The 121,896-nt window shown below is 39.2% G+C and overlaps 2 protein-coding genes across 3 annotated transcripts in view; one reads left to right on the top strand and one right to left on the bottom strand.

Moving 5' to 3' along the window:
- Nucleotides 1-331: 331 nt before the first annotated feature.
- Nucleotides 332-74,595, top strand: ATAD2B (ATPase family AAA domain containing 2B). Of its 2 annotated transcripts, none has more exons than XM_032212848.1 (28): nt 332-1,031; nt 8,447-8,601; nt 14,634-14,680; nt 15,199-15,352; nt 16,278-16,380; nt 17,508-17,616; nt 18,182-18,298; nt 19,658-19,733; nt 20,585-20,683; nt 21,751-21,862; nt 22,067-22,182; nt 23,597-23,771; nt 25,255-25,343; nt 30,091-30,250; nt 31,368-31,458; nt 37,927-38,238; nt 41,428-41,560; nt 44,924-45,110; nt 46,771-46,956; nt 48,519-48,654; nt 50,265-50,446; nt 55,935-56,094; nt 57,816-57,938; nt 64,436-64,573; nt 67,794-68,477; nt 69,207-69,310; nt 70,372-70,500; nt 71,344-74,595. In XM_032212848.1, the coding sequence occupies exons 1-28, from the start codon at nt 837-839 to the stop codon at nt 71,383-71,385; spliced, it is 4,314 nt and encodes a 1,437-aa protein (XP_032068739.1). In that variant the 5' UTR covers nt 332-836; the 3' UTR covers nt 71,386-74,595. The 2 variants fall into 2 exon arrangements, with proteins under 2 accessions (XP_032068739.1, XP_032068738.1); XM_032212847.1 differs by having other exon boundaries at nt 50,265-50,461.
- Nucleotides 74,596-88,386: 13,791 nt separating this feature from the next.
- KLHL29 (kelch like family member 29) overlaps nt 88,387-121,896 on the bottom strand; it is a 358,553-nt gene continuing 325,043 nt past the window's right edge. The window contains exons 12-13 of the mRNA XM_032212530.1: nt 107,888-108,032; nt 88,387-89,926 (exon numbers count right to left, since the gene is read on the bottom strand). Coding sequence (XP_032068421.1) covers nt 89,743-89,926; nt 107,888-108,032 — 329 coding nt within the window. The 3' untranslated portion in view covers nt 88,387-89,742. The remainder of the gene's footprint in view (nt 89,927-107,887; nt 108,033-121,896) is intronic.

The following is a 121,896-nucleotide window of genomic DNA, read 5'->3' as shown; positions in this document are numbered from 1 at the left end:
TCCTATGGAATGAATGGAATGGAATGATACGTGTTGAGTTACTTACGGAGTAAAACATGCTTTTCTAAGAAGAAATCTTTTTTAATCGGATTCTGCACTTTCTCCATTCCGAGAAAAGTAATTACTGAATCACAGTTAGTTACCATTTCTGAAACCCAGTTTCGTTCGGTTCCCAAGAGACTCCCGCGTAAACACGCAAAATCCTCCCACCTCCCTCACCTTCATTAACCCCTCCCCGTTTAAAACAACCATAGAGCACGCCCTTGCACAGCGCCGCATGTATTGCATCACGCATAGAAAACATCAGAGCGTTCCGTACAGGCACTTCCGGCCTAAAACTCGACTTGGTTTCCCCCCTTTTAGCCGCCGATGTAACAAATACAGTACAGTATAGTATAGAGAACCACCATAGAGATGAAAGAATCTAGAGAGGCACAATCGGGGCTCATAGACACTCCCGTCCTATGACGGCTTCTAACCTCCACCGGAAATTCAGGCTGCATGTCACGCTCTCATCATTTTCCAGCTCTATGTTGCCAGGTGTAGGGAGGAGGTGGAAGAAGAGGCGGCCCTATGAGAGGCGGCGGCGGAGCAGCGCCTCGCAGTGGAAGCGGGAGGCTTCGCCGTGACCGAGGAGAGAAAGGGACGAGAGAACGAGTAATGGCGGCCAGTTAGTGGTGGGTGACTGAGCTGAGAACGAGGAGGGGGAGCAGCAGCAGCAGCGCTCCGCGCCTTCGGGCCCTTGTCCTTCGGCTCAGCGGCAGCGTCGCTCCTCGCAGCAGAGGCGGTGGAGTCAGCGGCAGCGCCGCCCTTCCCGGGGTGGCTGCAGTGAGGCCATGGTGAACACCCGAAAGAGCTCCCAATCTCAGCGTCTCTCCGGGAAGGCGGCAACGGCGGCGGTGGTCCCGGGGTCCAGCAGCCATTTCATCTCATCCAGGACCCGCTTGTCTAGGACTAGTGCCAAAGCGGCAACGGCAGCCGCGGCGGCGGCGGCGGCAGCGGCGGCCGGTCAGGATGAGGACTCGGTCCGGGTAAGCCGAGGAGGGCGTCGAGGGCGAGAAAGAGGGGTGGGCTTGACGGGACAAGCGGGGCCTTTTGGAAGAGAGTCCGAAGAGCTCGGCGGCTCCAGTCATTTGACGGGCGGCTTGTGGCGGTGGTTGGGGGCGAAGGGGTCGCCGCCGCCGCCGCCGCAAGAGGAGCGGAGCGGCGTCTCATTGTCTCGGGGCGGCCGTCAAGGTTGGAGTGTCAGCGGCGGGCTCGGGAAAGAAAGGGGGGCTCCTGCTTGGACGGTGGTATGAAGGGAGAAGAGGCTCTCCCGCTGTGGATGAGGGGCTTCCGAAGCCCCGCGGGGGGTAGGAGGGGGGAAACGGAGGGGGGTGTCTTGATTTGGAAAAGGACGCCCTCGGGTTGGAGAGCGCTGGTGGTTGTGGCGGACAAGCGCTGGGGAATGTTTGCCAGAGGGAGACGTGAGCGGCGAGGGAGCGCTGCGCTCAGGGAGAGAAGGGGGGGGGGAGCAGGAGAGGGAGGCGGGCTGCGATTGCGAGGGAGGTCATTTGAGGTAGGGCGGCTTAAGAGAGCCTGAGTGTAGCCGGGAAAAAAGAAGAGGCTGGCGGTCGTTGCAAGTGCGGGAGGAGGAGGAGAAGGAGAGGCAAAAAAGGGACGGCCTGGCGCGGGCATCGGTGGCGGAGGGGAGAGGTTTGCGCAAAAAGAGGGGATTTGTCTGGCTTTGAACAATTGACAAGACAGCGCTACAAGAATATGTGTGGGTTTCTCTCTCTCTCTCTCTTTCACCCACATTTCTGTGTCTGTTGTGCCAGGCAGCCAGCTGGGTTTGGGGCAGAGCTCCCTCTCTGGTTGAAAGTGGAAGTGCCATTTGAAAGAAAAACACAAGTGACTTAAAACTGCACCAACTTTAAGTAATTTGGAAGACTTGCTGTTTCCCCCCAGACGCTGTTATGTTTGGAATCTTTTTTCAGACATCACTATGACCACAATGAGCCAACATTGAGATGGTTATTAAGTGAGTTTTGGCTCGTTTTTACGGCTTTTCTTGCCTCGGTGGTTAAGGGAATCACTGCGGTTAAGCATGGTAAATGAATCTTGCTTCCCCACAGTCTTTGCTTGTCAGAAGGTCACAAAAAAGTGATCACATGACCCTGGGACACGGCAGCTGTCATAAGTATCAGTCGATTGACAAGCGTCTGAATTTTGATCATGCGACCATGGGGATGCTGCAGTCATATAAGTACTTGTACTTGACGCCTCTTCACCCATCGTGGGTATAGGCGACTTCCATGGAAATTTGACGCCACTGTTACGGCGATCCATGGAAGCTGTTTCGGCTGGATATACCCAAGGGGACGCCAGTCCCAAGGGTCGACAGAGCCCGATTGGTGGGAATGGGGGGCACCACGTGAAGGCCGGGTTGTCGTTTGATAGTTGAGAGGCTTTGCAATAAGCGTTGCAATGTATATTTTGCGCATCAACTATCCTTGCCCCCCATGACTGCATACTTATATGCAGTAATATAAGTATGAAAAATGGTCAGTGCTGTTGTAACTTCGAATGGTCACTAAATGAATTGTTAAGTCAAGGACTACTTGTATGCTTTTCAGTCTGTTTGAAATAAATAAATAGACTTACAAGTGAATGTGATAATCTCATGTTTCAGATTATTTTATACATTTTAATTGAATGTTTTACAGTTTTGGATGCAGGTCTCGTTTCTTTACCTTGTTGAAAAACAGGATAAGTGATTTCTTGGTGGACTTTTAAAAATAATTGCTTTTAATATTTTTTTCATGTGTATGTTAACAGTGTGAATCATATAGTTCAGCGTCATTCGCATACTGAATTCATATGCTATTTCAATCTTGCAGAACATTGGGAGAATTTAAAAGCTCTCCTGTGTGTTATAACGAGGGGCCAGTGTGTCTGCAACCTCCACTCAAACATGGGCAACAGTGAGGATCTGTTTTTGTTGTCGATTTCCTGGAAAACCTTAAGGTTACTTTGGCAATGGTTTTGAAAAAGTAGTAACTCACTTGTCAGTTACATTTGGCTAAAACCTGTTATGCACTGAAAGTACTTCAATTATTTCTAAACTAAGTACATATCACATTACATGTGATATTTCATAGTGCAGTCATGAATATTCTGATATTGCACAATAGAAATAAGCGTTTGGAGCTTAAAAAGTAATGGGATGGATGCATTGCATACTAATTGATCAATTAATTTTTATTTGTGAAAATTTTAGACCACCATTGCTTAAATAGTCCAGGAGTTGACTTGTATAATCAGTATCATCAATGTAGTGATAATACCTGACCTCAGATCTTTCTTGATGCCCTTGTATAGTTAAACTAGGAGGAGAGCCTTCTCGGTGGCTGCTCCGACCTTCTGGAACGAACTCCCCGTGGAGATTCGGACCCTCACCACCCTCCAGTCCTTCCGCACTGCTTTAAAGATCTGGCTGTCCCGGCTGGCCTGGGGTTAAGATTCTATCCCCACCCGAATTGTGTGACTGTTGTGCTCTCTTTTTAATATGTTGTATTGTCTCCATGTTGGAATATTGTTTGTCTTCCCCCCCCTTTTTTTGAACTGTGAGCCGCCCTGAGTCCCCCCAGGGAAAAGGGCGGCATACAAATAAAGGGAAAACTAAAACTAAACTAAAACTAAACAGTAGGGGTGAGAGCATTGATCTCCGAGGTACCTCACAAATTGGGGGTTCTAGTCTCCCTATTTACTAACACTAACTGCAACTGGCCACAGAGGTGGTATTATTGTGTTCCAAATCTCACTCTTTTCATGGTCTGAGGATGATAGCCACTGAGAGATCTAAGAAGCCCATTATTGTTGCACCACTCCTACCTCACTTCTACTGCAGATCATCAACAGTCAACGGGCACAGACTTGGAAAGGATCCAGATAATTTATTAAAACTAAGATCCTCTGTAGCTGCAGTTTTACCACTAATTCAGTGGTCTTCCCCTAAAGATGAAGATTGAAAACTGAATCAATATTATCCAGGATGATTGAGTTCAGTGATCAGTTTTTGAAGGAAGAGTGCATGACTACTTAAAAGGCTGATGGAACCACTTAATCTTTCAGAGAAGCCAATACCACAGCATGGACCCAAATGCATTTAATTTCCTGAGCCAATTTCATAAAACCAGGGTAGGCAAGAAGTAACAAACAAGTGACCAGCTTAACAGTTCCAAGTGTGCTGTCCATTTTCTCTGGAGTTAGGAGCTCCGGCCATGTAACCAAGAAAAACTATGCTTTTTCTCTCACCTTAACTGGATCTGCTCATTCAGTCTAAATCTGAGCATGTTTGTACCTTAGATGCCTAGAGCAGTGTTTCTCAACCTTGGCAACTTGAAGGTGTCCGGACTTCAACTCCCAGAATTCCCCAGCCAGCATTCGCTGGCTGGGGAATTCTGGGAGTTGAAGTCCGGACACCTTCAAGTTGCCAAGGTTGAGAAACACTGGCCTAGAGTACTCTTTACTGTGGCCTTATAGAGGGTTCTTAGTTAAATTCCTTTTTTGGTCCTTCTGTTTAGTCCTGTCTGATTCTCAGAAACTGCCTAGACAAGTCTGTGCTGTTTTCTTGGCAAGGTGTTTTTTTGAAGTGGTTTGCCATTGTCTCCTGAAGGCTGAGAGAAAGTGACTGGCCCAAAATGCAGTCATGTGATTTTTTTGTGTAAGGGGGGGGGGAACTGTACAATAGTGTGAAGTTTTATGATGGCTAAAAGTGCTTTATGGTTCATAAAGCGTTCTTTCTGAGGCTTAGAATTACTTTATTGTCACTTTGAATATACACTAATCAGCATACATTAAAATGAAATTTCGGTGCATACAGTTCTCAAAGGGTCATCACCTCCAATATACACTACATAAACAGGTACAAACAAACAAACAAACAAGCACAAAATTATTCATATAACCACATGTACAGACACAGAGAAACAACACAGTCTAGTTTGGATTTATACATGTACATGGTGAGAAAAACAAATTTTGCGAATTTACCAGATGGATGACATAGGGAACAAAGCAGTTACAGAATCTGGTAGTCCTGCTAGAAATATTCCAAAACCACCTCCCAGAGGGGAGCAACAGTAACAGAACGCAAAGGGGTGTGTGGGATCTCTAACAATGCTTTGAGCTCTAAGCGCATAACGCTTATAAGCAATATCTTGAATTACAGGAAGTGAGCTTCCTATAATCTTCTTGGGTGTCCTTACCACTCTCTGTATGGAGTCTCTGAGGCACTGCTGCCATCAAACCAAACAGTGATGTAATTTGTTAAAACGCTCCTAATTGTGCCTCTGTGAAAAGTGGCCGGGACAGAAGGAGAAAGATATGCTCTCCTCATCCAATGCAGGAAATGCAGACACTAGTTTACACGCTTCACTAAGGATGATGTGTGGAGAGACCAGTTCAGATAGTTATCTGCACCCCCCAGATACTTATTACTAATAATGTTGTAGACTACCTCTACATCTGCATCCTTTATACTGATGGAATATGACTATGCCAGCCCTTTCTAAAATCTACAATCATCTCCTTTGGTTTAGGTTCTAAATGTTCTAAATTTAGAACCAGGTTACTTTTATTGCGCCAGTCCACCAGAGCCTACACCACTTCTCTATAACCATCTTCACTGTCGTCCTGGATAAGACCCACCACTGCCGTATCATTTGCATACTTCCACAATATGATTCATAGCAGATTTGGCACAGAAGTTGTGGGTTATCAAAGTGAATATTAGTGGACTCAACACAGCCCTGTAAGGATCCTGTGGGAGGTGGTTGTAATTTTGAATGGTAAAAAGCAGTGGTTTACTAGTAAACCTTGATAGAGAATGTATGTTATTCCTCTTCAATGATTTCTCAGGTGCTCTCAAAATGTGTTACAGAAAGACTGGAAATCGTTATAGAGGTATGAAGAAATACCCTTTTTTCAAGTAGATTTTTGTGAAAATGTCCCCTTCCCTTTTCTTTTCCCATCATAGCTCTATAACATTCACTAGTGCTGTATAGTTCTCTTTCTAATGTTTTTAGGGGGTGGGTTGCAATGAGGATAGAAAGTCTGCATCTTCAATTTTTTCTTATTCAGAAAAAAAAATTAAACCTATATTTGCCTGACTTGGGTAAAATTATTGTACACGTCCTAAATTTTTGTCATTGCCTTTATACTCTGAGTTTTGTGAGATAACTTCACCCAAAAAAGTCCAAGCCTTTCAGTTCTTACTTAAATTGAATTTGACAATTTTATATCTAGTATCCCCCTATTTATTTTGGTAGAGCCTTTAGAAGATGAATAAGTGCCTACTAAGCAGTCTTGAAATAGTCATTGAAATAAAGAAGAAATATCTCTTGAAGCTATTGGAAGGTTACGTCCTTTTAATCTCACTCTTATTGGTGTTAATTACATTACATTGAAAATTGCTTGCTTAATGACTTCAGGCAATTATGCTGTATTGTTTTTGCCTTGTCTGCTTTATCTAGTTAAGCTCTCCCACACCACTGAAACAGGTTTCAAACCAGTTGTGTAGCTTCAGTTTCTACATAGAATAGAAATTACTCAGAACTCTCACAGGATTGAATCCCAGCATTTTGTATGTTATTAACAGTATAGACACACCTTTGTGTATAAAGTAGGGTGTGACTTGGCCATTATTTAATATTTAATATATAGTTATTTTTCTTCCAGAACTCTTGTTTCTTATTTTATGGAATATATCTGAACTTTCTGAAAGTAGTAACTTGTATGGAATGATACAAACAGCCTGCATAATTGCTGAAAAAAAATGCAGGGATTTATTTTATATATGTTTTGTACTGTCACACACAATTTTACTTCCTGTGTTACATTCAGAGGTGCCTCTGTGCACTTCAGAGGCCCTGTCACAGCGTGTCTGTAAATGGAGTGGAGAAATGCTATTGATCAGCTCCTCTACTTGTTTTGTGGGCTGGTGATATCAAGGGTTTGGAGCATAATTGAGAGAAGCCTTGGTCCATGATATACAGATAGTCCTTGATTTACAACCACAATTGGGACCAAAATTCTCAATTTGCTGAGCAGGATGGTTATTAAGTGAATCACAGCCAATTTTACACCCTTTTTTGCCACGCTTTTAAGCAAATCACTGCATTTGTTAAGTGACATTAAACAAATCCAGCTCACCACCCCCATTGATTTTGTTAGAAGCCAGCTGAGAAGGGTGCAAATTTTGATTATGGGATCATAGTGACGTTGTGATGGTCATAAATGCAAGGACAGTTTTTGCAGTGCTGTTGTGACGTGAAACAGTTGCTCAATAGATGGTTGTAAGTTGCGGACTACCTGTAATTATTTGTGGGGAGACATAGTTTCTTGTTACTGAATATGGGGGGAAAGTTCTGACCAAGACAGGGCAAGGACTCCTGACTTTCTGCTTGTATTTGCCTGGAACAATTTCTTTAGTGTGATACTTTCCCACAAGGGCAAGACTTCCACCAGCCAAACTGTTCAAAGTTGCCCTGTGCATTCTTATTGAGGGAAATAAGAAAGCAATCCTCCTGGAAAATTTGTTTATCACCTGCATTCAAACTCTAAATTGGATATCAGATATTTTTGAAGAGAGCTCCTTCTCTATACATAAGTATGAAACTTAGAAAAAGTGTAAAGTGAAAGTCAAATATATAGTGAGTTAACACCATAAAACCCAATATAGGAAACGTCCTAAAATCAATTGCAGTAATTTAAATTTTATTGGCTTAGTGTGATCATTCTCAATTTTGATATTCTTTATATCATTCTTTAATTCATGTTTCAAGTAATTTTAATTGTTCATTTAAGCTACTTGTTTAAATTGGTTTTTATTTTCATTTTTAGGCTGTATGAGTGGCTTTGATTGCCCTAGGGCTGAAGTGTTAAAGTATAAATTGAAGTAATAATAATAAAATATTTGTTAATATAAATGTTGGCATTTGGACCACTTACAGTGGAAATCAGATTGGCTCCCTTCCTGATTGCATTAAGAAAATTCTGTAGTGCATTTATAATGCAAAATTAGTCATTAATGCCTATATTGATTCAACATAAGAGTCCATTATGTTTTATTGATAGTAGACATTTTAAAATTAGGCTACTGTTGATGTTTCAGTAATTTTCCACATATCTTGTAAATCACTAAGAGATGCATTTGATCGTTGTGAGATATAAATACAAAATAAATAAGCTCAAATCTGATTTAATCCCCAGAAAAAGGTATAGTAATATTCCTCAATTTCTCTCATACTTCCTTTCTAGAATTAGATTTATACTTTTCAGGTGAAGATGATTGCTATTATCTGAATAAGAACCAATTCTTCCCCCTTCTCCTGAATTGGAGAATATTTATCTTGAACAGTGTCATGAATGAGACTACTAACTGTTTGCTTTTTTTTTTCTCTAGAGAGATGATGGTAGTGATGGTAGTTTGAGTGATAGTCACATATCTCCTCCAGCCAAACGTACCTTGAAACATGCTGATTCTGTATGCAAAGACAAATCAAAATCTCGCAATACTGGACAGCGGGAGGAATGGAGTGTCTCAACTGGTCAGTCCCGGTAAGCATACTAAAGATTTTAAAAACCAGTCTGTGTGTGTTTGTGTGTGTGTGTGCACGCGCACATCCGCATGTACTCATACATACACAGTTTTGATCATTTTCTTAAACATCTTAAATTATTGATTAATGCAAAATCTTTACTCCCTTAAAATAAATGTTTCTGCTGTTTAAAATAGCCTCTTTATATTGGGTTCTATTCTAGCCTATGTACTAAAATCTATTGTATGCTTCAGAGAAAGGGAAAACTAAATTTGGGGTGTTACACTCCCATCCCATCTTTCTCATCATGTGTAATTCATCATTACTAACTGATTTTAGCCAGATATTCTGACTTCATGCATAAGTGCATGAGGTACAGCTTGTTCCCGCTTCTTCCCTTCTCTCCCCCCACTCCAAACTTTATTTCAGATGACAAATTTTGTTTGTGGGAAAGAAAAAGAGCAATCCCATCTGTTGCTTACATTAAGACATCTGGAATTCCTTGTGATTATAGTACAGTTTTGTCTGTTCCATGCATATAGCATTATGTTAATAAGTTTAACTAGTTCCATGTTTTCTTCAGCAATAGAAAGCATTAGCCATGTTTATTTCTGCTACAAATTAATAGCTTTTTTTTGCTGTTAACTCCAACAATTACATAGTTTAACCAATGTAACACACACAAATTAGGCTTTGGAGTTGAATTGACCACATATTATTTATGATTCTTTTCAGCATGTGTTACTTGTTCTGTAGGGAAGAGAACAAATATTACTTTTAACAAAAACAAAACAAAGTATAGAGTTTATAGAGGTAATAATATATAAATTGTTAAAATTATTGTATTAGGTATCTGGAACTGCACAAATGAACACTAATATTTCTGATTCCCCACTTTAAAAGCTGAAATGAGACAATGTCCATTTCAAGAGGACCATCATGCCTAATGGAATTTCCATTATTTCTGAACATTTAAACATGAATGGTGTAAAATTAGAAGTGAAAGGCTCATAGATGTTTTTAAAAATAGCACTGTTAAATATTATTTATTTTGATAAATAATTTTCATATTATTTATGCTAATTAGATATATCTAAATATCCTTCTATTTTGTTGTTTTATTGCTGAGAGAAGTAGTTTGGAATAATGATGGTGGTGGTGATGTATACACTTTCCCCCAAGAGAGAAACACGAGAAAATCTACCCCCCCTCCTTTTTTAAAAGTCAGCGTTCATATGTTTTAGGCAAGAATTCTACAATTATACATTTAAAAATACCATTAGTACTTGGTCTCTGGAAAGGAAAAATTAAAGGCTCTTATTTCTATGATGAGCTCTAAATCCTGAATTTTTCAAAATTTGTTTATATTCTGTATATTTCTGAAGAGGCACATTTTGTTTGTGTGTGTGTGTTTCCTTATTTCTGTGGCGAGAATACCCAAAGATGACACATTCACTTCTCTTTCTCTTTCTCTTTTGTTTTGATTGCAGTAATACTTACAATGGCAACATCAGTTTAAAACTAGCGTATTCATCTGTAGTATTGGCATGGAGGTTAAACTGGGAAGAGGGTACAGGAAGTCCTCAAATTATGTTGAGTTGCTTAATTACCAAAGTTATGGCAGACCCATGAAAAGCTGCTTATTGTCTGCTTTTTAAATTCTGACATCATGTGTATGCGCTCGCACCCCCCCACCCCGCAGTTACATGGCCACAGTTTGGACGCTTGGAAACTGGCCCTCATTTAGTGCTGTTTGCAGCACTCCACAGTCACGTATCTGTGATTAAAACTTTTTTTCTTGGAGCCAACGTTTACTTCTGTAAATGTTGAACCCCATAACAAATAGTGGGTTCACTTAACGACCAGAGTATTTGCTTAACAACCTTTATATTAACCTTACAACTGCTTCTTTCACTTCACAACTGTTGCATTTGCTTAATGACCATTGCAAAAATAGTTAAATCGGGGTCATCCCATGATGAACTGCTTTATGATTGACACAAGCCATGGCCATAATTGCCAGGCTCAGTTACAGTCATAAATTGAAGGCTACTTGTACAGAAAAGCATGAAAGCTTTGGTGCTGATATCCCAGTTGATGCTGGGTTTAATGTAAAAAATATGCCTGTGGGAATTTGTGAAGGGGAATTTCCTAATTATGGCTGGGCCATAAGAACGTTCACCTGAATGTTTTTACAGACATGTTTCCTAGCTTTGCATCAAAAACAAAAGATTTCTTAGGTCTGATTAGATTTATTATAGCATTGGTGATGGGATATACACATACATCCAATGATGCACTGGAACAGGCTTGTATTGCTCATGAGAGCCTATTATTAAATTTTCTAGAATTTTGCAAACCAGTAGATAGCAGACCTGAGTTGCTATACCTACCGTAGTATTGTGTCAATCAGCTGTTAGGCAGCTGGTAGTGCAACCAAGTGAATGAAGCCAGCAGAGCCAATCGTTATACATTTACCAGCATAGATATATAACTATATCCTCTTTTCATTTTAACTCCTTAGCTATTTTGGAAAGTAAAGTATTTAAAGTTTTTACGTTACAAGTTCTTTCTGTGATAATATTGCATTTTGTAGTAGTGGCTAAAGCATGTTAAAATGAAAAAAAATATCAAGGTTTGGATTATTGCCATTTTTCATCTCATAATTAGGAATGCTAAACTTCATTAAATAAATACCAAATTTAAAGAGTGACACCAGGATTTCTGATTGATGACTGTAGACCAGAGGTAGAGAACTTCCAGAGCAAAGCTTCTGGAAGCAGATGTTGTTCTAGAGATATTCTAAAAAGTATCACTAAACTGACTGCATAACTCAAAAATAAAATAAGTTACATTTTTTGTCTTGGCTTTGTCTATCATTTGAAAGTAGTCTCCTGTGTGGATCTTCTAATGAAAAAAATCACTTTCCTGCTTTCAATGAGTTATTAACTTTGCTCCTTGTTTGTAGAAGCAACAAAAAAATTCCTTAAGTATTTTAAAATACACACGTTGGGATATAAATAGTTTTCGTATCACTTGCAGAGTTGAAATTATAACAGTTTATGTCCAATATATACCATATTTTTTGGAGTATAAGACACACTGGCATATAAGACGCACCCAGGTTTTGAAGAGGCAATTTTTTTTTAAAAAAGTAGATAGGTAGATAGATAGAGGGATAGAGAGGGAGAGAAAGAGAGAGAAATACAATAGGTAGGTAGGGAGAGAGACAGTAGTTAGCAGTGACGTGCGGTGAGGTTTATGGCTGATGAGGCAAGCGGGCAAAAGCCGACCTATGTCGGACACAGCAGCAGGGTGTTCGGACACCCCGCTGCTCTGTCTGCCATAGAGGTGTCCCGCATCTATGGCGGACATGGCACTGGGGCTTTCCTACCTTCACTTTCTGACTGCTTCTTGCCGCCGCCGCGCTCCGCTGCCTCGCCCTCCGCCTCCTCCAACGAACAATCCCGCTGCTGTTTGTCGGAGGAGGCGGGGGGCGAGGAGGCGGAGTGTGGCGGTGGTGAGAAGCAGTCGGAAAGTGAAGGTCCGAAAGCCCTGGCGCTGTGTCCGCCATAGAGGCGTCCCGTGTCTATGGTGGACACAGTGCCAGGATGCCCCGCCACTGTGTCCAACATAGAGGCGTCCCGCGTCTATGGCAGACACAGCACCGGGACGCCCCACCACTGTGTCCGACATAGAGGTGTTCTGCGTCTATGGCGGACACAGCGCCGGGGCTTTCAGACCTTCACTTTCTGACTGCTTCTCGCTGCCGCCACGCTCCACAGCCTCACCCCCGCCTCCTCCGACGAACAATCCCACTGCTGCACCTCTGCTTTCTTCAGCTCGAACGGAGCCGGGACACCCAAGCTGCTGGCGGCGGCAGTGGGGGCCACCTGAGCGGCCATGATCCCCCTCCCCAGCCAGCCAGCCAGCCAGCCCACCCACCCCCCGCCCGACCTACTCCTCGCCTGGCCGGCACAAGGCCTCACCGCTCTTCTCCTCGTCCTCCCTGCTCAAGCGGCGGCGGGCTCCGTGGGACAATAGGGTCTCATTCCTCCTCTGGCGTGGCGAGCTCCAGCGGGCTGGATGCAGGTGCGAGGGGCCTGGCCCCGCGGTGCCTCCTCGCTCAGTTGCAGCCGGCGAAGAAAGGGGAGAGGAGGAGGAGAAGAAGGAGGAGGAAAGGGGGGAGCAGGACGGAGCTCCCGGTGGGGGGAGAGGAGAAAGGGAAGGGGGGCACAGCGGGCGAGGAGACGCTGGACAGAGCCCCTTGTGCAGAGCCGGGCGGCAAAAGAAAGCGCCAGCCTGCCAGCGGAGGCGGGTAAATGGCCCGCCTCCGCTGGCGGGCTGCCCTTCTCTTCTCAAACAAGGCTGCCCCTCTCTTCTCGAACAAGCTTCCCCCCCTGCCTCTCTGACTCCTACCCCCTTCCCTTTCTTCTCAAACAAACTCTCTCAAATTGAGAGTTTGAGTGAAGTGAAGAAACAAACACACGCGTGCACACACACACACATACACACACAAATAAATTACTTACAATAATGTAATTACTTACAAATTACATTAATTTTGAATTCCTCCCCCTCCCTCCGACCCACATACCTTTTCCAGCTGTTTCACAGAGGATTTCAAGTCTGCTCTTGCCTGCCATGATGAAAATGTAAAAATGTAAAAGGAAAAAGGGAAGGCCTGCTGAGATCAGGCTGGATTAGCTGCTGCCAGTGTCTCCAATGGATGACTCTGTTTAACTGCTTAAAAAAGCCTCTTTAAAAAGTGCCCTCTACAGGAGGAGGTGAGGGAACCATGTGCCTCATCTACATAAGGAATTTTTCGGCTTTTAACCCTTGCTTAACTCAGCTCATAAAGTGATCATAAAGATAGACTAAATGAGGCAGGTAGTTCTCCCACTTTTTTAAACAGTTAAGCACTAAGTAGAGTCATCCACTGTGACTCTGGCAGCAACTACCTCAGCCTTTTTCCTTTTACATTTTTTTTTCTTTCCATGATGACAGTGATGAGGCCCTGCCTCCCCTGACTGCACGTCCCTGGTAGTTGGGTAGGTAGGTTGATTATATATAGAGAGAGAAATAGAGAGAGAAAGAGAAATACAGTAGGTAGGTAGGTAGGGAGAGAGAATGTAGATAGGTAGGTAGGTAGAGGGATAGAGAGAAAAATAGAGAGACATACAGTAGATAGATAGGGGGAGAGATAGAGTAGATAGGTAAGTATATAGGTAGATAGAGGGGGAGAGAGAGAGAGAGAGACATACAGTAGATAGATAGGGGGAGAGATAGAGTAGATAGGTAAGTATATAGGTAGATAGAGGGGGGGGGAGAGAGAGAGAGAAATACAGTAGGTAGGTAGGGAGAGAGTGAGAGTAGGTAGGTAGGTATTTCCAGGTGTATTTATCCATGTGCTTGAGAAGGAAATAGCTGACAACCTGTAGCACCTAAAACTTTGTTTCTGGTGGCACAGAACTTGATCAATGTAATTCTCATCAACCACTCTAACTAAACACCTTTCTGAAAGGGAAAAAAAAAGTTTTTGCACTCTGCAGACCTCCTCAAAATGGCCCATTTTTCGTGAAAAAAGCCCGTTTTTTAAAATAAATAAATAAATAAAAAAGGCATGAATAGCCTTGGGGGAGTTTGCAAAGGGGGGGGAAGCAAAAAAACAGCCAATTTTTCGCAAAAATGACCCTTTGTGGTCAAAATAAATTGCATGCATAACCTTATGGAGGCTTATAGAGTGCTGCTGGGGGCTGGGGGGGGGCTTTTTTGCTCATTTCTGCCCTCCCCAGTCCCCAGGAACTGTCTGAAAGCCTCCATAAGGCTATGCATGGCGATTTTGGTGAAGGGGCGGGGCTTCAGGAGGCGAAAAAATGCTGTATTCGGTGTATAAGATGCACCCAGATTTTCAGCCTCTTTTTAGAGGAAAAAGGGTGCGTCTTATACTCTGAAAAATATGGTAACACTTGAGAATAGAAGTAATAGCAATATTATGTGAATTGTAATTTTAATGCAACAAACTAATTTTCCAAATTAAATTGTTCTTAGGTTAACTTCTCAATCTGGTGCTACTCTACCAAATGGTCGTAGTTTATGTAAGTACTTCAAAATTAAATTGCTTATTCTGATGCTTAACATTTTTATATTTTTAATGTTCTTTCTGTCTCCCTAATACTTCAATATGCTATGTTACTCTTTTCAGTGCAAAAGTCTTTAAAAAAAAGCTATGTTCATTGTTTCATGACCAAATACCCAGTTGTTAAACTGGCCTCATTTATTTCCATTTTCTTACTCTATTTAGACTGCACCCCAAATCCCTCAAAGCAAATTTGACATGAAGGCTGCAGAGTAATATACATTTATCATTAAAATTGAAATATTTATTATGGATAAAATAGTATTACTATGTATGTCTGTCCGTGTAAATATTTGACACAATTTTTGTACCTTTGTAATCATTAGATTCTGGGGTAGCTCACTCATGTAAATGCCATTAAAACAACAGCTATATAAACCCAACTGATATACATTTTCAACAATCCATGCATCTTGTTATAGACATCCTAAATGCTTACTATTTCTCAATATTAATATTATAACTTGAAATTTGCAGCTCTCAAAAGCTGTTCTCTTCGAGGAGAAAAAAAGGGAGACGGTGACCATGCCTGTATAAATGGAGGCAGAGAAATTAGAAAAAGCTGTCGATCTAGAAAAAACAGATTTGAAAGTCTCAATCAGAGTTTACTGTTTGACCAATTGGTAAACAGGTATGTTGGAATAGTGCAATAATAATAGCGTATAATTTTATGGTATTGTTAAAATTATATTTGTATTATATTTCAGTCCATGAGAAGCATTTTATTTATATATTTAAAAAGATGCTTCCTAACTTGAATATTCAGCTTCCAAACAATGTCGTGTAAACATTAAATCTACTCAGCTAGCCAATTTCAATATCCGAGAACTTTATTGTATTTATTTTATGTAATCTGAATAGAAAACAAATGGATCAGACATTTTTCAGCTTATCCACTTTATGGTCACACCATCTCAGAGGCAAAACTTTACATTTAAAAAAAATAAGGTTCCCAGCAAGAAAGGGAAACTTTCATCCCTGCAATAAATGATGTGAACCAGAATTTTAAGAGTTGAGTTTGTTCAGGAATTATGGAAAATATAGGAATAAACTTTGGACTCGTATTTTTTCTAATTTGATTTTTGCCTCTGAACTATATCTGTAAATCATGGATAAAATATGAATTTGCTCACGCTGGGAAGAGGGTGGTAGTGTTCATTTCTTTAAAGGCAGCTCCTTATATTCAGTAAAAACTTGCTTTGCACTGAGGATTCCTTCTAAAAAGGGTGTAGGAATGTTGTAACGCAAAAATTACTTTTTTGTGTTTTCTACTAGGCGATTTATTTACTGGACCAAAATCTTCCAAGAAACTTATTTAATTTTAACCATATTTAATTATGATCCAGCTTATTGTATTTACTTAACAATATCACAAGACAGTTGTTACATAATTGACTTTGGGCCAATCACTCTCTCTTAGCCCAAGTCAACTCATAGAGTTATTGTCGTGGGGAAAATAGGGGGAGGTGGGAGTATTGTGTGTATTGAGTTATTTATAAAAATAATAAAGGCAGAATATAAATGAGTAAATAAATTACTACCATTTTCTATGTTAGTACTGCTGAAGCTGTTCTTCAGGAAATGGACAATATTAACATCAGACGGAACAGGCGATCAGGTGAAGTGGAACGGTTGCGTATGTGGACAGATACTGAATTTGTAAGTTTAAATTCTCTTCTCATCTTTTTTTTTCCTTAACATTTTGTTTAAGCCTTGAGTATGTTATAGCCTAGCATCGAAAGCACTTGTTAGTGGATCAAATGAATTTTGAATATTCTGTATACAGTTTTCAATCCTTATAACAGGAACATAAGGTAAAGAGAAAGCAATGCAGCTGGCTAGGGAGAAAACCAGTTTCAACCCTGTACTATCTCATAAACAATACAATAATAACTCACAAGAAGTGACATGTGTTGTGGTGGATTATATGGTAGTTAGCCATCTGTAAGACAGTATGATTAATGTGAAATAGTCCATCTACGTATACATGTTTTACTGGTTGGCATTCGGGGCTTATGACTCCCTAGGTTCCTTTAAATAGTAGCAGCTGATATCCAAAATCAAGTCGCAGGAACAGGAAAAACAGTTCCTCTGTCTTGTCTGTTGCAACTTTGGAGACTTGCACAACTCCTAACAGGCTGTGGTGGATGAGTGGATAAATGGAAGCTAGCTGATGAGGCAACAAGGCTTTCCCTTCTATGAGCTGGCCAGCCTGCAACAGCCCCGCCCTTCCCAGCTACCTTATTGGCTGCTGGGAAGCTGTGGCTCTGAGTGGTAGAATTCTTGAGTCTCTGGCTCATTTCTGTAGATTCCAGCTCTTGGGGCAGCAACAACCTGTGCCTCACATTGCCACATGGTGGCAAGGCCAGAAAATTGTAACCAGCTAGTCAGAGAGTGCCTTGCTGCTGTGAGTTCTACAGTGCTGATTGTGCCTCCCTTGTCTCCAGATGTGGGGGCTTATCTAAGAACAGATGCTCCATTCTTATAAAATCAAATATTTCTATGTGCCGAATAGATACAATAACTGAATTATTTTCTGAACTCTCCCATGAATTCTTTTATAGTTCCTAAGATAGAACACTCAGTACTCTGACCGGAATTTCCAATAAAGATACTTACATTTGTTTAGCCTGTGATTTTAGCATCTCTCTGTCTTGCATACATGCAGATTCTCTCTTATTAAAATACTTGTTATGACTATGAGAGCTTGGTTAACTATATAGTTGGAAGCTACATGTATATTTAGCTGTTAGAAATGCAGATTATTCTTGAGGTTTTTATTTTAGGAAAACATGGATATGTACTCAAGAGTGAAAAGGAGGAGGAAATCATTAAGGAGAAATAGCTATGGAATCCAGAACCACCACGAGGTTTCCACAGAAGGTGAAGAAGAAGGTAATGGTGATAGTAATTTGACAGCTACTTTGATAAATACAAGTGAAATATTATTATGCTGAAAAACAACACAAGTTATTTCAGTTCTTAATAGTCCAGAAAAACTTATTAATCAAACTACAATTAAATGTTGGATACTAACAGACGAGTCTTCAGTTATGGATTCAGGCCCTGGTAATTCCTTCCTGGTTTGATAAATTCTAATCAGTGCTGTTTTTCCCCTCAGACATTCATGGTGCTTTTGAATGAATTGTTCAGGACTGATTTGAAAATATTTTTGCTTGTGGGTCTTTCTTGTCATTTTATAGTTTTGATCTTGAAATTATAACAGCTTTGTCATGTGTTCAAAGTCTCATAGATACCTTATAATATTTCAAGAAGTGTTTTTAAACATATTAAAATTATCTATCTATTATAAAATTCATACTGGAATATTGCAAACTATCCAAATCAGTGTTACATTTTGTAAAATAAATTTCTTCCGTAAAGTAACAAGTGCTCTTTAATAGATATTATCAAATTACCTGAATGCACTTTTATAAATATTTAATGGGGATTTTTCTAGAATCTCAAGAAGAAGATGGGGATATTGAAGCAGAGGAGGCAGAAGGAGAAGAAAATGACCGTCCATATAATCTCAGACAAAGAAAAACAGTAGATAGATATCAAGCGCCTCCTATAGGTAAGATTAAAAAAAAAGATTTATGTAACTGAAATAACTTGGTTCAGCAATATTTTACCCTTGTTATATAGCATTAGATTAGAAGTAAATGGATCATGGATCAACCTCAAAATAATAAAATTCAGCAAATGATCGGTCCTCTAAATTTAATTTATTTAATGTTAAAATTAAATAGGATAAAATGGCTGAAGAAAGAATCATTATCTGCTCCTCTCTGTAAGAAAACGTATAGGGAAAAAAGAAACAAAACTTATTACTTCTCCAAGTGTTATTTCCTCCCCCCCCCTTTTTTTTTTGTGTGCAGTTGAACATATAGTATAAAGGGAGATTTCTATAACAGTTGATAGTTTGGGCTGTTACTGTTTTGAACAGATACTTATGGTAGCATCTGTTTTGTCCTATATTTTCCTTTCTTTGATTTACTTACTGAAAAAGTAGGTACAGTCCTGTTTGTGGTTGTGTGTATGTGACCACCAAGAGTTGTTTGATTGTGGCAAGATACAAATGAAATAATAAATGAATAATTCTGCCACAGCCTCTACTTGTTAAACTTGATAAAATTAGAAATGCCTCTAAGATCTCTGTCCACTCATTAGGCAACTCACTCAGAACATGTTTTGGGGAATTGCATGCAAAGTGTTTAGTATAAATTCATGCGAGACATAATGCTCATTCTCCCATTTTCTTACGTTTTTCATAAATAATAAATAGTTTTGATTTAATAGATTTCTACTTTGCTGTTTTGTGTTTACCTGGGATTATTTCTGATAAATTAAGATCTGTGATTATTTTGGTACTTTGTTTAACAGTACAGAATTTGTTTAATATAACTGATTATTACATGCAAACTCTTAAACTAACCAACTTTTTGGTTGGTATTACTTTTCTTGGTTGTGTTGGAGAGGAGAGTTGGGAAGTATTTGAACCTGGCTTTTTTTTTACCTTTCTGTTTATGTGAGTAATGCTAAATCAAGACATTGTACTAGGCCATAGTGAAAGACACAGAATTGCACATGACTGTATTTCAATGAAAAATATTTTGTAAGTCAGCAATACAAAGTTTTTTATCTTAAAGCTTTTATCTTTATTATGCTTCAATGTTTAGTGAAAGGTGTTCCTAAAACTAGAATTTAATGTTTCATTAAAATACAAGTGTGAGTAGGAGTATTTAATGTAAGGCGTATCTTACATAAAAACAAAATTAAAAAAACAAAATTGGAGAAGAGAGGATGAAAAAATATATCTTATTTGCAAACATTTCTGATTTATGAAAAATATTAGATGCCTTACAGCAAGGAACTAGATTTTTATACAATACTGTAAAAACATTTACATGTCAAAATTGATTATCTTATCTAGTTCCAGCTCACCAAAAGAAAAGGGAAAACACATTATTTGACATTCATAGATCTCCTGCAAGAAGAAGTCATATCAGGTAAATAATATATTAGGATATTTTATACTGCCATTATGCTACCATGTTGGAATTTCAGGAATAATTTCTGGAAGAATCGGCTGGGTAAAAAATACAAAAGCTAAGCCAATGCATCCTTCCTCTGTTACAACTATAACATAAAAGAGAAAGATAGCATAACACAATGCAGAGGAATACTTTGCAAATCACCCCTCTAAACCATTGTCATAGTTTGGTATTCTAAAAGCCATTCCTCCAGAAATTTTGCTGAAGTAATGTTTTATGAAATATCTTTGAATAGTTCTGTCATTTTTTTGTCGGTTTCTCACACACGCATACACACACACACATACACACACACACAATTGTTTTCAGCTTTTTTGAAAACAGATTTATATCAGAGATAATGATGGGCTGGTAAATTAAATTTTGCAGTAAAGTTTGATGAGGAATGAATGGGATGATTCTTGTTCTATGCCTAATAGAGAATGACCTACTGTATTTCCTGTGTTAATTTCAGGCTTCCTTTTTCCATTATATTTCAACTTAGAAATTGTGGCTTAATCTCTGTTTAAAAAAAAAACTTGACATGTTGATCCTCTTTTGTAGTCAAAATTAAACCACAATTTCTCCTCTTACATTGGAACAACAGTGTTTGTGAGTATATGGGAAGACCAGGGATTGCTGTGTCTTGTTGCTTCTCTGACATATCAGTGTATTGTGGCATCTGAACTAGCTCACGTGATGAAAACAAGAGAAGCATTAAACAAAAGACATTGCAACTTTAAATTATCTGTTTTAATTTGTTAGCATTCACTAAGCACAATTCAGTGCACGCTCGTCTTCAGTGAAATGTTCTATTGCTTCCGCAGGAGAAAGAAACATGCCATTCATAGTAGTGATACAACCTCTTCAGATGAAGAACGTTTTGAAAGAAGAAAATCTAAAAGCATGGCAAGAGCGAGAAACCGGTAACAATTTCTTTCTCATCATTCAACTAAGGGGGAAAATGGCTTGGTTTCATGTGCTTGGCCTGATGAAATTTGCCAACCATGTGGAAATTATTTTATTCTAATTAAGGGTGCTGTTATGAGGCATGGTCATACATGTTATGTATGGACCTTGGTGTCCTCTGAGCTTGGTTGTTTTCTTGCAGATGTTTCATTACCAAACTAGGAAACATCATCAGTGCTCATTGATAATGTTATCTAGCTTGTTAATTAAATGTCTGCAATAAATCAACCACACTCAGAGAACACCAAGGACGCCACAGTTCAACTCTAAACTACAAATATTCTCTTGTAGTAATAGAAAATATACATTTTGAACATGTTTTTATATCATGGGATTTCTTCAGGCTTGCCCATCTGTGAACATAAATTTGTATTTCTATTGGAGGTAAGGAGCGAGGCATTGTTTTTCTTGATTATTGTTTATCTTTAGTCTTAATTGATACCTTCTATGCCAGAACAGAGTAGAACATCTTTCTTATCATCATGGATCCATTCTAATTCTACAGAATCGTGCACCCATTTGACAACTTTTCAGGGCAAATGGAACTGTAAAGAAAAGAATGGCAACATTTTTAGGTTGGGGGCTGAATATTGTCCTTGTACTCTTTTGAAAGTTATTTGGGGCAAAGCCACTGATGTACTGATGTTATCAGAATACGTGGACTAAAATTGTCAGCCAGGGACTTTACATGAACTATAGACTGGGCCCATCCCTACTGTTTCTAAAACGTAGTGCCTCCTTCCTTCCTCCATTGTTAGCAAAATGCCACTGAATTTAATTTCAGATGCAGCTCAATTTATTTTGATGTATTATTTGATTATTATTTTTTTACTTTTGGGGGTGGCAGTGGGGTTATTTATCCATTATGTCTTCATGAAAGTTATAATTTTTTTCTCTAATAACATTCTCATTCTATTTTGGGGACAAGATGAAATACCGTACCTGAAAAGTTACAGTTCCATTCTATGCATGCATGCATCTTTATTCAGCATGAAATTTATGGATTTTAAAAAATATGTCATAGGTGTCTGCCAATGAATTTCAGAGCAGAAGATTTGGCTAGTGGAATCTTACGTGAACGAGTGAAAGTTGGAGCAAGCTTGGCTGACGTGGATCCAATGACTCTTGACAAATCGGTGTGCTTTTTTTCCTTTGTTTAGAATTGACTGTGCTAAAATCTTTTAAGTTTTGTAACATTCAATCTTGAAGAATGAAATATTTATAGCTATTTTGCTTATACCAGATTAAAAGTAGACTCTTTGGGATAATAATTTTGCTACTAAAATTTTGAAATATGTTGATGCCTTAATTTTTTGTATTGCTTTTTATCTTCCTTTTAGGTCCGTTTTGATAGTATAGGTGGGTTGAGCAATCATATCCATGCACTTAAGGAAATGGTTATATTTCCTCTTCTGTATCCTGAAATATTTGAAAAATTCAAAATTCAGCCCCCAAGGTAGGCTTTGCTCATATTTACACTTGAATTAATCTACCAGAATACACAAACTTTGTTGGATTTAGGGTTATTTTAAAGAATAGCTTAATAAAGAAATGGACAAAAGCTAGATCTGAATTAATTTAATTTAATTAAAATAAACCATGTTAGACCAACATGATTATTTCCCTTATTTCATTATTTTAAAATCCTATTATTTGTCAGATTAAAAGGTACAATACGTTGCAAATTATTTGAAGGGGAGACACTCCATGTTTTACTAGCTGCAGTTGGGTTCAGCCATTTGATTTAAGCAGGAAAAAAGCCATTCCTAGATCAGATTCTCTTCCCCCATGACTCAGTATGCCTCCAAATCTCTGGAAAAATGGAATAGTTGTGAGAAAGTTGCTGGAATTAAAGTTTGCTGAGAGAAGAAGACAATAGCCAAGTCAAATACATTTGTAAGACAGTTGATGAAATATCTTGCTTTAAAAAGTTTTCTTGCAGAAAAGGTATTTTACATCTTTGTGTTGTGTAATTTCCCTTAAAGTTGCCAATCTAGAAGTATGAGAAAGCTAGGGAAAATAGAGCTGCCAGACAAAGACCATTTGCTACTTCTATGAAAAATTTAACAAAGCGAAATAGTTCAGTAATATTGTAAAATATGGAATAAATCAATATTGATCCATCCTGTACAAAGAAAAATGCAACTAAACATAACACAGAAGCAGAATAGCATTGTGGGTTCTTCGACTTATGAAAGGAGCTATTGAATGGATACTAATAAAGATGGAAATAGTCATGGAAATCCTCCAGAAAAACTAAGAGTTGGCAAAATTCCTTACTGTAAAAATTTAACGCTGTATATGTGCTATATGAGACAGCTAAGCATAGGAGTTTCCTAATAAAACTAATTTTTGTTCCAAGGCACATCACTGTTTTCCTTCCTCCTGACCTTATTTACCAAAACTAATGTTTGCATGAGACACAGAAAGCTTGGGAGGTTGTTATTTAGTTATAACAAAGCTAGCGAGCGTTATAACTTTATTCATTTGCGTTTTTTTAGAATATTTTTTTGATATATATAGCTGCCCGCTTGACATTCAACATCAGAGATGTCACATGTATGCCCTATCTCTGACATTCATGTTAATTTATGATGCTTATAAATAAATTGGCCCAGCATATTAGAAAAAAGAGAATGACGTTTTTGTTAAAATAGAAAAAAATGGCATAGATGAAAAATAATAACCATTCCTTGTAAATATTTTCTACTTTTCTACCCTTCAGTGTTTTTAATTAGCAATAACTTTCATTTCACTGGGTATCCAGAACAGATCACTGAGGTCTTGCATCCCTTATCTGGGTAGCAAATACTGGGCTGCTTATGAAGAAAAAGAAATAGTGATTTCTGTATCTGTCCATTTGTCTTCAGGGGCTGTTTGTTTTATGGTCCTCCTGGAACAGGTAAAACCTTGGTGGCTAGAGCTCTGGCCAATGAATGCGCTCATGGGGACAGAAAAGTTGCCTTTTTTATGAGGAAGGGAGCAGACTGTCTCAGTAAATGGGTTGGTGAATCTGAACGGCAGCTTCGACTCCTCTTTGATCAAGTTAGTACACAATTTTATGTATTCAATCCTTCAGCTGAAGTGGGAGATCCGCTTGAACATTTTTGCTAATTGCTAATATATCCCTCTATGTTTGCAAAAGTAATACCATAATGAGCAAAAGTATTTCCCATTCAGAATAGCTGGATGAAAACTGATTTTGTTTCCAGTCTCTGTTGTCGTATTGCCAGACTGAGTTCATTACCTTGGATCATTCATGGTAATTCCTGTATTAATATTTGCTGGAGTCATTATAGGGAGAAGAAAAAGATCATTAAATGTGAAATAACAGCAAAGAATAGAAACAATTGCTGGGAGTAACCATGAACTGTAAGAAGACATGAAGGAAATATTTTATTTCCTTCGATTATGATTTTCATTCTGAAAATTAAGCAAATACAATTTGCCGCATCTCTAGTCCAGAGGACAAATTGTATCCGTCACCCTTTTTAAAAAAAGCTAATTGTATTAATGAATGGGACAATATCCTATCCACAGAATGTAGTTCTTTGACACTGAAGCTCTTGGGTGGAGGGAGACCCATTGCTGTGCTTCCTCTTCCATCATTAGATGATTGACATGGAGGAGTGAGGTTCCAGAAAGGGGAAAAAAATCTCCACTTGGAATGCTATAGACTTAATAGGTCTTGCAGGCCAATTTTGGCAAATGTATTTTTTCATTGTTAGGAAATGCCCATAAAAACATGTTTCAGAAAGATGAATAAGTGAAGTTGCTAGTTGTCAAATCAGTAGAAAATGCAGTGGCTCCTTTTGCTTAAAGAGATAAAAAAGTGATATTGATTACTCAACACCTCTGAAGTCTAGTATTTTTGCTTGTACTCCTTCAATGAGATGGTGTTTACATAGATTACACCCTAGCCACTAATAGATAATCTTGTGGAGCTGACTAGGGATGGACCTGCTTAGTACATGTATGAAAGACCACTATGAAAGATTACAGCTGTAGGATAGTCTATTGAAATACATCCTGGGAGAGGCAAGTCACTTCAGTAAGGTTGCCAAGAAAACTCTGTGAGTTTTAGATCATTAGTAAAAGTCATTGGGAGTTGAGCTTAGCTCAAAGGAAATTTTCAGAAAACTCAAAAAATCAACATCTTTAAAATGCAGAAATATTTTTCAATAAGCTTCTACAAAGATGGCCCAATTTCTTTTTTTCAGAGCTTTTAAAGTTTATTTTCACATTTGACAAGGGGCTACTCCCAATCCTAATCCACCCTATCACTACTCTTGTGGAGGCTACCAGGTTTTTGCATCATGAGGTCTGCCTATTAGCTGTCAAAGGTAATCTGTAGTATGTAGACAGGGCAGAGTTAATGCATTTTCTTGGCTTTATAATTATGAGTGAACTCAAGGACCTTAGTGTTTCTGAGTCAATACAGCAATTAAAGATATTTTTTCTCATAGCTTTTAAAAGTATAAAAAATATTTTCATATCTACAATTAATTTTGTTTGTTGCTTACCCCAGGCATACCTGATGAGGCCATCCATAATTTTTTTTGATGAAATAGATGGCTTGGCCCCAGTCCGCTCCAGTAGACAAGACCAAATTCACAGGTGAGGCTAGCATATTACTTCTAGTATATGTAGTATTGGATGCATAAATAATGGAGGTTTTCTTCCAAAGTTGGTGGAGACAGCAGCCATACATGGGTTATCTCAACCAGTAACCAATAGGACTGAGTACTGATTTGACGTCATAGCCTCTGAGGAGTGTCCTCCCGCTTTTTTAGACTCAGTCGATTTTGGAGTGGCTGTGCATATTGCTGTCTCCTCAACTTTGTGACTTAAATTCATCTATTTGGCTATCTAAAATAATTAATTGGTTTTTCTTTTTCAATTAAATAAATTGACAAAAAGGTACCTGCCCTCAGATTGGCATTGGAAGGCAGGATCCATCACGTTTTGGTGTTAGTTCCTCTCTGGGGCTCAGGCTTCCAGATCAGACCTTGGAATCTGCACAGAGGTGGTCACAAGAGCTTCCTCTGGGGTTTCTAGTCTCCTAGCTCTCATCTGCGGTGGCAGACAATCCCACAGGCTCAGCTCGCCCTCTAGCTGCCTGGCACCGGCCGTTGGAAGCCCCCGCCCTTGCGCAGATTTACCGGCAGCTTCAGTCGCTGCCTCAGAGACCGCCGTTGCCTCCGCTGATGCCAACCGCCTCTTTTGCCGCCATGAAAACCACCACCGATAAAGCTGCTGCTGCCATGAAAGCTGTTGCCAGCGTTGCCGTTGCTGCTAGTGCCACAGCAGCCACCGTCACCTCCGCTGCGTTTCTACAGAACTCCCATCGCCTTCACTGGAACTGTGGTCTCCACAGCCTCATGGAGCTCGGCTCATAGGCTTCTGAACCTCAGCGGCCATTTTGTTTTGGCACAAAGCCTTCCGGTGGCCATTTTGAATTGGGATTTCTCTTCCACGAAGGTTGTGAGTATTGGTTATGGCTTCCACTCCCACCCAAGACCCACAGACTCCTCAAACTTCTCAAGCCCCGAGTCCTTCAGCGGGATCTCCCAGGGCCAGGGTGAATAAGCACAGGCCAGTTCCTGAGGCTTTACCTACGGAGCCCTCCTCAAAAGCCCCCAGGAAGGCCCAGTTGTAGGCCCGCAGATGAACACCCCCTTGGAAGAGGTTGGCAGAGGCCTGCAAGTGCCCCCCAGGAAGGCCAAGGACAAAACCAAACATGCAGAACCCCATCCATTCCAGGCCCAAAGGCCTGTGGAAGCTAGCCCTCCTCCCGAGTTATCATCGGACTCAGAGGATGACCTATCGCCTACAGCCTCCATTATTCAACCTGAGGAGGCCAGGTGCACAGATGAACAAATCTGCAGTGGAGAGGAGTCTGAGGGTGACAGGAGTCTCACTCCAGAGGGGGAAATTTAGTCCCAGGGGATGTATCTCCTTCATTTAGGCCACAGCCTTACACCCCTGATATGGCTACTATCATCTCCCATGCCATTGAACGGGGCATAGCAGCGGGTCTTAAATATAGGTCTTCTACCCATTCTACTCCACGCAAGTCGTCGTCTTCTTTGAATTCCAGGCGTAGAAATGGCGACCTCTCGGCCTCTTCATCACATGACTGCCTGGAACCTCCACCCAACCATCGGTTTTTAGAGAGGAAGAACGCGCTGCGTGTGATTCGGATCTCTTGGAGGACGAGGGTCTCCCTCCAGATCCACCTACATTTGTTGGCCTCTTTAAACCAGCTATCTTTCGGTTTCTTCTCTTTAAGGCGAAAAAGATAGCGGGAATTCCTGCCCCCAAGACTTCTCAGGCAACGGAAGTGGACAAGATGGACACCACTGATCCCATGTTCATCCAACCCAAGGTGGAGAAAGAGGTGATTCCATCGCCCAGACTGTTCATCGACGTCGTCCAAAACCAGTGGGTCTCCCCAGGTACAGGTTCTCTCCCCAACACCTTGGACAAGCGTCTATACAACATGGGGCCGGAGCTCTCCAAGGCAAAAGAGGTACCATCTCTCTCTGGATTGGCCTGAACCTCTCTCCTTGCACCCACATGTTCGTCGATTCCCCAGCGATGCTTCCAACCTCAGCCCTCCTGTAATCCATAGATTCCCCACGTGGAATCTCGCCAAGGTCCTTGACTTCTTCACTGAACTGCCATTCGAACCCTTGAGGTCAGCCTCATTGCAACACCTCACACTGAAGACAGACTTTCTAGTTTCTGTCACATCGGCAAGGAGGGTCTCGGAATTGCGGTGCTGTCCATCAGATCGGATCTGTGTGTCTTCCACCCGAACCGAGAGGTCCTTCAGCTTTACCTTTGTCCCTAAAGGGCCTTTCATTGAGCTCAAGATCTGACTATTCCCAACTTTTGCCCCAATCCAACACACAGGCTTGAACATAAGTGGCACATCCTGGATGTGCGTCGTGCCCTCAAGATCCATATCACTAAGACGGCCGAATTCAGACGTACTGAGGCCCTTTTCATCTCTCTCCATTCCACCAACAAGGGACTTAATGCGTCCTCTTGATGATAGGGCGCTGGATCAGGTCAGCCATCTCACGGGCCTATCAAGCTCGTCATCTCACGCCACCATCCAACATCACAGCACATTCTATGTGCAGTGCGACAACTTCTACACAAGCCTGGGTAGAGGAAATCTGCAGGCGGTCACATGGACTACTCCGACCCCTTTTATTCGCCACTACAGGGTGGATAGATATGCTTCAGCTGATGCGGTTTTCGGAAGGCGGGTGCTTCAACAAGTACTTCCCTCCTCAAACTCCTAGGCCATCGCAATCCCTCCTGTGGACAAACCAAGCTGTGGTATGCCCCATGCCTGGCTGCTGTCTCCACCAACTTTGGAGAATGGGGCGTTGGTTGCTTACCTGATATGCACCTTCTCTGGGCAGATGGAGACAGCAGCCATCCCCACCCTTTTTTCTCTCTGCGGGCCTAGTTCGCAGAGGGGCAGTAGTGAGGAAATCTGGAGGAATGAGTTTTTGAGAGCAATCTTTGGGGCACAAGGAAGCGGGAGGACACTCTTCAGAGGCTGTGACGTCAAATCAGTAGACTCAGTCCTATTGGTTACTGGCTGAGTTAATCCAAGCATGGCTGCTGTCTGCACCTACCCAGAGAAGAGGGGTATCAGGTAAGCAACCAACGCCCCATTCTCACCATTCAGTCAGAACTGAAAAAGCTTCTTGGGTGAGAAGTGAAATGTTTTCAAGGAAAACAAACCAAGAAAGCCCAGTTGCCATTTTGAAAAGCATCTTTGGGACAATTAGAGATCTAGTTTATCAAATGCTTGTGCCACTCAGCCTAACTCTGTTCCTTTTGCCTTCCTTATTCCATTAATCCAGTGACTGTAACATTTGACCTTTCTTAGATGCTGAATATGACTTAGTTGGTTCTTGCCATATAAAAATGAGTCATTTTAATTTGTGCAATGAAAATAGGGCTACTTTACTGAGTCTGAGACAAAAAGGACATGGATGAGAATAAACATTAATTACCTACTTGGAGATAGATTGAGAGACTGGATATTTCAAGAAAAGGATAGGCCTTTTTCAAACTTCCTCTTCTCCTTTCAGATTATTATTTAACAAAGAAAATCTTCATGATAATTAGATGGTATTCTAGCTTTTTAATAGCATCACAATCAAAACATTTATGTTATCCAGGTTAATTCTAAATGAAAATATTGAAGAAGCAATTGAAGGGAAGGGAAGCTTTTCTTTTTTACCTCTGTCCCAGACTTATTGTTCTGTAAGTCTAACATTAACATTCAGACTAAAGTTATTGAATGGATCAGGACATTAACTATGGCTCTCAGCCAGAATCTTAAACTCTACACCATGCACTAGAGCTTATTCTAGATTTTACATTTTCTTAGAATTGAGTTGGCTCTGAGAGTGAAGTTGGCATCAGATGGCATCTGATGATGAAAGACTTCCTTAGTGCAACATTTGGTAGCTACTGTATGACACTAAGTGAATGAAATTTGCAGACTGTCAGTTTTAACTTAAAATACAGATTTTAACCTTTAAATTTTAAATAAGACCATCTATCTTAGTGTGCCCAAATACTAATATTGAAAATAGGAGATCTCCTAAAAATGTAGCTTGATTTCAAAATTCCATTTATCTAGCCCATAGAAGTGATCTATCACTTGCATCACACCCAGACTAAAAATACTTCCTTAAGAGTTTGTCAAGAGTTTTCAAGTTGATTAATGATTTTAGATATTTAAGATTTTTTTAAAGGTTTTAATTCATGCACTCACATTAATTTAAGTGCCTTGGAAATAGAAAGGTGGGCCACAAACTGGAACCAATTCATGAATTAATGAACGTCTAAATAAGTAGGATTAATTATTTTTTCGGCAAAAGGAGCTGTGGTGGCTCATTGGTTAAAGATGCTGAGCTTGTCAACTGGAGTCGAGGTTTGAGACCCGAGTGTTACACAATGGGGTGAGCTATCATTACTTTTCCCCAGCTCCTTCCCACCTAGCAGTTCGAAAGCATGCAAATGAGAGTAGATTAATAGGTGCCACTTCAATGAGAAGGTAACATCATTCTGTGCTTCTCGGCATACAGTTATGCTGACCACATGACCACGGAGGTGTCTTTGGACAATGCAGGCTCCCTCGGTTAAGAAACAGAGATGAGCACTGCCCCCTTGGGTCGGACATGACTGGACAGGGGAAACCTTTACCTTATGTTTTGGCAATATATACTTGTCACTTCAGTATTGTTTGTTTAAAGTTAAGTTTGAAATGCTGCACGTATCTATTAATGCTTTGCCCTAAACAAAATTATGTTGAAATATGTTTTAGCTCTATTGTGTCTACATTACTTGCACTCATGGATGGATTGGACAACAGAGGTGAAATAGTTGTCATTGGTGCTACAAACAGACTTGATTCTATAGATCCAGCACTCAGGAGACCAGGTCGCTTTGACAGGGAATTTCTTTTTAGCTTGCCTGATCAAAAGGTAGGCATATAAAATGCTATCTTTATATGTCTTATATTTTTTGTGCTTTTATATTCCAAGCCAATTTTTGAAATGATAACTTCAAAGTCTCGGATAATGCTATTACATGTAGAAAATTTTGACAGTTAAATCATATCAGTCCCAATGTAAGATATTAGACATGTGATGGCGAACATAGGTGGCACACGGAGCCATATCTGAGGGCACGTGAGGCGTTGCTTTATGTCAGCTCCAGTGCGCATGAACGCTCTGGCCATTGGATTTTTGGCCTTCTGGAGGGCGGGGGGAGGCTGTTTTCACGCTCCCCAGGCTTCAGGAAAGCCTCCGGAGCCTGTAGATGGTGAAAAACGGGCCCTCCCCAGGCTCCGGAGGCTTTCCTAAAGCCTGGGGAGGGCAAAAAATGGCCCAACAGGCCTATCGGACTTCTGGAGGCTTTAGTGAGGCCTGTGCACATGTGCGGGGTGGAGCGCAGGGGTGTGTGTGCATGTATGTGCGGAAAGGGAGGGCATTTTATTATGGGTGTGGGCACGCGTGCGCGCCCTTTTGGAACCCAAGCAGAAAAACGTTCACCATCACTGTTATTATACCCTTCCGCATTCTCAGTGGAATTGTCAGCTTTTGCTGAAACCTGGTATAATGCACTTCATTCCAATATGAGCTTATTATTGAACTTATTCAAAACAATCATTTCCAACAAGCTCATTGATTATGAGCATACTGTTTACCAACAGAAATATTGCTGCATAGCTCACAACATCAATTTTTATATTAGCATATGTTTATTGAAATGTTCCGTTGAATCATTACAGTTATATTTATTAGACTGGCAATGCTATATTTATAATATTTATATAGAGAAGTAAATAATTAAAAAAGAATAATGCATACTACTTTAGTTGCTTTTAGAATAAAATATATTGGGGTCAGTTTTTATATTTCTAATCTAAACATTCCAATAGTAATCTTTATTAGGATACTTATTTGGTTCAATAAATTTTCTATATTAAATGATTTGGGGGAAATATATTAAAGAGAAGATGATGAACTATTTGTATGACTGATGTATTTGATATAGTTTTGTGATGAAATTCTTAAAATCTCTTTATTTCTCTGTTAGGCAAGAAAGCACATTCTACAAATTCATACCAGGGACTGGAATCCAAAATTGTCCAATCATTTTTTAGGAGAACTAGCTGAAAAATGTGTTGGTGAGTGGTATCTTATTACTTCTGCTTTCTATATTTTCATTCTTGAAAGAACATTCAAGAATGTTTGAAGCTTTCTGATTAAATTTCTAATTGTGATTAATTTTTCCATTTTATATTTGAAGTTTCATGTTAATTCATGTCAGAAAATGCAAATATTTATTTTCATGCCGCTTGCCAAAGTTTCCTGTCATTACTTCAAATCTTAACATATTTTGAAAAATCTTGGCATGATCCATGTATTTTTATGCAAAACAACTCCAAAATTAATATAATAAAGTTTTATAAGGAAAAATTAATATCAGCCATGATTATTTCACAAATAAAATTGGGATAACTGCTTGCCTTCCTACAACATTTTTAATGATATGGTTTGCACTAAGAAAACATCTACGTTAATAATCCTCCAAATTCTAAAGTATAATTCGCATAAGTGAATAACTGGCACAGGATACGATTTTCTGTCTCTTGAGTTGGGCACTTATACATACCTAAAACATATTATGGAACACCAGACAAGATGTACTGCATAGTAGATTTGCTGAACAAAATAAAAAAAAGCTTACTACACTAGCAACTGTTGTAGTTGTTTCTTACTAAAGACAGAGCATCAGTGTAAGAGTGCTAAGAGACATACTTTAGTATTGCAAATACATCACTAAAAAAACACAGTCTCTTCAAAACAATGCTCATCTTCTGTCACTCTTGTGTTAGTCTTCAATTTTTGAAAAACGACGGCCTCAAATCATTCAACTCTCCAACAGAACAGTAACATTTTAAACTGAGCATCGTCCATTCAGACAGCTACTGTACACATCCGAATTATCCTCTTCATCCACAGGAACATCTATCTCCGAAGCAGCATTCTTCCACTTTTGATCTGCCAAGACCCCAACATCTCCTGGTGAGAAGAAAGCAATTATCCAACAAATGACAAATTAAGCCTTTTGTCTGGTGTAAGAAAGCATGTGCCAAATCCATTTCATGTAGATTCTTTTAGTGACTCTACAACAACCATTTAGCAGATAGAAAATACAAGTTGGGTCCTTCATTGGCCAATATTCCAGTTTGAAAAGTGATATTTTATGAATGTGAAAACTCTCTTACAGATCTTATAAAAATATGCCATATAATGAGGTATGATTGCTTAGATTTACAGGAAAATCTACTAAATCTAAAATAGAGAAAATCCCAGAGTTTTTGTTCTGAATTTCCCACTGAAGATAGATTTATATTTTTAAATCTCACAAACATTGTGCAAGTCTAATAACATAACATTTTTTTTATCATTTACAAAGATGAGTCATTTTTTGTTTTACAAGCTTGTAATACATAGTCTGTTTGGCATTTTAAAAAATTATGTGCAACTTTTAGACTCACAGGACGACAGTTTGGCGGTTCAATTCCCTACCGCCACATAACAGAGTGAGCTCCCATTACTTGTCCTAACTTCTGCCAACCTAGCAGTTCGAAAGCATGCAAAAATGCAAGTAGAAAAATAGGAACCACCTTTGGTTGGAAAGTAGCAGTGTTCTGTGTGCCTTCGGCATTTAGTCATGCTGGCCACATGACCATGGAGACATCTTTGGACAGCGTTGGCTCTTTGGCTTTGAAATGGAGATGAGCACCGCCCCTAGAGTCAGGGACTAGCATATATGTGCGAGGGAAACATGACTCACATGTTTACTTAGTATTTTATTTGATGCCATTGATAAACACTTTTTATTATTCACCCCTTGTGGAGAATTCTAGGGAGAAAAGTTTGCTTGCTTTTGATATTGCCACTAAGAAAGATTTGGATCAGAAAGAAGAAAAGGCTGCATTTTGCAGAAGTAATATGCTTAATATTCATAGATTTCACTCAATGATTTGTGCTTAATTTAAACATTTTAATGTTTTATTTTTATCTTAGAACCTGCATACAAATCCTACTGCATGGCTTCTTAAGGCTGAAATTATTTTGTAAGGAAAATTAAAATTTTAATAGACTTTATACTTGTATGGGGCCTTAAGAAATCCTGGATACAAACCTGCGTGAAATAGCTATATAATGCCACGTGGCTAGGAAAGGCATAAAAACAATGCAAGCATACTTCATTGGGTCATCTTTTGAAAAAGGGACCCAGAATGCATTATTAAAGTAGGTGGTGAGCTACCTGTGTCTTACACCATTCGGGTCTTAGGAAACCACAATTTGAAACACTGCAGAAATTTTTTCCTGCAGTTTGAATGGCTTAAATGGAAATGTAACATTTTCTAAGTTTCTAGACAATTTGAAAAAAAAAAATAGATATAGAAGTAGTTGATAAGATCAGGATGATAATGATAGAAAGTTATAAAATAAAAGTCACATGTTTCCAGCTCTTGAAAAATTGAGAATTTTTAATCCATACTTTACATGCTAACAGAACCCCCTGATTGCATCAAATTGTACTTAATAGGTAATTTATAAACATTTACTTGCATACGCATGAGGACTCTTCAGTCAAAATTCTCTTCCAATCTGCGGTTATTTTATGGTATCTATCAAATATATTTGATATGTGCTGATATCCCATATACTTTTTTGTGATAAACAGGTTAAGGCAATGTTAAAACCTGCTCTTAAAAATGGGGGTGTCCATTCTTCAGGCAATTTAGTTGTTCCAGTTTGCAATTGCTTCTGTAATGTATAGTTTGTGGCATGAACTAAAATTCAAGACTTTTCCTTCACTTCCATTTCCATCTGGTAACAAATCTCATTGTTTTTGTCACTTAAATTTACTTTATTTATTCCACTTTACAAGAACACTTGTTTTTTCTATAACTTCATTATATTTATTTATATTAATTCCACATCTTAACATGATATATCTTAGTTTATGTGAGCTAAGCCTTCAATCTTTCGACAACCTGATTTTCTTTGTCCACTCTTGCAATCTAAATATATATTATGAATGAAAATAATGTATTAAATAGGGTACAAGGCTGAATTATAGAAGGTTTTTGGCAACTGAATTTTATTTACTTGGGGATTTAAAACTTTCCATGTGGATTATTTCCCTCAATCTTTAACTACATCACCTTCTGTTTAACTCATTGCTTGCTGTTACACATTCTGTAGTCTGTGATTAAAAAAATAATTTTTGAGAAACTGCCTCATTAGAGAGATTATTAAAATTCAAAAACCTCTCTGGAATTTCAGCTCCCTGGCAAGTTCTTTACCAAGCAGAGGTCATCAGATGAACGTGAAGTTAGATTATGTTACTTCATATTAGTATCCCTTCTCTATATCTTATATATATATATACTCTAAGGCATCTTGTGACTGTGACAACAGTCCAACATCCAATGTTATTTAGGATGCTTGTCCTCCCATAAAGCTTGGATAATTCTCATTTTACTCCCACTTTAAGATTAACTTTTCTGAATTGTGGTTTCATTTTTTGAACTGAGTGCATCAAGCTATATTAGTTTCAACTTCAATTTCTGCACTGTTTTACTTCATGCAAATTTTTTAAGCTGCATTCTTTTTAAATACTGAATCAAAATAACTGTAAAGATCATCTTCCAAAATACAATTTGGTAAATGCAAAACATGCTATGGCTCTCATGTCAATCTCTTGCATGCCAGTTCTTTCCTGAAATCATACTTCATTTAATACTCTTTAACATTACATATCTTTTTACATGTGGAATTCTTTTCTATTTATTTCTCCCATCTTTTTTCAAAATACGAGTTTCCACATTGCATAAATGCATTATTATTTGCTTTATATGCCACTTTTAATACAGACAAAACATACAAGATATTTTACTGTTGAACAGTGTACACAGATGGAAAAATAAAACTAAACACAGTATAAAAATATAAAAAATAATTAAAACTTAAAATTTAAAATTGTGTGTGTGTGTGTGTATTAGGCGGATTGTAAGAAAGAAATTCTCCTATAATCTATAATCGTACTATTGAGAACATTATCCTGAAGTTTCTTCTTTCTGATTGTTACAAGACGGAAAGAGTAAATCAAAGAATATCACACTATACTGGGCTTTATTTGTTCTTTAAAATCAACTATGCTATGAGCAGGCTTGAGTTTTATTTTTAACCATGTATATATTGGTTCATTAAAAAGCTCACAGCTCCTACCTGAGGAACAGATGGCAGCATGAAAGAAAGAGCAAGAATTATGGTCTCAAAAATATATCACATATTCTACACTTTTACATGATTGAGTTGCAACTTTAATTATATAGGTGTTTTGTAGTTTTGTAGTTTTGTAATGATTACTTCACTTTAATATTCTTTTTTCAAACAATTGTAGCAATATTTTCCAATATTAATTAACTATCCTCGTGTACTATTTCTGACACTTTGGCAGTTTATTGATCTGTATTATAACGAGGGTAGCAACTATGTTGCATCAAACTTCAATTGGTAATGTTTCTAGGATGATATTGCTCTGGAATTTTGGCATTCCAGAAGTTCTTCAAAACCTAGTTATGTCATCATTGCTGAGCTGGCTATTCTTATTCTCTCTTTATCTAGGTTTGTCTATTGGTTTTTATAATATTTATCTTTTAATATTGATGCTTATATTTTTGTATTGATTGTTTCTTTACATGCATTGTTTTATCATATTGTTGTATGTCTCCCAGAGTCATTTTTGTGAGATGGACAGCTATATATATTTGATTAATGAATAAATAACTAAATAATCAGGAGCCTCTCACAGGAGTTTTGAATTAAATTATTTTCAAACTCCACTAGATAACCAATGACAAAGAATAATTAGAATGAGGTCAACATTCTGGAAGGGGAAGGGTGCCTATTTCTGCTTTCCACTATAGAGTCAGGTAAATAACTTTATTGCTTTTCATGATAAACTAGTGTATTATGCCTAGTAATCTGTAGTTCCAGCCCAGAGTTTGAACATTGTGTCATTTGAGTTTTAATTAGAGAGTTTATTCATCCAGAAACATCCTATTTTAGCAGCCTCCAGGGGCACTACACAGACACAGAATATTGCCAATGGATGGTCAGATAAGCAAGTGATATGAGAGTGGCTGACAATAGCTACCTTTTATTTGTCTAAAATGTTTCAAAGGGGAGTTTTATTATTTAGATAGTTTAATTAACACCTAGTACTAAAAAGTACTTATAGCCACTAAGATACCAATTGTCAGTAAAGAGGAATGGTAAAATATGCACTGAGACATAAAATGATTGCAGCCAAATTATATAAATTTTAAGTGATGCATATTTCACTGTACAAATATCTGATTTTTGTTTGAAAGCTTGCACTTACTTTGTTGAGCAGTGTAATTATTTGAGAGTTGCCTAAAAGAATGCAATTTGTTCCAAAATGAAAGTGAATAGGACTTAATTTTAGATTGGATCTCCTGATAATTAAATTGAGAAAATGAGCCATAAGCTAATTAAAAAAATCTACGGAGAGCTAGAATTGAGGCTAATAAGGCAAAGAAATTAGATTTTTTTGTGGCATTTATTGATAGCAAATACTATGAAAGAACATGGATTATGAAATGGGGATTTTTCTCCGTTTACACTGGAATATTGCTCAGAAAAATCCCAGTTTTTGCCGCTCAGCCAGTGGAAATAAAATTGAGTTAGGTTTAAAAACCACTTAATTTTGTTCAAACCTCCTTAGAAAAATGGAAAATAATCTTGCAAGGTCCGCCAGCCCAAATTATATAGCAATCTAAACATTTTTGTGAAGGCTTGCAGGACCACATTAACTGTAGCTGTTCTAAGAATGATCTGTGAAACTTGCACTTTAGCAGTGAGGTTGCTCCTTGATCTTCGGAGAGGATGATCATTAAATAGTTACCATGGAAGCAGAGGGAAAAGAACTCATCACCTTGTTTAGTTACTGAACTTTCAGTGTAGAAAATAGAAATTCTTCCCTATGAGCCCAAAGCAAAGATTCTTCTTTTTAATTAAATCAGGGTAGATGTCATTGTCACTTTCTTGAAATCTCCCTCTCCCTCCCCCCCTCTCTCTATTACACACACACACAGAGAGACACACACACACACACGACAAAATTTATAAATTCTACTTTCTTGCCTGATCTGGTTCTCATTTCCCAAAAGACATTTTTGTGTAGGAAGGGAATCCATTTTGTCATGGTTACTGCTTTATTACCTAGCTAGTTTGGGTGCAATTCCACTCATGTATGTATAGACCACCATTAATATTAATTTGTATGTGTATATTTTCACCTTTTTTCAATAGGTTCCTAGATTTTCTCTTACAGGTTTCTTCACATGAATTCTTGAGTATTCTTTGTTTAATAAGATAATGTCAATATTTATTTTCTTAGATCATCTAAGTTACACTCACTGCTCAGTGCAGTATGAATCCAGTAGAATATTGCTGCTCACATTCAGCTTTGTGGACATGCTTGACATGCACAAAATATCGATACTGCTTAATAGAACCACTGTATGTTTTATTTTATGCCTTAGGATACTGTGGTGCTGACATAAAAGCACTTTGTACTGAAGCTGCCTTGATTGCCCTGCGACGGCGCTATCCTCAGATCTATGTGAGCAGTCAAAAATTGCAGCTTGATGTTTCTTCAATAGTTCTCAGTGCACAAGACTTCTATCATGCAATGCAGAATATTGTGCCTGCTTCTCAACGTGCTGTAACATCATCAGGGCATGCTTTATCTCCCATCATAAGGCCATTGTTGGAAAGAACCTTCAACGAAATGCTGGCTGTTTTACATAAAGTATTTCCTCATGCTGAATTCAGCCAGGGTGACAAAAGAGAAGGTATTTCTATGTTTTTAATCCATTTTATGGCAACCCCTGAGTTTCTGTAGAAACCTAAGATTGATTTTTTAAAATGATAGAGCGGTGAATGGCAATAAATGATAGAGAAGTGAATGGCAATAAAGTATAAAATAAAAACAAGTTGATGGCAGAAAAAAAATGGGAATATATGAAATAATTTGAGAGTTCTTTGCTCTCTGAATTTAGGGAGGATGACTTTGGGGAAGACATTCAGAAAGCATTATGAAAACAAAAAGTTCAGAAACTTGCCTTGAGTTCTGAGAAAAAAGAAAGTACAGGTAATCCCCAGTTAATGACCACTCATTCAGAAACCATTTGAAATTACAATGACATTGAACAAATGGTGGTTATGATTGGTCCTTGAAATTCCCGCTAGGTGGCGCTGCTTCTCTGTTGTAGCACTGTTGCCTTAGAATACTCACTGAAAATTACTTTGGCTGACATTTGTAAGACTTTTTTTTAAAAAAAATCACTAATAACCAAATTGACCCAGACTCAATAGACACAAAACACTGGAAATTGATTGGGTTTTTGTATTTTCCTTCCATGGATGGAAAGAGATTTTTATTTTACAAAAGGAACGCTTACAAATGAAACAGGAACATTGTAAATTATCAATTCCTTTGACTAGTGCAGAAATGAATCTTAGTAATAAAATGATTTTCTATTTTAACTGTTCTTTGTAAGCTGTTTATCTACATTATTTTCTTCCAAGTCCAAGCTCACTATATTTTCATAGCTTTCTATTCTATATTCCCTATATATTTGTTTGTGACCGACTTCCATGTTTCTGTTGTCTTATTCCCAGTGTATCTTTGCAGAATTGCTCAAGACCATTCTGAGATATTTTCTTCTATAGAGTTCAATCTGTCTTTTTAGTTTCTTTTTGCTGTTTCTGTTCTGTCAAAGTTTTTACTTTTTTTTAATCTTTGCTTACTATTTTTAAAAACCTTTGTTTTCTTGTTTCTGACCCGCCTTCTTGATTCCCCCCTTCTAAGTCTTTATTCCATCTGAACGCTTGAAGACCTTTTGCCTCATAACAGTTCTGAGGGAAGGAATCATCTGCCCCCCCCCTAGTTTTCTTCAGCCTCCTTTTTGTAGCCTCTTCTCATCTTTTAGTTTGCCTCTTTATGTTGATTCGCAACCTCTTCCTAATGAAGCTTGTGTTAGCAAAACTTACTTGCAGCCATCTTGCCTGCCCTCCTGCCCAGTGCTGCAATTTGATTGGCAGTTGTAGTTCTATTGGCAGATAAATCCTCCTGACAATGAGGAAGGGCCAAGAAGAGAAGAACACAACCTCAAGCAGTCTGTCATTCCATATTCCCTCCCTTCCAGCCTTTTGGAAACGATTAAAGACTGACTTATTCTAGAAAACATTTTCATGAGTTTGCTGACTTAATGTATTATACAATATTTATTTCTCTTATTCTTATATATGTCAGAATTTAGATGTTTAAATTTTCATTTTATTATCAGCCACCAAAAGGTGATTGACTGCAATAGCAATAGCAGTTAGACTTATATACCGCTTCATGGGGCTTTCAGCCCTCTCTAAGCGGTTTACAGAGTCAGCATATCGCCCCCCACAGTCTGGGTCCTCATTTTACCCACCTCCGAAGGATGGAAGGCTGAGTCAACCTTGAGCCGGTGAGATTAGAACCGCTGAACTGCAGATAACAGTCAGCTGAAGTGGCCTGCAGTACTGCACCCTAACCACTGTGCAGCAGGACATAAACCCAATAAATAAATAATCAAATACAGACAGTCCTCCGTTTATGACCATAATTGCGCCTGGAAGTCATGCTGGACATTAAATGGGTCCTCGTGATTGCACCCAATTTTATGATTTTTTAAGTTGATTACCCTAGCAATTGTGGTCGTTTTCCACAATTGGTCATTGAGCAAATCCATTGTCCACAATGGGCCTTTTTTGCCAGAAGTAAATGTAGGTATCCAGCAAAAAAAAACAACAACCTTAAATTGCAATCACATGACTGTAGGACACTGCAAATGGCCATAACTCTGGGCTGATTCCCAAGCACCAGTTGTGTGACTATTGGGAGAGAGCGGCCATTGTAACTTCAAATCCTGTTGATATGTAGCCCTATGGAGGCTCATTATGATTTTTAACAGTTGCTAAGCGATCAGTCATAAGTCAAAGACTACCTGTACAGTAATTTAATCAGTTATATATTTCTTGGTTTTAGATGACTCTTATTGATTTTCAGATATTGCTGTCATAGGTCCTCAACAGTTAATGAATAAAGTGAGATAATGGGCAATGAGTATCACTTCTATATAAGAGTGACTCTTAACTTTTATTGGAATATTTTGCTGGAAGAATATCATTCAGAGCTTCTACATTAATGTGATGCAGTGAAAAGTCTTGCAAATGCAAAGTTATAAATCTTTCCTGGCTCAATAAATCACTGGATTTTGTTTAGCCAGACAAATTTTGGTGGGAAAAATATTGTGTAATCTGTTATTACTTATTCTAAACAATGACAGATAAGGCATTGAAATAAAACAACTTCGTGTATACACTTGAATGAAGTTCTAAATATTAGAAAAAATATTTATTTTGGTTTTTTAGATATGAATATTCCGAAATAACTTGTTCTATATTTGTTATTGCTCTCTTCACAGTACAGATTTACTCCAAGCTTATTATGTTTAGCAATGTTTAGACTGGACTTGGCAATTTGACATTCTCAGAAACCCAATAGGTTCCTTAGTTTTCCCCTGGTCTAAGAATGCAGAAATTGCATGACTGACCTTTAAATCTCATTGGGTTGGATTTTCTTTATTATTTTGTCCTTAAGGTCAGAAAATGTTGAGACTACGTAGAACTTATGTTCTGATAATTTTTTGATGAAGACTGTTAGGAGGTTTTTAAGTAGTTGATACAAAATACTTCTTTTTCCTTTACTTTTTATCACTGTCTCTAACCAGAATGATAGCTCCTAAAGGAACTGTGTTGATAGCTGAGAACATCAATTCTATAAAGATCTTCAGATTAAATATTTTAATATGTTGGGGTTGATGTTTTAAATTTTTCTATGTGAAAGGATTGCATATATTAATCTGTATTAGAAGACGATTGTACTTTTAATACTTTTAAGAGGATCAATATTATATTTTGATACAAATTTTATTTTAATTAAACAGGTGCGTCAAATTTAATTTTGGATGATAGTGAAGATGAAAATGTTTCATCGATATTTGAAACAAGTTGCCAGCCAGGATCACCAAAGAAACAATTACCAACTGCTGTACATAAACCTTACCTTCATTATACAATGTAAGTTAATAACTCTGGTACTGTATTCATCAAGAACTAAACAACATATCTCTTGCGGTGCCAAGTAAGCATATTAGTATATTATGTACGGCACTATTTTAATATAAACGTTGAGATGTTTAACCATTTTTTCATATATCAGATCTTGACATTAGGTTTTTATGAACCAAACAGTACAAATAATGATTCTTGATAGCTATTTAATGACTTTGTGGAAAAGTACCTATTTTTCGGAGTATAAAACACACCTTTTTCCCCTCAAAAAAGAGGTTGAAAATCTGGGTGCATCTTATACACTGAATACAGCATTTTTTGCCTCCTGAAACCCGCCCCTTCACCAAAATGGCTGTGCATAGAGCTCCTGGGGACTGGGGAGGGCAGAAATGAGCAAAAAATGGGCCGTTTCTTGCTTAATTATCCCCCCCAACCCCCAGGAGCACTCTATAAGCCTCCTAAAGGCTAACCATGCCCTTTTTTTGGGGACGAAAAACAGGCCGTTTTTTGCCCCCCCCCCCCTTTCTAGGAGCACTTTACAAGTCTCCTAAAGGCTATTCATGCCCTTTTTTAATAAAAAAAAAAAACCCGGGCTGTTTTGGGGAGATTTGCAGAGTGCCAAAACCTTTTTTTTTTAAATTTGCCTCTTCAAAACCTTGGTGCGTCTTATACTCAGAAAAATATGGTATATAAATGTAGTAATTCAATGCATTTATAATAGGAAGAGTTTATGTGTGGTGGAGTAATATGGCCTCACAGTTTGAAGTTAAATATTGTTTTATAAATAACATTGCGGTGGTAAATATTTAAGTGAAATTAAGTAAACCTGGCCTTGCATCATATTTTGTTTATTTTAATATATAGGCTGCACAACTCCATAATGACTCTGGGTAGTATACAATGTACTGTATAAACAATACAAAAAGCAAATGTTTAGAGAATAATAACATGAATTTCTATATGCCAATCATTTCACAAGGGGTCTGCTATTCATTCCAGCCCAAGACATTGAGGGAATAACCAAGTTTTAAGGGCTTGTTTAAATAAGGTCAATGTAATAGACGCACAAACTCTGGGAGAATATTGGTCCAGAATCAGGTGCTATGGCAGAAAAGATGCACTTCCCCCTCAGGTTATACAGTTTAATTGATGGGACCCTGACTATGCCAACTGGGCCAAATAATTTAGGGCGGGCAGGAGCTATGGTTAATGGACAGTCCCCCAGGCCTTATATCATGAAGGGTTTTATAGATAATAATTATCACCTTGATTTGCACCCAAATGCCTGCTTATAACTATTGTTACTCACAAAACAAAGATGTTATATGGACATGCCTTTAATGGCCTGTACTGCTGCCTTCTGGACCAGCTGCACATGCTGAATGGCCTTCAAGGACAGCCCCATGGTAAATTCATTGTTATAGTCTAAACACAAGCATGAAAGATTGTACCTTCTGACAGGATAATTGATACCCTTGATGAATTTGCATAAAGGTTTTCCTGGTCACTGCTGCCATCTAATCCTTGAATAGCAAATGTGAATTCAGGACCCATCAAATTGGGTACCAGTCCCTCCCCCTGACTTTTGGTGAGGTCCATTGTAACTTTGAACATCCCTAAGTGACGTGGTGAAATGAGGACCATTTGGAAACAGGTGGCTGTGTTAGTAGATCTGAAAATCTGACCTGAGAAGAGACCTCAGAAGTTATAGACTCAAACTAGGTCTATCTAGGGAGCCACAGAAGATCTTGCTATTGTCATCTTGAGAGGCTTTGTTCAGTCAGAACCCTATACTAAATCAATCCAAGCAAATTCAAGTGACTATTTGCCAGATGCCTAGAATATTTTTCATTGTAAACCTCTAGATAATCTTGTGGCTTGTCCCTCTCCAGCAACAAACACACTTTTTAAAAGGGATTGTTAGACAGCTCTCTGTAGACACAGTAAGAGGCCTATATGATTTTTGCCCAGTGAAAGGATTTGTGAGGCTGCTGATTTCAGAAGCTGGAGAAACCAAAACGGAAAGGTCCATTTTTAAAAGTGTTTACTTCCTACACTTAATTTCTTACTTGTGCTTTTTATATAACATTCTAAACACACACACACCCCGAATGGGAGGCATTGTGACACTGAGACTTGTTGAGACTCCCAATTCTCTGACAGAAAAAAAAAATCTGCAGAGGTTTTCTTGAGAACAGATGGAAACAATTATATTCTTCCCTTCCAGTGGAAAAATATAATAGGATAGTTTTTTTATCCATAGATGGATCATGGCTCTGGTCCAGGCTTCTTTTCAGAATACAAACAACAAACAAAACAGTGCAGCAGGTTTTGGGGAATCAATGGAAGCAATTTAGGGGGTGGAAAGGCACAGGTTCCATGCAGGTCAAGGGTTACATTTTCTTATTTTGCTATATACATATTTACTCAGAATAGTTTTATTGCAATCATAATAAAACTAATAAAATATCGGGAGATTTATGATAAGGATAGTGATATTTTGTAATTGTTTTAAAAATCAGTAGCATGCTTAAAGTCTTTAATATCACTTCTCTGGTAAATATGCTGCTTTTCATCTGTAATATGAAAGTTTAATTCAAGTTTTGATTCTGTAAAAACTTTGTAGTGTTTTAAGGAAATCTTTAAGGGTAATTTTTCTAGGAGAACAACATGATTGTCAATTTCACTAGGCAGAAAGCAAAGTGAAGTGGGCATTACAGAACATCTTCCAGAACACCCAGAAGAGCTTTGTAAGAGACACGGTTGTTTTAATGATTCGAAGAAGTGTAATTTTTTGTGTTGGGTTGTGTGTTGTGAAACTCTCTTAATATTTAGTACATCCCTTTAATATAAGCAAAAAGACAATTACAATAAACCTCATACTAAGAAAATGTATCAGAAAATGTATAGGTTATTTAAATTGTTATGTATGTGTGTTAGAACTGAATTAGTTTGTTTTTGTTCACTATCATAATTACAGCTTGTCGTTGCCTAAATGACTTTCCAGTTTAAAACAGAATAAGGTATAATGTAAAATAATATAAAATAATTCAGGGTTATGCCTCAATAGTTTTTATTGTGATTGTTGTATTGCCTGGAGCAGAAAGGCTATAGTACAGCTGCAACAAGTCTTTTATGAGGAATTAGTCATTTTGCTTTTTTGCTTATATAGCACAATTCACATTAATCTCTTTGTGTGTAAATTGAAAACACAATATTTTGAGACTATCAAAGTATTGATAAATGGTTAGACAATGAAAATGTAGTAAGATGAAATATTTCAGGCTATTCACATTCTGCTAACGTAGTAAAAATATAGGTTATGATAAGTGCTTTGTAGATCTGAACAAAATATTATTTTTGTTGCAGGTCAGCTTATCACCAGCCCACATCTTACAGGCCAAGATTACTGCTTTCCGGAGAAAGGGATTCAGGTCAGACTTCACACCTTGCTCCAGCTTTATTACATTCTCTTGAAAAAATTGCTGTACACAGATTAGATCTGCCAGCACTATATTCGGTCAGTGCAAAAACGCCTGAAGAATCATGTGCACAGGTTAGTTTGCATTTATATCACTTTTGATTAATGTAGCACCTATTGAATTTTCAATGTGTATAGAGGCCTTCATTAAATTATAAAAGCTGAATATCTCAGTATTTCTCTGAGGTATTGTGTTGCTAGAAATAGTTAAGGATTCTTCTGTGTTTAGAATCCATATATAAAACAAAGTTTGAAAAAGAGGGGCATAGCCTAGTAAAGAAAGAATCTTCTTTCTGATTATTTTTACTCTGATTTGGCAGTTGGATAGCTTTTTATGCTTATATTGTTTTTGGATGACACAGATGAAGCACACAGTCATAGAAGAAATACAGCTACAGGTTATATATGAAAAACAGCAAGTGGAGGAGAGGAATCTGTTTAAATTAGATTAAGATTAATCCTTACAGAATGAACTACTTGCTCTCCTTAGTGAAGCTTGAATTAAGCAAATATGCTTAAGATATGCCACTGAGCAGGATAACAATGGCTGCAGCAACCATTTTAGAAACCAACCCTTTTTTGAAATGTAGATTTAGCAAAATTATTCACCATCAAATTGTGTTTCAGGACAGCATAGAAAATCAGTTCACAGGTGCTTTCATATTTTAAAACAGTTTTTCCTCTCTTCTGGACTTCAGTTTATGCCCAAGCCAGGTATTGGGGTAGTGAACATTTCTTTCAGTTTTATTGCATTGTAGTTTAAAATACTTCATTTTATTTCATATCCCATCCCAATTATAAGAGACACAAAAGCTCCAGAAATGAAATACAGAAAACACATTTAAACAGAGTAGTAGAATTTAACTTAATTTGTTGGAGCCATACCTCTGAGATAAGAGTCTTCCAAAGGATGGGGACCACCACTGGGAAGATCTGTCATCTTGTCTATGTTCTATTTGTGAGGAGGTGGAACTCTCAGGCAGATAGAATATATTGTGTCCCTTTTTATAATGGAGGAACAAGGGAGCAGTATGCAGGGGCAGTATGGGAGAGAGAAATAGTTTATTGTTTGTTAACTTTGTAGGTGAAAATTTAGAATTTCGCAGATCCCATTTGGTATATAGAAAAATAGCTTTTCAATAAGCAATTATGCTTCAAAATTAATATTGGTAGCAATTTTAAATATTAATTTTTATGTATGTAATACATGTATAATATTTAATGTTCAGATGCAAAGCCATTGTTTATAGTAAAAGATTGAGGTTGTATTGTATAGCATTTATTTAACAATTTAATGGAAAAGTTGGGGGAAGAGTTCTGCTAAAGTGAAATATTTGATAAAACTGAATTTGCAAAATGTATGTAATTTATTTCAGTGTACTACTTTAGGTATATGAATTACCTAAAGTAGTACACTGAAATAAATTACATACATTTTGCAAATTCAGTCTAGATTGGTTTGCGAAACAGTATTCTTTTGCGCTGTAAACTTTTGCAAGTAAAATCAAAATTTGTTAAATGGGGGCCTATAAAATCATGGCTTTACTATACAGTTATCCAAGGACAATTTGAAACCATAAATACATGATTTATGTGACAAACACTCCTATGCATATGTAAACACTTAAAACATCTGTTTGAAATGTTCCATAACCCTATTTCTGCCCGCAGTTGTAAGTATTGGTTGAAAATTTAGCTAATGATAATATTTGTTAATGTTAATATTCTCAACTAGATCTTTCGTGAAGCAAGGAGAACCCTACCAAGTATTGTTTACATGCCTCATATTGGTGATTGGTGGGAAGCTGTCAGTGAAACTGTGAGAGCAACTTTTCTAACTTTGCTGCAAGATATACCATCATTCTCACCAATATTTCTACTTTCTACCTCTGAAACAATGTATAGTGAGTTGCCTGAAGAGGTGAGCATGGAGTGATTTCTTTGTGCTACCAAGCACCACTTAGGTAATCACGAACCAGATCTGAACCATTCTAATTTGTTAATGCAAAACTTTTGTCAGTTTTTGTATATGCGAGGAAAACCTCCACTCCCCACTGTATTATGTGGAGCATCTTTTTATATTTGAGGGAATTTAGCAATTCTGCTGCAATTTGTTAAAAATAGAGGTTGCAATTTGCTAATATGAATTATTAGACAGAGGATTTTTTTTAAAAAAAATTGAGTTATGAGAGGTTGACAATTTTTTTTGAGGGGTGTGTACCCCTGAGACAGTTTTGACTACAATTTTACTGATAAAATTTCAGAAGTGATTTGCCATTGACTTTTTCCTAGCTTTAAGAGAGTGTGACTGGCCTAAGGTCACCCAATTGAGTTTGTGTCCAAAGTGGAACTACAACTCTTAGTTTCCCAGTTTTTAGCCTGGTATCTTAACCACTACACCAAAGTGGCTCTCCACATTTTTGTCTAGATAGTAATTATATTTGCAAATGATCTAAAATGGAAGAAATATCTGGTCTATATGCTCATGCTTCTACATCCTGATTGCTGAAATAACTGGCTTTGCATTAATTGGAAAACATTGTGAACTGTTGATTTTCTTCTACATTACCTTGTTTTGACAATAATTATTGCCAATGAACTCAGTATAACTAGTTAATAATAAATTATTACTTGCCAAGATGACCTATCTAATTCTGCTATATCATATTTAGGAGAAAAGTTTGAATGTTTATTCTGACGATTCATAAAGTAGTAGAGGAAGGGCAGGGAGGGAAGGGGTTATCTTTTTAATTTTTTTAATGTTACATTAAAAAGTTACAAATAAATGTTTAATGTTACAAATAAAAAGCAAAGTCAAACAAAAAGAAGTTGTAAAGATATGAAAAAGCAGCCCAGTTTTAAACATAGCATGGGCCACAAGGAGTAATATTGATCATTCTTTCCATTATGTTCGTAGCAAATTTATAAGCAGAGACTAAATACATGGTCATAGGTCGGAGGGGAGAGAGAGAAAATGTTCTATGATTAGTCAGATTTTCCTAAAAAACTTTAGGAAAAATATTCACCTATTATTGTAGCCATATTCAAATGGTACATGGCTCTAGCCATCTGCACTGTTTTTTAAGTATTTTGTGGGACTCAATATTCTGGGCAATAGATGTTTAAGTTAGTTTTTTTTTTTAGAAAGTAATTTGAGACCAGATACTACTTGATAGACACCATGGAAAAATCCTTTCATAGCATTTAATCAGTAGTATTGAGTTAAAATTTTCATTCTTTGGACCACTAGAATAACTGATGTGGGCCGTTGAGAATTGTGGTCCATCATTCATAGAGAAAGGGCAACAGGTATCCCTACAGGGACTTGAAATATTCCTGACAACATAAATTATGAATTGGCAGACTATTTCAATTTCTCACATATGGATTAATATTCTTCCTCACTGCTGAACCATTAACCATTGGCTATGAAATAGCCAGAATATATTTTCAATACTTCTAATTGCCGCTATTTTCATGTAGGTGAAGTGCATCTTTAAAATTCAGTATGAAGAGGTTTTTTATATTCAAAGACCTAGCAAAGAAGACAGGCACAAATTTTTCCAAGATCTGGTTCTCAACCAGGCATCAATGCCACCTCCAAGGAGAAAACACACAGGTAAATTAATGATTTAGAAAATCTGGAATGTATGTCTTTTCCATTTGAAAATCACATTGTTTGTGTATTTGAACATTAAAAATAACACCAACAGATGATTATACCACAAGGGATTTATGTTTAAATGTAATTTCCTAACTCCTCAGTTTTAGCTTTAAGGTGGAATCAAAGTTCAAGTCCCAGATCTGTTCACAATTAGCAGATAATACACATTGCAGTCTTAAAAAAATTAAGTGACAAAGATTGTGGGGCATGCCAAAATTGAACTGTTCACAATTCCAGGTTTATATTTCCAAGCTGGGTAAATGCAGGTGTAGGATGAAATAGCTAATATAGGTCGCTATAAATGAAGGTGGAATGCTGCCTGTTCAGGCAAAATTCTTACTGAATTATATTGTGATAGAATATTGTGGCGATGATTAACCAGAAGAATATTTTTTCTGGTAGTTCAGTTAAAATATGATCTGCATGAACATTTTACGTAATAGTTCTGAAGGGGGGGGGGAATTCATTGGTGAGGATAATTAGAAATCAAACTATACAATCTGGGATTATTGGGTCATTGTTGAATTTCCTTACGGAAAACTGGTAGTGAGAGTTGGAAACCCTCCCTCTTCCCAGAATATAAGTAAATTACTGCTGCTGGGTGTATGTGTATGTGCGGAGGGGGGGGCGGAGTGAGGGAACACATGAGGGACCAGGAAGCTTTTAGGGAATATTGAAAATTTGGACCACATGACAGTAGCAGCATGGTGGTGTCACTGAAGCAACCGCAGCACAGTGGACAGAAGCTATCTGGCATAGCACTTTAAAAAACTAAATGCAACCATTGGCCTGAAAATTGCCTCCTAATCCCTTAGAAAATGCTTGAGGGGAATTTATAATCTCACAGCATATGGCTCTTAAGCCTGGTCCCAACTCCTTTTGGAATTAAGTGGCACAAATGTGTGTAGTGCATAATCTTTTACAGCAGCCTAGGGAAACGCTGGTCCTCCAATTCTTGAATTTCTGAATTTTTGAATTTCTCAATCCAGCTAACCCCAATCGGCAAGGGCAGTAGTGAAGGAATGCTGGAAACTTGTAGAATATCTGGAGGAGCACAGATTCTCTGTGGTCTATACTCTTCACAATTTCCCTGGTATTCATTAATATAAATGATATATTTATATTATGTAGGAGCCTGAAATGGCTGCCTTCGTTTTTGGTGTCAATACTTCCTTGATTGAAAGATGGATGGATACAATTGCTTATTGTTCTACAATTCCCAGGGGTTCTTCCCAGGTGTGGGTTCTGGCTGCTGTTACTGCTGGTTTGCTCAGGGACGCGCTGTGTGCATTCACGCATATGCAGAACTAAAAAAATGCTTCTGTGCATGCGCAGAAGCAAAAAATAAGATGGTGGCACCTATGGCGCCGCTGAGAGAACCAGTTTGGGGGCGTGGCAGGCCGAGTAACTACCTACTTGGCCGAACCAGGCTGAACCGGTAGGAACCCACCTCTGGTTCTTCCATGATCTATAAACTGAGATGAGGAGCATAATGGTTTGGGGATTTAGTATGTGGAGGTTATAATCAAAAAGCCTACTTTGCCTGACTTCAAATTTTGTTTTAGCTGTTTCCGATATGGAGGTGCTTCCTCTTGCATTGCCACCTCCTAGCCGCCAGTTGTCAGAGGCAGAAAAGCAGAGAATGGAAGACCAGGAAGAAAATACATTGAGAGAGCTGCGGCTGTTTCTCAGAGATGTTACCAAGAGGCTGGCTACTGACAAGCGCTTTAACATCTTCAGCAAACCGGTGGATATTGAAGAGGTCTTGTTTCAGTAATGTGCAAACAATGAAGTTGACCTACTAGCAATTAATCCAAAATTTACCTCTTACTTATTTTCATAGACAATATCTACATCTAACCTATTTTGCGCATTTTCAGGGATGGTGGCATAATCTTAACTTTTAAAGCCACAGCTATCTTGCCATAAACATCTGGCTAACACTGCCTTGTTCAGGCTGTAACTTCCATAATGTGGCAATAATTTTAATTGGTCACAGACGTAAATGCCTGAAGAAACAACATTGAGCTATTGGAAGTATAAGAAAAAAATTAGTGAATTATATTGCCTAATCCAGAAAATTCTGCAAATTGGACATTAATCTCTCCTCTTACCTTTTTCTAGCTGAAGAGAGAATTGAAAAATTAAAGGCTTTAACTACACTATTTGATCTGACTATTTCTGTAATTATTGTATAACAAATTAACAAAAGGATTGGAATTGCCTAGTCAAGTTTGAGCCACTTTAAAGAATTTTGGGCTTTGCGCAGAAAAAGAAAAAAAAAACAATTGTTATGAGGCAAAGCTGTTATAGTGTCATTTCTATAGATAGGATGTCACTTTTTAATCTTGTGACATCTATTCATTTTGGTCAACTTCAGAGCTCAATTTTGCACAAATAATTCAAGAAATAAAAATTGTGATGTGCTTAGGAAAAAATGTAATTTCCATTATGCTAGCATGTATGGGGTTTGATTATTCATGGATAGAGCTATAAGACGAGGGCTGCAAAAATCCAGATCACCACTAGGTGGCAGCAAAGAGATGCAGAAGCTGAAAGGGAATTTTGCAACGCAGATCACCCTAATCACATTTAAAGGGTATCATTTATGTGCTCTTATATGATTTAAACCAGCCTTTCTAATCTTAACATTTTCAGGTTGTTCAATTATATTTTAATATTTCTATCAGCACGGGAATAATCCAACATGTGAAGGTGCTAATTGAGAAAGCCTGATCTAAAGAAACTACACTTTGCAAGTGTATAACTGGGCTGGATCATAATTTCAGAGACATAGCAGAAGTTGACACACCATGGAGCCTAAAGTAGATACAAAAAGGTCTACATACCCTTGTTAAAAAACCAGGTTTTTGAGATGTTAAAAAAAAAACAGACCAAGATAAATCTGTTCAGATTTCCCCCCCCACCTACTGTAATCTATAAGTTGTACAATTCAATTGAATAATAAAGTGAAATCTTTTAGGGGGAAAATAACAATACAGGAATAATGTGACTACATAAGTCAGGGGTGTCAAACTGGCAGCCCGCTGGTCGGATGCATCATGTGCAGGCTATGCCCATGAAGGTGCGCAAAAAAGTCATGATACAGGTAACATCAACGTGATGCAGGGGGTTTGACACCCTTGGGCATAAGTATTCACACCCTCTTATCCATAGAGGTGTGGCTGTGTTCAGAATTAACCAATCCCATTTCAAACTCATGGTAAATAGTCATTTTGAAATGCACATATATAGTATAGGTGGTACCTTGCTCAGTAGTAGTAACTGTGAGAGGGATCTTGGAGTCCTAGTGGACAACCATTTAAATATGAGCCAGCAGTGTGCAGCAACTGCCAAAAAAGCCAACACAGTTCTAGGCTACATAAACAGAGGGATAGAATCAAGATCATATGGAGTGTTAACACCACTTTATAATGCCTTGGTAAGACCACACTTGGAATGCTGCATTCAGTTTTGGTCGCCACGATGTAGAAAAGATGTGGAGACTCTAGAAAGCGTGCAGAGAAGAGCAACAAAGATGATATGGGGACTGGAGACTAACGGTTGCAGGAACTGGGTATGTCTAGTTTAATGAAGGACTAGGGGAGACATGATAGCAGTGTTCCAATATCTCAAGGATTGCCACAAAGAAGAGGAAGTCAAACTATTTTCCAAGGCACCTGAGGGCACAACAAGAAGCAATGGGTGGAAACTAATCAAGGAGAGAAGCAACTTAGAACTGAGGAGAAATTAGAACAATTAATCAGTGGAACAGCTTGCCTCCAGAAGTTGTGAATGCCCCAACACTGGAAGTCTTTAAGAAGATGTTGGATAGCCATTTGTCTGAAACGGTATAGGGTTTCCTGTGTTTCCTCCAAGGTCCCTTCCAACTCTGCTATTGTATTGTATTGTATTTCACATCTGCCATCAGTTAAAGTGACTCGGTTCAAGCCCATATAAAGGTGTTCCAGTAGGACTTTCTTTTTGGCTTTTACTCAGTTGCCTCTTACAACCAAAGCCATGGTCTGCAAAGACCTTACAAAGCATCCAAGGATTTCATTGTTGAAAGGTATCAATCAGGAGACGGGTATAAAAAAAAATTGCAGGCATTGGATATACCATTGAACACAGTGAAAACAATCATTAACAAACGGGAAAAATATAGCACAACAGTGATATTATCAGGAACTCAATGTCCCTCTAAAATTTATGAAAACTGGTCCAAGAGGCTGCCAAAAGGCCTACAGCAACCTTAAAATTGCTGCAGGAGTTTCTGGCAAATACTGGTTATGTACTACAAGTGACAACTATCGCTTGTTTTCTTCATATATCTGGGATGTCGAGTAGGGTGGCAAGATAAAGGCTTGTCTTACAAAGAAAAATATCCAAGCTTGACTACATTTACAAAAACATACATCAAGTCTGTCAAAAGCATATGGGAAAATGTGTTATGGTGTGATGAAAACCAAGGTCGAACCTTTTGGCCATAATTTCAAAAAGTATGTTTGATGCAAAAGCAACACTGCACATCAACAAAAGTACACCATACCCACCGTGAAGCATGGTGGTGGCAGCATTATGTTTGGGGCTGCATTTCTTCAGCTGGAATTGGGGCTCTTGTCAAGATGGAGGAAATGATGGACAGTGCCAAATATCAGTCAATTTTGGCACAAGGCCTCCAGATCTCTGCTAAAACACTGAAGATGAAGAGGAAGTTCACCTTTCAACAAAACAACAAACCTAAGCATTCTTTCAAATCAACAAAATAATGGCTTCACTAGAAAATCAAAATTTTGTGATGGCCCAGTAGGAGCCTGGACCTGAATCTAATTGAAAATCTGTGGGTTGACCTGAAGAATGCTATGCACAGGAGATGTCCTGGCAATCTGACAAATTTGGAGCACTTTTGCAAGAAGAGGGAGCAAAGATTTCCAAGGCAAGATACGCCATGCTGATGGACTCTTACCCCAAAAGACTTAATGCTGTCATAAAATCAAAAAGTGCTTTAGTTTAAGGGTATGCATACTCATGAAACCATGTTATTGTACTTTTTTAAATTTTTCCTGCTTAAAAAGGTTTGAGTTTGTTTTCAGTTGAATTGTACAGCTTATATTACATTAAAAAGAGAAAACAAATAGGGGCCCTGATGATACTCTGGTTAGAATACAACACTGCAGGCTAATTTAGTCCAGAGTCTGGAGTTTGATCGTGATGGATCAAGGTTGACTCAGCCTTCCATCCTTTCAAAATTGGTAAAATGAGGGCCCAGATTATTGGCGGCAATATGCTGATATTGTAAAGCGCCCAGAGAGTGCTGTAAAGCAGGAGTCCCCAACTGCTGGGCCGCAGCCTGTTTGCATGCTTGTGTAGAATGGTTCCCACCTCCTGCCCTCTTGCCAAGCCATAAAGGTTGGGGACCGCTACTATAAAGCACTATGGGGTGGCATATAAGTCTAAGTAATATTGCTATGCTGGTCTCATTTTTTTTACATCTCAGAATCCTGGCTTTAACAGAGGTATGTACATTTGCTAATTTATTTGAATGTATAGTTTATAGTTGCAATTGGGAGAATATCAGTGCTGAAATCAGGATGAGCAAGAAGCCATATTGTAAAAACTTTCAGACTTTCAGGCTGAAAAAGAATGGGTGGTAGAGTTTGCTAGAGTTCTTTAAAAAAAAAAAATTCCAGAATTCCATTACTATATTTTCCAGCGCTCTACTTAAAAATGCACGTCTTTTAATTTGGTGTGTGAGGTTAGAATGACCCATTCTAGAGTGCCTTGTGTTTGAAAACATCTGGTTCTTGAGAGTCATGTTGAGAGGCACTGACCATGAGAGGTATTTTTAAGCACTGAGCCTTCTTGCTTGAATGGCTTCAAAATCTCAGCCTGATGTCATAAAAAGAAATCATAGCATTTTAAAGAACGGCGTGTGTTTAAAGGGTTACATTATTTTGATTAGTAATCATAAAGGAGTTGATAACAGATGTGGAATGGTCGTAAATCATAACGTGAATGAATCATTAAAGTGTTCCGTCATATACTGCTGTGTATGTTGAGCCTGACCCAGTTTAGGAATCTTTTTCTTTGAATGTTATATAACCAAGAGAAAAACATTTAAAGAGTTCAACATAATAAACTTTACATTAAGGTCCATTCCTGGCATGTTACTGACATTTTAAGATTAAGTATTGCAAATTTGTCTTCCATTACACAAGACATTTAATTTTTTTTCTCCTTTTCAAAACAATGAATAAGATTTGGCCCAGATTTGTTAGTATAGAATTTTCCTTTGAGAGGATGGAATAGATTAAGAAGGCATTTTCCCAAGTCAGATTTCTTGTTTTGTTTGTGCTATAGGTTGGTATTTTGCTTGAGTTTCTTGCATGTTGTGTGCATTAGATTCTACATCCTTTTAATACTTCTGCACATTATAATTTTTAATTATGAACATTTCATTTTGTAATTCCTTCACGGCCTCAAATATAGAATCTGCATAGCCCTATAATAATTGATTATTTACAGCTTTTAAAATAAGAGAAATTATCTCCTTTCCTTTTCTTTCCTTTTCCTCACTAATATTTTTAGTTATTTAAGTTATGTATTGGATTAATACTTTGGACACTGTACCTTTAAGCAGCCCTTATATTTTAAGAATATTTATACTGATTAGATATAACTGAGCAACAATATCTGATGTTTGTGCAGAGATCCACAACATTTGTTCAGAGTAGATAGTAATGTGGATGACGGCACACAAAGATCTGTCACGAGTAATATGGGTGAAATTTCATTTTTTTCCTGATTTTATATCATAGCTTTGCCCTATAATATGTAGTGTCTATTGTAAACCTGTCAACTCTCATGATTCTGTTTTTAACTGGTAATGTAAAATTTATTTGCTAGGTCTTCTAAATACCATAGAAATATATGTGAATGGGCTGCTTTAATATTTGTTTGAAGTCTTTTATTCATATGCTATATTTAAAATGATTTTTTTAAAATTACTTGTTTTATACAAAACAAGGTGATTTTGGTACAGGCAAATATTTAAATTGTGCTGAAAAGTCAGAGTAAATGAATTTCAGCGTGAACACAACAGTATAATGATTCTATCAATGCTAGTTGTAGCCTTGATTGTTCATGTGTTTTGAATTAATATGCTGAAAATGTAAATAAGATGTTGAATATAAGAGTTATGATAAATCTGTGTCACTCTTGCATTTTTATTACAGGTTTCAGATTATCTTGAAGTGATCAAAGTACCAATGGATCTTTCTACAATAATAAGTAAAATTGATAAACACAACTATTTGAGTGTAAAGGATTTTCTAATAGATATAGATCTTATCTGCAGCAATGCTTTGGAATATAATCCTGACAAAGATCCTGGAGGTAAGAAAATATTATTTCATCTTTTGCTTAAATAGGAAAGAATATTTAACTGTAAAGCAATTGCAGTTTAAATATCTGTGTAAATGGCTTCCTATTAATATAAATTGTTTGAAAGTTAGCTTTGCCAGAAGTGTGCATCCTAGGATTATTTATTAAAGTTTGTTATTATTTATGGTTGATTGCATAATCAGTCATGAGTTTCGATTGTATTTGGCATTTTAATCCACCCATTGAGTCCTTCCAGGAAGTGGGATAGGCAGATGTTGTCTTTCATGGTGCCGAAGGATGGAAGCTGTTCTAAATAAGGCTACTTTTTGCAATTGATTTTCTCAATGTGGATGGCATTGAAGTGGTGCTTGAGACATTTTGGGATGATATCCAAGGCACCTATCATTATTGAATTATCTTTGTTTCTTTTGCCACAGTCTTTCTACTTCTATTTGCAGGTCTTTTTCGTTATTTTCTCCAGTTGTTTCCCATCATTCTGTTATAATTAGATTTACACATTGTGTAAAGGCCTTCAAAAAATTCATGGGCACATAAATGGCCAGTATCACCAGAGACAAATACTATAATGATCTCTGTGTTACCAGTTCTTTCATCCAAATCTTTTCGAGAGTGTATAACCTTCCCTGCCCTGTTGGGAAGAATTCTGATGTTTTTATAGCTTCAAGGGGAAGAGAAAAAATTAATTGCATAAATAAGTACCGTTTAAAGTTATTTGCTTATAAAGTAAGTTACCTATTTTTAAAAAATGATTGATTCCTATCTGAATATGCCATTTGGTCTTTTTTTCCACATAGAAACATTACCAGCAAATACACTCCCACTATCCTTTAAAGAAATAGACAAATAGAAGAAAGAAAGGCTAGCAATGGGGTGAGTGGAGGGGGGGGGGATAGGTGCTGTGGGAAGGGGAAGAGAGAAGAAGAAGATAGGAGAAGACCAGAATAGACATTGAGGGTAGGAGAAAGCATGAAATGACAAACAAGTAAATAACAAGGTTAAATTCACCAGGCCAACCGTTAGTTGCAAGCGGCAACTGATTGTTAGGCTAATCCAATGCTGGCTTTCGACCACCCGGAAAAGGCCTTCTCTGTGGCTGCTCCGGCCCTTTGGAACGATCTCCCCATGGAGATTCGGACCCTCGCCACCCTTCAGGCCTTCCGTATAGCCGTTAAGTCCTGGCTGTCCCAGCAGGCCTGGGGGTCTTGAGTTCCACCTCTTCTCGAATTTGGTTGTGCTTGTTGTGTTTTTAAATTGTTTTGTATTGTTGTCTTGTTTTGTCTTACTTTTTGTATTTGTTCCCCTCCCCTTGGCTTTTGTTCAGCCGCCCTGAGTCCTCCTGGGAATAGGGTGGCATACAAATCGAATAAATCCAATCCAATCCAATCTTCAGAGGCATCCCTCATTTTCAGCTTTGGTTTTGCAGCCAGCGATGCATCTTGCTCATTTTCTGTTTTCTTCTGTTATTTGGGGGGAGGACTTAAGTTGTCTTTCTATTTACATTATATTTGCTACTTGACTCATGATGGAAATATGATTTCTTTAATCTCTGTTAATTGCAGCTTGATGTAAATGTATAATTTTTTTCTATATACCAATACTTCTATATATCTATACACCTTCTAGGGCAAAAATTATTAAAAAACTAAAAGTCAACAAAAATGACTTTGTGGTGTGTTATGATACTATAAAGTTATATTATACTCATTTTATAGATAAAATTATTAGACACAGAGCCTGTACTCTGAAGGATACGGCACATGCTATCATTGCTGCTGAGCTGGACCCAGAATTCAACAAAACGTGTGAAGAAATTAAAGAAGCAAGAAAAAAACGAGGTATTGTAATCCTGTTTTTGTTCTATGTTATTGCCATAGCAGTGAAAATATGTAAATGTCATTGAATTCTTGATAGGCTGTCTCTAGCCTATTGTCAGAAGAAAGAATTTTTGAACAGCATTGTTTTTGTAATTTACATTATTTTGATTTGGAAAGTGGACACTTTAAGTCCAGTTTGTAGATTTAATGCTGTTTGTATGGTCCCTGATTCTCAGTTGTTAGTGAAATATTCATTGGACACCCATTATAAGAAAAGTTTATATGCACAGCAATGTGTTTTATTCATCCTTCTCTCCAGTTCCTTCCTTTGAAAAAGGATGCATGGATTATAGTGAGCTGAAGTCATCAGACAGAATATTTGTAGTACTAATTATTTGTAATAAAAGTTGATGAGGTTTGTTCAAGTCGTTGCTGGAAGACTAAGCAAATTAATAATCATGCTTATTTCAGATGCTACCTTAAATAATGGTTTTAGAATACATGAATCAACTTGTTAGTTGAATATTTAAATTCAAATAACTCCAACATGTAGGAAAATAATCAATTTGTCTCAGGAAATGCCATTTAGAAAACACAGGCTGTATCTGTATCTTTTTGGAATAAGAAATCTGAAGACTACTGCAGCACTGTAGCCAACTCAAGCATTTCAGTAGACTGTTCTTTTTATTTGTAGGCATTTTTATATGTTCGTGTAGGCACTTTTGCAGTTTTATATTTTTGTTCCACAAATACTTTAAACCATAGATCCAGTTTAAGAATAGATTTTTATCTTCTTCCTAAGTGGCTTTTGCAAGACCAATTATAATTATGTATATTTAACTGATAATATATTTGAATAGATTATGGTGACCTCTAGCTTTTTCTGCAGTCCCAGGCATTGCTAGCTATGAATGTATGTCTCTGATCAGGGCAGCTGGCTACTGCCGTCAACTCCACAGACCTTCCCAAGGACTGTTCCTTTTTTTGAAGCATAGTGTGTTCTCTGCCCTTGCTGTCTTCACTAATCAAAGAGACAAAAACAAAATAATCCAAAGCTTGTTTTAGTTTTGTTCCTTTGGTCCACAGCAGGTAGCAGCTACAGGCAAATGGCATAGTAGTTGTTACACAGGCTAGACTCCAGAAAGAGGCTCAAATAATGTTAAAATGAGTTAGCAATGGCCATTGAGGGGTTTTAGAGAAGAGGAGAGTGGTAAGGTCGGTCTCATTCATTATTGAACATAAGTCATGTTTGTTGTATCAACTGAACAACATTTTAACCTTAGGCCATTTAACATACCATGGGGTAATATCCAAGATCCTTCAGCAGAATATGGTGGGTTGAATATATTTTTGCTACATCTTTTCCCCCTGTGTCCTCTCCGAGGAAAAGCCAAACAGTCAAAGTGAAAAGAGAGTATACTGTAATGGATAATTGCATGGAAGTTTTTCTATGAAGGAATCACTCACAAAAGTGGTTCTTCTTTTTTTTTTTTAACCACACAATCTTTTACTCTTCAGTTCACTGAGCTGTATGCTGTGTTCTCTTCATCACAGACCCCTGCCACATTGAACCCCTGCAAGGAGCATGGGCCAAAAGAATACATTTCTGTTCCTCTTCTGCTCGTAGATATTGAATCCTATCTAATGTGTAATCATAGCAGTCTATTAATAGTTTGCCATATTTAATTATTAATTACAAATAGTATATATTTGTAAACATTCTAGCTGTTTCCTATGAAAACATTGTAAAATCTCTTGTTTTGTGCAGGAGAACAGAGATAATTTTATTAATTTTAAAAAGAACCCTGGGAGCATTTTAAAAACTTTACTATCATCCATATAAACGTGTTAGAATGTTTAGGTATTTTAATGAATAATAGTATAATTAATGCAGTATACCATCATCAAAACACATTATTGCTCTGAAATTATCAGAATATTTTAGGATTATATATATGACAAAATCCTGCTTCTAGCGATACCAATGTATGTGAAGTGAAGAAGTCCTTGACTTATGATAATTTGTTCAGCAACTGTTCAAAGTTACAGCAGTCCTGAACGAAGGGATTTATGACTGGTCCCTGACATTACAGTTATTGCAGCAGTCCAACTGCCATGTGATCAAAATTCAGATATTGACAGCCTGCCTACACTTTTGATTACCGGACCACTACCTGCCGATATTCTTCCCCATCTATGCCCTTTTGCACCACCACTCCCCCAGCACTTTGTGGTCCCTGATGTCCTACTGACCGTTGCCATCTTTTTGCTTCCACTATGGACCAAGAATTAAATTTTTAACCTCTTCAAAAAGTCTGAGAGCTAGTTTTCTGTTCATCTTTTTTAAGCTAACTTTTTTCAGAACTTAAACAAATTTCTTTTGTATATACAATAAGTAAAGTTTGTTTTTTTGTTTGTCACTTCTAATAAAGTTCTTCAACACTTTAACAGAGCCCTTTTGTATATCCAGTAAGAAAAAGTTATCCAAGTCATTTTCCTGATTCAATGATTATTCAGTACATCTCTTTATGAAATAAGTAAGCAGTTCCTTTTGTATGCCCATACCTTTCTTCATATCCTTCTCATTGCTTATCATATTTAATCCCCCTCCAAAATAATTTCAAAATTTACCCATTACAACTGGTTCTATCACTTCATTACAACATGCTCTGTTTGTTTTAACAAAACGTTTGGCAGAGCAGTTTTCAAAAACTTTCTGTTATGTTCCATTCTTTTCTTGATTCTCTACCTCCCTCTAGGGCCAAATATCAAGATACTCTTTTCATAGAAAGACCCGAAACAATCGCCATTTCCCATGGGAAAATTTCTTCTAATTAATTCAAAGCTATAATTCCAAATCCATTTGGAACCCTTAATCCTCTCTTAGCTTTCTAAAATCCTTATTCCAAGCACCTTTTTGCTGTGTGTGTGAGAGTGTACATGCACACATGTGTGCACGGACACACACACACATATGAGAAGGACATTTACCCAATGAATATAGTAAAACCTTTCTGAACTGAAGAGTCTTAATCTTTTCAGGATTTAAAAAATCCAAAAAATGATTAAGTAATAAGGCTTAGTCAAGTTTAACATCCAATAAAAGATTGCATTACAAATGTGCCTTTGATGGAATCCGAATTCTTGGCCCTGACTCTTACAAGCCAACTGCAAAATGGCAGTTCCTGTCGTCTCTTCACAAGGATCTATTGTCTGGAGGGACATCTCTGCTTCCCCCAGAGAGATTTTGCCAACCTGGATCCAGCCTCCCATTGCAATTCTTCTCATAAATGTCCAATTGTCAGTTTGCTATGTCAATCAAAGGAAGTCTTCTAGAAATCTTCCTCTTCCTGTCCTAAGTGCATGATTTCAGATATTTGCCAAATTTTTGAGTATACAGCTTGTATAACAATGTAAATGTGCTGTCCCCTCAACATAATGCAACACACAGCCATTAATGTCTAAACTGCTGGCAACAAAAGTGAATACACCCCTAAGTGATTATGTCCAAATAGGGCCCAAGTAACCTTTTTTCCTCCCTGCTGCCATGTGACTCTTTAGTGTTACAAGGTCTCAGATGTGAAGGGGTAGCAGGTTTGTCAAATTTGGTGTTACCACTCTCACTCTCTCATACTGGTCACTGGAAGTTTAACATGGTAATGGTAATCATGTGACCGGGTGGGAGTGGCCAACTTGTAAAATGTGGTGAGACTCATTTAACAACGCTTTGGCATAGCAACCAAAATTTTGGGTTCAATTGTGATTGTAAGTGCTTTTTTCTTTCTTTCTTTCTTTCTTTCTTTCTTTCTTTCTTTCTTTCTTTCTTTCTTTCTTTCTTTCTTATATATCTCTCTCCCTCTTTTTTTCCTTTCTTCCTTTCTTTTTCTTCCTTCTATTCTTTCTTGTGTGTCTCTCTCCCTCTTTCTTTCCTTCCTTCCTTTCTCTTCCTTCCTTCCTTCTTTCTTGTCTCTCTCTCCCCCACTTACTTTCTCTTTCCTTCTTTCTCTTTCTTTCTCTCTCTTTCTCTCTTCTCTCTCTCTTTCTCTCTCTCTCCCTCTCTTCACCTCCCAAGAGATCCTTGGGAGAGACACGCAAACGGCCGCAACCCGAGGCTCCCGAGGAGAACGCTGGACACTGGGGGTGGCAGTGGCGCCCGCTGCTGCTCTTTCTGCTGTTTCCAGTAACACAGGCTTCTTGGAGAGCATTAAGTTGCAGATGCAGTGGCACACCAATTCCAGCAGCTACGTTTTCCCTTGAAATTTGCTGTCCCGGCAACCTGAAGGAGACATTCTCCCAGCGGCGCAGTTTGGTGCCTCCGAGCTCCCCTCAGTTGTTTGAGGGGCCTCACGCGCCTGGTCCCTCACATGGCCTGCGTGCTTCCAGCGGGAATGGGAAGCGCGGGGATCTTAATGTAGTAGGGCGGGGGAAGCTGGAGCAGAAGGTTAAATAAACAAATTTGGCTTCGCTTCCTTGCGTGGCAAGAGAGAAAGTTGCCTGAGACTCCGCTGAGACACCGCCGGGTTGCCAGAACAGCAAATTTCAAGGCAAAACCCAGCTGCGTGTCAGGCAACTTTCTATCTTGCCGCACAAGGAAGCAAAGCCAACTTTATTTATTTGGTTGGTCATTTCCCGGACTGTGGGAGACAATCTGATGGCACTTTTTATGCCTGTGGTGATCCATTTCATCTCTTATGTCTTGCCACGCGGCTCTTGCTCGAGATTCCAGCTGATTTTCTCCCAAGCAGCGGCCGCGGCCGCAAGCACTAGGGAACCTGCACCTGCAACTTAATGCTCTCCAAGAAGCCTGTGTTACCGGGAGCAGCAGAAGCAGCAGCAGCGGCCGCCACTGCCACCTCCGGTATCCAGCATCCTCCTCGGGAGCCTCGAGTTGCGGCCGTTTGCGTGTGTCTCCTGAGCTTCCTTCGGGAGACGAAATGGGAGGCGCCCCACTGGCAGAGCCTCTGGGTGGAAGGCGAGTGAAGGGCGCAGTGATGGGAGAGACTGGCCATCCCCGAAGCCAGCTCTCGAGGAAGGAGGCAGAGATGAGGCCTGGGGCTCGCTTCCCTGCCGGGCAATGGTGGGGGGATTTCTTGCACACCTTTGGAGAAAGAAAGAAGGTGTGTGAGAAAGCCCCCCCCCATTATTCAAATGTGTGAAAGAAGGAAGCTGCAGGCTCCTCTGCCCTCAGCTACGCGACCTCCTTTCGTTCTCTGCTGCCCAAATGAGTGAAGGAGGTAGACAGAGAATGAAAGGAGGTCACGTAGCTTCCTCCTTTCACACGTTCGGGCAATGAGTGGGGCTTTCTCTCACGCCTTCAGAGAAAGAAAGAAAGCATGTGAGAAAGCCCCACCCCCACCCACTAGCATATCGGTGAGAACCAGCTGAAACCCACCCCTGGCTCAGACCATATGCCCCATGCTGCATCAAATTGGTGCAAGACTGTCATCCCAGAAGGAAGCCCGTTCTAAAGATGATGCACAAGAAAGCTAACAAACAGTTTTCTGCAGACAAGCAGACTAAGGGCATGGATTTCTGGAACCATGTCCTGTGGTCCGATAAGACCAAGATAAACATATTTTGTTCAGATGGTGTCAAGCGTGTGTGGTGGCAACCAGTTGAGAAGTACAAAGTCAAGCGTGTCTTGCCTACAGTCAAGCATAGTGGTGGGAATGTCATGGTCTGCGGCTGCGTGAGTGCTGTTGGCACTGGGGAGCTACAGTTCATTGAGGGAACCATGAATGCCAACATGTACTGTGACATACTGAAGCAGAGCATGATCCCCTCTCTTTGGAGACTGGGCTGCAATAACGAGCCAAAACACCCCCCCAAAACGACCACTGCATTGCTAAAGGAGCTGAGGGTAAAGGTGGTGGACTGGTCAAGCATGTCTTCAGACCTAAACCCTATTGAGTATCTGTGGGGCATCCTGAAATGGAAGGTGGAGGTGCACAAGTTCTCTACCATGCGCCAGCTCCGTGACGACGAGTGGAAGAGGACTCCAGTTGGCAACATGTGAAGCTCTGGTGAACTCTTATGCCCAAGAGGGTTAATAATGGTGGCCACACAAAATATTAACACTTTTGGCCCCTTTTGGACATTATCACTTAGGGGTGTACTCACTTTTGTTGCCAGCAGTTTTGACATCAATGGCAGTGTATTGCATTATTTTGAGGGGACAGCACATTTACACTGTTATACAAGCTACATACTCACTACTTTAAATTGTAGCCAACTGTCATTTCTTCAGTGTTGTCACATGAAAAGATATACTTAACTATTTACAAAATGTGAGGGGGGTGTACTCACTTCTGTGATATATCTGATACTTGCGTTTCTTGGAGAAAAATGTAAAGTTTCTTGATATAAATATTTTGTGTAACTCTGTGTTAAGGTAAACACAGTTAACTGTTGTGTGGTTTTTTAATATAGTCTTCCAGCAGATTTGCAAAACTTGGCTGGTTAATGCTGCTCGGATTATTGAAATGTGTTTACCTTCTGTGTTTACCTTCTGTGCACAGGCTTATCAGTTGTAGCAGAGCAAACAAATGCTCATGGTTCCACTGTGCAGAAAACAGAAAACAGAGCTGAAGAGGCGTTCCTGAACCGGCAAAAAAATGCAATGACGGTTTGGCACAATTCTGCAAACAAATGTGCATGTGAGTATTTGAGATTATTTTGTGTGACCAGAAGACCGTCTGAGCATATCACGTGAAGGACTCTTTGTTCTTTCTTCCTCCTCCTTTTTCACCACCATTTCCGTGTCTACCTCTTCTTAGATTGTTTTGGCAATAAAAGCAGTTTTATTAGCCTTTTAAAACCTTAATTGGATATATTATTCTTATGTAAGTGGAAGAGATCAACTTTCAACCGTGTGAATATATTAAAAGAGATGAAATAGCTGTTAATTGAGAGGGTATTGCTTGGACTAGTTTGTATGCTAGATTTTTAAAATATTAGCATACTATTATTACTCTGACTGCAATTTCTTAAGATTAATTTTGGACCATTTTTGTATTCTACTCATAACATGCATAGCAATAGTCCTTGATTTGCAACTATTACTTTAGGAACTATCCCAAGTTACAAACAGCACTGAAAAAAGGGACTTATGAGTGCCCCTTGCATTTATGACTGCATCCCTATGGTAAAAATTTGGATTCTTGATAACCAGTGTGTATTTATGACAGTTGCAGAGTTCTGGGGTAATGAGATCACAATGTGTGACTTTCCTTACCAGTAGTGTCATAGGTAAACAATGTAATAAATCAAGAAATATGATCAAGAAATAAATCACCATATTGCAGGGAAAGCAAGAACCTGAAATGCATCCTCTTCAGAAGTTTTGTGCTATCAAATGTGAACAGAAAGGCTTTTGAACATTGCTAGCTTTAGACATCTAAGTTCCTTTTGATACTAGAGGAAACTAAATTGCTATATTTCACCTGTTCGTGAAAGTTTGATATCATGTATTTGTTTCCTGTCTGTAATTAACAGTTTTTTAAAAGTCTGGCTGTGGGTCTAGAAAACTAGGAAAATAAACGGGGGGGGGGGGGGGAGAAGAGATTGTTCTCGTAAAAGCCCCAAGGCGCATTAGAATATCATCATGGGGAGTAGATGATGTTTTTTTCCATTGTTAGAACTTATGGATAGAATTGCTCAAACGAAATGTGTTTGGCCCAAAAGAAACTTTTAGACTTTTAGTCTACATTTTATTTTTTTAAAAATCTTTTAAAAAGTTTTTTTTTTAAACCCACCATTTCGCCACCACATTTTAGCAGTATGAGGTAGATGGAGTATGAAGATTGCTCGGGGAACATAGGCTTTGAGGAAGAAACGCAGTATAGGTTATTTGCACTTTTTCATTTTTAAACAAAGAAATTCAAGTTCTACTTATTTTCTCATTTTAAATATGGAAATCGCAATGTGATTGGGAGGAATTTAATATAGGATCTGAGTCAGTCACCAAGACCAAAGCTTTATTCTTCCGAGCTTTGAGGCTCAAGCTGTAACACATCATCAGGGAATTTTTACTCCCTCCAGAATATATGCACAGGACTGTTCTATATGTTGTATTGTTTGGTTCCTGGTTGTGTATGGCTTTTAGCTGTTAATTGGAAAATGGATGTCTGGCTATTAAGCCATTAATAATTGTTTCCTTGTGCCACAGCACAAGTTCTCTCCCTCCCCCCCCCCCTCTCTCTCCTCTCTCTCTCTCTCTCTCTCTCTCTCTCACACACACACACACACACACACACACGTTGCTAGTTTCCTTGCTTATATTTGATAAAAAATATTTGTATTTTCACCCAACCTTGGGTGAAATGCACATTGTGTATTTTGGGAACTAAAACATATTTCAAATACAACTATACTAAATATAAATTTTACTTGGTTATAGAACTTACCGTAGATTGTTGCTTAATATTGCCAGTAGATGGTGTCAAAAGCACATTTACATTTTTGATGTTGTTACTTAATTATTTAGCTCACTTGCCTGACTTTGGGTTATATCTGATGTTGAATTATGACTTGAGCATGTAAAATTGGTGAAACCCCATGGACAGCTATTTTGCCTTAAGGCTTGAGACTTATCCTTGCCCAAAGAAAATATTGTAATTTCAGAAATATCCTCTCTAAACAGTGTCCAGAAGCCCATAAGACTTTCAGTCATGTACAGCCTGGCCAACTTGGAAGGACAAAGTTCTGAAAACGTGCTCCCAAAATATTAGAAAAACATGCCATCTTTTATTTCCTTTTTTTCCTTAACATTGCCAGCCCATTTTCACATCAAAACGTAGTTCTTTCTTTTGTGGATGGCAACTAATATTCTCAAGATACAGAATTATTTTGTCTTTTTTGTTGGCCCGACAGAATGCACTTCATGTCTTCTCTTTTGTTGCATTGCTTAAATTGCTAGTACTGATTTTAATGAGATGTTCTGGCTTATTGAAGAATGTATAATTTACATATAGAAAGGTTTGGGTTCAGCTTCTCATATCTCATGATAGAATGGGAGTTTCTTGAAATTCTGAAGAGGTAGAATGAAGATCATTGGTTTTAGAGAATTTCCTAATTGGACTTCCATGTGATAGTAGTCACAATTATACTTTTAGGAGATTCATTCTAATTTAAACTCTCAAATTCTATAATATCTTTGAATCTTACTTTATAAATTAGAAATTGGTTTGGTTATTTGATCTCTGTTAATGGCTTCTTTTTCTCTGAAGAAAAGCTCTTTTAAGTTTTAAATTACTTCTCCACCCACATCTCAAGATGAAATTCTTAAAATTATGCAGGTAGGATAATCCTCGTTCGTAATGTATCAGAGGTTGAAAAGGTTTCCTGTTTTGCTACATATAAAACATTATTTTTCTATTAAATTTATAAAAGTCTGTAGTTGCTTTAAAACAGACAATATGGCTGTGAAGGTACTGAACTTTGACAGGAATTAATCCATTTTTAATTACAGTATTACATTTTTAATAATATTCTTTGATTTCTGCTTCGTGGATTGGTTTTCAACACATAATTATTACAATTCTATTTTTTTTAAATATAAACACTGCCTCCATCTTTGTTAATTCACCCTGCAGTAATGATAATTCCATTCGGGGCAGAAGAATAAAATATTTCTATTCAGAAGGTTGCTGCAATATTTTGCTTGGACTAATGCACGTACAGCTTATTTTAAAAACATTTTAGAATCAAAAGTACATTGGATGACCTTAATATCACCATGGTAGATGGTATTTTAATATTACAATATTGACTTTATTAATATCTTACTCATAGATTAAAAGCACTATATGTCAAACAAATATTTAAATATATAATAATGAAGTTGATTAAATGATACTTTGTCTTTTCATGATACAGTTAGATTGAGAAGGAAATCAAGACGACGTTCACAGTGGGGGAAAGGTATTATTAAAAAGAGAAAAGTGAATAATTTGAAAAAAGATGAAGATGATGCCAAGTTTGCAGATGATGAAAATCAAGGGGATGATAACAAACTCCTAGAAAACGGGGAGCTTGAAGGAAGCATCGACTGCATTGAGGAGAACGGAGAGGAAACCGGAGATCTTTCTCTAACAAACGATGAGTCATCATGTGATGTCATGGATATACATGGAGAACAGAGACTTGATAACGGGACAGTTGGGAAAGAAAATAGCATTCCGTCTACAGAAGAGAGCTCTAATGAATCCTTGGTAGTAAATAACAATGTTATGGTCAATGTAGAAGAGGACTTTAAGGATGAATCGGGTTCCCAGAGGGACCTTCTAAATGGTGAGGCCTCTGAAGGCACACCTCTTCTACCATGTCAGTATGACAAATGTGAACCATCAAATGTCAGTCTCATTGTTGATATGGATACGGCCAAACAAGGGGTAACAAGTGATGACCACTCTCCCCAAAAATCAGAGGCTTCAAATTATAGTCCAGAAGGAGAACATGTACTACAACAGTCTTGTAGTGAGATTTCACAGTGCAGCAATAACGAAAAGAAATCATCAAGCACAGATATGGAAACTAAAGAAACCGAGTCAGATAAAGAAGGTACATGAAATATATATTACTTTTGGTTCTTTTCCTCATCTCATAATTGCGGTAAATGCAGAATAGGATTTAGAAATGATTTGGAAGAAGTGGTTTTGCACAGAAGCCCCCCAAAAAATGAGCACTTGAATTCTGCACAGTGCTAGGGCAAAATATTTTGCTTGGAATATGTTTACGTTTTGAATATATATGTATATCTTGATTCAAATCATTTTTACCATGTTTATCTTGGCTTCAAGACACAATGAAATTTCAAACCAACCTAGATTAAGGTGCTTCTCAACTTCTTTTGAGTTCATGCATCTCTCTAGTTGACCAAATATTCTGAGGTTTTTCAAAAGTTATATTAATTTATTATATATACATATAATATAATGGAAAAATCTCAGAATATTTGGTCAACTGGAGAGATGCATGAATTCAGAAGAAGTTGGGAAGGAAAGGCATCAAATCAAGATTGATTTGAAATTTCGTTGTGACTTCCCCCATTTCTATGGAGGGAAATGCTATTTTAAAAACCTCATTGTTACATTGATTAGGGGTGGAGAAAAGAAAATGATGGAAAATAACTTAAAAGTCATGTTGTCATTGCTTCCACTTTCTATAAAGCAAGTTAGCGAGAACTATTTAAGTCTAAACATTTCCATTTAATACATTTAGCTCCATTGCTTGGAATGCAGTTGAATAACATCTTAGAATTATTGTAATCTCATCCATATTTCTTTGCAGGTACATTGAAAAATAAGAAACTTCGTAAAATTGCTTTGACACAAGTTCCAGAGGAACAGTTAGACCCTGTACCTCCTGTGGTTGTTGATCGTGTCAGGCTAATGGTAAGGTTAACTGGATATACAGTCTTAAATCTTAATACTAACATTTTGTTTTTTTCACTTTTCTTTTTGCCAAGTATCTGTTACAAAATTAAAAATATGTCCCCTTCTGTTTCACTATATTTTAAATTTCATAAGGTCAAGTTGGATCAAATTACTATAATTTAGTATTGTTGCTCAACCAAAAAACGAAGAATCTCTTAATATATAGAATTTTGAAATAATTTTTAATTGTAAATTTCAGTTTAAAAATACAAAGATAAAAACTAATACAAAGAAAAATATAAAAAAGATAAAAGTGCAAAGAGAAGAAGTATGGGCAAAGGAAGAAAAATATATAAAAGAAAAAAGAATATAAAGAAATTACTTCCGCCTTCATCAAGAGAAGTATAAACAATTTCAGTAAAGTATCTTCTTTAACATCGCTAATAATCTCTTCATTCCATATTTATGTATTAGTAATCAATAAACCCTTACCATTTAATCCTAATCAGCAAAAATCCATTAAAAACTACCAGAAATATCAATAACTATTTAAACTTCACTCTAGTAAGTAAATTTCATATTCCTTTCACTTAACTTACACAATAACTTACCATTTTCTCTAAAAATGCAAAGAAATTTTTTCTTCCCAAGTCTTATATCTATAAACAAATCTTTAAAGCACCATCATTCAAAGTTAATCAGAAGAGATTCCATTAAGAGTTACCAGAGAAAATTACCATACTGTAATTTAATCCCATTAAATGTCCCACAAATTATTTTTATCACCTTCTCTTCATTTCCTTTCAGACTTCCTTTGCAATTGTAACTTAATTTTTGATACCATAGTTTATCACTTTCTCTAAAAATTCAACAACAAAAATCTCTTCTTCTCATTTCTTATTTATAAACAAATCTTTAAAGCCTCATCTTTCAACCCTGCACATAGTTGACAGTTGACAATCAATACAAATTTTCTAGTAATTTAGAGCACATAATTATTATATAAAACAGTTATTAAGCAAAATGTTACGCTGCCTCTAAACTTAAATGTTGAGCTTTTTCCAAACTTCTCTTCACAGAATTTACTCGATTTATTGGTTAAAAAAAGTGACAACTTGACAGTTGACCAGCTGGAGAGGCTCTACTCTCTACTTAATCAGTGCATCTATCGGCATCGTAAAGATTATGACAAATCGCAACTTGTACAAGTAAGTTTGCAACCTGTTTTTAGAACATGCTGTAAGTGATTCATCTGATCTTCTCTAAGTCAAGGCAAGCCCAGTGTCTCAGAGAGCTTTCTGCTAGCAGGAAAACAAATTTTATTTTAAAAGTGTTTAGACTAATTTACTTTGTTTAAAAAAATGTTTTGGCTTGTTTTGTTTCATATTCAATATTATTTATAATTATTCAGCATAAGATGAGAACATTACAGAACAGAAGTAAACATATACATATTGTCCAAATAATTACATGCAAAACATAACTGGATGTCCAATTCAGCTCTCCAGTCAATTGCATCTGGTGTTGCTTCGTGCAGTTCTTTTAGGGAACACATATTGTGGGCAATCTTGCATAATATGTTTAATTGTTTGCATATCAGCACCACAATCACAACAAGAGGAATCTTTATATCCCCACTGATAAAGGGCAGAGACACTTCTTCCAGTATCACACCTAATTCTGTTCAATTTTGTCCAGAAATTGCTTATATAGCAGTAAGTGTTGTTTAAACACTTTGAGCTCTCTTTGGAAAAGAAGAATAAGTTTTTAGCGATCTGTAGTTGTCAATTTTTTAATTTGGTAGTGAAAGAGTTATAACGGTATTGATTTTTGGAATGCTGTACTATAGCAAAATTAATTTAATTCCATTGTGGTTATTGAAAGATGGATCCATGATTGATTGATTGATAACTGTCTACTTTTCCTAAGGTGAAATGGTATTGGTGTGATTTCTCGATCTCTTCTTTCTTGAGACTTCTGTAGGGAAATGTTATTGTTTAACATTACTCTTGAGTGGTGATGAATAATCAAATGATCTTGTTTTCTTCCAGGAAATGGAAAGAACAGTTGATATGTTTGAAACATTCCTGTGAACACATCTCTCCCAGGTGTGAGGGTTTGTCTTTTCATGGGCTGCTCACAGGAAAGCAGTCCTCTGAGCCATTCGCTTTCCACTTGCGCCAAGTAAATGCAGAGCCTTGGTCTTAACATGCTCGCTCTTGGTCTCACGTTCTGTTATGAATTTGGTGCTATCGTCTCAGGTAACTGAAACCAGCCAGCCTACAAGAACCAAACAGAACTTCAAAATATTTGTATCTTGATATAAATAAAGAATATAATGCCACAACACAGAGATTTTTGGTGCTACAGAAACTGCTTTCATTTCTGCTGTCTACATGTGTTATCTTATGAGAAGTTTCAGGCAAAACATGGAGCAGGCTGACAAAACACCCACAAACTGGATAGAGCAGATCTGATTATTTAAGTGGGCAATTTCTAAGATTTTTGTTTTTGTTTTTGCTTTTATTTTACTTTTTATTCCCTGAGGTAAAGGACAGAAGCCTGTTTTTGCAGCTGGGAGTGAAGAATTGTGGTACAAAGGAATTGACTTTGGTATACAATAATATGAAGATGAGGCTCTTTAGAGCTGCCTTCAATGTGCCTTTTTAGTCAGTGGTGATGGTGGAGAAAGAGGAGGAGGAGGAGGAGGAAGTTATTAAAAAGTTGAGATTGTAGCCAATGACAGAGTTAGTTATTTTTGAAAGCCTGTGGTTCCCAAAGAACAGTTTCAGGTTCCTGCACTGTCAAATGGCAGCCAGTATTATGTTTTTTAACATTTCTCTGTTGCTCTCCAGATAATCCAAATTATGAAAATAAGTTTAATCTCATATTATCTCAAAATGCTAAGATATATTCATTTCTAAAACAACTTTATACTCCTAAAAAAAGGTCTCACTGTGGATATTTAAGGTGGCTGTAGTTGTGGGTTGTTTTTTTGTTTTTGTTTTTTGTTGATGTTGCTCCATTTTATTTGTTCAAAGTCCTTTAAAACAGGTTTCTTTCTAAACTTCCATTAGAGTGGAAGCGAAGATTTGCTGGGTGGTCATGGGCAGGAAAGACAATTCATCTTCATATGAATTAGACCAAACTGGTTCACTCCAATTCATATTGGGACAGTATTAAAGAGGAAATGACCAAGTAGCCTTAAATGGTTAGTTCTTGAACCTCTTAATTAGCCCCCGAAATATTGCCATCCTCCAGAGCTCAGTGTTAGTTGAATGTTTTCAGACACTTTTCCTGTTTTAGGAATTAAAAGAAGAGAACATTCCAGGCAGCCAACAATCTGCTTCACCCAGATTTGTTTCAGATCAACATGTAAAGATCATCACGATCCCGTGGCTTCTCTTGGTCTTAGTGTCATCTACAAACTAATGTCCCTTTATAATATAAACTGTAGTTGAGGGAGTATAGCCCCCACGCCCCCAAATATGCAATTCATTGTGTTTTGCTTCCAAGAAACAAAAATGAAACCACCCAATGTTGGACTACTGCAGAGATGCTTAGCTACCTCAGCTTTTTTGTATTTCAGTTACCAACAGTGTTTACGGGAGGTTGTAATCTGCCCTGCTGCCGTTTACATGCCGAAGCTTAAGGTACTTGTCACCCTGTGTGCCGGCCGCAGCTGAGAATCAGGCTCTGGCTGTCGGCTACACCAGTAGTTCCTTCCCATTTTTTTTCTTTGCAAGGTAACATCCGAGCTAGCTGAGCCTCCCCAGGCCAACTTCACTCGCTCGCTCTTGGGTTCCTGAGAGGCATTGAGGGATGCTATTCTGAACGTAACTTCTGTAGAAATGCTGTATTTTTAGGTGGGAAAGTGCGATTAAAAATCAAAACGTTTTAAATTAATACTTCATTTTAGAAACTTGATTGGGGGACTTTCTCATTTTTCTGTTAATATTTATTGCCATTATATCTGCTTAGGCCATTTCGCTGTCAGTCCATTAGCGTTTTGTATTATGAAGAGGATTGTTATAAAACTTTCAGAAATAAAATGTAGCAGATTTTTTGTAGCAAGTTTCTGGTAAAAACAATTTTTTGCAAGTCTCAGGTTCTTGCAGCATTTTTTAAGATATTGTAGTTCAACGATTCTTTAGTTCAAGTAGCAGCAGCAATTGTGAGAAGAAAAACTGCATACATTTTTAACAGGTCGTTAAATTTGTACAAGTTTAAATCCTTTAAAATAGTTGTCAAATAATTTTCAAAAGAGCATCTTAAATTCAAGTCTGGCATCTTCCAGTTTATCAGTTGAGGGGGAAAATATTTGTAGTTTTGAATGTTGATTAAAAAAAAAGTGAGGAACTTCCTCTAATTGTTATAGATTTTTGAGAAGAATTAGCTTCTATAAATGTGTTAGTGGGCAACATGAATAAAATTATATATCCATCCTTCTGGCTCCAAAACCACACTAACCATGTATTCCTTTTCTTTATTAATAGCTTAGCAATTGTAGAGTTAAATCTGTTATTCTATTCATGTTGTCAGGTCGCTTCTCTTTGTATTTTTGTTCTTGTTTTGCCACAGAGAATTGGCAATAAATTCAATTCCTGTATCTTGTTATGAATCACCAATGAACTCCTGTGCAAGGCCACATCCTAGGCCAGGCGGAGGTTAAATTTCTGTGGGGATAATGATGAAACTGCTCTAAGATAACCATGGCTGTGGAGTTAATGTGTTTGCAAGCTTGAATTTCAGCTGTGATTAATTTATGTTTTGTGTTTTCAGTCTTATTATTTGAGTTTTCTCATATGCCAATGTATTTATTATAGGATAACTGGGTGATTGGTTTTGTTTTGTTTTCATTTTGCTAACAATTTACATTCCCATGTTTTCTTTACGTTTTTTTTTCTTTTAGTTTTTGTTAAGTTGGAGGTCATATTTGAATATGTGCAGCAACTCATAATTCTCTCCCTTTTATATAAATTCAACATTAAGCTTGAATTGGAGCTTGTACCTGCTTTTTTCCTGTATTGTACATTGGTTTACTTCAGAAGTGGGGATGTCTTTTGGGTTATTCATGTGTGTCTGTTTTTTGATAAAATAAGATTTACTTCATCAGCTATAATAAATCTTGGATTCTATAAGTTGTATTCAGAGGATTGTGTTATGCTTTTTTTGCATCTTGACTTTATTTGCATTAGTTAAGTAAATTATTTAATTTTTTAAAATTCTGGATATTTTGAACATATTACTGTAATTTGTAATATAACTGCTGTGAAATACTTGAATAAAGAGGACAAGTAAAACTCTGGAGTCTCTTAATCGTTTTGATAATGGTTATGTTTTAATTTTAGGTGTACATTGATTGGTAGGTTCAATCAGGTTGGCTCTTGCTCTGGCAAAAGGAAACCCATAGATCCACCTTCAGGGTCTATGGTTCACAAAGGCGGATTTAGAGGTATCATTCTTTCCCTTCCCAAACTAGCTTGGGAAAAAAGTAAAAATAACTCCTACGGAGGCACATATCTTTTTTAAAATATTTCTTTTATTTTTTAATATAATACACAGTGTATTGACTGGGTCAAATCTTTTTTAAACAATGCTATCAGCAATGATACAAATAAGTATGCATAATCCTGATCTTCCGACTTCAACAGTACCATTCTCTCTAATTCTTTATCATTTTTTCCATCATTCATTTAAGCATAAATAACATTTCTTTGCACATACCTTCTGAACACCCTTTAGTTTGTGTAATTAAAGTTGCTCTGATTTACTCCATTAGGAACAATTTTCACGCAGAGATTTCATTCATTCATTCATAAAATGCATTTGCTGGGCATTTCTTATCCAACAACTCTACGCGCCTTACAACATAAAACATTGAAAAACATTAAAACCATCCATTATAAAAAGATAGGAAATAAAAACAATAAAAACCAAGGAGACAAGATGGCAAAGAAAGAAGCTGGACACGGGAGGAGGGAAGGGGGACTGGTGGTATTGAATTTTAATTAGTCACCACCTCAAGTCTTGAGGCTCTTTCGAAACATCAGGAGGGTAGCAACCAATCTCACCTCAGGGCGTAAGAGGTTCCAGCAGGCAGGAACCATAAAAGAGAAGGTTCTGGATCCTGCCAGTCAAAATTCCTTGGCTGACAGGATCCAGAATTTGCCCCCTCTGCAGACGGGGCAGACCAGTCCCATCAGGATGAGATGGTTCCACAAGTAGACTAGACTTAGGCCATATAAATGATGACAAACACCTTGAATTGCACCAGGAAGCAGACCGGCACCCAGTACAGTTCATGAAGCAGTGATGTAACATGAGCCACTTCAGAGGCCCTAAGAACTCCCTGCGCTGCTGCCTTCTGTGCTAGCTGTAGCTTCTGAATCCTCTTCACTTCTTACAGCAGTAGAAAGCATAGTCCCTTAGTGTGCAGGCAGCCCTATTCTGTTAAATTTGGCTGTCTGCTCTATGGTGCTTCTGCCTCTTCCCTTCAGGGGGTATTCTGAACCACGGGGCTCTGGTGAACCTAACATTTGGAGTCAGAATATGCTGAAATAGCTGCTTGCAAGTAGAGGAGGACTCTCTTAGAAAGGTTTATGGAGTTCAGTTAAAGAGGATCTTGCTGTAGAAGCTGAAGAAGCTTCTTGAATGAGAAGCGAAACATCTTCAAAGAAAAACCAGAAAGTCAGGTTGCCTCTTGAAAAAAAGCACCTTTGGGGCAACCATGACCTGGATGACTCAGAATCTCCATAGACATCTTGTTATAGATTACTTAGTTATGCAAATGCGTAAGCTTATTTTTTTTTGGTAGGAAGCTGAATCAGTAAGCTGTCAACTTGCATTCAGTCAGTACAGGACCAATGACAGGATCAGCTTGTCCTTGCTCTAGGGCAGGGCTGTCAAGCTGGCGGCCTGCGATCCGGATGTGTCACACGCTGGCCACGCCCACACCCAGTTTCGCAAAGGGAATAAAAGTCCCGATATGTCACATGGCGCCACGTGTTTTTTTTGTAGTTAGACTTATATACCGCTTCATAGGGCTTTCAGCCCTCTCTAAGCAGTTTACAGAGTCAGCATATTGCCCCCACAGTCTGGTTCCTTATTTCACCCACCTCGGAAGGATGGAAGGCTGAGTCAACCTTGATCCGGTGAGATTTGAACCGCCGAACTGCAGATAGCAGTCAGCTGAAGTGGCCTGCAGTACTGCACTCTAACCACTGCGCCACCTTGGCTCCCTGCTTTGACACCCCTGCTCTGGGGCATGCACCCCTCCTCAAAGCAGTGGTAGTTCTTTTGCCCGATTCTGGTTAAGAAAATAGGTAACTACAGGTTTTTGTGGCAAATCCTGTACTGCTTTCTATATTGAATGGCCCTTCTGTAGCTACCAACAATCAAGAAAGCAGGAATTTTTTGATTTGTGGGCTGCTATCAGCCACCGCTTTCCCTTTCTTTCACAAGAGGAATGACAACTCTTAATATCTCTTCATCTTTTAAACTGGCTCAGAGTAACCTTATTTGTTGCTAATAGTGGGGAAAGGAGCTGTGAAAAGGTTTGGCCCAATGCACTGTTTCTCAACCTTGGCAACTTGAAGATGTCCGGACTTCAACTCCCAGAATTCCCCAGCCAGCGAATGCTGGCTGGGGAATTCTGAGAGTTGAAGTCCGGACATCTTCAAGTTGCCAAGGTTGAGAAACACTGGCCCAATGGTTTCATTCAAAGAAGAGCAAGGAGAAAGCAAGTTCAATATGCCTGAATAAAGTTCATTCCACCCAGAGACCCAAAGTAAAGAACACAATCACTTAGAATCATTATTTAACCTTTACTATTACATCTCTTGTAATAAAGCAGCCATAGTTCCCCACTTCTGATACACAAATATACAAATTTCATATAACACGTATGCTATATGTTTATGAATGTCTATTTTAAGCAGGGGGGAATAATCACTTGGTTCAACCCACCGATGACAATGACATCACATGGAGAATTTTTCTGACAGAACAGTTAACCAGTGGAACAATTTACCACCAGAGTAGGTGCTCCATCACTGGAGGCTTTCAAGAAGAGACTGAACAGCCATCTGTCAGAAATGGTGTAAGGTCTCCTGCTTGAGCAGGGGGTTGGACTAGATGACCTACAAGGTCCCTTCCAACTCTATTATTCTATTCTGTTTCAAAGTACCGAATTCCATATCTGCCACAATCACGCTCCCTGATGACTGCTGGTACCGCAAGGCCGAACCAGCCAGATCGAAGGGCAACATGTAAGTGTAGGCGAATGTTAGGGAAATCACTGAGGCCAGAATGAGCTCAGAAAAGAAAGGAGTGGAAAGGGGAAAGAAAAGCAAATGTTTCTAACTTATATGAGCTATTCTGGGCTTGCTTCTTCGTCTTTCACCCCTTTTTATTGACTTGGCCCACAAAACATGGCAGAATAGCACAACCCTTCTTAAATCAATGGACAATGCCTTTTAATGCAGACCTAAAATAACCCTGTTAAAGGTAGAAGAGAGCAATAGCAATAGCAGTTAGACTTATATACCGCTTCATAGGGCTTTCAGCCCTCTCTAAGCGGTTTACAGAGTCAGCATATTGCTCCCAACAACAATCCGGGTCCTCATTTTACCCACCTCGGAAGGATGGAAGGCTGAGTCAACCCTGAGCCGGTGAGATTTGAACAGCCGAACTGCAGAACTGCAGTCAGCTGAAGTAGCCTGCAGTGCTGCATTTAACCACTGCGCCATCTCGGCAGAGGCAGCACTTTCTCCCTCAAAGCAATAGAGGACCCAGAAACAATTCGTGGCACGACATAACCGCGAAAGTCAAAAGCGCGCCGACAACACCGCGGCACTAAAAGCGCAAAAGTCAAAAGTGCGCGACAACAGCACGCCGACAACAGCGCGCCGACAGAAGCGCGATTTAACTTAAGGTAAGGTTTAGGGTTAGGTTTAGGGTTAGGTTTAGGGTTAGGTTTAGGGTTAGGTTTAGGGTTAGGTTTAGTTAGGTTTAGGGTTAGGTTTAGGGTTATTTTTAGGGTTATTTTACAGCGCGCTTCTGTCGGTGCGCTGTTGTTGGCGCGCTGTTGGCGCGTGGTTTTGATGGCACGGTTTTGTCACCGCGCTTTAGTGACACGCGCTTTAGTCGACCGCGGTTTTGTGGTGGAACCAAACAATTAGCTACTATCCCTCTTAGGCTTTGCATCCCCAAATTTAAGGAAAAGCAGACCTTGTACTCTGGAAAACAGAGAATGATGGGAGATGGCTTTTAGGAAATATATAAACCAAACTAAAACCAAGAAGTCCCATTGACAGTGGTGACAATAAGCTGTGAACTTAATTGCTTTGTTACATTTGACATTGTCATATTTTTTTTGTAGCCCTGAACTGGTCTGGAAGTGAGAGAGAGAGAGGAAAGCTGCTGCTATGTCAAAGCTATAACGGCAGAAATTTGGGGGAAATGTTCTTTATTCTCATATCTCAATTATGGTTCTATATGAATGGGAAAGTGCACAGGGTAACTTGTTTCATTAGTAATAATGTTTAATGTGATCCAACAGATATAAGTTAATAATGTCCAAAGTAGGATTAAAGTATACAAGTCACAATTAGTGGTTCCACCACAAAACCGCGAAGGACAAAATCGCGCTCGACGAAAGCGCGCATTTGACGTCATCACAGCGCGACGAAAACATCGTGCTGTGATCGAAAAATGTAAAAAAAAAAGCGAAAACCTTACCCTAACCCCCCCCAAACCTAACCCTAAACCTAACCCTTAACCTAACCCTAAATGTAACCCTAAACCTAACCGTTAACGTAACGCTAAACCTAACGCTAACCCTTAACCTAACGCTAAACGTAACCCTAACCCTTAACCTAACCCTAACCCTAAACCTAACCCTTACCTTTATGTGAATCGGCTTGCTTTAATTTTAATTTTATTTCAATTTTTAATTTTTTTCGTCGCGCTGTGATGACGTCACATGCGCGCTTTCGTCGAGCGCGATTTTGTCCTCCGCGGTTTTGACGGGTCACGCAATTAGTAGCAGGGGGGAAAGGGGGTTTGGGAAAAGGGAAAGTTGTTTCTAGAATGCTCTTTTTATTTTATCTTAAATTTCTTTTTTGTTTTGCTTTTTTAATTTTGTTAGGTTCTTTAGATATATCCATATAATTCTCTTTTTGCTTTGCTTGCATGCCTTAATAATAATAGATTAAAAAAAAAAACCAACAGTCTGAATTTTTAAGATTACAGCCTTTTTCAATAACAAATGATGCTTTGAAATAAAAAATTTTTGGTTATTGGAAGTGCAAGTGAAATTAACACTTTATTTTTTTAAAATTTTTGACAAAGAAAATAGACTTAAAATCAAAAGACTTATTGTTCAGCACCAAAAATGCAGACATGACCCCCCCCAAAATTGATTACTATAGATCAGCTATGGATGTCTGCAATGAACTATAACATCAATTTATTGTCTGTAAATGTACATCTTGTATGTTTATTTCTTCTTTTTTTACCTTTTTTAATTTTTTAATTTGTGTATTTTCCTTTGTTTTTTTGCATTCAGTTAATAATTTTTTAAAAAACAGTTCAGGCTATTACTCATCCAGCCTTCCCTAATTTGGTGTGGGATGGTCACAATGAATAGGTACCAGTATCACATTTGTCCCACAAACTAGCTAATAAACACAAGTTCTAGGTTGTTGCATAAACCCACGCTCTGAAATTAAGATTCAGTGTGTTGTATGGATTAAATAATGACATCATCATCATAACTCAGCTTATCATAGGAATGCTTTCTGCTTAAATGTTCAATACACAGATGCACCCTAAACATAATAGATATTCTGATCATCAAAAAGGCTCTACTGTGAACAGAAAAACAGGAAGAAAAGTGCACTATATCACAGTAATAATGGCCTTGCAACATATTGGAGTTTGTATATCAACAGCTCAGACAGAAAATAAAGGGTTGTTGCTGAATTCAGTTTGAATATTGTGTTTGTCTAGAAGTTTTTCCCCCACAAGGGTAAAAGGCAAGTGTAGAAGGGTGGAGCAGGAGCCCTACTGTAGTTTACAGAAATCTCTCCAATTCTCTCCTCTGCACCATTTTTCCTTCTAAATTGTGCATATTTCTCCAGAGATCTCCCTGCTTTCTTCAGTGGCACTAATTTTTCTATGGCAATTTTTTTGTTAGCTAATTCTCTGATTCAGTGTTGGGTTTCCATTATTTTTACTACCAGTTCGCTGGTGCACATGCGCTCACTCGCGCGTGACACTTCTGTGCATGTGCAGAAGTGGCTGGATGGGTGGGCGGAGCGGCTCCGGAGCCTCCCACTATCCCCACTACCAGTTTGCCCGATCCAGGCTGAACCAGGAGCAACCCACCTCTGCTTTGATTCCACCAAACACATCAACAGCATTTTGTACTGACATTTGACCAATATTAAAAAATATTGAAATATTAAAGGAAAAGTAAATAAAATCTTTGAGTGGGCTGAGTGAAAGTTGCTCCCTGATGAGTTTTACTCTGTGTGCGCATTGACTATTAGTAGCTTAGATCAGATATTGGCTTTCTTTAACTTTTTAGTATTAACCTTATTTAATTTACTTTTTTACTTAGATTACACATAAAATTTATTTATTATATTTACTTCTTATATTTATCTATATTTACTATATTTAGCTTTATTTTTTCACTATTTATTTCTTTGCTTATTTCCTTATTTATCTTAATCTAATTGTTTACTTAGATTAGTTTACACACAATGTTTGTTTGTTTATTTATTTATTTATTTATTATGGTTATATATTATGTATATTTAATATAGTTAGCTTTATTTAATTTTCTTGCACATAATATTTGTTTATTCATTATATTTACTTATATTTATTTATTATATTTATATGCATTTAGTTTAGGATTAGTTAACTTTAGCTTAGGGCGTTAGGGATGGAGACATTCCTATATTACATGGGAAAACTTCTCCTTGAGACAAGAGATCCTTTGTTTTGTTTATTTCTTTACTCGCCAACCTGAATGTGTAACTCTAGGATTAGTTTAGGGTTCAAAATTCTATCTGCTTCTTTAGCAATTTAGGGAAATCGATGAAAAAGTGGTAGGGCTCAAGACTTGGGCAGAAACAGCATTGGTTGCCCCTGGTGGGTGACGGGCTCTGGACCTGGTTGGGGAAGTGCACCTTCCTTCGGTCTTTTACATTTCTAGGGTCTTCAGTATTATTCACCAAAACGTCCTGGATGCTTACAAGGGTAGGAAGTTGGTACCAGTTATTGGAAATAAGGGAGGAGAGAAGTTATCCAGTGGCTGCTCACTTGAGTACATGAAGCTACTGAGGGGAGGTCATCCCTCAGTTTTGGATGTAGGATCATTGATATTCTGAGGCAAACTAAGTGCCCTGGGATGTGCCAAGGGTATGGTGAAAGTCCTGATGGAGGGTTTGGGGCTGTTAGACTCTAAATGAAGAAGCTGAGATTGAATCTTATGTTGTTTGTCAATCTAACTTCACTATACACAAGAGTGGAACCAGAACAGTAGATGTAGCAATGTCTTCTCTGATAACTGCATTGGAAGAAAGATGGACAGAAGCTGGCTCAGGCTGACTGATTTAATAGAACTTTTATACTGCTGGCTCCATAGGAAGCCTTGACAATTTGCAAACAGCTGCATAACATCCATACAACTAATAGTCACAAGGCCCAGAATCACCTTACACTAAACTAGAGATGGGAGGATCCCAGCTTAGGACCATGTTGTCATCAACACTATCTTGGAGGCCCTGTCAATTGTTTGTACATCAAGGTTTATCTTGGAAAAAGAGTGCCATTAAAACATCACTTTAACAGCAGAGCAACTAAAGGCAGCTTCAGCTGTCCCCGCAGCTGGCTAGAGGTGAAACTTAACAACATTTTAATAGTTTTAATTCTAAAAAGAAAAGTGATTTATTTCATCTTAAGTTTGACTGTAGAAGTTCTAGTTCTTTTGTTATTTTTTTGCCAGGAGATGCTGACAGAGATAAGTAAAGGGAATACGAGGTGCTAAAGGACAAATATGAAAGTACCAGAAAGCCATCAGCAGAGTGAAAACTGTAAGTGTCGTACACGATAGTAAGAAATTAGAATAAGCTCTTTAAGCGAGATTTTATAATGAATTAAAAGTTAAATTTGATTGTACTTCATTTCTTTTTACAGGAGGTCTCAAAAGAAGCTGAGAAAAAGAAAGAACTGGTAAGGGCTTGAGAGAAGGCAATTGTTGACATCTGCTCCCATCTCATATCTCTAACCCAGTGGTTCCCAAACTTGGCAACTTTAAGACTTGTGGACTTCAACTCCCAGAATTCTCCAGCCAGCAGAGCTGGGAGTTGAAGTCCACAAGTCTTAAAGTTGCCAAGTTTGGGAACCATCTGGGAAAGACCAAGATAGTAAAATGTGTCCTTCCGTTTCTTGGAGAGAAATAGATGTTTCAATTGATGACTCTCTCCTTTGTTCTAAAATATTTGTTTAACATTTTTCAGTCCCTGCCAGAGAAGAATCTACAGAAACACCTGATTGCATACAAAAGGTAAATGATACAGGTTTTTAAGACATTACATATTTTTTATTCTGTAGAAAAGTTATCATGCAACATTTGGTAGTAAAAATGAAATCAAATTTTCAACACAAAATTATTCTTTTACAGTATTAGGTGTCAAGTGCAACAAGGTCACTTTTTATTGCAATCAAAATGACAACTCCCAACCACGGATAGTAGTGGAGACGGAGTAAGTATTTGGATACATATCTTTGCATCATTCTGCATATGATCAATATTTCTGTGATTCTGAATGTTAAAGTAATGTTTAGACTTTTTAAGCTTAAATTAATCAAACAATGCAGAAAATAATACTATACCATTGCCCTTTTAAAATAAACTCATCAGGACTTGCAGTTATCTTGGCAGAAAGATTTTCATACTTCAAGTGTTTAATATTTGCTGCTGTTAAAACAAGGGGACTAAAGTATGAGTCCCAATATTTCTTTGCCATTTTAAAATAGTGATTGATTTCGGCATGCGTAGGCCTCAGCAGTCATGAGATTAGATTTGCACTACACACGAAGAGTTTTCTTTGCAGTTTGAGGGATGGGGGGTGGGGGAATGCATTCGACTGACAGCTATATTGTAAATGGATGGACCCCAAATTTCAGAAAGCTTTAAAAATTAAATCAAAGTGCACCACTGAAATTCATGTTTAAAGTCCAAGAGGAGATCTAGTGAATTAAATGGAAAAACTTCTAGAAATATTGCTAAATTAAGACTTCATATTGGAATGTTTCAGGGTTAACTTACCTTTTTGTTACTAGCTGCATTCCTGCTACAACAGCGAAATCTTCCACGTTCGTGAAGAGAGAGAAAGACGAGAGCAATTAGAGTCTAAGAATATTCCCAGGATTTTTCAATATACCCATTCAAAAATGTTTAACTAAATCAGAGGTGGGTTCCTACCAGTTCGCACCTATTCGGTAGAACCGGTTCGTCAAATCTACCGAACTGGTTAGAAGAGGTTCCACCAGTGGACCTGGAAAGCAGGCCACACCTACAGAAGAGGTTCCAAAATTTTTTGAAACCCACCACTCAGAGAGAGAGAGAGAGAGAGAGAGAGAGAGAGAGAGAGAGAGAGAGAGAGAGAGAGAGAGAGAGAGAGAGAGAGAGAGAAAGAGAGAGAGAGAGAGAGAGAGAGAGAGAGAGAAAGAAATAAAAAAAGAAAAAAGAAAGAAAAAGTGAGAGATGAAAGAAAAAAAGGAAAAAGGGACAGATACAAAGGGAAGGAAAAAAGGAGAGAGAGAGAGAACATATGGCCAGCAAGCCACTCCCACCAGGTCACATGGCTGGCAAGCCACTCCCACAAAGGAGGCCACACCCACAGAGTAGGTTTGAAATTTTTTTTGAAACCCACCACTGAACTAAATACAACATAGACAAAGATGAAATGCCATGTTCATTTTGTCATGAAGACAAAATTTCCCTCTTAATTTTTCCAAGATATTCAAATTCTTCAGAATTCCATACCAGGGATATGGGAGAGCCGAGGATGGCCCATAATTAAGCTATAAAATTCAGCCACGAAATAAGAGATTTTAGATAGAATGCGCTCTCAGCAGAGAAGGTCAGCTAGGCGACTCATGAGGCCAAAGTCTCACCCTTCTTGATGGGCTGCAGTGGAAGCCTACTATTTAGCACAGCAGACAGATGGAGGCGATGCTGGGAACGTGTTTATTTCCTAGCTGCGTGTTTCTGTTTGTGAGCCCTGCCTTGCTTTGGATTAACAGTGTCTTGACTTGGATCATGCCCTGCTTTTCTTCCTCATGAACTCTTGTGTTGTGGATTTAATTTTAATTTCTAGTGACCAACTGTATTAGGTGACTAGAATTAAAATTGCATAACTTTTCTCTGCAATTGGCCTGCAAAGAGCTGAATTCAAAATCTTCAGGTGTTGCTGACACTTTTGATAACCTGATTATTTTTTTATGTTATCTTTTAGAACACACACACACACACACACACACACTATAATAAAAGCACATTATAGAACTGGATGATATGCTAACTATCATAAAAGTAACTGTTACGTGTTCTTTTATTAAAGTAAAAAGCTATATCAATTGCTTTGGAGCTAGATTTAAATTTAACAATCAGGGCTATGCACCACAGGGCTGAAATATAAACTTTTATGCCTGATATCTCCCTGTACATCACCTTTTTATTCAATCCCTTGACATTATACCTGGTTTTAAAGCTAAGAGATATATGTATATATTTCATCTGCATCAAACCTGTGAAAAGTTACATTAAACCAGAAAGTCAGCAGCTGTACATTGAATTGATATATATTCTCTCATTGTCCTTCTTCTCCCTCTCCTTCGCTGTGTATGTCTGTCTTCTGCTTCAAAATGAACATCAAGATAAATTTGCTTCCAAAACCGCAGGCCAGTTTATGCCCTCAGAAGATTTGGATATTGGCTTCTAGAACATCTGAGACCAAATGAGCCTTAACTCTGCTGGCCATTTGGAAAGTGCTGAAGACCTGTTTACCCTGGTATAAGGATCAAGAAGTTGGTGACATCTATATGGTATAATTATTATAGATCAACTATGGATGTCTGCGATGAATTACGGCATCAATTTATTGAAATATGCAGGACTGTAAATATGCATCTTATGTTTTTGTTTCTTATCATTTTTTCTCCCTTTTATAATTTGTTGTTGTTGTTACATACCTTATTCATGAAACATGAAACTCAGTCAACTGAATATTTAAAAATGTGTGACAAACACCATTGACTGGTGCTAATGGTTGATACGGGTTGCTGCCAGTGTCCTAGGTATCAACCAAGTACCTTCTTAAAATATACGATGTTCCTAGAAGGAAGGAGAGGAGGAAGGAAGAAGCTAGAGAAGGGAAGTTAAGAAGATGGAAAGAGAAAGTATATATATATTTATATAGAGCGTTGTTAAGGTATAATATATATATATATATATATATATATATATATATATATATATATATATATATATATATATATATATATATATATATATATATATATATATATAGGTTAAATATATATATATTTAAAGTCACAACCCCTGGTATGCCCCAATTATGGGAGGAAGCTAACTGCTTCCATTCTCTGTCCATCGGCTCGTCACAAGAGACCATCCAGACAGAAAGCCCAATATTTTACTGTTGCCTTTGTTACATTTGTGTAGTATTTGTGCTGATAAATAAATACCAGGGGTTGTGACTTTAAATATATACCTTTCTCCCTGGCTCTGCTGCTAACGGATCAGAGCCTGTGGCTTAGTGGTTAACACATCTGCCTAATATGCAATACAGCCCAGGTTCGAATCCCAGTAAGGGTATGGCTAGCTGATGAGAGCTAAATAGCTTGAAATAGATCTATACTAGTCTCCCTTTATTTATTTATCAGCACAAATACTACATAAATACATACATACATACACACACACACACACACACACACATACACACACACACATACATATATATATATAATGGAAGTAGTGATTTTCCTCCCATATTTGGGCATACTGGGGGTTGTAAAAAATCTTATATATATATATATATATACTGAGGTTTTCGTGGGTGTTAGTATGTAGGTCTTTGGTTATTCGGGTTTTCTCCGAAAATTGGAAGTGTCTTGGCAATATTTTGACGAAGTCTCATTCGTCATCTTCAGGCTTGTTTGCTCAGCTTTGTGCTTCCAGCTTGCTCCTGGAAGCACGAAGTACTTTGTGGATTGCTCAAGAACTGAGTTATAACAAAACTGATTTCCTTTGTCCAGACTGAGCTAATGTGGAGAAATAAAAATGTTTCATTGATTGCTGATTGAGATCTCAAAGCATGTCCAGACATCTGTTAAAATGGATAAATCAGAGTTAGTCTGTGAGAATCAATTGCTGGGATATAGTAAACTGACTAAAAACTAGCTAAGGCCAACTGAACGTGTTTTATTTCTAACTAGTGCTCTTGGTTCACTCTTGGTGTTCTTTCATTTGTGTGGGCCTTGTCTGAGATTAAAGTATTTTACTAAAAGTCACAAGTGGTTTCAAAGTGATTGCACAAATAAATATAATATGCTGACATGAAAGGATGGTTAAACGTATCTTACATATTTGATGAAATATCAATTATTCGGATTAATCTCCCCTAACTATCAACATTTGGCTTCCGCAGCTAGAAGCTAACTTGACTTAAAACATAATGCCACTTACTTCAAAAAAATCCACGTAATGCTCAATCTAGATCTAGAAATAGATTTATTTTAACAAGAATTGAACAGTAAACATATATACAATATAATTACAGACAACCCTGTTTTTAGTATGCACGGAAATAGCCAGTTTTGCTCCAGTGTGAGGAAAAAAAAAAAGGTAAATTCGGAGATGTTAAATGCTTAGCAAGGCTTACACGCTAGCACCTCCTTTGGAGGTAGAAAAGACACCAATATCATAAAACTCAGCCTGCCCCAGGCAGTGAGGAATTTTTGTGCCAATTTTTCAAATTTACACTTTCATCATGGTTGACAAAAAGGGAAAAAAAGCTTTGCGTGACTTCGTTCCTTTAAAGAATTAGTTACAACTGCATAATAAGTTCGAATGCTATCCTCTATGCCATGTGAGAGATGCCATTTTGCTGCCTATGTGAGCAATTACTTTGAGATACGGCAAGGTACAAATTTAATAGTAATATCTGCTTTCTAAAAATTGATATTTACCAAAATAATTTTAGTGTGTGATTGGCCAGCCATCTGTAAATAGTTATCCAAAATGTCCCAATTTAAAAAGAAAACGCATTTGGTATCAAAATCATGAAGGCATTGGCTGCAATTCTCTGACTTCCTACTAGTCAGAGTAAGGCTGGTAAGGCCCACTTGGAAGAGGCAGACTGAAACCGGTGGAATTGGCTTCCAAGTGGATGTGCTCAGGTATAAAGGTGACAGCCCGTGTACCCCTGCTCTAGGGATGCTTCTGGAAACCATTTATCACCCTAATAGTGTTTTGATGCCAGCGTAATGTCCCTATCATGGTGACCAATTACCTGGAACAGGGAAATGTTTAAAAAAAGAAAGAAAGGAAGAAAGAAGAGTGTCACCATGGGAGCATCTGAAAAGTTGAAAAAATAGGCTGTTCATGGCCAGTTGCCCCCCCCACCCCCAACCCGCTCCATTCGGTTTCTAGAGACTTAACAGATCACATCCCCCTTATGGATCAAATTGATGTCTGCTATGGGGGAAAAAAAGAGCTTGAGGTTTCCCTTTCACCCTATAGTATCTGGCATTCGGTACTTCACTTGGGGGGGAAAAATGGTAATAATGGCCGTGAAGAAGTTCAGCAAAGAAACAGTGACCGTTGTTTCCTCCCCAGCTGCCGCAAAGAAAATCAACCATAATCTCCCTCGCACAGGATTAATCATATATATATATATATATATATATATATATATATATATATATATATATATATATATATATATATATATATATATATATATATATATATATTTGTTGTTACGATTGCAACCCTGTTGTCCCAGCTGTCAGCCATCCGATCTGCTCCATTTACAATTTTATAAAGAATTTTTTTCACATCACAACGCTTCTCTGAATGTACAATATTTTAATATACATATAAAAATATAGCCCTGCTGTGTATATACTTACAACTCTACAGAGGAACCATTTTCCCCAGACCGCCTTGCTAAAAGAAGGATTTAATAAACTGCATTCTCAATTATTATTGTGAAACCCTTGCGAGAAGCTGCAAAAACCATTTCTTCTTCTTTCAAATGCAGCCGCTGAAGCCCCTTGAGCAGAGAGGACTTTTCTTAAGACTCTTAACGTACATTTGGCAAAGGAAAGGGGCGGAGGAGAATTTGAAAAAATAGGACTTATCTTTGTTTTTTTAAGATTCATTTGACAAAAATATAGACAGTGACCTATATGTTCTGGCTAGTGGATTAGCACTCAGTGACAATCACAACACCCACCCACCCCCGCCGCCCCAAAGGCCTTGCCTCAAATCACTGGCTCAAAATTGGAAACCCAACGGAGAACTCTTCGGTCTAATCTCTGAACAGAGAAATACAAGTTGAATAAAAAGCTCCTGGACGTCTCTTGTTTTACAGATAGGTAGCTGCGATTTTTGTTCATACAGTAGGAAAAAAACCAAAACAGCCGTAGGGCAGAAGCAGAGCCCTCCCGTGACCAGACCTTTGACATTGGGGTACAGTTTCAGAAAACCTTTTCATTCAAAGGACGTGGAATGCTAGGAGACGGACAGGCACACCTCTATGCTTTGTTAGCTTTGCTCTCTGGGGCTGTAATAAACATTGGCTTTGATGGAAGACTGACCTCAGTCGGTGTGTTCGGCGAGGGAAGTTTGCTCTTGATGACTGTTTGAAAAGCGTACGTTGGTTTAAAAACAAAAAGGTAGCCATCAAAGTGATAAGGACACTTTGCCCTTCATTTCATGTAGTTCCCCCCAATGCGTAATATGTAGCAGCAAAGCCAAATCGGCACAGTAACTTCAACAACTGAATTTGCTCTCAGCATAGTAGAACGCACACGGTTCATTTCATTCCCCTCTTTGAAACAACAACGCTATTGCTGCTGGGTGGACCAAAAGCCCGTGTCTGTAGCCAACACCACGGTGACACCTAGTGGCGCACGTGTGTTAAATCTTGTTCTTGTCCACCGTATGCTGTCTCTGCTCATTGTTCATCAAAAAGTGAGGATGATTTTCTACATTCAGTGTAGAGATTAGTCATAACTTTAGACAAGATGTTATTTTGTTGTATCCCCCGTTTTCTCTCTGCAGGATCGTTCGCTCGGCTTGCTTTCAGCAGGCAGAAGCCAAGTTTCCGATGGAGTCAACTGCTCTGAATGTACTTTTTAATGACTACGCAGCCGTGCCGGAACACCGGACATGGCATATTGGGAAGCAGCGTCCATGTGTTGGTGTTGGGGTCGTAAGCTTCCATATTTCCTAGAGCGGGGCCTTCGCTGCTGACAATTCCACCAGTGGCGTAAATTTTTCCATCAAGAACCACAGCGCTATGGAGGGGGGGGGGAGAGAGAGAGAGAAAGGAGAGGAATGCAGTTAGTAACACGTCCACTAAGCACTTGCTCTATTTAGTAATTGATCCTGCTGTTTGAAAGAACAGCTTCTGCATTAGAGTCGTAACTGCCACAAACCAATGACTATAATAACCAGCACATCCAGCCTTTGCCCATCTTAATTAATTTTCAGTTTTCTCCCGTGGGTGGAAAGGCAATCACAAATGTCAATGGACAGGAATTGGCCCTGATGACCCCGCAGCAAGGAGGGCACCATAGCCAATCTCTCCCTTGCTAGGATCATTTAGATCTCCATATACACGAATGGAAAGAGAAAATTCACGATAGCTTTCTATAGTCTATGTAAAGACAACCATAAAGACAGAATGGAGGAATGAAAGATAGCTTGTGTTTTGGTCCGCTTCCCTCTAGATCCAGAGGCTGCATAGAAAGCAGTGAGAATCTAATGGGGGGGGGGTTGCTTCTCGTGGCAGGAGGTCCCCAAGCTGCTCAGAGGGGCCAATCAAACGAGCAGCAGCATTTCGGTCCCAATTTGGAGGAGGGGGTGGAGTGGGGCTCAAAAGGAAGAAGTGAAGAGATCTGCTCCATGCAATTGACCCGACATGGTTCCTTCCCCTTCACTATTATCATTAAGAGGGAACAAGCACATTCCCAACCAGAGGGGGAAAATATTATTTTATTTTATTTTATTTTAATCCCATCTCTATTAGTAACTCAAAGCAGCAAACTGTTCTGTGTTGTGTGGCTTCTAGAAGAGAAAGCCTGAAACCTCCCCTCTTCCATCCTATGGGTTTAGATGTTGCAACAGGGTTGGGGGTGTTTTTTTGCATTTTGCATGCCCAAAAGCAGCCTTCAAAACCAGAAGGCAGAACTGAAAACGTCTTGGTTTAGGAAAGTTATTATTCAATAGTACGTTCTTGAGGACAGAGCTTGGTACTTATGCCACTGGCAATGTAAATAGAAAACGCCATTTTGTTCCTTCTCCCCAAAGGGTATGTTGCACAAGCATGAAAAAAGGTGCTTCTTTGCATGGATTCTCTTTTTTTTTTAATTCACCATTTAAACATCCTTTACAACAGGGGTGTCAAACTCAAGGCCCAGAGGCGGTATCCGGCCCGTGGGGTACTTAGATCTGGCCTGCGAGGCCGTTCTGGAAACAGCGAAGGACTGGCCCACGCTGCTTCTGCCAGTGAAAATGGAGCTCGGGAGCAGGGGTGGGTTTCTCGCCCCGTTCCAACCGGTTCGGTTGGAATGGGGCCGGCGGTGTCCTCGTGCACGCACGCGGTGCACGCATGCGTACTAGTGTTTGCGCGACGCTCCAGCTGCTCCTGGATGATCGCGCAGGCGCTGTATGCGTCCTGCGCATGCGTGGAAGCGCAGAACTCGTCAAAACCGGGTAAGGACTGCGGGCGGGCGGGCGCGCCCTTCGCCGTTCCCAGAAGTTACTTACTTCCTGGTTCGGCGACCAATCGGTTCGCAGGGACCGCCGCGAACCGGTTGAAACCCACCCCTGCTCGGGAGCCACCACAGGTGCCCCAACAGGAATTACTTTGAGCTGCCCCCCCCTCATGATCAAACACATCCCTGATGCAACCCACAACAAAATTGAGTTTGACACCCCTGCTTTACAAGAATGCTGAATAATCATTCTGAATGTATGATGAGAATGGTATCGAAGGAATTTCTCAGTTAAAAGCATTTAACTGAAAACCACTAAAGCTACGTATTGTGTTACCATGCCCCTTTTATTGGAGAAACGTTTGGCATATTGGGTGCTTTCATACTTGAAAACCACACTTCTTTTGACACTCAAGCGGTATGAAAGCTTTCTCTGTGCCGGTGCTGTTGGAATCTCAGCTCAACTATGGACCTGGTTTCCCAATGAGGAAATTTCAGCATCTGGCCTGAACAATGGATAACTCAAATGGCAGTGGCAGAGGAAGCAAAATATGAGAATTTCATTAGGCAGGTAATAAATTACTAGATGACAGCTGTGCTTGGGCACTCAGTTTTTAGGGCGTTCTCTCCAGCTCTTCCATCATTGATCCCTGAAAGCGATTGTTTTCGGGCCAGACGTGATTAAGTGAGCATTTCTGACGGCAGAAGAATTCCTCATTAACATCTGGAGGTATTTTGCCTGATGCTGAATCATCAATATCAATTTCTTCCAGAGCTGTTGCTGAGAGTTTTTTTGTGATCCAAACCTGTTTACCCTCCATTCTTTTTATCCAGGGACTGTCAAGGAGAGACATTTCACAATCTCGGTTTGCCCGGCTTGTGAACATTAATCCCTGTCCAGAAATAACAGGGAAATGGAGAAATAACCTCTCTAGTAGTCCTTGAGGTTATAAAAGAACATTTAAATGACTGAATTAGCATGTTCATATGCGTCACAGTCTTTCTAATTCTTGCTGCCAATTTTAGTAACTGAAAAACGGGAACAGAGCCACACTTAATTCAGCTGGAACTGCTCCAAACAGTCTTTTTTTTATTTTAAAAAATCCCTTTTATGGTGTTTAGGAAATATTTTTTCTTTTTTCTTTTTAAAAAAAAAGCTCCAATAAAAAAAATATCATCCCAGTGAAATCTGGCTATATAGGAAGAAGCTATTCCAGCTTCAAATTCTTGAATTGTCTCCCCCTTTTCATTTTGGGAACAGAAACACCACTATTTTTTTCAAAACTGAAGATTAATATTCGGCAAACATCCCAAATGAAGATCCCAAAATAGCATTACTATGAAAATACCAGTGTATCAAGCCTAGCCATCTTTAACACTTGAACACTACTTGAAAAAAAAAAAAAACACCACAAGCTATTACTCAGCCTATGTCAGTGATGGGGATCCTTTTCGGCACCAAGTGCGCAAACTGGGAATATGCATGTGCGCCAAAAACCCGAAGACCAGCTGGCCGGCGCATGCATGCCAGCTGGTTTTCAGGTTTCTGGCGCTATGGCCCATGCAAAGACCAGCTGGCCAGAAGATCAGCTGCTGACGTTGCCCGTGCCCACAGAGAGGGCTCTGTGTGCCACCTCTGTCATGCATGTTATAGGTTTGCCATCATGGGCCTATGTCATCCAATCACATTTAGTGGTAGTGAACCAATGGTGGGTTTCAAAAATTTTCTAGAACCTCTTCTGTAGGTGTGGCCTGCTTTGCGGGAGTGGCTTGCCGGCCATGTGACCAGGTGGGAGTGGCTTGCCAGCCATGTGACCGAGTGGGAATGGCTTGGCAGTCATGTGACTGGGTGGGCATGGCCAACTTATAAAATGTGGTGAAACTCACTTAACAACGCTCTTGCTTAGCAACCAAAATGTTGGCTCAGGAACTCTGGCATTGAAACACGCAAGTCTTAAAGCTGTCAAGTTACAAGACCATTGCATTCCTAACCCTTTAGAAAAAAAAAAACCAGGGGTGTTCAAACTTGACAGCTTTAAGACTTGTGGACTTCAACTCCCAGAATTCCTCCTCTCGCTCTTCATCTTGATGATGTGCAGACGGGCGGGGGAGGGAGCTGGAACCGGTTCTAAACGGCACTGTAGATTTGTGGAACCTCTTCTATAGAAGAGGTTAGTACTGGCAGGAACCCACCCCTGTAGTGAACAGATGTGCTAAGGGGGAGGTTCTGTGGTAATACACTTGCCAATAAGGGGAGAAAGCAACAATATCTCGTTAAGCGACTGGCAAGTTTAGGTTGAGCCAGGTCTTCTCGTCCACAGTGGCACAGCCCATTTCCTTCCTACAGGCCAGGCATGGGTGCCAGGGTACATCAACCTCTGACTTCTGTGCAACTAAGGCATCTGAAAGGGGAACAAGGTTAGAGCAGGTGGGGATAAGAAAAAGGTGCAGGACAGCATCAGGAACAGAGGGAGGGTCAGGCTTGCTTCCTACTTTCCTTTTGGAAAAAGATTTAAGAAGTTTTGTTTTCCAAAATGCTTTGATGCTTATTAGGATTTGCACTGTGATCTCATGCATCATATCTCAAAATAATGGAATGCATTCCATTTCAGTCAGTTTCTGACAACGCACCTTGTAAAAATTGTCAGAGTAGGAAGACAGAATCGTGCCTCAGCATTTCTCTTTAAGAAACCAAGAAAGGGTAAATGCTTTGGTGCATATGCAGTTCTACAGTCATAAGGTACCCGCCTCTATCCTGTTTTATACTTTCAGCAAAATATTTAGCCTAACAAATGGGAAAATTCTATCCAGCAAACCAATAATGCTTGTTTACTTTGGACACAATTCAGTATCCGTCTTGATCACTATGCAGTGGGACACAAAATCAATGTCTAACTTTCATCCTTCTGATGGACAGGCAAGGGAAGACCTGGGATTCAGCAAAATCAGGGGATCCAAGCCAATGATCCACTCAGGGAAGCAAGTGTTCCATCTCTCAGCTATAGCTTGTCTGGTTCCTGGCATTTCTCATGAGCTTTGGTGCTGCGTTCCCTTCTTCCAGATGCTCCAATCTGTTCAGTAACTGAAGCTCTTTTTCCTCTCACTCTACTGCGATCATACTAAATCCGTATGCCTCTAGGCTGGTTTCTCTGCTCCTTCCTTACCCTCCTATACTCCATTCATCATCTCACCAAGCCACCCACCAAATCCAGCCCCTCACAAGGAAGACTAAGAGCAATAAGGAGACTCTACTGACAGGACTGCCATCCTTCTTGGCATCTTGCAAGGTTCTGAGGAGGCACCACCAAGGCCATTTGGAGAAGGGACTTGGCCTCTGTTGAAGTAGTACAAGTTCAGAAGACCTGGCTCATAGAATTGCCAAGAATTGGACACAAATGAATGGTAACATCGTCGTCAATCTGACTATTTGCGGGCTATGGCCTGGCCACACAACAGTTTTTGCTGGCTTTTTTAATTGTTACGGCAACGCCTTCACTTCACCAAAATCAAAAGACAGAATCTTATAACGTGTAACATAGCAAGTCAGCACATAACAATTGTTATCTCAACTTCCTGCCTGGTAGGATGGAGTCTAAGGACTTCAGTAAGGAAAATGAAATATTCTAGGAAATATTAAAAAAGGCAGAATATTATATTTTCCCTAAAGGAGAAACACATTTCTAAAGACAAACTCAGAACCTCAGCTCCCTGCCCCCCCCACCCCCAGCGGATGTTTTGGTGCCAACTTATCTGTAAGACAAAGGCTGGGCCAGTTTATCTAACACACAAAAGACATGGCCCTATTGAAACGATGGGATTATGTTTCTACCCATCTAGCAACAGAACTCACCACATGGCACCTGGGGAGATTACATCACCCAGCAAGATTCAACCAAGCTTGGGACTCAAGACACTACAAAGTTACCCCTGCATGGCTCCATAGGAGTCTGACAACCAATCAGAATATATTTCTTTCACAGGAACAGGAAGCTCCAAGAGAGGGTATAAATCTGTCTCTCCCATGTGCTTTTTTTTTTGTCCAGGACTGTCCACCATTAACCCATCTTTTCAAGCAGCCTCCATGTTTCCAGTGTCTTTCTTCCCACTTGGAACGCAACCCAGATGGACATTTCTTCCAACCATAGAGTCTGCCCATACCAGTGTTTCTCAACCTTGATAACTTTAAATTTATGTAGACTTCAATTCCCAGATTCCCAAATGTTGGGAGTTGAAGTCTACCCATCTTAAGAGTTGGTAAAGTTGAGAAACATTGGTCCCTACCATCAGACATACCATGTCTGGGCATCAAAACCATGGATGACTAGTAGATACAGAAGGTCATAACTCTCAGCAACCATCTAGCAATTGTCCAGGTGTTTGTAGTTCTGATCTTGTTTGCCTAATATTATTCCACCCTCTTGGCCAAGCATAGTCCCATTGTTGGGTAGCCGTGGCCAAATGCTTATATTATGGCACAGAATCTCATGATCCATCCTGTTAAACTGATCATTAAAAACAATGGAAACCCTAATTAAATTGAAATTCAAGTGGATGAAACTCTAATACTAAATTCATATTATGGCGCTTTTACATTCCCGTTCCACCTTCGTTTGGATATGTCATTGTGTAATTTTGAGTGGTATTAACTGTTGAGTGATTTGAGTGTTTTGGAAAAGAGGGATTAAAATAGTAGAAAATAGGCCATACGCTGAAAATCAATCTTAAGTTGCTTTGGTTTTATATTGATCAGGAATACCAAGCCTCTCCTTTCTCTGATTACCTATTTAGGGCCAAAGAGAGACAAAGGAACATAGGTCTCATCTATGAACATTATTGTTATTTATAAAAAGGGTACTTCTAGTGCATGGAGCCACGGTGGATATGAGCCACAGTGGCGCAGTGGTTAGAGTGAAGTACTGCAGGCTACTTCTGATGACTGCCAGCTGCCTGCAATTTGGCAGTTCAAATCCCACCAGGCTCAAGGTTGATTCAGCCTTCCATCCTTCCAAAGTGGGTAGCCTTCCAATGAGGACCCAGATTGTTGGGGGCAATAGGCTGACTCTGTAAATCGCTTAGAGAGGGCTGTAAAGCATTGTAAAGCAGTTTATAAGTCTAAGTGCTATAAGTATGGAAAAGATGGGCAAATCCTTACTCAGAAGCACAAAGCAAGGAGGAGTATACATTTCCTGCTTGCTGGGAGGCACAGAAAAAAGCAGAATCAATTGAAATGAATTATTTGATCATACACTATTAAAGGAGGAAGACACGCATGAAATAAATTAAATCCAACTTAAAAAGTATGAATATTAGATTATGCAGTGTACTTTCCTTCTCACGATACACACATACTTAAAATCACAATGCTTTTTTCTTTCTGTTCACAGGTAGTCCTCAACTTACAACCAATCATTTACTTACTGTTCAAAGTTACAAAGGGGCTGAAAAAGGTCACTTACAAATGGTTCTCACTACTTACAACTATTGCAATAGCCCACACAACAGGCATGTATTCATGATGGTTGCGGTCTCCTGTCCCTGCACATCAGTGGCGGATTAAGGCTCACTGGCGCCATAAGCACTGACAAATCTTGGTGCCCCCTCCTTTGTACATACTGTACAAATCTTCACTGGTTTTTTTCTTTCTTTCTCAACTTGGTGGTGCCCCCTTTGGGCCTGGTGCTTTAAGCAGGTGCTTAGTTCTGCTTAATGCAGACTATACACCATTGCTGCATGTGAACATTTACAACTTTCCCAGCCAGCTTCCAACAAGCAAAGTTAAGGGGGGGGGGGGGTTGTGGCCCAGCAGGAGCCTCTTGTGGCCCAGCAGGAGCCGTTGGAGCTGCCACCAGACTCTGACAGCGAGGGGCCCGATGAGTCGGCTCTGGAGGATGTGGAGGACCCTGGACAGGGTTCCGACTCCGAGCAGGGTGCAGAGAGGCTGGTTGGCCACCAGGAGGCGCCTAAGCCTTGGATCAGTGGTGAGGAGACAAGGGAGAGTGAGCCGGAAGCCAGTAGTGAGTTGTTCCTGGATGCCCGCACTGAAGAGCTAATAGGCGTAAGGAACAGGAGGTAACTGCACTCAGCTGGTGGTCACTAGGCTCTCCAAACTATAAAAAGACTACTTGTACACACGCCCCTCTTGCAGAAGTCAACACAGGAATAAATGTCGGAGAACATTGTTATGAGCTTGGCAGGCTAGATTGCTGCCAAGCCTTATCTGTGTTTATTGCTGCCCAAGCTTGTCTGTGCCGGTTTGCTGCCTAGGACCTGTCTGTCTGGTAATTAAATGCCGTAACTTATCTTTGGCTCGGAGTGTGCTTTGGTGTTGGACGAGGGGGGTCAGAACAGGGAGCCAGATTTTCTTAACAACCAAGTGATTCACTTAATGACCACAGCAAAAAAAGGTGATAAAATTGGACACGATTAACTTCATAATCACCTCATTTAGGAACAGGCGTTCTGGTTCCATTCGAGGTTGTAAATTGAGGACTACCTGTATTTCCTCTCCGTCCTTCTAAGGATGAAGATTACAGTTGTATAAAGACGGCTTTCAGGTTTGTAAGCTTTTGAGCAAGAAGCAGACAAGAAATACCAGTGCTTCCTTTGTGCCATTCATCTAAAGAATCTTTTTCATCCCTAACGAGCCATTTCTTTTAATCTGTGAAAGCACCTCAAACTTCTCCTCACCTAGTAATAATGGATCGGTCACCACGCTTTGCTGCTTAAGAACAAAAGATGATTTTAAAAAAGGAAGCAAACCCCCAACCTTACTCTTGGTGTCGCTCAGTACAACCTGAATCTTGGCTCTGCTAAAGGTTTTCATGAGGACAACAAATCTTATTTGCCTAAAAGTCACAGGAAAAAGACCGATGATATTTCTACAGGCTGGTTCACTGAACATTCTGGGAAAGTGAAGTTAAATGGGCCATAAAAATATTGCTTAAAAGAAAGCGGCGGGAGTGGATGAAATACAGCAGAATTATTTGAAATTGTACAAGATGAGGCAGTTAAGGTAACACATGTGGTTTGTCAGCAGGTACCAAAAACACAGCCGTGGCCATGGGCCTGGAACAGATCAATTTCATCCCACTATCCAAAAAGGAGGCACTAAAAATCTGAACGATACCACTTATTTCATGTGATAGTAAGATAACGATCAGGATTTTGCACTCCGGACGTCTACAATACACAGTGCCAGTTGGATTCCAAAGAGATAGTCCTGCAAACCTGAGATAACTTTGCTAATGTCGGATGGATAACAGAAAAGACAAGGGAATCCCCCCCCCCCCCCAAAAAAAAATTACAGCTTGTTACTAGGCAGACTCTTACAAGTTGTGGATAGACTTTCAAAACCTTCTTATCTGTCTACTGAGGACTTTGTATGATCACCAGGTTCAGACCTGGGAAAGGAATGTAAAAAAGCTCTAGGTGGCTTCAGGCTATCAGTGATGACACAGCATGAGCTCAAAGAGGCAATTATTGGCAGATGGTCCTAGAGATATGATGTCCAGTGTTTCACCAAAAGTGACGAAGGACTGTACAACAAGCCTCTTTAGAGTCCAGATTTGGTAGCCTTATCAGAGTAGAATACCAAAAGGCAGAATAGGGGGAAAATATCATTATGCATGTTCAACAGAGCTAATATGAAGCCTATTTCAGAAAAATTTTAGGAGTATCCAAATAGAAAAAGAGAAAATTGTGTTAAGGAGAAAGAAAGAAGGAATAAAGGAAAGAAAGAAAGAAAGAAAGAAAGAAAGAAAGAAGAAAAAGAAAAGACATCCCCATTATACCTGCAAACCCCGTTATAATCTTTAGCAATTTAACATGAGCCAGTTTTTTTAGCTTATCCATGCCTTTAACTTTGTCTCAGCCGTAAATCACTGCAGTGTGTGATTCACCTGTAGCATAAAACTTCCCTCTGTTCAGTTCCACTGATTTTCAGTAATTCACTATTTTTTTTTTAAAAAGAAGACCCATAAATAGGTATTTTAGAAGCATCAACGTATTCAATTTTAAAATTAACATTTATTTTAATTTATAAAGCATTTCTTAAAACAGGTAAAACCTGAATACTGCTATGTAGAATTTTTACTTCATCACTAGGAAGGATTCGTCTCCTCCATCTTGAATGTAAAAAAAAAAAGAATTATTCTGAACAGCAGAATGGCTTAACTGTTCTACTTTTGTGGGTTTTCAAAGGGATGTAAATGTAAAATTATCTCCTATCTTGGATAAACTCTCAAGTCTTCAGATTATTAGAGAAGTCCTACTCTGTCAAGAGATCTTGGTGAAAAGCATGACTGCATTAAAGTCATTCACATCCAAGTAATTTTAATATCACTGAAGAACATCCCTCATTTAAAAAAAGGCTTCACATAATTAATGGAATGAATTACCAAGGGAAGTTATGTCAGTTGTACCACACTGTTTGCTTCTGGTTTACAATCTTGAGAGAAAAAATATAATTAACTACTGCACGGACACAGTGGGGTTCTCCTACATTCAATTTCACTCTTGTTAACTCAGAGGAACAATGAAAATCTGTAATTAGCACAGAAGCAGCAGGAAGACAGTGGCTTTGGCTGGGATTTGGACGGTAATATTTTCTGCATATAATGTTAGCTTCAGGACAGCATTCTCTTTACAACCAAGAGAGGGCACTCTTTAAATAAAAACAGGGGAAACAGCCCAAAAATAGGAAAATGTGTTTCTGTTGTAAGGGATATGGTGCTTTCCTTTCTTCCAATCCAAATATTGAGAATGGAAATAACTATATGTCATTTTAAAAGCCAAAATCTAAATATAATCTACCGTATATACTCGAGTATAGGCCGACCCGAATATAAGCCGAGGCACCTAATTTTACCACAAAAAACTGGAAAAGTTATTGACTCGAGTATAAGCCTAGGGTGGGAAACGCAGCAGCTACCGGTAAATTTCAAAAATAAAAATAGATACCAATAATGTTTTTGAATATTTATTTCAAAGAAAAACAGTAAACTAGCGGTGTATTCAATGAAATACTTCACTCACCTCATGATGCTGATGTCCCGCTGTGATGATGATGTCCTGTGCAGCCGCGGGAGCGATGTCCCGCCTCCTATGACACACGGCACAGTGATTCCTATCATTGGATCACTGTACCAGAGGAGGTGGGACATCGCTATGTGGCTGCTTGCCATAACAAGGAGGAGGTGGGACATCGTTGCAGAGCGGCAGGAGGGGGAGGAAGGGGAATCGTAAGACAGCCCTGCATTACATTAGAACGTGAGGAGGGGGGATGGTGCGGTGCGCGCTGCGCGGCAAACTGACACAGAGGGAGGGGAAACTCACAGGGGCACTGGGCCATTCACGAGTGTCACCCAGCGGCATGGCCCCGCCCCTTTTTCTCCTCCATTTCGGGCAAATTTTTCACTGACTCGAGTATAAGCCGAGGCGGCTTTTTTCAGCCCAAAAAGTGGGCTGAAAAACTAGGCTTATACTCGAGTATATACAGTATGTATTTACTGGACTTTATTTAAGAGCAATTAGAACCAATGCAAGCTAAATTGGAACAGAGACAACAACAACAAAAAAAGGAGAAAAAAAAGAAAAAGATATAAAGAAGGATATATAAATACACAGAAGTACCGTGTTTTCCCGAAAATAAGACAGGGTCTTATTTGCTTTTGACCCCCGAAATAAGCGTTTGGCCTTATTTTTGGGAAGGTCTTATTATTTTTGAGGTGCAGGAGGCGCTGTAACCTCGACTGACAGATCAGTTGATCCAGAGTGGGCCTGACGTTCTGTCCCTGTTTCTGGCACATTCCTGTCAGCCCTAACGTCGCTGGGCCTGCCGCTCTTTTTGCGGCCGCTACTAAGAGAAGGGGCGCAGTAGCTTGGGTTTGCATGAGCGGCCTCCGTGAGGCTGTTCCGTGTGGATGGCAGGTGCATGTGGGGCACGTGGGGCATGTTCCCCCCATGAAATGGTGGGGACCAGCTGCGCATGCTGTTAAATATTTTAGGAGAGGGCTTATTTTAGCGCATGAGCTCAAAAGCCCAATTGGGCTTATTATCCGGAAAGGTCTTATTTTCAGGGAAACAGGGTAGCTTCCAATATTCTTCACAGCAGTTACAGTTAACATACTTTAATATCTCTCTAAAGTAGCATTGTGACTCTCTTCTTTCTACAATCTATCCTGTGTAATCATCAAAGCCATCATTTTTTTTATTTTTATGCAAAAAATCCATAATCCAGGTTTTCAGTCACCAATAAATGTAGCTATTGACCAATCTCAAATAAAAGAAATCAGTTTGTCTGTACATACAAGACTTAGGAAAGGGTACTATAAAATAAAAAGCCAAACCTTTTAATAATAAGAATAGGCTACTGCAGGGGTGTTAAACTTGTGTCGTCACATGACGTATCACAACTTTTTTCCCCTACGCTAAAATGGGGGTAGGCATGGCCAGTGTGTGACGCATCTGGCCCGCAGCCTGTGAGTTTGACACCCCTGGGGTACTGGGATCCTCTGTACTAATAAACTATTATGGAAAATGATTATGCAGATGGTCCTCATTTAACAACCCTAATTTGGACTATTACTAATGAAGGAGTCACCAAGTGGAGAATTGCATAAGCAAAAATGTCCTTTCTTTCTGAAAGGATACCAGACTATTCAGTTTCACATCTTCTGCTTTCGCTTGTCTCCTAACCTCTTTCTCACCCTCTGGAATGCTTGAATGCCCACTTACTGTCTTCTGCACATCAAGAGCAATGCGGCGGCACCAGCAGACGGATCGGGAACTCCAGGTGTGCTTAGAGTACTTTCTTGACATCTCTTCTCTAATCTTTCTGCTCTCTGGGGAGAGAGGTTGGTGGGAGAACAAAAGTGATATCTGTAGGTACTCTCTCCTTTCTCTGGTCCTTTCCCGCTGCCAGTGCTGTTGCATTGCTTTCGATGAGCCAACGGCTTAGTCTCTTGAAATGCCTGTCCAGTCCCTCCGCTCTGCATTGAAGGTTTGCAATTTTTTTTTTATAGCAAAGGATGTCTGATTATGTTGGACCTATTTTCAGGCCTCATTGCAATACAACATTTATGTATTTGTATCTTGCCTTTATTATTTTTATAAATAACTCAAACATACCTACAAATAACTGGCAAACATACCTAATGACCCTTCTCTCTCCCCCCCCCCCCCAACAACCACCCTGTGATGTGAGTTGGGCTGAGAGTGAGTGACTTATGCCACAGCTCCATTTTCTGTACTCCACCATTCCTTCATTGGGCATTTGGGGAGGAACTTCTTGGAACAGTTTGAAAGCTGAGCAAGCTATTACACAAAAAATGTGTTTTACACAAGCCATAATTAATCAACAAGACTATCTATTTGATGGTATTGCTACCAGTGTTATCACAATTTGCAAACTATACAAATATTAATTAACTTGTTATTATATATGCAATCCAAATTGGGAACTGCAGATTTACTGCAAACCAAACTTTTCAAGCCACCTCACAGAGTTGCTGTTATGGAGAAAACAGGACGAGGAAGGAGCATGAGGTACTTTTGCTGCCTTGAGTTATTTACAAAAATAACAAAGATAGGGAATGAATGAATGAATGAATAAATAAATAAATTGGCGTTCCTTGTCATTCAAAATTGGCAAAGAGAGATCAGCCGGAGATAGCAGCACATTTGACCAGTTACGTATAGAGAATGCCAGATTGGAGATGGGAGGCTAAATATTGTTTTGGCATCTGGCTTCAGAGATGTTTATTTTCTCTCTCTAATAATTGAGTCAATACTTGGGATTCAGTACACGTTAGCTTTCGTTTACAATTCCACACCAAGGTTCGAAAAATTAACACCATTAGTTTTGGACTATGATCTGTTTTAATAACCAATTAGCAATGAAGTTTAAACTGGTATGCACACACACACAAACGTTTGTGTCTTAGGTACAAAGATATATTTCAATCAGATAGATAAAGTGTTTACAGGTGAAGGTGAAAGGTAAAGACAGTGGAAATAGTCAAAACCCTGCTTCGGCCATACTCCAACCTGTGCACATTTCATACAATGAAGCAATGTTACAAAATAACATTGCACCTGGGTGTTTAAGTCATACATTTAAGCATGGACAAAGCCTGGGTACCATTTTGTTCTTTTTGACATTGAAGATGACACTGCAATACTGTCATGAGATGTCAATTAAATCTCAATCAGTCCCCTCCCCCCCAATCAAATACTTTTAAAATGGCAATTTCTTCTCTGGTCGCAAACATTCAAGCTACATCATGAATTCTAAAGTGCAGTTAGTATGGCTTTGCTTATCCAATTTTAATAGTTGTTTCTATTTTTAATCATGCAACCAAAACACATTGATTAAAAACTGCGTTGCTGATTTTTTTAAGTGGGACATTCATGATGCAGTGGATTTATTGCACCGGTTTGCATGTAGAAATATATTATAAATATAGAATAGAATAGAATTCTCTATTGGCCAAGTGTGATTGGACACACAAGGAATTTGTCCTTGGTGCATATGCTCTCAGTGTGCATAAAAAGTCCAGATAAATTCGTCAAGAATCATAAGATACAGCACTTAATGATAGTCATAGGGTACAAATATAAATATAATATGAAAAGGCAACTGAATTAAAAAGCGGGATGAGGCTTCTGCATTGCCTTCATTCTGCTTCCCACAGGTCTCTCCCCTGGTTATTCGGGGCAAAATTCAGGAGTGTTAAGAGATATGCCATGAAACTTTCACTGATGGCTTACCTGTGACCACGGCACTTCTCTGTTGCACATTCCCAATGCAGTGCTTTTAATGCTAAACATCTTCAGTACTGTGTTTCCCCGAAAATAAGACAGGGTCTTATTTTCTTTTGACCCTCCAAATAAGGGGTTGGCCTTATTTTCGGGGAAGTCTTATTATTTTTCAGGTGCAGGAAGCAGCAAGCCCACCAGCCCCTCCCTCTCCGTCTCACCACCTGCTTGCCCTCTTGCTTGGATCCCACAATGGCCCAAGTTCTCCTTGCATCCTGGCCTTCGACTGCCCTGCTTGCTGGCCGCGGAACAGCTGACTGTGCTGCTCTGGCCTCGCGGGGGGGGCGCTCTTCCTGGCAGAATGAACGAAAACACCCCCATACACACACACACACACACACACACACACACACACTCCAAGGCAGTCACATTCCTTCACTAACTTGCTTTCCAGCTCAATTCTCTGCTCCACGTGCAGGATAAGAAAAGTACACTGTGTGTCTATGGTAAAAAAAATACCAGAAAATACCTTCCAAATTCTTGCAAAAAAAAAGAAAAGAAAAAGATCTCGCGAAGTTGGAAGTAGTCCCACAAACTACTTTTCTTGCCCTGCACATGGCAGTGGAGAATGGAGCAGGAAAGCAGGTTAGTGGAGGGATGTGCTGCCTTTGGGGGGGGGGGGTTAGGGATAACTCTCTCTCTCACACACCCACACACCAGTGGTGGGTTTCAAAATTTTTGGAACCTCTTCTGTAGGTGTGGCCTGCTTTCCGAAGAGGTGGAACCTCTTCTAACCTGTTCAGTAGATTTGACGAACCGGTTCTACCGAATAGGTGCGAACTGGTAGGAACCCACCTCTGCCACGCATCATCCTTTCCTTGGGAACTCTGCATAGACACAGAGAAGGCTTTGCGTAGAGTATTTGGGGGATGTGCGTCTGTGCTGAGATCCCAAGAAAAGAACGATTGCCAGGAAAAAAAGGGGGGCCTTCAGAACAGGATAAGAAAAAGTAAAATCTCCGTTCGCAAAAATGCCCCATTCTGATCCTTTAATGCTGCAATCCTGGAATATGCTGAAGGCTTGAAATGGGACATTTTTGTGAATGGCTTGAAAATGTGGAGGGGGATATTCCTGCCTCTCCCCCTGTTCTGAAGGTCAGCACAGACTGAAAACAGGATAAGAGACAAAAATCCCCCCTCCCCATTTTCAAGCGGTTTGCAAAAAGGCCCCATTCCATGCCTTCAATCCTGCAATCCTGGATAATGTGAAGGATCGGAATGGGGCGTTTTTGCAAATGGCTTGAAAATGGGGAGCGGGGTATTTTGTCTCTTATCCTGTTTTCAGTCTGTGCTGACCTTCAGAACAGGGGGAGAGGCAGGAATATCCTCCTCCACATTTTCAAGCCATTTGCAAAAACGCCCCATTTCGCGCCTTCAGTGTGAATATGCAGGTGAGAAGCGACCTCTTATAGGCATGAAAATCCATACACTTGGGACATCGGAAGAAGCCCTGTGAGGAGACCCGGCTGCAGAAGTGCAGGAAATCCCCCCCCCCCCCAACCTGCAGATCGTCCTTTCAAAGAGGAGTTTCACCAGGACGAAATGGTGGATGAAGGCGGTGTTTGTGTCGCCTTCATCCTGGCGAAACTCTTCTTTAAAAGGACGATCTGCAGGTCTATTTATTTATTTATTTATTTATTAGACTTATATACCGCTTCATAGGGATTTCGGCCCTCTCTAAGTGGTTTACAATTTTTTTAGCAAATTGAGTCAGCAACTTGCCCCCACAATCTGAGTCCTCAATCACCCACCTCGGAAGGATGGAAGGCTGAGTCGACCTTGAGCCGGTGAGATTTGAACCGCTGAACTGCAGATCACAGTCAGCTGAAGTGGCCTGCAGTACTGCACCCTAACCACTGCGCCACCTCGGCTCTCGAGGTGGCGCAGTGGGAGGATTTCCTGCACATCAGCAGTGGTGTCTCCTCGCAGCGCTTCTTCCGATGTCCCAGGTGTATTGATTTCCATGCCTTCTTTTCCTGTTCCATGGATGGAATTGCGAGCTGTGACTGTCACCATTATGTAAGGAGGGCATTTGGGTTGTGTTGCTTGGTCTCCGGCTTTTTTTGCAACCGCAATTGGCTGCAAAAGCAACCGGCGTTTGCTGGAGGCCTGAGTGGCACCCGCGAATCAGATGTTTTGTGAATGGAGCGGCCCAGCTGATCCGATTAAGGGGCCAAGAAACCCTGAGGTAACCGGGGAAGGGAAGGACTGCCCCCTGTTCTGGCTAAACCCACACCCCTTCACTAGGATTTATTTTCAGGGGAGGGTTTATATTTTTGCCCACCGTGAAAATCTGGCATGGCCTTAGTTTCAGGACATGTTGTATTTTGGGGGAAACACGGTAGCTGTCAGCCTCTGCTTTGCTGTTGCTTCGGCTGCCATGAAATGGGGAGGGAAGGCATGGTATTTGGGAGGGATTACTCATTGTGCTGGAGGAAGGTTCTGGAGTTCAGCTGCTGGTTGGACTACGCATGCGTGGGAGATTCCCGCCAGGACTAACGGCACCGACATTCCATCTTCGTGATGCCTTTTGAAGTTATCTCACACCTGACACTTGAGAGAATTATGATTGGACTGTAACTGTGATGCCAAGGGGTGGAGAATGGGCTATTCTATATATCAATCGCTTTCGCGCCTAAATAATCAGATTTCGCTTCGCTATGCCTTTAATCATTTATAATTAGTAAAAGTACACTTGATTTCTACATATGGAGTCTCGTGGTCTTCTTTCCTAATTATCTAATGGAGAGGTGCTGACAGTAGCTTTTGGAAAAATTCATCCTACCTGAATCTTTATGAAATGAGTACACATTTAATTGAGATCAGGACAAAACTGAGGCATCCTCCATTTTAGTTCACTCAATCTACCCAAGAGAATAGCAATAGCACTTAGACTTATATACCGCTTCATAGTGCTTTACACAGCCCTCTCTAAGTGGTTTACAGAGTCAGCCTATTGCCCCCAATAATCTGGGTCCTCATTTTATCCACCTCGGAAGGATGGAAGGCTGAGTCAACCTTGAGCCTGGTGAGATTTGAACTGCCAAATTGCATAGCCTCAGTTTTCCTGGCTATGGTCTCGAGAATACCCATTATCCTTAAAAGAACGACCAAGAAGCAATCTGAATGCAACTTCATTCCAGCTGTGTTGCTCACTCGTAACTTATAAAGCCCTTCATGGTATTGGATCTGGGTACTTGAGAGACTGCCTGCTGCCAATTACCTCCCACAGACCCATTAGATCTCACAGGGTTGGCCTCCTCCGGGTTCCGTCTACCAGCCAATGCCACCTGGCTACTACCCGGGGGAGGGCCTTCTCTGTGGCAGCTCCGGCCCTCTGGAATGAACTCCCCGCAGGGATTCGGACCCTCACCTCTCTCCAGGCCTTCCGAAAAGCCGTCAAAACCTGGCTTTGCCGGCAGGCCTGGGGGTGATGAGTTCCCTCCCCTCTCGACATGTATGGTTGTGCGACTGTTGTCTACTTTTATTGTTTGTATTTTGTCTTTTATGTTCCCCCTTTTTTCCCCCTTAAATTGTTCGCCGCCCTGAGTCCTCCCGGAGAAGGGCGGCATACAAATAATAAAATACAAAATACAAATACATACATACATACACCATCACTTTCTCCAGCAAGGAAATACACACAGACACACACACAGACACAGACACACGCACAAGCACACACCCGGTAGCAATTCAACCATCCTGTGGTTGTTTGGCTCACCTGCAAAACTGCCTCGAGTGGTTCATGTTGGGGCCTGCTTTAATATTGCCTTTTTCTGGGTCGTAGATGGTGGTTGCTCGTGCGTAAGCTCCTCCGAGGATGAAGATGAAACCATTGAGAGTGACCGCAGGAGCGTATTTGTTATCTGTCAGTGGGGAAAAAAAGCAACGTAGAGCTTGGTTACCAGGGTTGGTACTAGAATCAAGCTTCTCATTTATGCATCTCCCCCCCTCATTTATAGATCAGTCATGTTTCTTGAAATCTCCAAGGCCAGCAAAAGAAAAATGAGGAAATACTTTTGCTGCTGCTCTTATTGCCGATTGTCTTCTTCACCCCTAAACCTCTGAAAGGCACTTTTAAAAGTTCGTGGGTCTCCCCCCACTCTTAGTACACAGTGGCTGCAATCCAACAGCAATGTCACTTCCCATATCGGCACGCATCCTTGCGCCTGCAAAAAAAAACAACGTATGGCCCTGGTAAAACTGAAATGATCTGCCAAATTATTTCAGACATGGCATCGCAGCCCCTTTTTGAGACAAGAAGATTAGTTTCTAAGCAGCATAATCAGATGGTGGCTCTGATGCTAGATATTCCATATTGAAGCTTTGAGGTGAATCGATATTCTAGCCTAACCTCTTTTGATCCCTCTCTCTTCTTTTTAGCCAAATATACACAGCAGGGAACCAGAAACTGCAGATCAACTTTTCTGAACCTCCCTGACCAGCGTTTCTCAACCTTGGCAACTTGAAGATGTCCGGACTTCAACTCCCAGAATTCCCCAGCCAGCAAGTGCTGGCTGGGGAATTCTGGGAGTTGAAGTCCGGACATCTTTAAGTCGCCAAGGTTGAGAAACAATGTCCCTGACCCTGGATATACAATGGGTTACAATTCTGATCCTCTGCACTAGCCTCCTAATGGGATTTAAGGAAACATGGAAAATATTGCAATGGGGCAAATGAAAAAAAATGAAGATAGATTAAATAATGCCACAGAGAGCGTTCCGCAACCCTTTGCCCTCTGGTAGTATCCGAGTACAGCTTCTGCTGTTCGTAGCGGACGTGCAGGGCTAGCTGCCCATTTTTAAGACCTAACCTGGTCCTCCATGATCGTTGGAGCCTTAACACAAGATTTCTGCAATCCAACAGATCCTGTACAATCTACTTGTTTTCACACTTAACCTGGCATGTTATGTTACACAAAGTACACTTTTTTTTAGATCTCACTTCTAAGTGAGATTCAGGTTAGCAAAATAGAGGCAGCTCTGTTTATTATGCATGTTAGCATCCATTCTTTTCCATGTTGTTTGCGTACTTCCTCATGAGAATAATTGAAAAGGCTTAAGAAAGCATTTCCCCCTGATTGCTGTTCACCTTAAACTTTTGTTTGTTTGTTTGCTCGTATAAAGTATGAATAATGGAACTGACTTGGAACCAACTAGGATTCAGCTGACCTCTTACAATCAGGTTACATGTTAGAATTTTGTATAAACAATATACGCCTGTGCTTTAATAATAGCCATATGCTTTGGGGAAGACAGATGTAAGCACATCATCTTTTCATATTTAGTTCCCAGTGCACGGTAGATTTATATGGGGGCATGAAAGGATTTGCCCTCCACCCGTCCACAAAAATCTCTGCCTAAAATTCATTTTTTTAAAAAAATCTCTTTCTCCTGCTCACCTATGTATCATTAACTTTAGGTGTTAATTCTCCCAAAGCAGAGAAAGAAAAAGTTAAAATGATAATACCCAAACTAGATCATGTACACTGCATCAATAATGCCATTCTTTAATACAGTCTTTTGAAATCTGGTATTCTTTGACAATGTTTATTTTCTTCTCCTATCACTCCTATCACTTGAGAGACCGCCTCCTGCCAATTACCCCCCTATGACCAATTAGATCCCACCGATTAGGCCTCCTCCGGGTTCCATCAGCTAGCCAGTGTTGACTGTCGACCCCCCGGGGGAGGGCCTTCTCTGTGGCTGCTCCGGCCCTCTGGAACGATCTCCCCATGTAGATTCGGACCCTCACCACCCTTCAGGCTTTCCGCAAAGCCGTTAAGACCTGGCTGTTCCGGCAGGCCTGGGGCTGATGAGTTCCCAGCCCCACTCGAATTGTTGCGGCTGTTGAGGAGTTTTAAATTTGTTTTTTGTAATTGTTTTGTCTTGTTTGTGTTGTGTACGACCCCCTTTCCCTATGAGTTTGTTAGCCGCCCTGAGTCCCCTTGGGAATAGGGCGGCATACAAGTTTAATAAACCATAAACCATAAACCAACCAACCACTCCTAGCCAGGACTGGAGTCTAACACTTCTGTAGAAGTACTAGGTCAGGGATGTCAAACTCAAGACTTGCGGGCCGGATTCGGTCCATGGGATGTTTAGATCTGGGCCGTGGGCCGTGCACAGAAATAGCAAAGGACCAGCCTGAGTTGCCTCTGCTAATAAAAACAGGGTGCAGCCCCCCCCCCCACACGAGGGCTGCGCCATGCCCCATTTTCAGCCTGGAGGGCCTCCTGCAGCACCTTGCCAGTGAAAACATTTGGGCCGGTAGGGTGCTGCAGGAGATGTCCATCCTCTCTGCTGTCCGTCCTGTGTCCCCCTGGCCTGCAGAGGACAATTACAATGCTGATCCAGCCCTTGAAGAAATCCCGTTTGACACCCCTGTACTAGGTGGATAAATCCTACTTTTAACTACCCTTTTAGGTATGGGGAAGCCAATTGTCCAAACAGATTAAATGCAAGTCATTTGTCTGCCTTTTCTTGAAGGCAACATTCCTTCGGGTAGATACTACCAAGTATTGTGACTTCTGTTACTTGAAAATTAAAATGTGGTTATTGCTACTGACGCAACGTATTATTTGGAAGTGTCCTTCCCATACATGCTGATCACATTTCCTTGGCTCCTTGCATGGGACTATTACTTTGCAAAATATGTATTAATCTAATAAAGAAACATTAACTCAAAAGCCCAGAGGTTGTATTAAGGCAGAAATATAAGCTCCCCAGGAGGCTAATGCCCTGCTGTGGATATCACCTTGTGGTATAAATGAATGTCCTACTTTGAGGTTTTAATAGCAGAGTTCTGCTTTTGTTTCTTCTGAAGAGTCAGCAGTTTCTCAGATCTCCTGCAGAAGAATCAGCATTATATTATTGTGTGCTTTCTTACCCCCACCCCTAGAGTATACGTTTATTGTATTTTTAATGACCCATCAAATATAGCTACAATTGCTTATTATTTTTTTGAACCAAGCTCTGTTTTGAAATTTCGGAAGGAGTGAGAAGGAATCAAGCCTCACTTACTGGTTTTAGGGAGAGGAAGATTGTGTAAGTGGTCACTGATCTAGGTTTTCAGATTGTCCTATTGAGCTGTGGGTGCCTGTCAACACTTCAGTGATCACTTTATCTTAAAAAAGGGAAGGGACCAGAGGTGGTATTCAGGAGGTTCTGACCAGTTCTGGAGAACCGGTAGCAGAAATTTTGAGTAGTTCGGAGAACCGGTAAATACCACCTCTGACTGGCCCCGCCCCTATCTATTCCCTGCCTTCCGAGTCCCAGCTGATCAGGAGGAAATGGGGATTTTTCAGTAACGTTCCCCTAGAGTGGGGTGGGAATTGAGATTTTACAGTATCCTTCCCCTGTCTGCCCATCAAGCCATGCCCACAGAACTGGAAGTAAAATTGTTTGAATCCAATCACTGGAAGGGATGAACATTTTAAATCAGTAGATCGCTCACCTGGCCTTCTCAATGGATAGTTTTTGGGGACCATTATATTAATTATCCCCTCCAGCTACCCTAAGCAAACACCCTCAGTTTTGGGTGGCAACAATTCTGTCCTTTGTTTGTCTGTAGCAATAGATAATATTGCAGCATAACTAAATATCTTTTATTTGATCCATAAAAGACTAGAATTTTATAATAGAATAGAATAGAATAGAATAGAATAAGTTTATTTATAGGCCGCCCTTTTCCCTGAGGGGACTCAGGGCGGCTAACAACTTATATGGGAGGGGGAACATACAATGACATATAACACAATGTATAATTAAAATCGAGCAACATTCATTCAGCATTCGGGTGGGGGCGGATTATACTCTTTACCCCCAGGCCTGACAGGATAGCCAGATCTTGAGGGCTGTGCGGAAGGTCTGAAGGGTGGTGAGGGTACGAATCTCCACGGGGAGATCGTTCCAGAGGGTCGGAGCTGCTACTGAAAAGGCTCTCCTCCGCGTAGTTGCCAGCCGGCACTGGCTGGCAGATGGCACTCGGAGGAGGCCTAATCTGTGAGATCTGATGGGTCGAGAGGAGGTAATTGGTAGGAGGCGGTCTCTCAAGTAATAATAAAATCAGAATCAGAACAGATCACATCTCCAAATGTCAAGCCTTTGTCAACCAAGCGGTTGATGGATCAAGAGGCAGTGTTCGAGGTTACACCATTAATAATAAAAACTAATATTTTAAAAATATTGAAAAAATAGTATGTGAAAAAGGGTAGTGACTATAAATTGAATTAGAAGATACGTCTCTGCATAAAGACAGAATGACATTGGATAATCAATACTGTCTTTCACAAGATACTACCTGTCAATCATGTTGCTGCCGTTCTTCAGGTTGACTATTTGTGAATCTGAACATATGGGGTCTGTCTTGCACAACAGTTTTGAAGTCCACTCTATTAAGTATATTGACTACATTGAATACGGAATAAAGCGAGCAGAGTTTTCATCATGTCCCTCAATTGCACCTACCTCCATACACCAAGTTACCTCTTTGCAGTACAAGTGGGAGGAAGGCTGGGTTGTGTAAATTCACAGGTGACCATTTGGAGAACTATAATCACAGGCAAATGATTAGTTCTTCTTCTTTGGGGTATTTGGGGTTCACGCATGTAGATCATGATAGGATAGAAGATAGTCCTGCCAAAAGCTGACACCATCTTGGATCAAAGATCTAGATTAGACTGATCCTTGAAGGCCAGTCTTTGGGACCAAACTATAGTTCAAGATAAGCAAAGAGAATATACTGTATTTCTCATTAAAAAGTTGCCACAGAAGTCGCTGCTGGTCAAAATTCAGGTCTGACACCGGAGGGTATTTGCTAGAATTTGATAATGAACTAACACTGAAGAATTCGGATATTCTGTAGCTATATCTATATCTATCCATCCATGCATCCATCCGCAAATGCACACACATACTATAAACCCACACAGAAATCTCCAGATTATTTCAAGGTATATGAAAAAGCATTGGCAAAACCAATTCTTGACAGAGGCACAAATTGGAAACGTCCCTTGGTAAAAAGAAAACATCCAAATGAGCACTTATCCTAATGAAAGAGAAGGTAAGGATAGTAGGGAGCAAAGATATTTGTTCCGTTACACTTGTCTAAGAAATTGACAAGAAAAGCTACCTTAGAGAAAACTACTCAAGGGACTCAAAGCGCATCATGGAAAGAACAACAGACTCCCCAAAGTGGAAAGAGGATGAAGCATTAAAAAAATATGAGTCTTTGAAATGGAAATGCAGGTCCATATTCCAAACAGAGAGTTTGTGCACCATTACGTTCTGATAGTTACCAGTGCCATGATATATGATGAATAGAGTTAGTTGCTTTAGGAGCTGGATGCATTCCTCATGACCTCATCAGAGAATGGAACCAAAGTTAGTCCCCCTGTGGCTTTCAAGGTGCAACAAGAATGCAATTCAGACTGACTTGTGGAATCCTAGGATTGGAAGCTGCAGCAGGATTATCCTGCACTTCTGCAACTGAAAGGCATCATTAGAGAGTTGCAACTTATAAAGGGATAAGGAGCAAATGTAACAACTATTTGCTTAAACATTTACTACATACTTTGGATGCCTTTATCAAGGTGCCCCTAAATCAGGAGTGTCAAACTCGATTTCATTGAGGGCCGCATCAGGGTTGTGTTTAACCTTGTGGTGCCTGGGGGGGGGCGTAGACAGGTTGGGCATGGTCACCTTGACGTCACTTGTTTTGAGGGTGCCTGTGGTGGCCCAAATGCTCTGCCAGCAAAAACAGGCTCCCAAGCTCTGTTTTTGGCTGGGACGGCCTCCTACAACCCTCTGCCAGTGAAAATGGAGTTTCGTTTTTGCTGGCAGAGGCATTGTGGGCTGGTCCTTCGCTGTTTCTAGGGCGGCGTCATGGGCCACATGTAAGCATCCCACCGGCCGGATCTGGCCCACAGGCCTTGAGTTTGGCATCCCTTCCCTAAACTGATTACAGGGACAAGGATTCAAGGAATCCAATGATGGGCAGTCACCAGAGGTGGTATTCAGCCCGTTCTGACAGGTTCTGGAGAACCGGTAGCGTAAATTTTGAGTAGTTCAGAGAACCGGCAAATAGGATGGCCCCACACCTGCTTCTTCCCCAGCTGATCTTATTTTGTTGCCCTGAATAGGAGAACGGAGCTGGAAAGCAGGTTAGTGGGATGGGAAGGGACTGGGGATTTTGCAGTAACCTTCCCCCAGGAGTGGGGAGGGACTGGGGATTTTGCATTATCCTTCCCCTGCCCTGCCCACAGAACCAGTAGTAAACATTTTTGAATCCCACCATTGGCAGTCACCATATGAAAATAAGCTTCTATCAAACCTATGAAAGGAAATGTATGTTCCTAAGTAAGAAAGTTAAGGATTATAGTGAGGAAAAGCATACAAATCTCAGTATCTGAAGGTAAGCAGTGATATTTCTTGGCATTACTTCCCACAACAGCACCCAGCTGGGAAAACTAGGGCGGGGGAGGGCTGCCTAAGAGATGAGGGTAAAATAACAGCAATAAAGCATTCCTGAGAGACAACAGAGAGATCACACAAAGAATCCCAGGCATGAAAGAAATAGGAAAGGCTTACAAATCTATAGCAAAGAAGAATCTTATGACCGAGTATTCCTATCCCTGATAATCTGCACGGCAAAATGAGACCTGAGCAGTGAATCAAATCATCAGTGACTGTTTCTAGAGTTCAGACAATTGTCAAGAACTCCTGCTGTTCCTTGAAGCCAGGCACACTGGGTGCCTACAGTGACTGAATTAGTGACATGTTCTAGCAAAGCTAACATGCACAATCCCCAAAACAATGCATGCAAGAGGTGAGGAAGAGGAAGGAAAAATTAACATCGAACAAAACCCCAAAGGAATAGGGCAGCCTGTGCAAACTAGCACTTGTATATTTCCTTTATTCTTCCCTATTCAACGGGAGAGAGACGACTACCCATTTTGCTATCCTACAATTTCAGGTAATAGGAAGTTACCCATATGTTTCTACTGCATGCTTTCCAATTTATTACCAATCCAACCTATGCTGTGTCGGTGTAAATTTCATCACTTGGAATTTTGCTTTTGTTACTGTAAGTTCTACCAGGAATATTTTGATCACCGAACCGCACTATCTCCTCCTTCTCCCCCAATTTATATAGAAAACAGGCAAAAAAAAATAAAAAAATAAAGAGCATTCGCTAGAGAGCAACAAATAAAAATAAGAAGACTGTAGAAAAGAACATTTTGTAAAGAAATTGAATTTTTGTGAGTAGCAGTGTTTGTAATGAAAGTCAGGTACAATTCATGGAATCGTTTTTAAAAAAAATACACAGCAACAATGATATTTTTCTGAAAACTCTGCTTGCTTAGATAAAGGATATTCTACTGCTAAGACAGATTCGGCAAATGCTTGCTGTATTTCTGTTTATCTGTATCTAGGGGTGGGTTCCAGCTGCTGCTACTGGCGGTTTGCTCAGGGCTGCGCTGTGCATGTGCAGCACTAAAAAAATGCTTCTGCGCATTTTCAGAAGCAAAACACAAGATGGCGGCGCCTATTGCACCGCCGAGAGAACTGGTTCGGGGGCATGGCAGGCCAAGTTACTACATATTTGGCCGAACCGGTAGGAACCCATCTCTGGATGTATCCCCTCTTCAACAGAAGTGCAAATAAAGCCTGACAGAATCTGGAATTCCCCACCTCTTTTTTTTTTATTTTGAAGAAACAAGAAGAACATGCTTCTGTCTATAAAACATATCCAGCTTCTAACATATGTAAAGAACGCAGGCGGGAATTTTGTATTATTCAAAGTGCACATCTATTCAAAAAAGAGGAAGGATATCTTTGTGTATTTTGTAGTAATGAATCTCGGGTTAGAAGCTTACCCCTGAGTCGGAAAGGTTTAAGGTTTAAGGTTTATTAACATTTATAGGCCGCCCTTTTCCCTGAGGGGACTCAGGGCGGCTTACATAAGATCAGGGGAGGGAAATACAAACAGTGACGTAGACAAACATAGAGTAAAATAATGAGCAACATTCATTCATCATTCGGGAGGGGCGATTATCTTTGTCCCCAGGCCTGACGGGCTAGCCAGGTCTTAAGGGCTATGCGGAAGGCCTGGACGGTGGTGAGAGTACGAATCTCCACAGGGAGCTCGTTCCAAAGGGTCGGAGCTACTACTGAAAAGGCTCTCCTCCTTGTAGTTGCCAGCCGGCACTGGCTGGCAGATGGAATTCGGAGGAGGCCCAATCTGTGAGATCTAATTGGTCGCAGGGAGGTAATTGGCAGAAGGCGGTCTCTCAAGTACGCAGATCCACTACCATGGAGGGCTTTATGGGTGACTAGTAGCACCTTGAAGCGCACCCGGAGATCGACAGGTAGCCAGCGCAGCTCGCGGAGGATAGGTGTTATGTGGGTGAACCGAGGTGCACCCACGATCACTCGCGCGGCCGCGTTCTGGACTAGCTGAAGTCGCCGGATGCTCTTCAAGGGCAGCCCCATGTAGAGCACATTGCAGTATTCCAGCCTAGAGGTCACAAGGGCCCGAGTGACTGTTGTGAGAGCCTCCCGATTCAGGTAGGGTCGCAACTGGCGCACCAGGCGCACCAGGCGAACCTGGGCAAATTCCCCCCTGGTCACAGCCGTCAGGTGGTGGTCAAAGGATAGCTGTGGATCCAGGAGGACTCCCAAGTTGCGAACCCTCTCTGAGGGGTGTAAGATTTGACCCCCCAGCCTGAGTGATGGAGTACTGGTCGAATTGTTGGGAGGGAAGCACAACAGCCACTCGGTCTTTTCCGGGTTGAGTACAAGCTTGTTAGGAAAGGCTAAATAGGTTACAGAAATAGTAATTATTGCTCATGGGGAATTCCAGTGAGATCAAACCTTCATAATGAAAAAAGTGCAAGATCTATTAGAAGAACAAATAGCTAAATTTAGAGTTTAATTCGGAACTCATCCTTGCCTATGAAGTATGGACGATCTCTCAAAGCTGAACTAAAGCAGTGTTATTATTTCAAAGCCTGGTAATCCCACATTAAAATATTAGATTTTTTAAAAATATAACTTTATTTTATAACTTTATTATAAGCTATGTTATTAGTGCCCCCCCCAATGCTACAGAACAGAAGAATAGCATTATTATTTCATCATTGACACTCAGAGTCAAAAGGTGCGAAGATATCTTTGTCTGGATTTGCTTATAAAAACATTTGGTAAATTTATCCAACGAATGGCTATTGGACTGAGAAAATCCCGCTGTTGGGACACAGGCTGACAGATGGGAGAATACAACTTAAAATTAGCTAAATCTGATTACTTTAATTTGTAATAGATATAGCTGAATAATAATTAACATTGATGGTAATGTATATAATATGGAATTGGATAATAGACTGAAGAATACAATTGAAATCTAGCTAAACCTAATTGCTCTCTTTGTAACAGATATAGATGAATAATAACTGATATTGATAATGTATATAATGTGGAGTTGATATGATATATAACAATTGGATATGAGAAAATATCTTTGAATTATACATAAAGAGTATTAACTACAACAATTATTACTATTATAAAAACTAAATAAAATACATACAATCAAATGTTAATCAATACTGGGAAAATGTTATGATATATGATATAATTAAATATTATAGATGTTCAGCTAAAATAGGATATGAAGATCTGATGCTAATAGAGGATTTTACAAGCAAGTAAAATGAAAGGTCAGCATGTGCTATGGATTAACTCTTTTGCATAGTTAAGGATGAAGGATGTTTAAATAACTATAGGTAATTAAAACTGAAGGTATAATGATGTTAATATGGTAAACATTTGAGTCAAGATATTTGAATTAATATGAGTTAATGGAAGAGAAGCACCAAAGCATGTGGTAACCAGCTGATATACTTTTTTTTTTTTATAATAGATACCTGTGTTTTGTTTTTCTTTCCTGCCTTGTCCTTTGTAGTTTTTGTCTTTTTTTCTTTTATTTTTTTTTTGCCTTTTCTTTTTTTCTTTTTCTTTTCCCCACTGGTGTGGGCAGGTATTGTTTAAGATTATTATTTGTATTAACATTTTTAAATAATAAGTACAGTTAAATAAAAATGGATATATAATAATGCTTGAGGTAATATGAGTTTTGTTTGTTGATTGTGGAGGATCTATAATCGATTGATACATTTTCTACAGATGTAAAGAAAGATGCTGTACTTGTTTTAATTAAAATTAAAAAATATTTATTAAAAAAAAGAAAAAAAAAAGAACAGAAGAATAAAGATTTAGGGTGTTCATAGATTGAAGTATAAAATAAAAAAGTATTAAGTGAAATTAAAGATAAAACACGAAGTGCAATAACTTTAATTGCATTCCAATTGCAGATTAGGAAACTATCCAGGCAAAGTTGCTATACATTTTAATTTTTCTATGTCTGCATGTTGAGATAGTAACTCTTTGTATTAACATTTTAATTTTATTCACAATGTTAAAATACAAACTCCAAAAAAGGGGGAAAATGCAAAAACAAAGCAAAGCTAAGCCGTGCCCGATTAAACCGTGTCACTGACGTCATCAACAGGGCGACAACAGCCAGCGCGGAGAAAGAAGGGCGCTTTAAATAGCGCTTTGAAAGCAAGCCGATTCAACTTAAGGTAAGGGTTAAGTTTAGGGTTAGCTTTAGGGTTAGGTTTAGGGTTAGGTTAAGGGTTAGGGTTAGGTTTAGGGTTAGGTTAAGGGTTAGGATTAGGATTAGGTTTAGGGTTAGGTTAAGGGTTAGGTTTAGGGTTAGGTTTAGGGGGGTTAGGTTTAGGTTTAGGGGTTAATTTTAGGTTTAGGGTTTACAGCGTGCTTCTGTCTCCGCGCTGTTGTCGCCCTGTTGATGATGTCAGCGACGCGGTTTAGTCGTGCACGGTTTTGTGGTGGAACCGGCACATTTATAGCTTGCATGTCCTGTAATTAAATACTTAGGGGAATTATATCCACAATAATATACACTAAAACAACTTTCTACATCCTCCCCTTTTCCTTCATTATTTATTAGGGATGTCTTTTTTTTTATTTAAAAAAACCCCCAATCTTTAATTGTGCCCCAATCACCTGTAATTCATCTCTAGAATGAAGTCTTTTGCTATTCAGGCTCAATTTTGTCATGGCAGAAATAGCTGGGGAGAGTTTGGATTTATTAGAAAGACTAATCCCAAAAATTAGACATGTAAACTTTATTTACAAATGTTGGCAGACCATTAATTTTTTTTCTAAATGGCTGGTTTGAGGCTAGCTCAGCTGTCATTATGAAAATTAATATTTTAGAGAGGTTCACGTGCCAATGTTTCTAAGTTAAGGCAAGACAGCTAGAGATTACCAGGTCAGGGAAAGTTGTCCATGTGAGAATATATTGCGTGAAATGGAACAGCTTAGTATTCAGATCTATTTCAATCCTACGCTTTATCTGCTCTATTCTATATTTGTGCTTGCAACTACTAATAAAGTTTGCAGATTCAGCTATTTGTTTATTTACTCATGTTGCATTTTGCAATTCTAATTATTTGCATTTTGTCTTAAAGTGATATGCTTGTTTTATATGTATGGGGCACTATAAACATATGCAAAAGTCAGATGAAATATTTTGAAATACAAACAACTACTTAATATGGCTAATCTTTCTGCCGAAATAGGTTATGACCTTCATCATGCTAATACCTCACACTATTAATTCTTACACAGACCATGCTTAGGGTCACTATAATTCATTCTAAGTAATAACTGAATCTGTATCTGTGATGTTTCATATATAGATGTTTAAGTCCTCTGCTGGTTTGATGGATCTGTGCTTCAGGAATTGCGTTAAAGAATCATAGAATTGGACGTGGTCTAAGAGGTCATCGGGTGCAATCCTACTTGGTGCAAGATTGTTCAAGCATTTCAAGTTTTGTTTAAAGAGTTCTCATGGGGAACATATCACTTCACGAGAGAGTCTATTCCACAGGAGATTGATTATTCATTAGACTGCTAAAGAGAATTAAGTACACATTTTCTTCTAGCAACAACTGAGCCACAAGAGTGGCTTGCTACTGATTCATTTGCAGGCCTGTATGATATACACTAGTTCAATGCAGGAAGTCCTTGTTCAGCGACCACAGTTAGGATCAGGAACTTGGTTGTTAAATGAAGCAGTTTGTCAAACCTGGCTGAAGCCATCTTGGAGCTTCAATGTTACCAAACTGGAGCGAACGATAGAGAGCGGGGTTTAGAGATAGCTGGGGCTGTGTAGTCAAAATAAAATACTTTCCCCTGGGAACCAAGGACGTTCTCACTCATGGCTAGAGTAAGGAGGAGTGATGTCACCAGACCTTCAGAGGCTGCCATGTGACTGATTGTTTGGGTAATAAATTTACTTTTTCACCATTGTTTAACTATGAACACTAAATGAGGCAGTTGCTAAACATGGACCGCCTGTATAGTAAAAAAAGCTTTCCTATCCTGTGCAATCAGTCTAGGTTAGTCCCAAAATTTCTCATCATTATTATACTACCATGAGTAGCAACCAGAAAAATGCACTTCAACTTTGCATTTGTGAAATATTTTAGCCCTTCCAAACAAAAGTAGTGTATACTAATCAATAATTATCTTAACTATGATTTTGCAAGCCTATTATTTTCTTAAAATCTTTAAAAGACTTGATCAGCTCTTACAAAGAACAATTTGCAGTGTGTGTGTGTGTGTATGTGTGTGTGTGTGTGTGAAGGATTCCTATTGATATTCTATGGACTGTTATTGAGATAAGACTTAAACATTGCTTCCTTCTTGCCCCCAAATAAAAATCTGAAGCTTAATAGGACATAAGAACTACTTTGAATAATGAAGTTCTCACTTGTGTTTTAGCAACAAGGACTGGTTGCATTGTCAAAAGGATTCTAAAAATAAACTAAGAAAGAGCACTCCAGTTGTCTTTTTACCAGATTGCCATTTAGTGAAGTCAACTTGGGCTGACCTCATATCACATCAGGACAATGATCCAGAAGAAATCTCAAGACCAAAACAGACCACCAGGATTACTTTACTATCTTGTTTTGGCTGCAGAATAGGAATTCGCTGAAGCAAAAAGGGGAAACTGAACCTATTAACAATGTAAACTCTTGAGGATGCAAAAAACAATAACAACATCCCACCTGTATGTATTTCAAATGACAATTGAATATAAAACACTTTTCATGCACAGTAACTTTAGGAAAAAGGCAGCAAGGCAGATGGATAATCTCTAAAGCACGTTTAAAAGCACTATGGAAAATTTGTGACTGAACCCCTCATTTCAGAAGATTTTCCTTTTCCCTCAAATACTGTCATGGTTTTAGACTCAATTGTAAATGGTAACAAATGTTGAGTAAGGGAATTTGTCTTATCCATACAAGTATCTGCTCAATTATCTCTACAAGTATCTACTCCAATTTTTTTAACATCATAATGAAATCTATACTCTCCATTTCTTTAAAAACTGTCACTCAAACATTCTATTTTTAGACCAAATCAAAATAACAACAGCTTCAATTAATATTCCTCCTTGATGATTATGTAGACATTTGTCAATTAGCTACTTTTATTTGAGGAAGCATACAAGTCCTTTCCTAACACTTTTTTCCGAGGGCACTATTTGCAAATGCAGAGTATGAGTGTGTCTCCCCCCCCGCCCCCGACTGCATGGATTGGCACTGTAATAGATCTAGGTCAGGGGTGTCAAACT

Source organism: Thamnophis elegans, chromosome 3 (assembly GCF_009769535.1).
Source record: "Thamnophis elegans isolate rThaEle1 chromosome 3, rThaEle1.pri, whole genome shotgun sequence".
Taxonomy (NCBI): Eukaryota; Metazoa; Chordata; class Lepidosauria; order Squamata; family Colubridae; genus Thamnophis; species Thamnophis elegans.
This window is presented reverse-complemented; position numbering and strand designations above follow the sequence as displayed.

What these genes read in the sequence shown, in the direction of transcription:
- ATAD2B (XM_032212847.1), top strand. Translation starts at nt 837, where the DNA reads ATGGTGAACACCCGAAAGAGCTCCCAATCTCAGCGTCTCTCCGGGAAG. An exon ending in TTAGCTTGCCTGATCAAAAG is followed by an intron (nt 30,251 to 31,367) that starts GTAGGCATATAA and finishes TTTCTCTGTTAG; the next exon opens with GCAAGAAAGCACATTCTACA. An exon ending in TCCAAGGAGAAAACACACAG is followed by an intron (nt 48,655 to 50,264) that starts GTAAATTAATGA and finishes ATTTTGTTTTAG; the next exon opens with CTGTTTCCGATATGGAGGTG.